The following is a 144,179-nucleotide window of genomic DNA, read 5'->3' as shown; positions in this document are numbered from 1 at the left end:
AAAATGATTAGCAGAGGTGAAATGAAATTAAGGGACTGATACATCTTCACCGCATTTAATTAGAGTAGCTTTATGTCAGAAGACCCTAAATAACAATAAAGAGAACAAAACAAATAATAATTTAATTCATTTCCAAATGAGATTAATGGACTCCTGCTACCTTCTTATCTTCTTACATTAGATTTGTGTCATTAACGCAAATGAGCGTGCCTTGAAGGGATCATGCTCAGCCACCAAATTTGGAATTACCATATTCAAGCATGATTCAAGAAACAGAAAATTTATAATGAAAAAGGCAACTTTTGACAGAATACAAAGAATGGGAAACGAAGTTGATCATCAACCTGCTTATAACTTTCCAAGAAAAAATAATTAAGCACTTGGGAGTTTGATTGGCATGATTGAATCAATTTTTGATACAGCACAAGAAAAACTATGGTGAATTATTTGTTTTTAGCCCCACTACCCCCCCATCAACTGGAAAACCAAATATGAAGATATTTTAGCTCTGATCACAATATTATGTATTTTACCATGTTAGTCTAGAAATTTAGATTTTTCCAATTAAACTAGAATCAAATATGAAGATATTTCAGAATTTAATTCAAAATGAACAAGGAAGAACAAATGCAACACACAACCTATTTTCACAAAGCTTTATCTCCTTATAAAAGAAGAACAGCAGAAATAGTTCACAAATTTCCCTAAAAATAGTAGTTTCATCTTTCCATGCACACCAGTTCACGATAAAATCAGAAATGAAAACAGTATGTTCACCATCGAACTAAAATCGCACATGCACAAAAATTGCCAATCTTGAATATCTCACATTAAAAAAAAATTATATATTTTCTGGGACCAATTTTTTCCAAAATTCAAAGTTACAGTTATTATCATTCCTCGAACAGGTAGATGCCTTCTAAACAATAAGCAAATGGAAAGAGAAAAACGAAGAAAGAAAGGAAGTTTCCTGTTTCAACAACAGAGGAAACAGAACATGGCATAGACACCTCCTTTTTAACACTATTTTCCATTAAAAATGTTTCTACAAACAACACATAACATCCTTTATTTTTTACCTACAAGCCTTGCAACAACTCATAACACAAATACCTTCACTATTTATTTCCCATCAAGAAATGACCACTTTTCCATGCCAGCGTTTACTCAACCATAAACCAATACCATGAAACAACACCATACAGCCTCTACAACATTCATTTCAAGATTCATTTAAGCTCAAGCTCATTCTTTCTTGTACCAAAACACAGCCTAAAACATCTATTAGTTCAAAAACCAATACAAAACCAACAACCCAGATAAAATCTCAAGACTTTCAGCTAGCAAACTAAACTACAACCCCAACTCAAAACCAAAAACCAAAATGGGTATTTCATTATATACATACACATATCCCTGTAAGTAAGTACCTTGGCTAGTGGTTCGGCCGGAAACTGAGTATCAGGTACAGGAATCTTCCTACCAAAGAGCTTGAAAGCTGGATCTTTAGACTCACCCTTCATGGTTTTTTTTTTTTTTGTATCAAAATAGAAGTTGCAGACTTTGAAGGGTACTAGTAATAATAGTGACACCAAAACCCATATAGAAATTAGTACTGCAACAAAAAGTAAAAAGAATGTTAAAAAAGATTGAGAAAGAGAGAGAGGGAAAGAGATAGGCTTTTTTCTTTTCTTTTCTTTTCTTTTCTTTTTAGACAGTAACAAGCTTTATAAAGTTAAGTAGCTTCTCTCTCTCTCCCTCACTAAAAACCCACAAAACCCTCTCAAAGTTAGCATACTTACAACAAGTCTCCACCCTGAAAAAGTAGCAGATGATAGACAGCATAAAGAACGTGAAGGCTCAGAAGTTTTATTTTTATAGGAAAAAACTTTCTTGCCCCTTTTTTTTTTCAAGATATTCAATTTGTTTATTGTTTATCAAGTTTAGTTGGTTCATGGATAGGAGAGAAGGCTGTCATGATCTCCTTAATTTTGCCACCTGTTTTATTCATGTCAGCTTAAAAATGATAGGGTGCTGGATTATTTTATGCATAAACTTTGAGAATAAAATATTACAAGTTGTCCTATTGATTATGTGCTTTGAATTTATCTATAGATTCCTTGAAACTAATGCTCAAACTTCTAAAATTGGATAACAGTTTTTTTCTCAATAACCTTTTAATATTTTTTCATTTAAAATCATTAAATCGTTTTTTAATAAAATATGAGTGCAAATAAATTAACAACATAATCTACAGCATTTGTTAAAAAAATTATATATATATATATATAACTCCATATATTTATATCACAATTGAAACTTAAAACATTTAAATAGAGGGAATTAAAGAAACATCTTTTATGATAAATAAATTAGTGATGAGACTAGTTGAAATTAAAATAAAATAATTTTGTTAAATATAAAAAAAATATAGAATGTGGATCCAAATCACTTGTTACTGTGTAGACAATAATCTTGAATTTGTTTTTCTAGAGGTTATCAATTCGAGTTTCACAAACTTCAAAACCACTAGAGACTTATATTGTCGTCAACTTAATTAGTTGAAATGCGCGCAAACTAGTCCAAACACTCGCGTTAATAAAATAAAATATTGAGTTTTCTCAAGTTTGAAATGTTATAATTTTAATATTGTTTTGAAACTCAAATTAAAATGATTTCGAAATTCAATCTGAAAAATATGACTCCTATTAAAAGTATATATATAATACTAAGAAAAAAAGATGAAAAGACAAATTAAAAGTGAATTACTCAGAAAAAGTGTAGGAAATAGGATTCGGTGGCAGTTGGCATCCAAGTCAGCTAAGGGGGTGACCTATTGACCAAGCGATGTAGTGGCTAAGGATGTAGCTTACGCAGGAAAGAAAGACAAAAGCAAAAAGCAAAAAGGACTTTTCTTGGGCCCACGTCAGAAAAAAGCAGAAAGTTACAAAAGACTCCTCTCCTAAGGCTCTCGCCTTTTACGCCGCCTTCAATGCCTTTGCCGGATTGGATTTTTATTTTTAACTTGCACAGTTTGGAGAAAGTCATCGGAAGCTACACCGTTTTGAAAAGTTTTAGAAAAATAGAAATGATTGTAAAACATTATTGTTGGACATCACGGTTGTTAAAGAAATGTTGATGCGTATCATATTGTTGAAGAACTAATATTCATAATAATGATTTAAATAAAAACTATGGTTTAGAATCGTGATTTTAATATAACTTCATGATTTAAATGTAGTTGTTATTCTTAATAGTGATTCTTTCATACTTGTGATTCTAAATAAAGGCTTTATAACAAAACCGTGATCCGGAATCGTGTTTATAATGCATTTTTAAACTTCATTCTTTTTCTTCATAGTCACTGCTCTTAAGAGGGGAAAAAAAACTAGAAACCGAAAAAACTAAAGAGAAAATAGCCTTTAATCTCCTGAAACGCCATCAAAACACTAAAATCATCTTCCCCTTATCATTGTCTGTTAGTTTGATAGGTTCAATTATAATTTTAGGTTTTGAATGTTGCAATTATATGTTTTTAATATAATTGTTGGGATTTATGGAATCAATTATGCTTGAATTAGAGAAATTAGAGTTTAAATTGATTATTGGATTAGTTGTCGTATTTAATTATATTATTTGAATTGATATAAATTTGATTTTAATGGATGCAATTAGACTAGAGTTTGCATTGAATTTTTTGTAAAAAGTATGATAATTGTAGATTTTATTCAATTGAGATCATTTTTTTTAATATTCAATTGTTGTATATTATTTTTTAATTTCTTAATTGTTAAAATTGTTCAATTGATTAGTTGTAAAAATTATCATAATTGAACTTTTGGATTTAATTATTGTTTTAGTGCTATTATTACGGTCTACGTAATAGCAATTTGTATTTGTGTTGAATTATGAGATAATTTATTTTTGATAAAATGAGTATTTTTATTTTACAAATATGTCTTTAAACTTCTTTATGTTGTGTCATTATAGTGGTACTATTGTTCTTGATACGAATAATAGTATCATTAATATTAGCGGAAGTATTGTGTTCTTGAATGGTACTAGTAGCTTGTCATTTTAAGATACCAAAAATATTATATGTGGAAGAGTTGAGTTGAATTATAATGATGTTGAAATAGATATCACTTGGAGGTGTCTTGTTGGGGAACATCAGTATTTTTTTTGTACCGATTACATGTGATGTGGATTTTGAAAATATGATGGAAATGTCTTCCAAAGTAAAATAAAGATGATGGAGTTGTATATGAGTAGCCAACCTAAACTTAGTAGCTCATATAATGTGGAGCATGTAGATGCTATTTTTCATGGGTTGATATTGTTAAATGATGACAATTAATTACTTATTGATATTTAACTTTTTAGATATTAATAAATGTTACAAAATTATTGCATAGGTTGATGTTAAATTTTTTTTATATTTATAAATGTTGGGAAATAATTTTTCATGGGTTGATGTTGATAAATGATGAGAAATAATTGCATTGTTGATGTTTCAATAGGTTGTGTGAAATCCTTTTTCAGAAGATGATATAATTGCTCTTGTTATATGCACATCGACCATGGATTTATGAACATCAGTTGTTCCCTTCATATTTTTTAAGCTTATTGAGATGCACTGCCCGAACCGTGTAATGCAAAAAATTAGCTTTAAGCAACACATCTCATGTGACATGGATATGAGCGATCAATTATATTCCATTAGTCGTTCGAGTAGGCACGCTGATTATAAATAGATGACCCACCATCTCCAACATATATCAATGTGGGATGTATAAAGAAATTTTATTTTTAGAGAGGTACATCCTATAATATTTAATGAGGAATACATGGGTTGGTACTTGAGTATAAGACGTCGAATCATTACACCTAACCCAACACAAATTCTTCCACGCGAGGAGATGAAGTATGAGCCACTTGCACATTGGATTCAAAATGTTGTAAGTATTTGTTACTTTTATAGGCTTTGAAAAAAAAAACATTGTATTTTATTTATGGATTAATAATTTTTATTTTCTTCATATTAGGTTGAACAATTGTTACATGATGGTCGACATGTTGCAACTGATCTTCATGATCTCGACGATGATGATGGACTTGCTCGTTATTATAAATCTTCTTGGTTTGAGACATGTTGTATTACACTTGACCTGTTAGGAGAGACATTGAGCCTAAATGATGTTATCTTAGATGATCAGATCACATAGACAGGTGGAAGTCATGTTATTGATGAAGTTGATCCATCCACTCATTGTCGTAGAAGACATAGATATAGTCAGATGTATTATTATATTATGTTATTTTTCTAGTTAAGAGTTATTTTTATTATTACTACTTTTGTAATATTGTTTTTGCTAATTATCATGTTGATTTTAAAGTTGTTTTACATATTATGCATTTTCATACTTAGTTTATATAAGCATGATTTAATATTGTTAATTAATAAATGAACATATAAACATGTTGTTTAAAATTTCAAATCATCCATTAACAACTTAAAAAATACACACAAATAAAAAAAATGTTTAGAAAACACAAGCATTAATTTGGGATTATAATTAACAAATAAAAATGATGTTAAAATAACTTTTGTTTCAATTATGGGTTTGAGGTTGGGTAATTTATGGTTTTGTTTGGCCTTTGGTTATGGTGGTTTAGACTTTGTGGTTTTGTTTGGTCTTTAGTTGTAGTGGTTTAAATTTTGTTTTATATAAAATTTTAGAGTGGATTGTGCTACTTAACACAACCACTATTGATAATAGTGGTTGGTTAGCGTTTGTAAACACCCATTATTGTCATTAGTAGTTATTTAAAACGATTGCTAATGACATTAGCGATGATTAATAAAACCATGTTTTCCAATAGCAATTGAGTCAAAAGCATACTATTTACCTAAAACTTTTATCTCTTGTGGTATTTCTTAATTTTTTTTTGTCAAATTGTGTTAATTTGATAAAAGACTCGTCAGATTGTTCATCTTAGAAACAAGAAAAAGTAAGAGATTAGAAACAAAAATAAAGGTATTTACTCTTGCAAGAAAGGCTATTTTCTAATAAGCTTGCGGTTTGATAATACGTGTTTCACAAAAATTTAAACGCCTTTATATTCTTAGATCATTTTAATGAGTGGATATCAAAAATAATTTTTTAAAAATAAAAAAAAACATTATTTAAAGGTATTTTCGAGTGAAAAACACTTTGAAAAGCAACCGCTACCACGCTACCAAATACCTCTTAATCAAAAAAAGTCCATTATTAAATGAATTTAAAAACATATTTTTACATTGATTGGATATATTTATTAAATTTTAATTTTTTTAGGTATCAATTCTAAGATTTAAACTCGAAATGTGAAGAATAAAGAAAGTTATTTTAGTCAACCACTTAAGAATTTTATTATAATAATAATTTAAAAAAATCACAGGAATGTGCTATGGATGTTCTCATGAATGGAGCAAGGGAATTGCAGGCAAATGGGTCCAATTCCTTGCAATTCGCATGCAGATTAATGTTCAATTAGGCAAATAACATCATCCTAAGACTAGCTTAGCTACCAAATGAAAAGTTTGTTTACAGAAATGATCATTTTCTAAGTTTGGATATTGTAATTGTCCTTCTTTCCCTTTTCCATATTTTTAGTTGCCATTTAAGTAAAGTGAGACCTTCCCCAAAATGTCAACATAAAAAAGTGATCATTTCTTTGCCGTCAGATTACATATTAATCCTCTAGAGAAGAATGCCGAACTCGTTAATTGCCCGGTGTAGAAACTATCATAAATCGGGACTTATAAGAAAATCAAATTAAATTTGGTGGAGAACTAATTTTTCCTGAATTATAAGAATATAGGGATTTGATAGCAGAAATTATTATCAAAAAATAAAATAAAAGGTTTTTTTTACTATTTATTTTACTATGGAGGTAGACAAGCACAATTATATGATGAATTGCTATAATGTATCTGAGTTAGTTTTATTTTTCTTGAAAAATTATACAATTATAGTCATTAAACTTTTATTTTTTTTAATTTCACTCTCCCACATTATGTTGACATGGTTTCAAGCCCCATTATTTGTTTTAGTTTGCATGTTACAGTGTATTCTCAAAGTAAAAAAAAAAAATCAACATTCAATTGATTCTGATGTTGCAAGATAGAATTTAATTTTGTCAATTAAAAATTAAAACTATAGGGAGCATATGTAATACTAAAAAAACCCTTCTTTCTATTTTATAGTTCATTGGGCGAAAAAAAACTATAGTTTGGCCCCTAAAGTTTCACTTTTTTTTTTAATTTTTGGTCCCCGTGTTTTGAAGATTTTACATTTCAAATGTAAATCTATTTATTATGCGTTTCGGTTACTGGAATTTACAAGGATAGAGAAAGTTCATAGAAATATAAAAGGAGAGAAAAAGTGTTTGTTCTACCACATTTTAGCTACGAAAAAAAATTGATTTTGTTGTCAATGAGTTCTTCTTGGAGAGGGGCTCAATGGAGAAGGTATTCTTCTTTGAACATATCACAAAACATAGTCCAAGACCTCTAAAGTGTTTTTTTTAATTCAGTCGGATTTTGATTTTTTTAGAGTTATTAAAAGCATTTTTTTTTGAGTTTGAAATGAATTTATTGAGATTCTTAAAATATATTTTTTTATATTTTTAGGCAAAAACACAAGTAGAAAATTGGGTTTTTGAAATTCAACGAAATGACACATTATGTGCTATACATATAAAAAATTAAAGAGCAAATGATGTGTCATTCACACTTTGAAAAATAAAACCAAGTGTGTGGGTATAAGATTCTAGGACAATACGTGCCCGAGTATTATTTATGGGGTCATTGGCCTTTTTCTTAGATATCTTTTTTTTTTAATTTTTGATAAAAAAAATTCTCTTTAAATTAATTTTTTTAAAATGATATTTACGTGATCATCTAATTATGTCAATTTTTAAAGAAAATTAGGTCTTTTATAATATTATTATTGATTATGTTTTGGAGAATTATGTGTTAGTCTATTATACAGAATTCTTAAAACATGAGTAAAATCTGATCCTAAAACTTTATTTTACTCATGTTTTAGTTTCAATTTTTAAATGGAGATATAAAATTTTCAGAAAGGAAGAAGAGAGAGAATCATTTGGTTGGCCACATTCTAGCCCTACACACACCAAACAAAAACTAATATTAGAGTTAATGTGTTCATCTTGAAGAAGTGAGTTTTATTAAGGTAGTTTAGACCTTTAATCATGTTAAAAAATAGTTTAATCATGTTAAAAAATAGATTGAACTCGTAAAGTTTTTTTTATATTTGGTTTAGTTGTTGAGTTTTGTGTTTTAAGACTAATTAAAGAGTGTTTTTTTAATTTGAAAATGAGATTATTGAGGTTTTTATCGTGTATTTTTTAATATTTTTAGATAAAAATATATTGAAATTTGAATTTTAGAATCCAAATATTCTAATTTTTGAATCATTAGAGGTGACCAAAATTTATTATAGTGGATGACATGTTCTTTGTCCAGGAAGACAACATGTAATCCATTCATTTTTATAAGAAAAAAAAAAGGCAAACCTGGACTTTTGTTTTTCCTTTTTATATCAGGCGTGTAGATTTGGCTGTCTAGGCAAGCCTAAACATTTAGGCTTAAATTTGCTAACTTTTTTATTTTTAAATTTTTTTAATATTCTAAAATAAAACTATTTTCAAATAAAACTTTTATAATGATATTATAAAAACTAGATGATGATAACTTACTTTATCAAACAAGATTGGAAGTTCTTAATGATACCACTACAATATTTACCAGTTTTATCAGTGGAATTTTTCCGTTAGCGTAAGACACATATTTTATTGGTAATTAATTTACCAACAAAATTACCAACAGAATTTTTTATCCGTCGGTAATTCCGTTAGTAAAACTAACACATCATCATTTTTTTGTTTTGTTTTAATTTTTTTTCCCATTGTAATTCTCTCGGTATATACCGAGAGAATATTATCATCGGTAAAATCTCTTAGAAATTTACCGACAAAAAATATTCTCTCGGTATTTTCGTTTGTATTTATCGATTTTCTGGTAGCATAAAATTATCAAAGCATAGTTTTTTGTTTTTTTATTTGAACTTGCTTTCCAAATCAAATCATAATAATTCTTTATTAAGAAAATATTTAATAAATAAGAAATATTATATTTTTATATAAAAAATACATAAACAAAGAAGCATGTTTTAGCTAGAGAAAGTTTTGAAAACTATTCATAGAAAAACCTTTTTGGCCATCATAATTATGTCTTGACAATTTCTTGAAGAATTGTTTTTTATGTCAAAAACACGATGTTTCCTTCTTTGTTATGAAAATAATTTGGCTTTCGTGTATTGTGATAATTTTTTTATATATAAATTAAATAATTTGGCTTTCATTCGAACAATTATTTTTTTATTCAAAATCTTAAATTAAATAACACTATTCATTGACTAAAATAGAAACTCAAAACATAGAGAAGGTAATTAAGATATTATAAATTTGTATTTCATAATTTATATAAATATATGAAATCTAAATGAAAATTCCATTATCCGTTGATTTAAAAATTGCATTAAGAGATAAATTAATAAAACCTTTTTTATCAGAATCTTTAAATGAAGATTTCTCAATATATTTGTTAATCATTTTAGCTTAAAACAAATAAGAGATTATATTATAAGTTGTAGATTAAGATGTATGTATCAAATACTAAGGTCACTCCATCTCAAGATCTCTTAAGTTGATGAAAACTTATTATAGTATATGAATTAGATTAGATTTTTATTTAGACCGTTACAGTCCTTCAATTAAATTTTTATTTAATAAAAATATTAAAAATAAATGTTTAATAATAAGGTGATGTTATTGATTGTGATGGAGTATGCAACACTATCGAGTGATGATTCTATTGATATTTATAGTGGTAATAAGATGACGAAAGTGATCAAATTAAATGGGACACTAAAAAGATATTTGTGATAATTACTATAATGTTACTATAAAAAATTGGCAAAAAGCAATGGAAACAATGATGGAAAATATTCCATGGGTGATTTAACAAAACATTTTCATTGATTATTGTCAACAAAAATTGCAATGAAATTTTTCCCATCAATAATTTCTTATAAAAATTCCAACGGAATATAAAAAATAATAAAAATTTCATCTATAATTTCGTTTAAAATTTGACAAGTATTTTCTGATAGAATTGCCGATGGACATCCTATCCAAAAATTAAATGAAATACAACGTAACCCCCCCCCCCTCACCCCACCCCACCCCGTCTTCTTCTTCTTCTATCACCTCATTTTTTTAACTAAAAAAAATGATGGATAATTAGTCCTACACCGATTATTTATTATTAATTTTATTTTTTAGTTCACATTTTGATGTAAAACTGAATTTATACATAAATGATAATTAGTTATTGGATAGTGAACTCATTTTGAATAAAAAGTTGAATTTTAAATTGATAGTTATATCATTAAAAAATTTTATCATCAATATTTTATATAGATTTTATAAATAATAAATAATCTTTCTTGGATTTATCAAGATTCTTCTGAAGAGTTGTATATGCAAGATTATTGTCATAACCTAATTTTGAGTTCCTTTAAATTTATAATTTTTTATACAAAAACAAAAACAAAATAAAATATAAGAAGATAAACAACTTGGTTAGCAAGAATAGGTTGAAGAGGGATCTACATACACATATGAGAGATGAAATGACCAAATTGGATCTTCAACAATATTGTAAAGTTAATTACACCTTTTAAGGATCTAAATGTGAAAGACAGTGCAAATTCAAGGTTAACTTAAGTGAATATTGGATAAATTTGCATAAAAATTAATTATGAGGACTTAATTAGATTTTTAATAGGTTGATTTGATTTAATCATGAGCTTCATTAAAGGTTTAATTAAGTTTATAAATTAATTTAGGCCATAATTAAGTGCAATGACTTAATTACACTTGTAATAGGTCAAATTAATTTTATTAAGGATTTAATTGGTGAAAATTAAGTTTTGAAGCCTAAGTTAGGCTTAATTGAGAATATTAAAATTTTAGAGGACCAAATTTAATTTTTACAAGCTTTATTGAATGGAATCAAGGGTGAAATTGCAAGAAAAATAAAATTTAAGGATCAATTAAGGACTAAATTGAAGAAAGTCCGAATAAAAAAAATGAAAAAACATAAAAATCAATAAAGCACTTAGAATAGTTAATTCCAACACAAACTATAATTCCATAAAAAATTAATAATTAAAAACAACACATTTCACACCAAGACCAAATAATTACACCTTGAATAAACTTGTTACAACCTGATCTTCCCAACCTCATTCTAAGATATTGATTTCAACCTTATTCTACCTTAAAAATAAATTTCTTAGTGACATCATACCCCTGGGATTGCTACTCATCAATATAGACCCCAACACTTTACATATTTCACGTCAATCAACAATCAAATAAAATCATAAAAAAATAACTAACATTTTATCATATTATTCAATAACATGCAAAGTATTCAAGAATTATTTGGGGTTTAAAATTTGACCTTTCAAAGTGGTAGGAATCGACTGAAAGTTGTTGAAAAAGCCGAGAAACTACCAAAATTAGATCGTAACAATGGCCACACATAGTCCTACTTGCAACCATAGCTATTGGCACTTGGACTCACTCGATGCCTATATTGAGGCATGTTTATTGAAGATTGGTAGCTAGTCTTCATCCCCTTTTCTTCTACATTAGTGGTGAGATTTATGAGATTGGACCTCATAAAGTTTTGACTTCTCACCCCTCTCTACCTTTCGTTCTCTATTCGTTGGTTCATAAGGGGTTGCTATTTGTTGGTGTTGTTAAGATGTCGTGGAGGAGGTTATGGTGGTCACTGGTGTTGGGTGTGTTTGCTTGCGATATGAGAAATATAAGGGAGAGATAATTGTTTTTGGCTGGAAAATAAAGTGGAAAGTTGTTGTAGATGTTTGGTGTTGTAGAGGTAAAAGACAAGATGGTAAGAGTTGTGTTGTTATGGTAGTTTAGTGGTGGTGTTATATATGGCTGTTGTGGTTGGGGAGACTAATTTTTTATTGTTTAATAAGGAGTTTATAAGGGTTGTGTTGCTGTGTTTTTTATTTAGAAGAAGATGGTGGTAGTGACATTGATCATCGATGATCATGGTTGGCGACATAAAGGTTATGAGATGTCATGAGTGGTGGTTAATTTTAGAGTATTATGAAGTCATGGTTGTGGGTGTTCTATGATTGTTTGATTGTGAAAGGATGGCTAGTTAGTGGTGGATGGTTATAGGAGATGGTGGCAGTAAAAGAGGTGATAATGGTGTTGATGCCTAAGGTTTTCAAAAGATAGAAGATAATATTTTTCTATTTTAATTATTTTATTTGATCTTCCTTTTCTCTTTTACTTTCTCCACATGCTTTCTCTTTTTCTCTTTTATTTTCACTCCTACATGTTTTTCACCATTTTTCTTTACATTTTTCCACTAAAATTTTTCTTTTTCCTTTTCTTCTCTCTCTTTTTTACTACCTTTTTATATCCCTAAAACTCCTACATATAATCCCTTTTTATTCTTTATTCTCACATATCTAATCATTTTAAGTTGCTTAGGGAGGGGTTGAAAAAATTCATGTTAGGCCCTCACCTTTTCCTCAATTATTGCTATGTTTGTTAATTTTTTTATGGGTTTTTTTTTTTATGTTTTTTATGTTTATTTTTAGAAAATCTATAAATACTAAAATGATAAGTAAAAGGGTAAAAATTATGAAATGACTAGAAATTGGCCGACTTGAGTTGAAAATGCATTTTCTTATAATTTTATATTTTTTTTAATTTTTTGAAATTATATTAAAGAAAAGGGGTAAAAATGAGTGATGGCAGTTATGTTCTAATATCAATGTCATTCTTTTTTATTTTTTAAAAAAGAGAAAATATCAAATTTTGTAATGAAAAGAAAAGGAAAATGTTGGGTTGTGGTTTAAGTTTTCATAGAGTTTGCATATCAAGTTATAAAACTAAAGTGTAGATTTTTTCAAATTAAATTAAATTATCTTAGCCTGTAAACCAAACAAAATAGAATTCAATATTAAGCAATATGTTCATTTTCAATTTTTAAATTGTTTTTCTAAGGGATATATCACCATAAATAATCATAAACAAACTAAATCATTCATACTCATTTAATACAAAATTATATATAAAAAAATGCCAACAACAATAAAAACACGTTCTTGTAGTTCTAAGATATCAAAGACAACAAATCCTGAGGGGTAGCTCAACTATTCAGGTCTTGGATTTACTTCTCAATGGTTACGAGTTTGAGTCCCCTCAGGATCACTGGAGACTAACATGGTCGTTAACTTCAGAGCCCATGAAATTAATCGAGGTACATATAAACTGGTCTAGACATCCTCGTTAATAATACTAAAAAAGATATCAAAAACAACAAATTAACAAAAAGATTCAAAAATTATCTATACATCAGCCAAAACCCAAAAAGTAATAAATTTGCGGTTAAATTGAGAATGTACATAGCAAGAAATCACATAAGATAATTTTATCATGACTTAAACAAAAGAAATCCATAGTGACCAAACATCACTAAAAAGCTATCTAGAGTTTTTTTAGGTGCCTTCTATAAAGCTTTTGGTCATTAAAGCTATCTAGAGTTTTTTGCTTCTTAAAAGAAAGCTTTAAATCATAAAAATTGTTCTTCGTTTTTCAAAATAGGAAGATAAATTTACTACTCTTTGATCCAAAAAGTGACTTTTGCATATTAATTCTTTGAAATCTCATAGAAAAGAGATGAGAAGGTTTTAGTTGAATATTTTTTTCGCAAACAAACAAGATCTTAGGAAAAAGAGAGGATAGGATCCTCAAGGATTTTGTTGATATAGTTTTGAAGAGATGAAACACAGAAAAGGAACGTTTTTTTCGACATTTTTTTCAAAGGGAGGTAAAAAAGAAGAAGAAAAAGATGTTAGGCTAACTTTTTTTAAACATGCATTGTAGAAGGATCATAGTCAACTCAATTTTATAGCAGGCCAGGCCTTGCTCAATCTAGGTTAAACCCAACCAATGTACTTGATCGGCCAACGTTTCCGTCGTATGGCAACTGAAGATGCTTTTTTAATTATGATTTTTACCCCTCAGCTGTTAAAAAAAGAAGAAGGATCATGATATTTTACCGAGGCCCTCGGTGAAAAGAAACCTCGTGAAAATATCATAATCCGGAAAAGAAAAAAAAAAGAAAAGAAAAAAGGCTGTGAGAGATCTCAAGGCAATGAAAAGAATGATGTGCCATGTGATTGGGCTCAACAAATATCAACGGGCTACGGCCTAGACAGAGGACCTAATATGGGCATGTCCATTGCCTAGAGAGCTCATCAGATTATTAGCCTGGGGCTCTCCCGTTGCTATAAATCTGACGTCGAAGGTTTTTTTTTTTTTTTTTTTAATTCTGGGCAAAATATCTCTCACTAATATTTTGGGTAAGACTAGATAGATAGGTTGTGCCGACCCAATTTTTTTTGAATGCGAAAAAAATACTGAAGTGATGCAAGTATTCTAAAAAACCAAAATAACTCTAAGACTCGGGTCTATGACTCAATTAAAGTTTAATAAGCTTCATTAATTTAGGTAACGTTTGGGAATGCAGTTCAACCTGCATTCTCAAAAAATTTGAAATTATTTTTTTTGTTAAAATGTAATATGGTTTGTACATTTTGGATCGTTTTGATGTCAAAAATGATTTTTAAAAAATAAAAAAAATCATTGGCATGCATTTTGGCACGAAAAGTTATTTGAAAAGCACCCGCAACCACACTGCCAAACAAGCTACATGAATAAAAAAAACATAAAAATGGTAAGTAAAGTGAAAAAAATTGCAATAAAAAAAGTTTTTTAAAAAATCGACCTGAACTCATTCGAGTAGCACTCTAAATATGCGACTTGGCCATGACAATAAAGTATTTTTGCAAATTGAATAAAATCAGGAAGCTCAATTATTAGATAACCTAATGTTAAAGGGAAAAACTGTAAAAAAAAATATTTTTTTGAAAAAAAGATATGAAAACCCCCCCAAATCAAATTAGGTTAACCAATTAAATACTATGATCATGAACATAAGATTGGGATAACCTTATTGAAAGAAAAGAAAAAAAAAACACTAAGACTAATTCTCAATCAATCAAATGTTGAATGATATAATTAAAATAAAAAATCAATCTTTTAAAAAAATCAAATGTTGAAGGATCTTATTCGATAATGATGAATAAATTAAATAAGAATGTGATAACCTCGTCGAAAGAAAAATACAAAAAATTCAAACCTCAATCCCTGACAAACAAAATATTGATGAATGAAATTAAAGAAAAAAAATATATTCCAAAAAAGTAAAAAAAAAAAAAACATGTCCCGAGTCCAGCTAGATAAGGATGCAAAATTTGCGACCTGGTTGTGATATTGGGGTTACCTTGTCAAAAGCAAACTAAATAAAACCTCGAAGCTTAATTATAAAACAGTTGACTGTTAAAAGGCAAGATAACTCAAATCATATTAAAAATAAGTTAAATCCAATAGAAAACAAATAGAAAAATGAAGTCAATCTTCAATTAAATAAATGGAGAAGGATGAAACTAAAAAATCATAAGTTTTTAAAAAAGCAACCCATAGCGAATCGCTTAAACCTGGCTCAGTCTATTACATTCACAACCTGTAAAATCCTAGACTTTACTTTAATTGAAAAGCTTAATTATCAACCAATTTAATGTTGAAATGAGAAATCAGGAAAAATAAATTATTAATTTAAAAAACTTGTCAAAGTAAAATAATAATAATAATAATAATTAAAAGAATGAGTATCAATTGTTAGGAAAAAAAATCAAATGAGGATGAAATTGTAAAACAAATTTAATTTTAAAATTTATCTTAAATAAAATAAATATCAAATAAAAGAACTATTATAACCTAATTGTTGACCAAATTTTTCAAGAATTTTTCAATATTCAATAAAACAAAATCCAAATATAGCAAAAAAAAAATAAAATCCAAAAAGTATATTTTTTATGCATTTGCATTATTTTCAGTATTTTAAGCGTCTTTTCAAAAGAATTCAAAACTCAAGATTTTGTTTTTAATGCGTTCAGCTATTAACACATTCATTTCAAAATCATTAATTGATCCTTCTCATTAAGTTTGTCGACTGTCATAACTCATTTCTGGGTTATTTCTCAAATTTATTTTTTTATCAAAATAAAATTCAAAAATAAAATAAAGGTTGACAATGTGGAGAAAGCACGTTGCAGAGGATTAAAAAAAAACATAAAAATCAAGTTGTAATTTTGGAGGAAATTTGAGACCTAATTATGCCCCATTATGCCCAAAAATAGAGAAACAATATAGATTCAATGTCAAAATTAAATGATTATTTGATGAATTTGCATAAAAATTAAGTCCAAAGGCATAATTAAATATTTAATAGGCCAATTTAATTTAATCATGGACCAAATTAAAGTTTAATTATTATTAAGAATTAATTTGGATTCAATTGAAGGATTTAATTAGGTGCAAGGACTTAATTATGCTTTAAATGGGTCACATTAATTTTATTAAGGATTTAATTGGTGAAAAATGAAGTTTGGAAGCCCAATTTGAGTATAATTAAGAAGATTGGAATTTTAAAAGATCAAATTTATTTTTTTTCTAAGTCAATTGATTGAAATTAGGGGCAAAATAACAAGAAAATCAGAATTTTAGGGTTAATTAGGGGTTAAATTGAAGAAATTCACAACTAAGGACGAATCTGCAAAAAACACTGAACTATAGGGACCAAATTGATTGAAATCAAGGGTGAAATTGAAAAAAATAAAAGTTTTATAGTCAATTAGGGGTTAAATTGAAGAAATTTTAGACCACGTATCAAAAGAAAAAATGTGCTGAAATCTAGGGTTTGAAATTAAAGTTTTCTAGGGACTAAATTGTATTTAATTGAAAGTTTAGGGTCAATTATAAGTATAATTAACATAAATCACAAGTTGAAGGACAAAATTGAACTTTGACCAAATTCCTAAATCAAAACCCTACAAAACCCCAATACGGCGCCGTTTTGTTAAAACAAAAAGGAACTAGACGACGCATCATCTAGGTTTTGTTCATTGTTTTCTTATTTTATTCGAAAAAACTGCTCAGGTCATCAATTTTACAGGTGTATTTAATGCCCTTTAATTTTCATCAAATTTGATAAAAAGTGCTTGCAAATGATTACCTGACATCCCACTACACCTTGGTATGATCTGAAAAGGCGAATTGATACCACAGCAGCAGCGACACCTGCCTAATATGGCCAGCTTAGGCAACCTTGAACTGTCAAATTTGACAGTTCATGTTGCATACTTTAAACCAATAGTTGTAATCCTTGCCAGCCAAATCAAGGACCGAAAGTTTTTCCTAATAAAGACAAGATTGCCCTCTTCCACCCCTTATAAATGGGAGTGGATTCCATGGCATGAGGATGAAAAAGATCGGGTTCACACTTGATAAAAAGTCAGGTTTTTCTCTGTTTTTCAGTTATCATCTCTCTATCCCTTCTTTCTCTCTCTTTCTCGTCCCTTCTGCCATTCCCATTGTAGCACCACCAAGACCAAAAGCGACCCGACCATGTCCACCACCAGCTCTGCCACAGGTGGCTAGCACCATCAACGAAGCCACCATTTGTTCCACCAACACCTCTACCTAGTTCATACCAGGTCAGTGACAATAGCTCCTTCCCCTTTGCATAATTGCCTTCCATTTCTCTCAGCAGTCTACAACTGCAAAATTACATGCAAAATGTGAACTATTGTTCACGTTCTGAAAGTGATTCATTCCTCTAGTAGGCCAGAACTAATTTGGCCCAACCTAGATGGTTGGGTCGAGTTCACCCCCCCAAAAAAAGAAGAAGAAGAAGAAGAAGAAGAGAGATTTCTTGGGCTGAGATCGGCCCAACTCAACTCAATTTTCCTTGGCTCGGCATAGTTAGCTAGGCCCAACCCATAGATTTGATAATATTTAATTATTATAATATATAATATAGATATATTTATTTATTAAAAAAACAAAAACATTTCCCAAAAATCTAAAAAATTATTGATTTTCTTGCATGTTTTCCTATCAATTTTGCTTAATATTAGGTTGTATTTTTATACTGTAAGATACAAATCTAGTATTAAAATACTTAGTTTTCTTTTAATTTGTTTTTAAAATAAAAATATTCAAAAAATTTCAAAACTTTTAAATTAATTTTCCTTTTCAAAAAAAAAAAACATGTTTCGTTTTCATGCATAATGCATACGGCTAAATCCTAAAATTTTTCCCAGCATATTTTCATAAAAAGATAAAAAATTGCATCTTTCTCATGTTTTAAAAATAAATTAAAAAATGGATATCATAACTAGTTTATAATTATCCGTTAAGGTTTGACCAAAATATCAAAAACTCTTTACTAATCATTTTTTTTTTCATATTAGAGTTTAGATATAGAATTTAATATTTGGAGGTGTAAAACTATACAATAGAGTACACCCTCGGGTATTAGAGATACAAAGTGTAAAATAAATGTGATCTTAAAGTTTGGATTTTAGAGTGGTTAGAATTAAACCCGATGAGGTAGAGACTCTCTTATGAAGAAAGATCTATCTTGAACCTTAGACGAGACCAACGAATAGAAACCCGACATAAAAAAACAATCAAATAACAAAGTAACTTACCTTAGATAGGGTGCACTGGAGGTGATGCGTATTCTCCTTGCACAACCAGTTGTTACCCAAACTCTTGCAGACCATATGTTCCTAGTAATTATAATACTAGATGGCAACTCTTGAACCTTAATCATAATTTTATGATTAAATCCAAATTCATTTCCTTTCCCAACAACACAATACCTCCTCATGAGGCATCAAAAGCTCACCGTCACTGGTGACGTTGCACCCGCAAAGTCGACGTTAATATTATCTTTTTTTAAAAAAAATCAAAATACAAAAAAATAATAAATGGACAAAAGACTAAAAATACAAAGAAAAAAAATGAAAGATCAAAATGAATTTAAGTTACTTGTGATTTTGGTTATAAATAGTGAAACAAAATCTCATAAGTTGAGGGGAAATTAGTTGGAAAGGCGAAAAAACAAAGCGAAAAAGTCAAAATACATAATACCTCACATTCTCTCCCGTGCGCGCGCACACACAAAAAAAAAACTCAAACCTCATCTTTACAATACCACCCAGCATCAAATTATTTTGATCCATAATACATGTAGAACCACTGTTCCAATAACCTTTTTTTAGCAAGATTTATAACCTCAAATTATTTTTTTAAAATGCTAAAATATTATGAAATTTGGGACAAAATATTTATTTTTTATGTATAACTTTTAGATTGTTTGTACATTATTGATTTGGATTTATATGTGTTTTTTTTTAATGATTTGATAATTTGTGTTGAATTGTAAGTTTTGTTTTAGGGTTGTGATTGCTAATTCAATATTAAATATTGGTTTATGGATTATACTTGCATTTATGCTAATTGAACATTAAATTTTGATTCGTGGATTGTGCATAGGTTTGTGCTGATTCGTTTGAATTAGTTTGTGATTTGAATGAAATTCATGAAACTAACAAGATTTGTGTTGTATTTTGCTTAATATTGAGTTGATGAACGATTAGTTGGCATTGAGTTGATATCCATATTAAAATAATCAGCACAATTATTCTATTTGTTGTATGTTTTGCCAAACATGATCTTAGTCTAATTTTAATAAGTTTTAAAAGTTTTGGAAGAGCATTTAGCAATTAATTTTGGGTTTTTTATACTATTTTTTTACTCTTTTATATTTAATATTTGGGATGGTGGACTTATACGCAAGGCGCTCTTTTGATATTAAATAAACAAATTTTAAAAAAAACTGTTTCTTTTAAAAAATAGATCTATGTTTTAAGTTGTATATGACCAAGTTTCTCTATTTTATACAAAAAAGAAAAAAACAACACAAAATATGAAAAGAATACATTGCATGATTTAGCATACAAAAAAAAATCAAAGAAATAGTTTTTAATATTTTGCATACATCATGGATTTAATAATAAGTTTATTAATGTCACGAAGACTTGGTTTAAATCTAAAAAACACAAAAATAAAATCAATTTATTTATTTTAACATCAAGGATCATGAACTTATATGTAAAACATATTCATGATATTGAAAGAAATAAAAGCAAAAATATATTTTGGCTTTAATAGTTAGGTTTAACCCATAAAGTCATGGTTCACTCTACTGGGGTAGATCTGCTTTAACTACTCGACAAACCAATGGATAGAAAACAAAACATAACCTTAGTAATAATCAGATAAATAATCAATGCAGCTTAACTTAAATTGAATATATTAGGGTGATATTGTTCTCCTTATGCACAATCATCTAGAGTTCCTAATTTCTAAAATACTAGGTGACTACTTCAAATATTTTTAAACAATGAAATGACGAGAATTCCTTATTCTTTTCAAACCCAGAAATCTTGATCTAGGAATTGAAAAGGAGATTTTATTCCTTTTATGGACAAGAAATTCAGAAAAGGATATGTAAGAATATTGGACTTGGTTAAATTATGTAGTATGTAAATCACATTAAGTCATGTCGATTAAAAATCAAACTGAATGAAAAAAAAAGAGAAATAAACATTATACATGATGAGAATGTGGAAGTTTCAATTCAAATAAAGTGAGGAATTGAAATGTATGTGGCAAATGAGATTGATCCTTATGGTAGATGAACGATAAGTGATTTATTGATTATTTTGGTACAGGGGAGGTTGTGGGACCTAAATAGCAGTAAGTGATCACTTTACGTACGCAGATGTTAGGTAGGTGTTCAACACCTTCAAAGAAACTAATTAATTGTTTAAATAATAGTTGAAAATTTCTTTAATTGTATTTTGGTTTAAATCGAGAAGCATGAAAGGTAGATTGTAGAAACTAATATCTGGTTAGTAGAATTAGTGCCTTAATTACTGGGTGGATCAAGAAACTAATCTTTTATTAATAGGATTAATGCCCTGATTACTGGGTGGATTGAGAAACTAATTCCTTAATTAATGAGATTGTTACCCTAATGAATGGGCAATCAAAAAAACTAATATTCTGGTTAATGTGATCAATGTCCTAGTCAATGGACGATTAGAGAAACTAAATCCATGTGTAATGGGATTAGAACCCTAGTTAATGGGCAATAAGGGTTTGAATAAGAATATATTATTTGATAAAAGATGTTGTAGCTTTATGAGCTTATGTTTTTTTGTCTAATCAAATGATGTGATCAGAAGACTGTATATTTTGTTGTAATATAATTTTGTATCAAAAATTATAATTACTTATATAGTTTAATAATGGATGATGTACTTAAAGAAATTGTCTATTTCAAGTATGTTACAATTTTGTTGCAATTTATCTTAAATATCCTATTATTTTGCATATGTACTATTTGTGTCTTGAATTATGGGGTGGCTAATTAATTGTGATGTGGTTTGTCATAATAATGGAATATTATAACTATGATATTGGAGAAAAATGGGAACTTGATTTTACGACCATGTTAAGGAAATCCTAAATATTGAGATTATTGATTAAAGGTTATGAAAATTATTGAGTTGATAACTTTGTAAAAAAAATATTAAGGAAAATTTATTAGACTTTTAGTAGAAAATAAAAATGGGGTCGTTACAACTTGGGTCACGGGTTTGACAGGCTCACCTGTGGTGACTTGGGTATTTTTATCCTTTTTAGTTTATTTTTTAAAATTTTATTCTTCAACATTGAATTTATTAGAAATTAACTTTTATAATTGTTTATTGATTTTCTTTCTATTGGGTCATCACGGTCTAGTGACCCAATTCGTAGATTTGACATATTAATTCGGGTCGATCTAATATGTTGATATTTTAATATTTGAAAACAATATCATTCAATATATCACCGTATCCAAGGTTGTTAAAATCACGATTTTAACATGGCACGGAAAATGCAATACAAACTCGGATCGTAAAATCGTAAAATCGTAAGGAATTTTAAAATACATTAACATTTTATGATTGTAATTAACTTTTTGTTATCCATAACAATTCAAAAAACTATAAAACTGAAATGGAATCCTAAAATTATTAATTCAATTCAATTCAGTCCAATTAATTCAGTCCTATAATACTGAAATGGCGTTCAATTTAGTCCAATTCAATAATTTTCAGTTCAATTTTCACCCCATTAATTCAATTCAATTCAGTCCAATTAATTCAGTCCTGTAATACTGAAATGACATTCAATTCAGTCCAATTCAACAGTTTTCAATCCAATTTTCACCCGATTAATTCAATTCAATTCAGTCCAATTAATTTAGTCAAGATATATACTGAAATGGCATTCAATTCAATCCAATTCAACAATTTTCAATCCAATTTCACCCGATCAATTCCATTCAATTCAATTCAACATTATAAATATACAAATTACAGGACCAGACAAAATCAAAACTATAATTAATAATTACAGGGTAACAGGGAAAAATCAAAATCTATTACAGGGGAATATACAATTATGATTTGCGGGGCAAAATCAACTACTGCAGTGATGATGATGATGAAGGCAAAATCAACTTACAGTGAAGAGCCGTTGATGATGAAGGTTGAACGGCTGTCGGTGAAGAGGCCTGATGTCGCCTGCTGCTGTTGATGAAGAGGAAGCCGTCAGCTGTTGATGATGGGAAAGAAAGGAGATCGTTGACAGTGTGCCGCTGTTGATGAAGATTGAAGAGGAAGCCCGAAGCCGTGAGCTGTTGAGGAGATCATCGTCGCTGTTGATGAAAAGGAAGCCGTGATCGTGAGCATTGATGACTGGACTCTGGAGTGAAGATTGGAGTGAGGAAATAGAAGGAGTGAAGACTGGACCGTGACCGCTTTTGTGGAGATCGTCGTCGCCGCTTTTGTGGTTGTCGGTGCCCGGTTGGTTAATTAGAGAAGGGGATTAAGGATTTGTTCAGTGAAAGAGAAGGAGTGAAGACTGAACACTGAAGACTCTTTTGTGACTGAAGAGTGAAGAACGCGTGGCGTGACTGTGCATTTCCACAGCCAATAGGCGCCTGACAGCTGGACCATGGGGGGGACATTTTGTTTTAGTGCATGCATTTTGTTACAATCGTAAAATTGGTTCTGAAATCGCGATTTTGTGCGATTTCATCTGATTTCAACAATTTCACCCGATTTCATCTAGTTTTGATTTTTTCAAACGATTCAGCACGTAAAGCATGTTTTGACTAGTAAAATCGTACGATTTTACGACTCAAAACGCGATTTTAACAACTTTGACCGTATCAATATTTAAAAAATATATCATTTAATATCCATTATATTTTGAGTTTAAGATTAATGTTTTATTAGAGAGGACGTTAAATTTCTTTTACGTTAAATATATCATCACTTAAATATATCATCACTTGAATGTTTTTTACATTAAAAAATTTGATTGGACGCAGCGCAGCTCAATAATCTAATTTATTATTTAAATTAGGTGGAGTTTGAGCCTTCTAAGAGAGGATATTTTTACCATTTTGTATGACAATATCTACATAGATTGAAGAATGATTTAAAATATAAGAAAATATTAGAAGTGATTAGACTTGACTGACATATTGAAGATTTGAAAGGAAAGTTGAGATAATTCACCCTTTTATTGACCTGTAACATATTCATGTTTAATTTATGAATAAGTCTCATATTACTAATTATCAACTATTAAAATTTACCATTCTAAATTAAATATTCTATATTGTATATAAAAGTCTATACAATATTGAATTTACCATTCTAAATTATGAACCACAAATGCAATTTAAGGCACTGTTTGGTAACATGCAAATCATTTTTCATAAAAAATTAATTTTTTTATGATTTCGGTCGTTTTAATATGTTGATTTTAAAAATAATTTTTAAAAAATAAAAAAAATATTATTTTAATATATTTCAATATAAAAACACTTTAAAAAATAAATATAATTACATTTCAAACAGGCATGTATGATTATTTGACAGGAAATATATTAAAACCGGTTGTGTGTCAAATAAGATCAAGTATCTTTTAAAAAAATAATTTAAAAAATATTTAAAAAATTAATCTGTGTGTTTTCATGTTTTTGTAAAATTTCTTATCATATTTTTTTTTGGTATCGTACAAGAAATGACAGCATCAACGTGGATGGGGTACAATTATACGGATCATGGGATATGACGGGCAAAATTAATTACGTTGTCTAAACTCAAAGTTGCTTTTTGGAGCATTTGCTTAGATGAGGAGTTGAAATCCAATAGTTTTTTTTTTTTTTATATATATATATATATATATATATATATATATATATAATAATAATAAAAGGGCGTAAATTGCACTATCATGCATACATTAGTACTAAGTAACAGCAAATACAAATAAATTACAAAGAGGAAGAGAGTTAATGAACCATATATTTTATACAGAGAACATTCCCTTGTAGAAAACGAAACCGCACGTCAACTTCGAATTAAAGATAGATTATACACAAATAAAGATCCCTTCGTAGCAATGGATTAAGGGTTTATTCTGGACAAACAAATATCCTTCATAAAACAAGCTAACCACCAACAACGACACCCACACCTCACCTTTTCTTCTCGATCTTCATGCACAAACATAAAATCTTAAAATTTGTCACTCTAAGCTTTCCCTGGGGTTTTCGGATCATGGTGATTGTTTGCTCCAGTTCCCGGGTAGTCTGTGCTTTCTAAGTCCATCCTCCCTTCAATATACCCTTCTCCCGCATCGATTAGCATCTCTCCATCAGTCGAAATCACAGCATCCTGCGAAGAAATAAAACTCCTTTATGAATATTGTGTAATTAAGGTTTAGATTCCATGAAAACAACAGAGAGAGAGAGAGAGAGAGAGAGAGAGAGAGGGTCGTGTACGTTAAGTAAAGAATTGTGTGAGGGAGATAACACAGGGCTTTCTGAGTGGAATGATACCAGTTGGGTGGTGAGAAGACAAGAGATAGAAACAAGATTCTATCACTTGACAGGTGACAACTACAACATGATGCTGGTTTCATTCATTGTACCTTCATAATCTTGGTGGTTTTGGTTTGATTTATGTTACCTTCGTAATGGTAAATAAATGTTAATTAATCCCTTCTCAAAAAACAATTTTTTTTTTAAAAAAAAAGAAGACATGAGCACATCACTTAACCGAGGAAAGAAAACAATCATTTACATGCTGAATTATTGTTGGTGCTTCTGAAAACTTTCATGATTGGTGGACTATTAATAAGAACCAATTTAATCCTTGAAACCACTCACTAACACATCCCACAGAAAGAGAGAGAGGGAGGGAGGGAGGGAGGGAGGGAGGACCTGAGGCAGTAAATCTTGGACTTCTGATGGGATTTCGTCATTTGACTTGAGGCTTCCTATGAAAGCAAGCAAAGTCAATGAAGATCAATAATTTGAGATAAGCGTTAACATCATGAAATTAACAAGCAAAACCCTCTTAGAAACTCACTAGTTGCTGGAACTGCTACTGAAGATAGCACAAAAGAGAGAGCCAGAAGGAGAGCCAGAAGCCTCAGAGAACCCGCCATGTTGAATCGAAATGATCAAACAAGACAATTCCAACAGATACTGATAGATGTGAAAGCAAATAAGCAACTTGTAGTGATGGCAAGAGAAAGCACATCGAGCGGTGCTTTATATAGAGGGGATACCACCACACACACCACCTATGACTTGAGAAAACTTTTTTCTAAAATAGCAACCATGTAAAAGAATAAAAGAGACTACTCACCGCAAAGTCAACTTACCATTTTATTTTATTTTCTAATGAGTTGGTGAGTTCCCACTTGCCTAACTTTATCTCCTTGGTGTCATTTTCGTGTCACCCATCATGTTATTTTGTGCCCAAAAAGATGTATAGTATATGTGGTATACTGTTGGGAATTTATATCTTTATACATAAATTCATACATTAAAAAAAAAAAAATTGGAACAAAAGTGAAAACTGCCTAAATCATTCACGGTTCAGCATGTGTCATGCACTGGTTTTCGATCTTGGGACTATAGTGCCATGAAATTAATCTTATTGGGCCCACGGTTCCAGCATTTCTGTCGGTCATTGTGGAGGGATTTTTACTCGAGAAAATTAATTATTTGTATTAACCACTACACTACAAAATGGTGGATGCAGCTAAGGTTTTGATTTGTTTTATAAATTATGAATTTCGGGATTTTGACTCCTCGTTTGATAATTCTCTGGCTCTTAGGATTGTACCAACTATACGATGATTTCCGCTGAGAAAAAATTGAGGCTGTTAGAAAAAATATCTGAAATAGATGCTACGATGTCTTCTTTGAATGTGGTTTAATTTCAATGTGAACATGATCAAATCCCATTGCCAATCTTTTTGACCAAGTATTTAATAATATTATTAAAAATTAATATCTTAATTTTCCTGTTGGTGATACCATATATAATGAATAACATGAACAGTTCAATTAAGAAATGAAAAGTTTCAATGCTTTTTAAAATATATCGACAAATTTAATCCGTTAATGATATCATATAAATTGAACACAATAAACAATACAATTAAGAGGAAAAAGTTCCAATTTCTGTAACCCCAAATGTTTCAACAAACATTTGATTCAACTCCAAGTTGTTTTATCGACGACCTACTGATGGATAATTAGATATTAATATTTTTAATATTTTCGTATGTGTTTTTATCTGTAACATCTAATTGAAATTTTTAATTTTATCAAAAATTTTCAAGGTTGTGATGTTGATGTCATAAAAAATAAAATCCATCTGCACATAACCTAAGATGCATGTTCCGTAACTCCATTTAAAACTAAGGATGCATCCTATTAAAATGTTTCCAGGGTTCACCATTGAAATGGTATACCATTACTCCATCCATCACATCATGTGAATGATGCCATGTTATTAGATTAACAGTCTTTAATGACATTAATAACCTTGGCAATCTAGACGTGATTAGGAAGTATTTATATGAATTATTATTGTCATCTACAACTCCATGCACATTGCTAAAACTAGAAGTTGACCTAATCATCCTTTCTACCATGGTTTCGTGAGGAATATATGGTTTTCCGTGTGCAAACCAACATATGTATCTCTCTATGAATCCTTTTTGTACAAGATGCAACGTTACAACACCTGAATCGAGAAACTTTTTATTCATATACCTCTTACATGAACATCTAACACCGTTTCCACTAATATTTCTCAGATTAGATAGTGTATAATTAATATAACCTTGAACTTCATTATAATAATTCATCTTACACAACCCTTCGAGTGAATCTCGATACATCCATAAACAATCATCCATTACTTATATCAAACCTATATAAAATATTGATGACAACATGTATTAATTAATTACGTTAACTAAATAAATTTGCAAACATTGGTTTAACTCAAATTTATTCAATCTATTTTAATAGTACCCTTACTTCATTATCAATTATCTACATAAATTCAAATTTCTATACATTTACCAATTTCAACACAATAATAAAATTGAAAAAAATATAAAACAAACCTGCTAAATAAGCAATTATTTATTTAATCACAAAACACCTAAGTCACAAATTCAAAATAAATTTCATCAATTTTCAAACAAATACAATTTTATAAAATCCCAAACAAACCCTAATATGTACAAATCATACATTCATACATCAAATTTTTATGGAAAAAAACTATAAAACAAGTAAACACCCAAACAAAATACATATCCTACAAAAATATGCAATAAAAGTTAACATTTTAAAATTGAATTCAAATTTAAAAAAAAATGGATAGTTTTGCTTTCTTGAAGTGTGGAATCCTTAATAAAATTTGAATTAGAAAAAAATAACTATTTCATGTCTATATATAGTTTTAATTTTTAACTATCAAAAAATAATTTAATTACAAGTCATCAAGATTTATATAAAAAAATTATATTTTAAAAACTAAAAATCTGAATTTAAGAATCCTAAAACTATTTATTTATGAATAATTCAAAACAATATAATAAATATTATTATTAATAGCCAAATTAAGCCCTAATTAACAAGAAATATATAGACTTAAATAATATTTAAGGGATGCATTCACAAAGTCCTTAATATTTTACTAATTGCAAGGCCGGCCCAGCTAAGGGATTAAGACATAATAGGTTAGCATTTAAAGTTGTTGCCATTTTGAAGATAAAATTGAATTTAAAAAGGAGAAAGAATGGCAGAAAAGACGTGCAGTCCATTTTCAATTTTATCAATCTTTGGCATTATTGTTCAATGATATTTCAATTTCAATTGAAATGGATTCCTCTTATCTTTGGAGAATATGTGATCTCCTCCCAGCCAGTAATTATAAACTATCTTTTCTAGCGTCTTTTGATCAGAGGTAATTTTATTTTCATTAATTTTGTGTTATTTTGTTTGAATGTCTGACTTTTTATTTTATCTATTTCATTGATTAACTTTCTTTGGTTTTTGTTTTGGAGTGTGATTATATATACTTTTTAAAAGTGTTTTTCGTATTGAAATATATTAAAATGATATTTTTTAATTTTTTAAAAATCAGCGCATCAAAACGATCCAAAACATATAAAAAAAATTAATTTTTAACCAAAAAAATTGAATTTTAGAGGAATGTAATTTCATTGTATTTCCAAATAAACTAAAACTAAAATTATATAAAAGAAAAGGATGGGAAATAAAATAAAATAATTAGAAATGGTAAAAATCTTTAAAATGATATGAATAATATTGTCTCACATCAGTATCTAAACTGGTTCTCAAGAATTTATTCTTTCGAAGTCATTTTTCATCACTATATGATTTTGTGGCTGGCAGCTCATAAATGATATCATTTTTTTTTATGCAAGGTTTCACATCATTCCCCAGATTCTCTAGGTTGACATGTTTTCCATCAATTGTTTTGACTCATTATCTTATACGTGGCTTCAAATGATTCGTGAAAGAGTGTGTAATCAGACGGGGCATGAGGTGGTTCTGAAGCTGTGTCGGCCGCTGACAATGGCGCATTAGGGACGATTTTGCTACTGCGGAATAAATCTGAGGTTGTTCTCTTCACTTTTAAGGGCGGTGACGGCCAATGCCAACCATGGAGAAGATCAAAAGCAAAACCAACGATGTTCTGTGGTTGTTTTCGCTGTCACCGTGGTTGCTTGCCGCCATTATTACTTAATGGAGTCAAGCTAGCTACTCTAGCTATTGCTTTGAAATTGTTTTTCTCTGTGTAGGTCTGTGTAGGGTATTTAACTATTCTAGCACACTTTTATAAAATTTATAGGAAATTAATATATATTAAAAAATTATTAAAAAAAAACATAATTTAAACAAAATTATTGTTATGAATCAATATTAGAAATAGTGGTTGTTTAATAAGTGGTCAAAATCCATGTTTCATGTAAATTGATTAAAATATACAGAAATTAATTCAAAATTTTATGAAGATTCAATGATCAAAAAATAAGATTCGATATGTAATGACTAAGAAAAAAAGAAGATAAGTTGATGTGGTGGAAGAGAAAATAGAAGAAATAAAAGAAAGAATGGATAAACTAAGACACATTGTAACTCTGTTTTTAACATACTGGTATTGTTACCTAGATTTCAACAAGATATTTCTAATAATATCTTAGAAGATCACTAAACGAAGTCGTAATTAATTTTAAATTTCAAACAAAATTCCTAACCAATTACGATTTTATGTGGTGGTCTTTCAAGGTGTGGTTATAATTATTTTATCGAAATCTTTGTAACGACACCTGATTTGTAAAAAAATAAAGCTTCAGTGTGTTCCCGGTAATCCATTATTTATTTCCCTTCCTTTTCTTTTCATTTTTTTCTCTTGCCTTATTAACTTATCTTCTCTTTCTTTTTAGATATTAGATCTTAAATCTTATCTTTTTATCATTAAATCTTCATAAATTTTTTAATTATGTTTTGTACATGTTAATTATTTTGGCTTCTTATTACACAACCCTATTATGTGGTTGTATACAAAATAAATATTCCAAAAAGTTATTGCCATCAAAATATATTATTTTCTAAATATTTTTTCGACATACTTTTACCAAATTATTTCATTTTTCAAAAAAGAAAAAATCCTACTTTCATTAGTTTTTTTTTTAATTTCTGCCATCGTTTTCTTTTATTTAATTTTTAATTTATTTTAATAAGTATGAGCAGTACTCTATTCACTACATGTCAGTGCCAAGCAATCACATTTTAGTGCCAAACAACCAGCTTTAACAACTTAATTCAAGTGACGAAAAAAGCTTGAAAAGAAAAACAAATTAGGAATTAATCACTCAAATATGCAAAGTATAAGGTTTAGAACCTACAATCAATTAAAGATTGGGTAATAAAATTGTAGTTCTCTTTTTCTCTATTGATAAAGTCAAATATGATTCGATCGAGAGCAACATTTCTCTCGTCTCTGTCATCAATTCTTTATATATCTCCTTGTTTTCTGCCTCCATTTTAGCTTTCTTAATTGACTTTGGAGTTTCTTAATACACAACACGCTTCTAGTTCATTAAAAAACAAAAATTTCAATCTCCCTTTTGGGTCTATATATATTTGGTTCGCATCTTTATTTCTAATGTTTACATAAATTTTGAGAAGTGACTGAACTTGCTGTGTAAACGCTGCATTCTATATATATAGAATGCAGCGTTTACACAGCAAGTTCAGTCACTTCTCAGAATTTAATATTTTCTCGACTAGGTACATGAAATGGGAGTCGATGTAGTAAAGGTCGTGTTAGAGAATCAAACTCCAACACCATGTTATAGAATTCATTCAAGCTAGCTAGCTAGTTCCTACACATTAAAAGTTTGTCTATATTTGGTTCGCACAAGAGCACGTAGCAAAGCAAGCCAAAAAAAACAACAATTCAACATGTGAATTTGGAACTTCACCCCTGTTGATTTATGCACAATAGCTAGCATACGATGATGTTGGAGAGAAAATATTAAAATAGCTAGCCCAGGAGCCATATAATATCATGAATCGTTAAGCAATCCCCACGTGCTCAACACAACGTAGAAATTGATCGAAAGAGTTTGAGAAATATTGTCTCATACTTTGCTACACGTACAGCAACACTCCTCCTTTGCATTCATTGGTAAGTGATCAGTCATAAATTGAAATATTAGTCTCCATTCCTTTCTTAGGTCAAAAGTTACCATCTTTATGCTTTCATGATTATTGCTTTTTTTTCTTCTCATAATTACAAAAATCCTTCTATAATTTTATTTATTTTTACTTTTTCTATATTTTTATAAATTATATTTTTCATCCAGGATCAAACAAAATGCAATATTAATAAGAATGTAAATTGTTATTCAAAATGTAAACTACAAGATAAAAAGTGTAATTTCTAAATATATAGAGGACAAATAAAATTCAGATCAAACTATAGGAATGCTTTTATAATTTCATGCATGTATTCATATTATAATAAATTAACGATAAAAAATAAAAGCATATAAAAATTAAAGTTAAGTCATTGCTTGCTTAGGTCATTAAAATTTGTCATCTTTCTAGTGATTAATATCTACCAGTTTGTTACCTTTGATTAGTACAACATATACTTAAGATCATAATATAATATTTTCTATATGAGATAACTTAGTTATTTTAAGTGTAATTGTATAATTTCCATGTGAGTCTTTTCATAAACATATATTCACTAACAATTTAGTCAAGTTAAATTAATATTGTTCAATATACAAAATACTACCTTATAAAATTAGAGTTGCCTTTATACATCTAATATATTTTCTTTTGATGGAATAAAAAAGTGTGAAATAATTTTAGTGAAAAAGATGATTAGGTTAGGAACGTTGATGCATGGTAAGGCTTAGGGATAATAATTAAGACAAAGGTTGGTATGAAATAATTAAAGAAGATAATTTATGGGCTAGAGACTCCGGTGTGATTTGCGCTGGGTGATGTATTCTTAATAAAAAATATTTTGAGACGTGTGTGCATGCAGGCAAAAAAATATGTTAAGATGGGAAAGAAAATATATATATAAAAAAAAAAAAAAGGAAAAGACCGATCATGGCTCGCGGGGAGGTGCTTGCTACCAGGTAGCAGCGCGGTTGCCAAACCTTTTTCTTTTTTCTTTTTAATGTATTACCAGGAACAACCCTAGCTAGCTAGCTAGCCATGCTCACGTGAGGAAGAAAAATACAAGCCCTAATTTTTAATTACATGTGCGGCAACTTATTAGCATTAATTAATGAGGGTATTGTGTTTTTTTTTTTTTTTAATTTGTTGATGACATAGTTGAAAACATGGAATCAAAAGGCACCATAATTGATGCATGTCATTTCAGAAGATGGGCACGTTCGAGTTTGGGCGGTGGACAGACGTATGACATTCTCCTTTGTCATGTTGTGCAGGACATTTACATACATGATAGCTCCTTTGTCTCTTGGGTTACTTGCTAGGCAAGCAGCGGCACTTGTGGCCCCTCCTCCCTCGGAGGCTTTACACTCTAATAATAGAGAGAAACATTCAACATCAATTCTAGTTAACCAGGGAAACTCACATTTATCGTACCGCCACAACTATTCGGCTTAATGAAAATCGATTGATTGGCTCTCTTTTAGTAAACAAATATGCCTTAATTGTGCCTCATTAATTTGTATCTATACTCTACAGTTTAATCCCACAGCGCGTTGAAAATCGATTCATACACCATAATGTTTTTTTTCCCACCCTATTACGAGGGTCTATTATATTTAACATGACTTGACTAAATTTCTTGTTCATGAAGATTAAACTTTATCCCAACGTCGTGTAGTTATATGGATCAAAGAAAGTGATACTTTATACGGTATGTATTATAATAATTATATTTATCATGCATATAGGTTAATTGTGTGTTGTAATTATCTCTAAACTAATTATTATACACTGTCCTACTTATATAAATAGAAAAAAAAGGTTGGGATAAAATTGGTACAATGTAACACTTTTTATTATTCTCAACTTGGTATCAAAATACTAAAAGACATTAAACTCCTTTTTTTTTTCTTTTTTTTTTCCAATATGTTGATGGTTCTTTGTTATGTCCCTCTTCCCACTCAGCTGCTATCGATGGCTCTTTTCTTCAAGTTAACCCCTTTTTTCTTTGTTGGAAATTACATGACAAATTTATTCTGAATGTATTCCTGTATTCTCTTTACATGGATGTGTTGCGCCTTGTTGTCGATTGTCAAACCTTGCACTATGTTTGGTGTATTCTTGAGCAAGCACTTGCTTCTCTGTCCAACTTTCACATTATGTAACTTCATGGTTTTTTTCAAGATCTTCATCAGGGTGATGATTCAATCACCATATATCTGCAGAAAGCGAAGGCTTTATTTGATGAATTATCAGCAACTGGTTGACCTCTTTCACTATTAGATTTCAATTTATATTTGTTTTATAGATTTCGGGTGAGTTCAAAAACCTGGTGACTAGTCTCTCCATCAAGGCTGACCCCCTTTCATATGTAAATCTTCATAAGTCATCTTCTTACTCATGAGTTTCTTCATAAGATCTCCCTCCAATCCATGACTATTATTGTTACTGCTCCTTTACTGCCGACTCCAACCCAACCTCCATCAACCTTTGTTGCAAAACGCCAGCACTCTGGTTCATCTCACAGTAGCTTCAACACTCATGATGGCAAGGGGAGATTTCATGGTGGTTACAGAACAATAACAACTACAACCAAAACAACAACAACACATGTTTTGGTTACCATGGCTTTAATGGGTATAGCAATGGCAATTGACAACAACCTCCGAGTTTTGTTGATCTTACTCTTTTTTCTGAGGCTTTATGACTTTATTATTTATTGACATATCTGCATATTACTCCCACTTCTCTGCTTATGCTTTGGTGTGATAATTTAGGTGCCATTTATTTGTCCGACAATCTTATTTTTCATGCTCGTAGTAAACATGTGAAGGTTGACTATCAGTTTGTGTGCAATAGGTTGTCTAGAAGAACATTCAGATTCACTTCATTTTCTCTAAGGATCAACTTGCAGATATTCTTACCAAGTTATTTTATACTACTTCTTTCTATTTGCAAAAGCTTTAAATTAGTTTCCTTTGTTCATGTTCTTAGAGAAGGAAATGGTATGGCAAATAGTCTCGCTAAACATGCTCACTCTATATAAGAAATATGCATTTTCTTTTTGGTGGCTAGTAATTTTCTTATTTTATTTGATGTAAAATCCTCACTTGTTTTTAAACTTTCACTATCCATCTTTAATCACGAAAAAAAAATCAAAACTTTTCAAAACTTTTCATATTGTGTTTTAAGATGAGCTGTGAAGTTTTATACAAGTAAAATACAAGACTCTTTATATTTTGAGAGCCAGACATGTCTCCCTCCATAGCATGGTGATTTGATATAGATTGTTCAATTTTTTACAAATAAGTTAAATTATTCAAACCATGTATTTTATTTTTGTCTAGAGGGTGTTTGAGAATATGATAGCAGTTGATTTTTAAAATTCTTTTCACTCAAAAATACATCAAAAAATATAAAAATATAAAAAATAATTAATTTTAAATTCAAAATTTACCCATCCCCCGTTTGGAAAGCAATGAGAAAAGGGGTGATTTCAACTGTAAAAACAACCCATTTAAATGTGATGATTATAATTGTGTATTATATGATCATGTACACGACATGCCAACGTAATCTGACAGCACTGAAGCTAGCATGTGTAATTGTCACTTGTCATGTTTGTCTCTCTACCAAACGAGTCCCACTAATTTCTCAAGAATCTTCAGCTGAAATCAGGAGCAATAGCTAGTGATGATCAGAATTCAGAAGGGACACATATATATAGCAAAGTCACCGAAGGGATGATGACTAGTCGAATTGCGGCATAAGTCAAAGTTCAAGTTTCTCAAGACTTGACTTGCATACACACTCCTGATCTTCCTTAGTCAGCCACCCTGTTAATTCCTGCAATGTCAATCTCTTATCAAAGTCTACTCAGAAAAATATACACCGACGACTTTTTTCAATGTGGATTTAATTGATATGAGACACAACCAGAGATATGTTGTCTCCAGCATTTCTCTCTAATACCATAGTGAATGCGCATGACATTTTTGCAGTTAATATATAGTTTTTTTCTTCTTTTTTTTCCCTCCCTGCGAGAGCATCATGCATCTCTGCTACGTAAGCGATTGAGGCTACATCTCGACGCCAGCTTAATATTTGCTAGGTTCCATTGAAATTCCTTTCTCATGTAATTTCCTGTCCGCTAGCTGCAACTTTTAGGATAAAATAATAATTACTCGAGAGATACTTCCATTTTTCACAAGATTTCACACTTTTTATAGGCCCTTGTCTCCCTCTCACTCTCTCCTTTTTCTTGTTAATAAATCAAAAGTATGGGAATAGCCTGGAAACTTTGGCATAATCTATATTATTCTCCATCTTTATTGAGTAAAAGACAAGTGCGCGTACACAACCTGTCCTTTAATAACCTTTGTACAACGTGTACATGGCATAATCTATGGCATTACCAATTTCTACTACATTACTTCCCGAATAAGAAGATTATATAGATTGTATACTTGCATGATTAGTAGGATCAATAACTTATTATAAACAAAAACCCATAATTATACGCAGCAGATCATACATGGAAATTATTAATTCTCTAGTTGAATGATAGATTAATAAAAGGAAACATGGCAATCTTATTTAATCCACAATTTGGTTCATGATGTGGTTTCGTGAAAGCAATTTGTTATTTTACTTGGGTGTTGTAGGCCTCTTGACAGAGTTTTTTCTGTGCGACTGTTGACGTGTGAAGGTGATGATACCCAACCACGTATACGTTGGCTAGAAAATTAATAAAAGGACCATGGTAATGGCAAAATCCGAAGCAAGAGCACTAGATTGATGGCGATTCATCTTCAAAAGCAGGCCAGAGCTGTTAACTTCCACTTAATATCATGTGCGAAAAAAAGTATAGAGTATTAAACTTTTTTAACTATCAAATTACCATCTTAATTAAAACTCTCATGAATAATATTTCTCGGTTATCATAAAAAATATCTTAATAAAAAAAAAACATATACATGTTACGTAAAGAATCAAAAACGATTTTACATCAATTCGATCAAAATGACCGATAAAGAAATAATGGGTTCGTTTCTATACAACTCTTCATTGATGAACAAACAAGCAAAGGGATCCATATAAAGGAAAATTACAATTAAAATCAATTTCATGGCATTATCCTTAGCATCCATAGAAACAAGGTGATCCATCCCGATATTACTCTGAGCTAAAATAAAGAAGTAAAATAGTAGCAGCTCATTTAGCTCGAAGATGAAATTAATCAAAGGGTAGCAAGCTCATGTTATTTAATTTGGCGAATAATTAAGCATAATTGCAAGATGGAAAGAAGCAGTTTGAGCAGTTGCTTAACACCGTATGGATTCAAGTGTTGTACAATAAAAAGCTTATGACTTGCGAATATGAATTCTTGTAAACACAAAGAACCATCCAATAAGCCTTACAAGAATTTTACGTTACAAAGTCATCCACAAAATGACGTAGTTTTCCACCATTTCTATACAAGCCCACTTTTCACTCACTTGTCTGCTCACAAAAGTCTTATTCACAAAAGCAAACAATGACAAAAATGGGCGCAAGAGCCTACCCTAGTCAACACAAGATGTTTGTCGCGTTATGGGAGTGTGAAATTGAAAATTTGCTGCACTATATGTGTATGTGATGATCCACGAATTCACTAGTGAGTTGATGCAACCCGAAGATGAACTAGTTTTGTCAACATGCATGCATCATTACAAAAAACTTCTGCTCTAGTTGAATTGTTCAAGCCACACACGTGTTGTGATTCTTGACTCACAAACACAAATATCACAGCCACCATATTCAAATCTTTGAGAAATCTTATCCTTAGTGTATATTGATCTAAATTCAAGAGAATCTTCTGTTTGTGCTATTCCTACCTGTTCCCATTGTTCCCTCAAAGCACATTTTCTCTGTTAGATTCTTTGAACGGTGAGGCTGTACTAGATTGACACTACTGTGGGGTATTGGAGATTTTATTAGAGTTTAAGTGCTCATATAATTGTTGCTGATCCACGGTGCATTTATCACGACAATGCAATAAAAAAAAATGTTGAGCTTTTCTTTGTTTCTTTTCTTCCCCTCTTCCTTTTAGTGTAGGGAAAAGGTTTTTTGTTTAAGCTTTAATCCGTACTTGTAGGCTCAAGTTTGTATGCCCACATTCTCTCGCGCGGTGGGTGGGTGGCCAGGTTGCTGTAGGTGGGTGGGTGTCATATGTATTTTGAGTTGAACACATAATGGTAAGCACAACAACGATGGGGCTTCTATGAAGCTGTCACTTGTACAAAATATGAGCCTAATCCGAGTGCTTTAACCATTAATATATTAGGTGTTTTTATTTATAGGATGTGATTATAAGCAATCAATGGTATGGTATATAAGGAATACAACCAAACACTTATAAAAATAAATTAAAATCTTTAACTATTTAAAACCCTTGATTTCATCATTTGATTTGATACTTTAATTTCTCTATAATTGGTGATTGTATCGATTGTTAATTTGTATACCCTATAATCAATCAATTGATCACACGTGATATTATTTTATTCATGTAGAACATATTTAATTTTATTAAACAAAGGCATTATTCATTTTTAATATTTATTTATATTTAATTTATAAATTTAATGCTTGATAAATGAATCTAGAATAATGATAATATTTATTAAACAAATTAAAACACTTTGTGAAGGAAATTATAAAAAGATGTTATAATTATGAGATTCCTATCGCATCAAAATATTGTTTCTAAATGTTCCTGGTCACTGCTTTTTTAATAATGGATTTTTATTAAAATTATTGAGATTAATACATATTATGTTCTTTCCTATATGAAAAGAAGCAACTAATTTTATAAGCTAAGGTATAAGGGATACCTAGAACTAATATGTAATTGTTTGTCAGATAACATATACACTGATCTGACTCGCAAGAGAATTCTATATGAAGATATCAGATGAGTCTATGGCAAGACTTACGTGATGGTTGTTTAAGTGATTCTTCAATTTGAGATCACTAAGTTATCTTTTATATAAGGTTTTATGTTTTGATCATATTACACGTTATCTTGGTAAAGGTAACAAATAGACAAACATTGGATATAATATAAACTATATGAAAGCATTTGAGTGATCAAAAGAGGATTTATCACCCTATGTGAATTAGAAAAAATATTACATATGTTCTTAAATAGTATTGATTGTTAAATCCTTATGGAAGGTGTAATTAGATTTGAAAAGAGCTTCAAATCTTATTCAAATAATCAATGACTATAATGTTACGAACAAATATGATTTGACATGACAAACACTCCATTCCAAAATATCTTAATTGAAATGCTATTGATGAATGAATCATAATTACATTGAGAAACTGGTTAGTGAAATGTTAAGTCAAAGCACTTATGACTTTTCTAATGTTTGGACATGTTACTAGACGATGCATTTGATCTTAAAATATAAATTAATCAATTATTGAATTGATAATAAATTAAATTATTTAATTTTATTTATTTAGAATTATAATTTATATTTGAGTCAACATATTAGAAACCTAATGGGTCATACATATTAAGAACCATTAGTTAGAAATTAAATTGGAATAATTAATCAAGTGTGTCTTGATTGAAAATAATTTTAGAAATTAAGTACTAGAATGTATTTAATTTATTGATTATAATTATGGTCCTAGAATAATCAAGTAAGGACTTGATTGATTAAATTTCTAAAATTATCCTTAAATAATATATAGATATTATTTAAAGGGAAAATTGATTTTTATCATTTACAGGGTTTTTAGGGTTTCTTATAAATATAAAGTTAAGCCTATTATTTTGGTAGAAAAAAAAAGTTATGTCAAACAGTTTTTACTGAAAAACTACATAAACATAAAATTAGCGCTAGCACTCTAGGCTTTGCAAATTCCTTTCTTTTAAATAGAGATTTAGTATATTTCTTACTGGTGGTTTGTGTGGATTATCATTGGAGACCGGATAATTAAACAGATTGTGATTTGCGACAACCTAGACCTAAGAATTTAATCAAAACTGAAGAAAATCAAATCTTCAGGTAAATTTTATACAACTCTAAATCTATCTAACGTGATCTTAGAGACTTTCAAATAGTTTTGTTTTATTTTTTCCATTGTGTATATGAATTTTAGGAACCCAACGTCGATTGGATTATAACCCAAAATATACTACATTGAATTGTTTTTCAACATGCCCCTTAAACTTACGGAGGTTTAAAACAAAAAACTTCATAAGTTTGATATCTAAATTTAAAGATAATATTAAAATCTTGATGCTTATTTTAAAAAATAACCTTAATAGGTCAAGGCTATTCAAGCCAATAACAAACAAAGAAAAAAAATTATACTAAACAATAATTAATTCTTTGTAAACCATAAAAAGTCCAAGACATACTTTACTTGAGTTTGAAATTTGGAAAATATAACATGAATTAATACTTCTTAAACAAAAAAAAATGTCATAAAAGGCATAATAAAAAAAATGGCTTTCATATTGTAATTCTAAGGACAATAAAAAAAATCCAAGGTTAGTAAATTATACAATTAGAATTTAAATCACTTAATCAAATATAATCAAATATAAGTTGATAGTAATGGGATGTATGATGATGATAAAAAAAAATGGCAAAGACAAAAAGGGTTAGCAAAAGAAATTTTTTATTAAGGGATGTATGTTAATGATAGAAAGAAAATGGAAAAAACAAAAAGGAAGAAAAGAAATTATATAAAGATTAAAATAAACTAATGGTTAGCAGGAAGCAAAGGCCGAAAATATTAAAGAAACATTTGCTTTAATACCATGTTAAAAACAAAAATTATTGATAGGATGTGTTACAAACAATCAATTAAAATGTATACATAAAAATACAATCAACCAATTATACAAATAAATTACATTATTAAATTATTCAAAATTCATTATTTTATCTTTGATATAATACTTAATTTTTCTCATAATTAATAATTATATTAATTGGTTTACAATTTAAAATATATTATCTTGATTTATTTTCTCAACTTAGGACTGAAATTAAAACATATCATGTTTAAAAGTGTTGTTGTGACCATTTGATACCTATGTGAATCATATTTTCTTTTTGGTAATAAAAAAGGCCCAAAGCAATAACACATGGATACAAACAGTCAATTAAATAAGAGTAGGGTTTATATAAAAATTCTATTATTAAATTTTTTTTTCAATCTCACAAGATTCTTGTATAACTTCAATGAATATTATATTTTTAATATAATATTCAAATTATTATAAACAAGAACTAATTAAGAAGGGAAAATTATTGTTCCTCTCTTCATAAAGTATTGTTTAATAAAATAGTGCTTTGTTGTTTTTCTTAATTTTAATTTTTTTTAATTTTATCATTTAATATTAGATTTATTAGGAATTAAGTTTCATATTTTATTTCAAGTTTTTTTCTATGAGATTATTATAATTTCATGACCTAAGTCACAAATTTTACGGGTTAACCTGATTGACTCGGTTTTTTGGGTCATTTTTTTAATTGAATTGTTTTTTCAATTTTATCCTATTATCATTTAGATTGATTAAGAATTAAGTTTCATAATACTTTTTTATTTGCTTTTATCGTAGTCTTATGATCCAAGTCAACCATGTGACGTGTTAAATCGAGTGGACTAGAATCTTTTTATCTTTTTTAATTGATTTTTTTTCAATTTCATCCTTTAATTTTTGATTGATTGGGAAATGAACTTCATAATTTATTTTTATGCATTTTATATTGGGATATTTCGGTCTTATGATCTAGGTTTAACAAGTTAACGTGAGTTGACTTGTTTTTTTTTAATTGATTTTTTGTAATTTCATTCCTAAACATTGGGTTGATTAAGAATTGATCTTCAACATGTTTTTTATTTTTCTTCTATGAGATTATCACGATCTAATGACCAAGGTTGTGGATTTTACATGTTAACTTAGGTTGACTCAGGTCGATCCAATAAGTTGTTGTCTTAATATTTGAAAAAAAAAACTATGCTGACTTGAAATTTTATTCAAACTATTTTTTTCTCAGTTATTCAAGTTGTCTTTGGATTTTCCAAGTTAATCGGGTCACATCGAATTAATCTCTACACAGTTGAATTTTTTTTTCCTTCTTGAAAACATGTTAGCAATGCCTACATATTTTTTTTAATTTTTTAAAAAAGTTATATAACTTGTAACATAGCGTGAATAAATAATATAGTATTATACCATGTAACATAGGTTGTGAATTTTACATGTTAACTTAGGTTGACTCAGGTCGATCCAATAAGTTGTTATCTCAATATTTAAAAAAAAAACGATGCTGACTTGAAATTTTAGTCAAACTATTTTTTTCTCAGTTATTCAAGTTGTCTTTGGATTTGCCAAGTTGATCGGGTCAATCGAATTAATCTCTACACAGTTGAATTTTTTTTTTCCTTCTTGAAAACATGTTAGCAATGCCTACATATTTTTTTAATTTTTAAAAAAAGTTATATAACTTGTAACATAGCGTGAATAAATATTATAGTGTTATACCATGTAACATTAAAAGTACAACCTCTTAAAAAAAAATTATAATTCACTATCATAACTTTAATATAATATACCATCAATAAGAATAAGTAAATTCAATCTTATACTCAATCTCTAGTTACAAAAGAACTATAATGGTAAAGATTTTAGAAAGAAAAATATTAATTATTTAAAAAAAGGATATATTTAATAATAAAATATACAGTAATTTCATTTTTATTTTTTACTTACACATTTAAATAACATTAAAAAAAACCTATATAAATCACTTTTAAATTATATAATACTATATTAGTACTTTATTTAAATTAACAAAAATCTAAAAAAAAAGGTATTAAATCTAAAAATAATTAAATTACATCAAAATTCATGAAGTTATTAAATTAAATCTTTAGTTAATTGTTTTAGGTTAATTTTTGTTATTTTTCTACCATAAATAATTACAAATATTTCAACTAATTTAATTAATACAAACTAGAATAATCAAACACAAAAAAAATCATATGCAATCATAACTTTATCCAAAACAACATCCACATCTATATACATTCACGAGTCGAGAATTAACAAACAAATCATAAAATTATTTGAACAACAAATAAAACACATATTGAGATTCAAAATTAACCTAAACTAGTCATTGGAGTCAATTGGAACTAAACCAGATTGACTGGAATGGAGACAAATAGTTTTGTCGTGTGGATGAACTAATGGGATTGTAAGCATCAATTGCCCACTCCACCAGGTTTGGGAAGTATGTGGCCCATTCCATTGGGTGCATAACTCCTTTCTTTTTCTTTTGGTATAGGCAATGTCAGTCACCTTTTCTTGAGATATAAGATCGACGACAAAGAAGATTTTGTTGTTCTTTATTAACTGTGCACTGATTTTTTTCTAGGTTGTTTCTATCTTATCATTGTTGTTATCGTTGTTGTTTTTGTTGTTGGTGTGATGGTTGCTACTATTATAGGTGGACGGTGGATGGATGATGGTTGTAAGGTGGTGTTTGTTGATCAAAAGTGGTGGTGGCAATCATAGTGGGTAGCCTTGAGATGAGAAGAAAAATCGATAACTTGAAAACTTTGGTTGCTTAGTTTTTTTTCCCCTTGTGCTAGGGTTTTTGCTAGTTTATTTTACAATAGTCTTTCCTTTAATGTTTGTATGTTCTATTTATGTCTCCTCCTCAGCTTATATTATTTGGGATCTTCTATAAAATAAGAAAAACTAAATTGGAAAAATAATGTTGGGCAATTTATATATGTTTTCTTTTTAATTATGGATTCCTAATTAATTAAATTTTCTCTTCTTATTGTATATGATCTTTTTCCCATAATTTCTCCAATTTTTTTAGTCCTTCAATTTATTTTACCATTTTTTTATGCATATTCTGCCATTATTAATTTTTAGTCCCTTGTTGTCTCTTTCTTCTTATTTCACTCCCTAAACTCTTTTTTTAAAAAAAATTTTATTAATAAAAATAAAATTAAATACTGAAAAATAAATTAGATATATAGAAAAATTAGAGATAAAAAATGATTTATGACATTCATGTCACATATAATTAAAAAGAAATGTTCAAAATAGAACGTTTATGATGTTAGGTGAAATCTTTTTAATAATTATTATTTTAAAAGTTATATCTATCTATCACGACTCATTATTAAATTTTGAGATATAATTCAATTTATATTCTTAATTTTTACTTAAGTCCAATTAAATTATTTTTATACAGTAAAACATTAAAAAAATATTAATTTAGTTATAAATATCAAAATTTATATTAAATTATTTGAAAATCAAACATGTTAGTTTAATAAAATAAAATAAATTATTAATTTATAAAAAATTATAAAAAATATTAGAAATTAGAAAAAACTATTATAATTAAGTTAAATAATAACACGTGTTAAAAAAAACTAGTAGACATAGACATATACATACACATATATAGATGGGAGTTGAGGGGTCAATGTTAGGTTAATATAAGGACTGATTGGAGAGAAAATAAATTATTCTCGAATGTGCCAAATGAATTCATAGTACGAAACATCTTTAAAACTACTCGGAGGTGCCAAATGAATTCATAGTATGAAACATCTTTAAAACTAAGGATCTGATTAGTATATTTTAAAATTTTAGGAGTGTCCTACGTATATTTTTAAAACTCGTCCTGGCTTGGCGGGTCGATTCATGGTCGAAACTCGGGTAACTAGGTCAAAAAACCCGAGTTGACTTAGTAACCTGATTGACCTCGCAAGATCCGGTTGCAATCCATTGACCATTTATTTTTTTAACAAAAATAACATTGTTATGTATAAAAAATATATTGGGGTCGATTTAGGATGACTCGATGATCCAATCAAAACCTGTAACTCGGATCTTGGGTCAGGCTTAAAAACTATAGCCCTACCCCCAACAAAATCCAAGATAATTCACAACTCTCAATGCACTTAAATAAAAATTTAATCTATTAATTTTTAAAAATCTCAAATGCAAAAGGAAATTAACTAAAAGAAAAATTAACGGATTGAGTGGATATCTGTTCTAATTAGCCAAGTCTAAAGGTTCAACAACTTGGAGTCAGCTCATAAGTACCCATTGCTCTAAGCTTTCCTAACTTCCAAAACTATTTATTTGCAGAAATGGGTCAAGGACTTTTCTTGAATCATGAACCCAACCATTCCAACTCACATCGAAAACCTTCCTCAATTATTACCACTTTTTATATCTATAATCCCTCTCTTACAAATGTGGAATTGTTACATAGTAATTGTCAAGTACTTTAGTTTCTTCTTCTTCCTTTTCTTTTTCTCATGAACCAAAAGCAACCACAACGTTTCATTTTTTTTATGTTTTGTTTAGTATTATCATCGTCAAAGGTCAAACACATTGCCTCTAAAATAGCATAGCTGGTTGATTTCATAAATAAAGAATAGTTCAACACTTGTTTATCTCCTAAAGTATAGCCAACTTGATGATGTTTCACATAAGATTGTAACAACTTTTATTCCTAACACTGTTCCTTAAACTGGTAATCTTCATAAACCGGTTTACAAGTTTAATTCTAAAATTCTTTCATGAAGTTGAGGCTACTAGTTATGTTTCTTTTGCAGAAAATGAAATATTTCTTGACCCATCATGAACACATAACCTGAAATGCTCTTCATATCATCTATATCACCTGCATAATTATTATTAGAATATCCTTTTTGCTACACCAAGATGAATTTATGTAGGGTGTTGTATGTATTTGTTTATAATGCTACTTGCATGCATAATATATGGCCTTGTAGTGGTTATGTACAATAGGCTCTTATAATTTGTTAATAGATAGTAGCATTTACCTTTCTTCCTTTGGCATCTTTATACAACTTCAAACCTGGTTTTGTTGGAGTGATGACAAAGTTGCAGTTTTTTATTTGGAATTTATCCAGAATTTCTTGTGTATATTTTTTCTAAGTGATGGAAATTCCTCTTAATGACTACGTTACTTCAATCCCAACAAAGTAGTGCATTAATCCCAAGTTTGTCATCTCAAGCTCCTTTTTTAATTTAGCTTTTAAACTCTATAGCCATTATCTCATCGATTCTTGTAAAAAATGAAATCATCTACATACAAATAGACTAGTAGATTTCTAATCTTATGAAAGCCTTCCTTCTTAAAGTACGTCTCTATTCGACTATACCAAGATTTAGGTGTTTGTTGTAGTCCATAAAGTATTTTCTTCAAATTATAAACTATCTTCATTCTTCTTTTATACAAAACTAAGAGGTTGCTCAACATACACATACTCTTGTAAATCTCTACGTAAAAAAGCTGATTGTACATCTATTTCAAAAATAGATCATGAATATTGTAATGGAATTGAGAGAATCAATTAAATGGTATCTTGTTTAACAACTAGAATAAACACTTATTTATACTCAGTTTCTGATTCTTAACTATATCACTTTGCCACCAAACGAGCCTTATGTTTCTTGGGTTTCATTAAACTTTGTGTTGTAAATAAATATTTGACTCCAATTACTTTCTGCATTTAGGAAAGTCTTGTTGATTCTTATGTTCAATTTCTTTCTATAGCTTAAATCTCTTCTATCTTGATCCTTTACCATTTTGTTTCTTTAATTGCCTCTTCAAAGGTGATAGGATCACTGTTAAGAAGTTGAGCATATTGAGCATTTGTTTCTTTATCAAATAGTTCATCTGCACTAACACAGTCCATCATCCAAATTGGTTCTCTCTTTGCACGTGATTCTCTTAGTCTTGGTAATTCTGATGATGTTTGTATTTTAGAGGATTTTAAAGCCAAAATTTGGTGATCATTTTAACCATCTTCTTCTTCATCAAGATTAACATACAAGTTATTTGTTTGTTGCCCCAACTTGTCAGAATTCAACCTCCATTTCTTATTCTCGTCAAATACTATATCTCTACTAATAATAATTTTTTGAGTGTTTGGATCTTGCAACTTGTAAGATTTAGAAGAATCACTTGCACTGAGTAAAATACATTTCACACTTTTATCATATAACTTCAAGTGTTTCTGATATGGTACATATGCAAAGGCCAAGCACCCAAAAATACTGAAGTGATTACTAGTAGACTTATAGACACTTCGTGCCTCTTTATGCCTCATAAATATGGGGTATCTATTTAGTATATGCACACTTCAATTGAATGTTTCAAACCAGAAAGTTTTTGGTAATCTACATTAGTCAGCATGCTTAATACCATAGTTAAAAAGGTAGGATTCTTTCTTTCTGATACATTTTTCTGTGGTGTATATAATGTCATGAGTTGCCTTTAAATTTCATGTGTATTGCAAAAATCTTCAAAGTATTTTGAGGTGTGTTCTTCCCTCCGGTCACTATGAAAAGTTTTAATCATGATGTTTTTTTTTATTCTCCACAAAAGCTTTGAACCACTTGAATGCTTTCAAAGCCTCTAATTTTTCATGTAGAAGTTGTACCCAAGTTTTCCTATTGAAATCATTAGTATGGGTGGTAATGAAGTGTCTATTCTTTCTATTTTTATTCTCCACAAAAAATTTATATCATTTCTTATTCATATCACAAAAGAAAAAGAATAGGTACTCGCTACACAAGTTTCTTTAGAAATATTAAGCAAACATTGCTTAGGTGTGCAGAATGAATCATCTAATGGTTAAGGTTAAAAAAATTTCAAGAGAAGAGCCAACTACATCCTGCCGCCTCTCCCTGCTCTAACGAACAGGCTAATCGCACTCCAACTCCTGTAAGTACATTACCCAGACTCTCCTTATGGGTGCCCCAAGAAAAGACTCCATTTGTTCTTTTACCAAGTAAGATATACCATTACCAATAAAAGAAAAACCTTCAAGGTTTGGAGCTTTATTCCCACTCCCAATGCTGAGTGATTTTGTTGAAAAGACATTGCAACAATTTCAACCATGCATTGAAAGAACAAAAGCAAAAGAAATAGATTTTAAAAATACAAAAAACAGCTCAAGTCATACACCTAGAATTGTGATAAGAATTATGAAATTAAAATATTTTCAGATATCAGTCGTATGTATCTTTGGGGGTCATTGGAACACTTGCCAGACAGTTCACAGAAAAAAAGCATAAAAATGTAAGTTATATTGTTAGATGAACCCAACGAACTGCAAATATTGAAGAACCTCTTTGACAGGATAATTCACAAAAACCGTTATCATTTTCATGGAGGGGAATAGAGAAAATGGAGCCATGTTGAATAATGTTCATGCTCTTTTAATTTGCTCAGTTGATTATAGGAAATTGAAGAAAGCAATAGGAAACACATACCAAACCCAGATATTTTGTCACTTCTTGACAAAATATAAACGAATGAAAAAGTGCAGAAACTTTTACATGCCTATTGAATTTAGGAATATTTGCATTTCAAAAGTAGCAAAAAAAACAAAAGAAAAAGTAAATGGGTTCAGCTTTATTTATTTGATGATTAAGAATCTTTTAAACCTAATTTCTTTGCACAAATGGTTTGAACAAAAAACTTTGGCAAGGAAAAGTAAATTACAAAATTTTCACTCTCATTTCACATGAAGACACCCATGGCTATTTTTAAGTAAAGAAAAAGGGAATATTTTACAAGATTGTAATCTGTAGTTGATCTTCCAATGATAAAAGTATCTGGAATCTCCAAGGTTTCAACCAGGTATTTACCTTTTTGAAATTCTCTATAGCTGCTTCACGCTCCTTTGCAGCTTGCAGTTCCTCTGGACAATTCTTGAAATTCTCCTCCCAAGCTTCCTTGGCAGCAGCTGCAGCTGTTTCTCTGGCTGCCTGCTCCTGCAAATAGCAGATTCACCAATTAACTATACCTAAATGATGCAGACAAGAAAACAAGCAGAATTCTTGTATCTTTGTCAGATTTTCAAACACAGGGGTGTTTCTTTAATTTCCATATTTCTAGAAATTGTCTAGGTCTAGGATTTTATTGTATATTTTGTCTTATTAGTCATTAATTACATAGGTTTATGTAGGAATAGTAGTATATTCTAACTTGAGATTTTTAAGTCCTTGTTAGGTTAGGAGTCTTAACTACTTGACAGTTTAGCAGCATGTTGGTTTTATTTTCAGAATAAGCGTTTATAAACAAAATTTCCAGCAATTATGCTTTTAAGTTGTGTGATGCAATCTTTCATAGGTGGTACTCCCATGAAAGATTGCATCACACAGACTGCATGTGCACACACTCACAAGAGTGCACAAGGCAACACCGGAACAACAGAAATCTTGTTTAAAATAGTATTTATGATAGCAAAAAGCACTAGAAATCAATTTAGCAGGCACAAAGAAGATTGCATAAGAGTTCCTGAAAATCCCAAGGGAAAGCACAAACAAACCTGCATGTGCATGATCGCTGAACGCATGCACTCACAAGAGAGAACAAAGTAATACTAGAATGAGACAAATCTTGGATAATAACATCTATGATAACAGCAATAACAAGCAGGAATGAAGATGGTATGAGTGTTGCTGTAAATCACAAATCAAAGAGCTTGAACACGGAATCACGTCAGTTTCTATATCTTCAGAATTGCAATTCATGCTTAAAAAGTTTGGTTGTTTTTGGAACATGAAAGATCAGATATAAAAGCAATGCTGTGCATAGAATTCGGCTATAAGTTGTAGGAAATAGGAAATATGATTACTTTTACTTGAATTAATTCCTCTGATATTTCTGGCAAGAAGGCCACCAAAGCAACCGTGAGCAGAGAAAATCAGCAAATGCTATTTGAATTTTTAGATCTCCTACACTATCTTCAGAATTGAATTTTCATATTCATCAAACATACATAGGATTCAAAGGTGGAATTAGACAAGTAGTAATATGCCTAGAAAAACACAAAATTGGTTGTTCACCTCAGCATCATCTATATCAAAAAAGTCATTTCAGTCATCAAAAGAATTAGAAGTCATATCATCCTCTCCATGCAGTTTATCAGGTTGAAATTGAACTAAACTGCATCAATTATACAAATTTAAACAATAATTCTTGTGATAAATAGTAACCAACAGCACTTTGCAGAAAAACGATGGTGTACTCTTCATAAAACTTTTGTTTTAACCAAATTATTCGAAAACATATATACTAATTTGCTAACTACACTAATCAAAATTCAAATAATTTAGTTCAATTACTAAGTAAAACTTCAACTTTCACAAACTTGAAAAAATAGAAACATGTTCATTCCAGTTTCAACTTTTGGCAAGTAAACACAGTTTTCTATCTATTCTAGCAAGAAATTTGAAAACAATGGCACATGCTCGAAACTTTTTTATAGGAAACAGATGTATTGTAGAACAAACAAGGAAAGAAGCGCAACAAAACAAACCTTTTTCATACAACCTTTCCCGTGAAATGTTTTCACTTGGGATTTTCGATATTAGTCTCGGCACTACCTACAAATAAAATGTATGTGGTAAGAATATTAAAAAAAACAGAATAAAACGTACAAAACAGATAAAAGTTGACGAAAAGAAAAGATCAAGACCACACCTCCCCATCTATAAATAGGGGATCAGCTCTGAGACCCGGAAACGCCAAGACTTTCCCGTAGATATTGTATGACCTTCACAAAACCAGCACAAAATAAAAGAAATTTTTTTGCTTCATTATTTATCCACTGGCATAAGATTTCAGTACAAAAGAAAAAAAATCCAAATAAAAATCGAAATTCTACATTACATTAAATAATAAATAAATAAACCAATGCATTGAAAACTTAATTAATTACTCGATTTCATCATCTTCGCGAGTTGTGGAGACCTTTTTTCCACAAGAGCTGCAAAACTTCATTGCGTATTCACTGTCAAAACAGGAGGAGCTCAAAAAAAAAAAAAAAAAATATATATATATATATATATATATATATATATATATATATATATATATATATATATATATATTATTTGGACGAGTGTTTCGAAACTGAGATTTTCGATTTTCTTACCTTTCTCAGCTAATATTCCGTTGTTTTCTCAGCAATCAAAACAGAAATTGTTCGCTTATAACATGGTTGAGAATTAGGGTTTAGTTAGACAGTAATTAGGGTTTTGAAAAGGAGGAGATAATTAAATTAGCTTTGATTTACGCGAAATTGTGAAATTTTGAGGAGTTCCTAATTTGAATCAAACATTTTTTATTTGGGAAAAAGGAGCGAAACTTTAGAACGGCGTTGAAGTTAACGTCACTGGGGTTATTGGTTTATCTTTATAAGCTTATTTTTTTCAAAACAGAGAAATAACCGTTGAAAATACAGTGAGACCAGAATAACCTTAACCTTTACCTTTCTTTCAATGTCTTTGCCGACAAAGAGAGAGAGAGAGAGAGAGAGAGAGAGAGAGAGCGCCATTGACAATACACATGCCAGAATGAGCTCTTAATAAATAATTTCCTGCACTTTAGCAAAAACTTTAACAAAAAGGTAACATAGAGCTGTTTATTTACCGGAAAATATTTTTTTTTAATAAATTTTAAAAAAACAAATTATTTTTTTATATTTGATAGTATAATAAAAATAAATTGAAAAATATTTTTCAGTATTTGGTAATGTTATGGAAAATGAACTAGAAAATAACTTATTAATATTTTTTTTTCTTTAAATTTATTAAAATAATAAGAAACAAATCTTACAAATTAAAAGGTTGAATGAGAATGAAATTGAAAAAAATATAATTTCATAAATTATTTCAAATAAAATAAATAATAATAAAAATAATAAAGATTAAATCTAAAAAATAAAAGATGAAGAAATCAAAATAATAATAATAAACATTTTATAAATTATTTCAAATAATATAAATAACAATCAAAAGAATGAGGATCAAATTTGATAGATAAAAAATTTCAATAAAAAAATGATAAAGGAAAAGCAAATAACAATTATAAAAATAAGAACCAAAGGTAATATAAAAATTAAATTTTAAGAGATGAAATTGAAAAATAAATATTAAAAACAAAATATATATAGCAATCAAAAGTTTGAGGAGCAAATTTGATATAATCAGCAAATAATATGACATTTCTAAATTTTTCACAACTTTCGAAAAATATTTTTCGCCCAAATTTTTCAGGAAAACACTTTCCTGAAAACCAAGGTAAATTTTTCTTTGACTGGAAATTTTTTTCCGTTGACCAACTTTTCTAATGACAAATAAATACAGGAAAGTTTGGAAAGTAGTTTTCTAGAAAGTAAATTCCGGGAAACAAACATAACCGTAATGAAACAATAAAAATAAAATTTTAATATTACTTTGTTGCATTAATAATATATTAATAATCTAGCCCACAATAATACAATTTAAAACTATAAAATTAGTATATGATTTTTTAGTTATTTTATTATTAATAATACTTTTCAACAGCTGTTGTGATCAAAAAAATTTTAATTATTTTTTATTTAACAATAATTTCAATCGTATTTTTAATCAAATATATATTTTAATTCAACCAATCACAACAAAAATAATTTTTTAAAACTTATTTTTTAAAAAATTATATCTACAAAAATTATTATAATATCAAATACACTCAAAATTACTTCATAATATTTGATTCAACCTCAGTTATTTAAACTACGACTTGAATGGTGGATAAAAAAAAAGTAAACAAAAGCAAACACAAACTTCCTTCAAGATTTTTATTTATTTTTATATTTTAAAAATATTTTAAAAAAAATTTAAATTTTTTTTTACTTCAAATTAATAATTTTTTTAAAAAATTATTTTAAAACAATCACAAACCCTTCTAAATACCCTCGCATATTCAAACATATTTTTGTGTACACAAAACAGCACCAGGCACGCTGCTCAGCTCTCTCAGTAACACCCACGCTGCTCTTGCCTCCCTCCACCACGGTACTACCTGCCCCAAGTCTCGCAACCCAAAGATCTCTCAACGTGTCCCTTCTTGTCCTACGTGTAGTTCCTGACGTGTCCACGCTCCTCTTCATGACTCCTGCGATCTGGCCCCTCCCTTCCATTTTATACCCCTCACCACTCCTTTACCGTTCACTCTCTAAAGAGTGAAAACTCTCTCTCTCTCTCTCTCTAACCATTTTCTTTAACCATTTTGTTTGTTCTTCAGTTCTTGATCCTTCATTTCTCTCATTTTATTACAACTCGCTGATTGTTTTTTTCCTATACCAAAGATCAAAAGAATGGCAGAAACCTGTACAAGAAAACTGATAGTTGAGGTTTGCAATGCCAGAAACTTGATGCCAAAAGATGGCCAAGGAACAGCAAGTGCATTTGCTACTGTAGATTTTGATGGCCAAAGAAGGAGAACGAAGACCAAGCTCAGAGATCTGAATCCAGAGTGGGATGAGAAGCTTGAGTTTCTTGTCCACGATACTGACTCTATGGCTACTGAGACTTTAGAGATCAGTCTTTACAATGACAAGAAGACAGGTAAAAGAAGCACTTTTCTGGGCAAAGTAAGGATTGCTGGTAGTGCTTTCGTTAAATCTGGAGGAGAGACTCTTGTTTATTATCCGTTGGAGAAACGAAGCGTGTTTTCGCAGATTAAAGGAGAGCTGGGGCTGAAAGTCTATTACATCGACGAAGATCCTCCGGCTCCACCAGCAGAGCAGAAACCTGAGGAGAAGGCACCAGAGACGGAAGAGAATAAGCCAGCAGAAGAGGCGAAACCTGAGGAAGAGAAAAAAGAAGAGGAGAAGAAAGAAGAGCCAAAGACGGAGTCCAATAAAGAGGCAAAAAAAGAAGAGGAGAAACCAAGTCCACCACCACAAGAGGAGAATCCCAAAAAACCTGAGGAGGCAGCTCCTCCAGTTAAGGTGGAGAATCCGCCGTTGGCTGAGAGTGAAAAGAAGCCGTCGAAAGAAGAAAATGAAAAGGCAGAGATTGTAAAAAGATCTGAGGTAACAATCCGTGATCTTGAACTCCGGTCTTTAGCCAGTGATCGAGGTCGAAGCGCTTATGATCTGGTGGATCGGATGCCATTTCTCTATGTTCGAGTAGTGAAAGCCAAAACAGCAAACAATGAATCCAAAAGCCCAGTTTATGCCAAGCTCATGATTGGTACACACAGTATCAAAACCAAGAGCCAGAGTGACAAAGACTGGGATAAAGTCTTCGCTTTCGATAAAGAAGGATTGAATTCAACTTCTTTAGAAGTTTCAGTTTGGACAGAAGAGAAGAAAGAGAATGAAGAGGCAGCACAAGAGTGTTCTCTGGGTACTGTATCTTTTGATTTGCAAGAGGTGCCCAAGAGAGTGCCCCCAGATAGTCCTTTGGCTCCACAATGGTACGCTTTGGAATCGGAGAACTCTGCGGGAAATGAAGTCATGCTCGCCGTTTGGATTGGGACTCAGGCTGACGAGGCATTTCAAGAGGCTTGGCAATCGGATTCAGGTGGCTTATTACCGGAGACCAGAGCCAAGGTGTATCTGTCGCCAAAGCTTTGGTATTTGAGACTAACGGTTATCCAAACCCAAGATTTGCATTTAGGTTCAGCTAAGGCTCGAAACCCTGAACTTTATGTTAAAGCTCAACTTGGGGCCCAGCTTTTCAAAACTGGTAGGACTTCTGTTGGGTCGACATATTCTAGCTCGGCTAATCCGACTTGGAATGAGGATTTGGTTTTTGTGGCGGCTGAGCCGTTTGAGCCATTTTTGACTGTGACAGTGGAGGATGTTACTAATGGGCAGTCAGTGGGGCATGCTAAAATACACGTGGCAAGCATAGAAAGGAGGACAGATGATCGGACAGAGCTTAAATCAAGATGGTTTAATTTGGTAGGTGATGAGACCAAACCCTACACGGGAAGGATACACGTGAGAGTGTGTTTAGAAGGTGGGTATCACGTGCTAGATGAGGCAGCTCACGTGACTAGTGATGTTCGAGCAGCAGCTAAACAGCTAGCCAAGGCTCCGATTGGGTTGCTTGAAGTTGGAATCCGAGGAGCCACTAATTTGCTTCCTGTGAAAACAAAGGATGGTACACGTGGGACCACTGATGCTTACGTGGTGGCTAAGTATGGGCCCAAGTGGGTTCGAACCCGTACGATCCTTGATCGATTTAATCCACGGTGGAACGAGCAATACACATGGGATGTATATGATCCATGCACTGTGCTAACCATTGGTGTCTTCGATAATGGAAGGTACAAGCATGATGAAGCTGCAGGAAAACAAGGCAAAGATGTTAGGGTTGGTAAAGTAAGGATCCGTTTATCAACTCTTGATACTAATCGGGTGTACTTGAATCAATATTCTCTTACGGTGTTACTTCCTAGTGGAGCCAAGAAAATGGGAGAGATTGAAATAGCCGTTAGATTTTCATGCTCATCGTGGTTAAGTCTAATCCAAGCTTATACTTTACCAATGCTACCTAGAATGCATTATGTGAAGCCTTTGGGTCCAGCCCAGCAAGACATTTTACGACATACAGCAATGCGTTTGGTGACTGCTCAGCTAACCAGGTCCGAGCCACCATTGGGCCAGGAAGTGGTCCAGTTCATGTTGGATAGTGACACACATATGTGGAGCATGAGGAGGAGCAAGGCTAATTGGTTTAGGGTGGTGGGGTGTCTTACACGCGTCGCTACTTTGGCACGTTGGACCGAAGGGATTCGCACCTGGGTACACCCACCAACTACTATTCTCATGCATATACTGCTTGTAGCTGTTGTGTTATGTCCACATCTCGTGCTCCCCACCATATTCATGTATGCCTTTCTGATCTTAGCGTTCAGATTTCGGTACCGTCGAAGGGTCCCACTCAACATGGACTCCAGGCTCTCTTATGTGGACATGGTGGGACTTGATGAGCTTGATGAAGAGTTTGATGGATTCCCAACCACACGATCACAAGATGTGGTTCGACTCCGATATGATAGGTTGCGGGCATTAGCTGGCCGGGCCCAGACACTCTTAGGTGATTTTGCAGCCCATGGGGAGCGCTTAGAAGCTTTGTGGAATTGGAGGGATCCGAGAGCTACTGGGATTTTTGTGGTGTTTTGCTTAGTTGCTTCATTGGTATTTTATGTGATTCCATTTAAGGTGTTTGTATTAGGGTTTGGGTTTTATTACCTCCGCCACCCAAGGTTCCATGACGACATGCCATCTATCCCAGTTAGTTTTTTCAGGCGACTACCGTCATTTTCGGACCAAATTCTTTAGAAATATGGTGGCGCGTTTTGGTTCACTTTTTTGGTGAAGTTATAATCACGGAAAAGTGTGTTTTGTAATGTGGTTTATAACCATTGATTGATTTATTAGTTATTTGTTAGCAATAAATAAAGCTTTCAAGTTGGTAAAGTGTACCTCTTGCATGTATAAAACAAAAAACATTACCGTTATTTTTATCATTTATGAGATGGGATTGGTAAAAGGATGGATATTCACAATACTAGTTTACATGACTTGTTTATTGTTATTTTTAATATAAAAAAATGTTCATGTAACGAAGAATATTTTTTACATTATAATTAAACTCAATTCATCAAATTAACTTTTAAATCTCTTGAAATAATTTTTTATTTAGCTCAAATTTAAAGTTAAATAATATAGAAATTGTTTTAATATAATTTAGTCGATTTGGTAGGTTTAAAAACAACCCAATCAACCATTAAAAAAATCTAATGATAAAATTGAGGAAAAAATAACAAATTTAACAAAAAAAAACCTCTGCCTCAACTAAGAGGGTCAATTTCACCTGAATCCAATGGATACTGATCTAAATTTACCCGAATAGATATTAATTTTTCCTCGTTTGGGTTTGGATCGGGTTCGGGTGATACCCAAAGTGAAAAGATCGAGTTCAGGTAGGGTATAGATATTACTTTACATGACTTGAAATCATGCCCAAACCTGACTTGAAGTACAAAGATAACCTTAAAATTTAAAAAAATCACATTTATATCCTTATATATATACATATATATATATATATATATATATATAAAGATAAACTAAAGTTTCTCACTTACCTCTCCACACAAATTCACGATTCACGCTTACTTTTTTTTTCTTTTTTTTTACCAAACCACCAAATTACAAACCAAGTACAACTCACAAATAAAGGTAAACCGCATAAATCCCTATGATCAAGTTTGAGATAATCAAGTTACGTCTAATATATCAAAAAACTAGTCTAATCCAACAGTTAAAATAGTCGATGTTAACGAGGAACAAAGTTGACCTAAAAATTGACAAAAAAAGAACCCAGAAGTCCTATGCAAAGTGGTTCCAAATCTAATCTCCACCGTTTAGAGTGAATATGAGAGTTGGGTGAACCTCCCTATCAAAATTAGAGCAGATCCAACGATGGACAAAAGCTAAATAGGTCGGTGACTTTATCTTCCCCGAACATCGTTTTCCAGAAATATTAAAATCCTAAAAACGCTCAAACAAACGAATATAATCACAATCTGAACAGTCTACTTGTAGATAATATTAACATGCACAACATATTAAAAAATCATCTCAATCCGACAGTGGATGACAGATTTATGGTCGGCGCAACTGTTCAGATGGTGTTTCTGTCTAAAGAGAATATGAAACAATGGTTTTGGGTTCGAGTTCAGGTTCAGGTATGAATACCCACCAGATGAATAATGAATGTCTAGCGGATACTCGATGGATACCTAAAACCTGATTGGATCAGGTTTGGTCCATGCCCGATCAAGTTGGGGTCGTGGTCAGGTAAAAACATTATGATCGGTTTGGGTATGGATATTACAATACCTAATCCATGGGTACCCATTGTTATCGCTAGCCTCAACTCTTTACCTAGTCTGAGTTTTAAATTGAACATTATAGGAGTCTCCTCGAATTGATACAATCGACTTGATTGGCTCAAAAACAACCTGATTGGCTAGTTTAAATCATATGAGCTGACATGATCTAGTTGACTTGGTATGTCAAAAAAAAAACTATAGACCAAAAAAAATGAAGATGAAATTGAGAAACAAATGATGAAATTAAAAAAAAAATAAAGTAAACTTTAAGGATATAATTGAAAAAAAAAGACGAAATTGAAATAATAAAAAACCTCACAACTCGACTCATCTGGTTTAAAATTAAATAATATTGGAGTTAACCTAACATGACCTTTTGAACTTGGCCAGTTCAAAAAACATATATGACTGTTAAAAAAATAAAATGTGAAATTGAGAGGAAAAAAAATAAAAGAAAAAAAAGTATAGAATTTAGAGTTTATATGAATAAAAAAGCATATGCATTGCACCTTAGTTGTTTTAGCATATAGAAATTAGCAAGAAATTTTAGGAATAAACATTCACAAGAACAATAATGAATAAAATTATGGAGAAATTTTTTTTTTTGTCAAAATTATCTTCCTAATTCATTTATATTTTGTTTTGACAACAAAATAATTTTTCTATTAGCAGCATAACTCATTGAATAAAAAATAACAACAAAAAAATGTTTTTTGCATAAACTATAATGATTTAATCTTAAAGAAAAAAAACTATTTTTAATAAAAAAATATAATTTTTTATTCATTCATTTTTAAAAAACATTTGATGAAAATATACATTTTTTAAGAGTTACCTCTCTGTATTCGTGTCCAACTTCATGTTCCTCTAACTATTTGGATGACCAATATGGAAATGCTCCGACGACCAAAGATAAATATTAATAATTAAAAATATTAGTTAATAATTAAAAAAAATATCATTCGCTAAAAACATAATATCAAATTATACTTTTAAGAATAATAAGCAGTTGCCAATTTATTTTAGAATGGCGTTGACGTTAACGTTGCTGGAGTAAAGTGGTCCCACTGATCTAATAAACATAAAGACTATAAGAACATTTTTGCCACTTATTAAATTTATTTTATTCTAGTCCCTCTAGTTTTAGTTTCCAAAACTTTCCCTTTGATTTTCAAAAAAGCTACCGTAATATTTTTTTTATTAATATTAGAATTAATTACAAAAAAACCTAAATATCCTTGAATTACTCTACACTAATAATATTAGTCCTTTAATATTTTTTTTTAGTTTGGTCATTTGACATCGTAATAATGACAGTTTGGGCTTGATAAGTTGTTTTGTCTATCTACAAATAGGGATGTCAAGATGTCGAGAAAATATTTTTTACTCAATCGATATTCAGTTTGGCAAACTAAAATACAATTTTATTGGTTTAGAGCAATTAAAGGTCTAGGGACCAACTTTTAAGCTTTGGTAAATATTAAGCTTGCTTAATTTTCTCCCACTACAAACTTGGTTGCATAGGCAAGGGAAAATTACAAGTTATTTTGTTTATTGGTTACTAAAGTTTTTTTTAAAAAAATTGATATTTCAAGATTTGGTATTTTTAGATTTAATTTAATGGTTTATTTTGGTTACCTAAATATATGAATCTTGCAATATCAATGAAAGTTTTGATGCTCAGTTCATGTTCGGTTTATTAAAATAAAACCAAATTATGTTAATTTGAAGCAATTAGAGCTTCGAGGACCAAATGTTACACTGAAATAAATATGAGGGACTAAAACTAACAAGCAGGTAAAGATTGATTGGCATATGAAATACACATACTAGTAAGTGAAGGAAGTCGCAATGCAGGCAGCTTTCTTTGATGGCTAAACATTGCACTCTCGATGGCATTGAAAGCGATGCAATGTGTTCTTCCATGTGATATTACACGTGTAACCAGAAACGTAATGGTTTGTTGTTGGCAGCATTTTTATTTTCTCTCTCTTTTTCTCGGGATTCACACTTGTCTATCTAAAATTTAAATTTGTCCTCTCATTTCAAATTGGTTCTCATTTTTTTATTGCAATTTTTTCTTCTTACTCCTTTTATGAAATTTAATTTTTTTTTAAATTCACACTTCAATCCAAAATTTTAAGTTGTACTCTTATTGTTTTTTCAAATTTGATTTCTATTTTTTTATTGCTATTTTTTGTTTTGGAACGTTTTGTAAAATTCAATTATTATTTTTCGATTTTATTCTTCATTCCAAAACTATAAGATGTCCTCTTAAAAAGGATTTATTTTAAATTTGGTTATCATTCTTTTGATTACTGCTTTTTAGGTCCCGTTGTAAATTTTTTTTTTTTAATTTCATCATTCATTATAAGGTTGATTGGGAATTGAGCTCTGTTGATTTCACTAATAGAGTGATCCTAGTCTCAAAATCTAAGTCGCGCGTTTAAAAAGTTAACCCATGTTGATATTGATTTTTTTTAAGGTAAATTTTTTTCTTAACTAAATTTTGGTTTAATTTAATCTTTCGATATTGGGTTTGTTTTTTAAATTAGGCTTTATGATTTTCTTTGGTTATCTTTATATAGTGTTATCTCAATCTTATGACTTAGGCTACTAGTTTGGTGGGTTACCTCTAATTAACTTTGGGTTTTTTTTAATTTAATATTTTTTAGCCTCATAGTTTTTCCCATTTTGTTTTTTATTGGGTTAGCCTATTCACATGATCAGGGTAGTGGGGTCTGGTGGGCTTCTAGGGGTTTTCATGTGTGTTTTTTGTTATTTTTGTTAATTTCGATTTCATCTTTCTACACTAGGATTGTTGAAAATTGAGCTTCGTATTATTTTTATTATTGTTTTTTATTAGGTTATGTCAACCTCATAATCTGGGTTACAAGTTTGGTATATTAACTCGGGTTGACTCTAGTTATTTTTTTATCCTTTTATTTTTTTTAATTTCATCCTTTCTCATTGGGTTTGCTAGAAATTGAGCTTCGTTATTTTTTTTCTTTGACAAGTGTTTTTTTTTTTTAGATTATTATGATCTCTTCTTTTGATTTAATTTGATTGTTTTATTGTTGTTGCTTTTTTTCAATCATCTAATTAAATAATACCATCTTATTTGACTTAGAAAAATCTATAACCTAAGTCACATATTTTTATTACTTTTTTAAAACACGATTGTGACACCTAAATATCTTTTTTTTACTCTAAAACAAATTCAGCTCGTCTCACAATGTAGCGCGAGCTACCAATCTAATTAACTACTATATCAAAAAAGTTGGGGTTTATCCATGTCCTTCACTATTCATATATAACTACTATATCAAAAAAGTTTACGGTTTTCCATCTCCTTCATTGTTCATATGAAGAGAGAAGAAGATGAACTTTTTTTTTCCTTTTTTCTTTAAATATATCTTTTATTTTTTTCCCCTTTCAATTGAATTTTTTTTTAGTTTTTTTTTTCTTCAAATTTCAATCTTCAATATTTTGTTGATTTTGAATTAGTAGTCATAGTTTATTTTGATTTATTTTCTATGAGGTTATTACAGTATCAAACAAATATTATGATATTTAATTTATGCTCAATTTTGTAAGCATCTATTTTGTTTATCATATCATTATATATATATATATATATATATATATATATAACATTTTTAAATGTAGTGAAGTCTATGATTAGGGCTACAGGTTTAGCGAGTAAAGTCATGAAGTTCGAGTTAATCTAATATGTCATTGTCTCAATATTAAAAAAAAAATTATATCTTGATTTTTTTTTAAAAAAAAGCCAAACTATGCTATTACTGATCGTTCGAGTTGTCTTTGGACTCATCAATTTAAGTAGGTCACATAAAAATAACTTTAATGCTAGTTAATTTTAAACATGGACTAGGTAAGGAGTATTAAGAGATTCAAAATAGATCTGCTAGATTGAGTTTAATAACAATACCACATAGTTTCTTTTTTAAAAAAAAAATCATCTTTCAATTATTTTATTTCCATTGATTTTTTTAATTTTTTTTTAATTTTCTCTTTCAACTTTTATTTAATTTTAAATTGATTTTTATAATTTTATGATTCAAGCCTATTTTGAAATGTTTTTTTAATCCAACCTTTAATAAAAGTGCGGTTCTACCGACTAGTTCTCTTCAACCTGTTGGGTTGTCTTTTACAAGGTAAGATCTCACTTTTCCATCAACTTTTGACTCAAGACACTTGCAAGATAATCTCTCTCTCTCTCTCTCTCTCTCCCCCTCCCCCCTCCCTCCCTCCCTCCCTCCCTCCCCACCATCTAATTCAAAAAAGAAAAAGAAAAAAAAAAAAAGGTTCAGACCATCTGTGTACATACTACCAAAAGATAGCCCATTTCTTACCCCCATCAACGACTAGCTTTTGCTTTTACCTATCAATGTGCTATCCTTTTCACCTGTATAAGGGATGCAATCCTAATATTATATGGGTATGACGTGGATTAAAAAGAACTAATTGGGATTTGGAAAACACTGTAGTATACTTGTATAAATAGTTGCGGATTCATTTTTATTATTCTCTTGAAACTAATGATATATTTGTCCCTCAATTAAAAAAAATTAATGTTAGTTGTCAGTAGCGTTAAAATCTTTTTATTGAACTTATTAGTCATTACCAAAATGATCCAAAATAAATAAGTTTTTTTTTTCATTTTAATTACACAGTGAAATGACTAAAATAATTTTAAAAACAAAAAAAAGATAAAACTAGCCTCAAAGTAATTTTTATATTTTTCATGATAGGTTTTTCATTATTATAATATTAGGTTCGAGAAAATTTGATATTTGAACGGATATAAAAAATAATGAACAATTAAAAAACACAATAAAACAACTAAATTGCCCTTAAAAGAAAAGAAAATTAAAATTGGATTGAAAGGGCTTTTATGTCTTTTCACAACTATTTCTATGTTATTATTAAATCATATCAGAGGTAATTTCATTTTTGAATAAAAAAAGAACATGCACATGTACAACACTTGGAGGTGTGTTGCAAGCGTCCGTGCATTTTGAGTGGCGTGTACGGCGTCTCCTGACATCTTGAAAAATTACATCTTGACTTTCTTTGTTGTTAGAATTTCGACTTCAGTCCTTATTCTTTTTATTTCTAGTATGTGTTCTTGGTCATTTTGTAGAAGTTTTAATTATTTTCAATTTAATCCTTCAATCTCAATTTACCAAATATTATATTTTTCAATTTAATCCTTATTCTTTTGATTTCTAACTTTGTTCTTTGACCTTTTTGTAAAAACTTTATTGGTTCTTAATCTCATTATTCAATCCAAATTGATGATATTATATTTTTAAATTTGATCCTCGTTGTTTTGATTTTTATTTTTTTTCTTGACTTGTTTCTAAAAGTTATTATCCTTTTTAAGTTCACCCTTCAATCTAAAATTTATTTATATTTTTATGTTAATTTTAACCCATATTCTTTTGATTTTTTAGGTCATTTTGCTAAACTTAATTTTCTTTTCAATTTCACTTTTCAATCAAATTTAAAATTTATTTTGTATTTTAATTTTGATTTTCATTCTTTTAGTTGCTAATTTTTTTAATTTTTTTGTATAATTGAAATTCTTTTTTCAATTTCATCTTTCAATATTTGATTAATTCAGAATTGAACTTCATGGTTTTTATAAATATGTTCCTTTGAGTCTAATGACCAAGGTCATGGATTTGAAGAACTGACATGTTTTTTAAGGCTTTATAGTTCTCTTTATCTTTTTATCATGTTATTCTAATTTCATGATTTAAGCTATGGGTTTAGCGAGATATCCCAGGTTGCCTTGATGTTAATTATTAAAGTTATAGATTTGTCATGCTAACTCGGGTTAACCAGCACTAATTTTTTATATATCTTTTTTCTTACCTTGTTTTATTCTTCTGTATTTAATTGGTTGTGGATTAAGATATATTTTTTTATTATCTTTTGAAAAAAAAATAATTTTTTTAGGTTATCCTAATTATTTTATTTTTAAAATTTGATCCATTTATTGTAATTTTTTATTTTTTTATCTAATTAAAATAAAAGCAGTTTATTCAATTCAATTAGATCTATGATCCCGAGTAGCACTTTTTTTTAAAAGCATGCTTGCAGCAACTGAATATTATTTTTTGTGAAATAATAGTCTGACATCGCAGCAATACATGGGCACCTAAACTAATATTTATCTAATTAATAATAATAAAAGCTTATCTCTCAAATGTTTTAAAGATGGAGGTGTGTCTTTTCATATAAAACTTGGGGAACATCAAAATGATTTTTTGAATCCCAAACTAAACTCTTTTTTGATATTGCATTTTAAATGGGAATTGATTAAAATTTGAAATTTTTTAAATTATTTTTTATATATTTTTTTTATTATTTTGATATGTTAATATTAAAAATATTTTTTTAAAAATAAAAAAATATTATTTTAATGCATTTCTAAATAAAAAAACATTTTGAAACATAATCGCTACCACATTTTTAAACCCCCTTTAAACTTCTTTTCCAAATATTTAAATAGAGAAAAAAAATATTATTTGAACATAATATTCTATTTTCTTTTGAAAAAAATAATTTTATAGAAAAGAGTGATATTTTATGAATTTGTACACACTCTTAATTTATTCTTGTAAGCATACGTGGTCAACGCGAAGTTTCCAGAATAATGCCTCGTCAAAACGTTGAGTATTTGACAAAACAAAACGTAAATACTTCATGCAGTTTTATTTTAGTTCGTGGAGAAATTTATAATATTTTTTATATTTCTAATAAATTATTTATAAATGGATAAATTTGAATTTTTTATTAAATAAACATGTTTTATTTTCAAATAATTTAAATAAAATAACCTATAAAAAAATAACCAAGGACCTGATTTAATAACTTGATGAATTTTGATGCAATTTGATAATTTTTTTATTTTAACACTTTATGTTTTTATTGGTTTGTTTTAATTTTTTTTAGAATTTTGATAATCAAAATAAAATACCAGTAAAGTATTATATAGTTTAGAAATGATTTAAGTAGCATATTTGATGTTATTTAAGATTTTATATGATGTATAAATAAAAAAAATGGACTTATATTTCTGGATTCATTATAAAAATAGCATATTTTTAGGAATTGGTGTTTTAAAAAAATTATCATTATCATTATCTTTATCATTATATAATAATTATTTTTGTGTTTTAAAAGTACTTTTAAAAAATTTTGAATTTTATTTTATTTTTTCTTTGCTTTTAATTAAAAAAATTTAGTGTTTTAAAACCATTGTGATGTGCTGATGTTAAAAATAAATTTTTTAATATATATTATTTTGATGTATTTCCGAGCAAAAAACACTTTGAAAAATAACTACTACCACATTCTCAAATAAAATAAAAGAAAAGTATTGCATTAAAGATATAATAGTCATAATAAGTTCATTTTTTATATATAGTTATGAATCAAACTAATATACATAAAAAATATAAAAATATTAAATATATGTTGATCAAGATCAAGGAGGGCAGGAATAATAATTGCATTATACATTTCTATATCTTAAAATAAATTATGCATAAGGGATCAAAGAAAGAATAATTTTGGAAAGAAAAATAAAGAGATAGAACATTATGTAAAAAATAAATAAAGAGTATTAGCCACACAATTTCATAAAGAAAGATAAGAATGAAAGGGAAATTGAAGCATAGAGAATAACGATAGACAACAATCTATGTTATTGTTTTTTTTTTCTAAAAACTATTAAACCTATGTCAATTCAAATAATTTGTATTCTAAAAAAATATTATATTTGCAAAATAAAATAAAATAAAATAAACATAGAGTAAATGAAAAATGCACAGTACTCGAACTTTGAAGAGGTAGTAAAAATAACGGGCTATTGGGGACTTGAACCCAGAACTAACAAAAAGCCAAATACATACTATTAACTCTTTTTTTTATTATTATTGTTTTATTCCGGTAAGAAAACATGTTCCGAAGCACAAATTTTGAGGACAATGTGCGCAAGTTCCCAACTGCCCATACCTTGCCTTTGCTCCTGACTCCCGTGGATATTAAATGGATCAAACCACGCTGCAATATCAGTTAATTAGATTTTAAATTTATTTTTAAAAGATTATTAACTCGAGTTTTTTAAATTTTTAAATTACTAAAAACTTATATAATTATTAATTTTAGAGTATATAGAATTAATCGAGGTACATGTAAACTGGTCTGAATACCCATATTAATAAAAAAAATCACTAAACTCCATTTTTAATAATCACAACATTATAAAAAATACAAGGAAATCGTGTTTCACTTAATCAATTTACTATAGATATCGTGGATGAAAGTTTTGTAATTCTTTTTAAATTCTAATTTTTAGTTGTAGTCTATTTTTCAAATTATAATTTTTCAGTCCTCATGTTTTGTACAAATTCAATTTTAGTTCAAATTTTTATTTTTTTATTTTTTAGTATCTCATTTAAAAAAGAAGAGAAAAATTGGTTGGATTTTGATGGTAGAGAAAAAAAATGATATAGGGGATTTTTCTCTAATATGCAATTTTATGTTATTGAGCGTAATTTTCAATTCAACCATTGGATATAGATGAATTTTTTTCTCAGAGATTTTAGAGACCTTGTTTACTATAAGGTTAAAATCTCATAATAATCAAAGATTGGAAAGGTCTTCGAATAATCCCTAAATGTTATTGTTCGAGATATGCTATATTTTTTTAATTGATTTATGATTATTTTTTCTATTTGAATTAGAACTCTTTTATTATTATTTTTTTGTCTTTATTTAGTATGTTTTCACTAGTTTTTATCATGAATTTTATTACTTTTTCTTTATTTTTTTTTGTTGGTTTAGGTAAGTTCTTAGGTTTATATAAGGAGTTGTAAATCTCTTAGATAGTCAGACAACATGAACAAAAAATATATATAGTAACAAAGTTTTGAATTAAAATTTTTGTGTGATACCTATTCAGTGTGATTTTGTATTTTTTCTACTTATTATCTTTCTTGTGTTGCTTTCATATGCATTAGTTGGTATCGAAGTCTAATGATCCTAGGTTACTGCTTGTTTAATGCTGCAATCCCAGGTTATCTTGTTTGTTGTGTTCTGCTAAATAACCATGACTAAAAAAGATCGTAGAGCATAGCGTGTTTAGGTAAGAGAGGACAGAGAGGTTCTCGCTTGGAAGAGGAAGGTCAAGGAGATGCTAATAGAAGATATATAAAGACAAATTTCAAAACTAACTCATCGACTGGAGATAATAGACATTGAGAGGCATATTAAAGAATTATCTTTGTTATTAAAAGAGATGAAGAATATGATATTAAAGGATCATGAGAAGAGTGATTACAAATCCATTGTTAGTTTTGAGAACTTGTTTCAATGGTATGAGCAAATGATGTATCATCTTAAGATGTTTGAAAGGATAGTGAGAATCCTCTTCATTAGTCTCACCACCTCAAGGAGAGCCTCTTCAATGCCTAACCTTCTACCAACAGAAGCCTCCATAAACTACCTCTTATTTTCAATCAAGACGAGAAAATTGAAGGGAGATCGACATGGTTGTCAAACTCGCAAGTTGACTCGTAAAATCGCCCAATTTTACGAGTCAACTCAGAGATATAGTGTGAAATCGGGTAGCAAACTCGAAAATCAGCAAACTCGGTCAAAATCAGCCAAACTCGGTTAAAATCGATCAAACTCGGTAAACTCGGTCCGAGTTTACCGAGTTTGAAAAAATTAACAAAATCTATTCACTCTTCTTAGAATCTCAGTCATCTCCATCCTGTTTGTCTCACAAAAATCCCCCTTTCCTCAAATCCACCAGCAACGCCTTCCACTCTCTTTCTTTCTCTCAAAACACCTATTTTTTTCTCTCTACACTCAAGTCTTCACCATTACGACGGAGGCGCAGCCACCAGAACCAGGTTCTTGCAATTTACTTGGCTTTCAGTGGGTTTTTTAGATTATTAAAGATACAACAATGGAGACATCTCTAAGATATGGAGTAGATTCCAAAGCCCTCAAAATTCATGCCAATGAGAGGTTTGCCATTGATTCCAGCACCCACTTGTAGGTAACTGTGATTGATTTCTTGATATTATTTATGGGAATTCTTTAAAATGCAAATTTAGGGCTTTAATTTTTAATTTTTGTTTTTGTTTAGGTTCACGGGGAGCTAGATACAAGAAGTAAATTGTAAGCTATTGTCCTAGCTACCATATGCAACTAATATCTTCCTTCCCTTACCATGACAGGGGACTTCTAAAGCAGCTGCGAAAGTATCTTGGAGCATCTATAATTTCCATAGAGAACAAGATGTTAGATTCAGAATTGGGTATGAAGTGATTACCAAGGTACATTTCCCATAACTTTATGGTTAAAACATCTAAAAGCCTGTGCATTGTGTTATACATAGTCAAAAGTAACTGCTTTTGACTTGAGTTGTCTTTCTTTTTCCACTTTTTATTTATTTTTTATTTATTTTTCCTATTCAGGTGCCTTATCTGCAGATTAGAAAAAATAATTGGACCCTCAATGCTGACATGAATGGTAAATGGAATGTCAAATTTGTTTTGTGAGCAAAGAAAGAGCATGATATATTCTCTTAAAGGTGAGATGCGTGACTGTAAAATGTCTGTTGATATATTTCTTTGTTTTAGGTTCTGACCTAACTGAATAATAAACTGCAATCTGCTAATATGTATAGGGCCATCAATTAGATTTTTCACAAATTTGCATCCATCAAGAATTCTTACCTTTCATGTTGATTTTAGGTGATCTTTTTTTGTGTAGCTTGTTCGTTACAATTTACCCCTCTTGTGGGATTCAAAATGCTTAATTCATGTTCTCCATTGCTAATTATGGAACTTGTCGAACTAGTGTTTGTGACTTGCATAAGGTATCCAACTAAGTGTATGTTGTATAAGAAGTTAAGATAGGAAATCAGCATATACTAATACCCCTCACCCATTTATCTTCTAACACTCTGCTGCCAACATGTATTTAAATGAAGAAACTAAGAAGGTCATTTGAGTTTATGAGCAAAAACTGGTATTTTCTTTGTACAGTAGACTCTTTTATTGATCTATATTTCTATTTGTTGGTAAATTTGATTTTTTTTTTTAACTTTTTGCATGGATAGCTTGATTTCAGTTGGATATATCCAATCCTGTCTCTTTTTTTCTGGATGAAAGTGCTATAGTTCGCTTTATTTCACTTTTATTTTAATTGTGTTATATTATTATTTACTACTTAATTGTAATTGTTAATATATAATTAGTTAAAATATTTTACTTTCTGATTTTATGATTTTACGATTCGAGTTTACGATTCGAGTTTATATTGTATATTCCGTGTCGTGTTAAAAAAATATTTTTGACAACCTTGGAGATCAACCAAGAATGAGGTTAGTGAAAGCATCCTCGAATTCAGTTTTCTGAACCCGAGTAGAAGGCCTAGTTGTTACAGCTTCTACCAATAAAACTAGAAGTTAAGGTAGAGAAAATGCCACCAAAGAAACCTCTACAATCGAGACTGGAACACTAGGTTCCATAAAGGTAGAGACCCTACTCCTCTTAAAACGAGTGGCAAAACCCACAATCACTTCAGAGAGAGTTAAATCTACTTGACCCCTGGCTAAGGGAGTACGACTTCCCTCAACTTCATTTTATACGGGAGTTTTGACTTCTAATATTGTTTCCTTATGAATAGAGCCCTCATAAATAGAGAGCTCATAAAAAATGATGGGGTAATCCTCCATCACTTCTTCAGCCCTGCCTTCAACCACAATAAGAGATAAAGGCTTTTGGCTGATACGCTCAGCCTAGTCAAGCATCTGAGTTGTGTACTCTCCTAGTTGAAGGCGAGAAACAAACTCTATATCCTCCGCTTCTAGAGTGCTAGAAACACCGTCCTTAGGGGGTTCGAGGTAGCTTTCATCTCTATTAAGATTCCTTAATGACAATAGAAGGACTTTTGCGAGGAGAGATACTCTCTCCCCTACCAGATATGGACACTAGGGTGTCAACCCCTAGTCATGTGGCCTAGTCTGATGGACCCATGCCCCCTGCTATTTTTTCTAGCTTCGGGTTAGAACCTAAACTCCTCTTTAGGGGCATCAACACCTCTTTTTTTAGAGATAAAACTGACTTTCTTTGGGTTTATTTTTTGGTTTAAAATAGAAAAGGAAAGATGTTGGTGGTGGAAAATACTTATAAATAAGTTTGTCTATTTATATTAGAACTAAAATAGTTCAGGATCTTCAATAAAATGATTTTTTCAAAAATTACAAAATGTATAAGAAAAGATAAGAAGTAGAAACGACTAGGGTTATAAAGGAAACATCTTTCAACCCTCACTGTTGGATGAATGGCTTTTCATGCCATTTAAATCTTCATAAATCCATTCAATTACTGCATTAAATGCAAGCTACCATTTTTCTTCCCAAGAGACACCTCTTTCAATTAAAGATAGGCCACCTAGCTATAAGAAATCCCATGATTCCTTTGTTGGATAGAAAAATCTTATGAAGAAGGTAAAAAAAGGTCTCGCTTACTAATGGTAACCTTTTTCAAAATCTTTGCGTGATAAATACGTAAAGATTTGAGGGGCTACTGATGGATTAATATGTTTTGTTTTTATTCTTTTATTTGGATTCTCATTTAGAGGAATTAGAGACTGAGTGATAACTCAACATCCTTGGGCTCAACCAAACGCTAGCTCAGCCCACACATGCATGCATGGTTTAATGATTTGCTAGACCCAACACCCCAAGGCTCAACTAAGCATTAAGCTCATACACATATAAAGATATTTCCCCTTTGATTAAGTTAGATATCTCCCTATGATTAAGTATTCTCTGATTAAGTTAGAGATATTTTTTTTAACACAGAAAAGGTTTGAATGCGATCAAGAAAAATATAAAGATGGGTTACAAAGACCCATTGAATCTTTAGAAGAAAAGGTTCTCAATCTTCACTCTTCATGGCACATTTTATTTTTAGAGTCTATTTCTAAAATATCAATATATTTTTTCTCAAAAAAATATTTATTTAAATATCAGAAAGTTTCCAAACTCATAAAAAATATTAACCATGCACCAACCAACAACCACTTTGATACGTACGTGCGCTTTTAATCTATTAACATGGAGTGGAGTGGTTGCTCTGTAGCATGTTAAAGCTTGGAACCACTGTAAAAGGTTGATGATCGATTATCCTCCCTGAAGTAAAAGAGAGGCACAAAAACAAAAGCAACGTTCATTTTTGCAGAGAGATGCTAGTGGCCGCTTTTGGGTGCTTCTTTACTTTATTTGTTAAAAGTGGCTTAGCAAGCTACATGCCAATACGAACTGGATTTTGTGAGAATCTTGATCTGTGCTAAGATAGATTAGATGCCTCGTTGGTCTATCTAATTACGAAAATGCCATTTTAATCGTCTTGATTTTGAAGGCCATCTCAACTGTGGTCCTCTTGCTAGATGTGACTTCGCCGTTCAGGATTATTGGACTCTTCCTTTTCACCTTTCAATCTTGCAAGAAGGTGGGCCGTGAAGGCATTCATTCATTAATGCTCTGCATGCACTTAAATTTCACTGAAGCAGCAGCTAGGTGCCGTTAGATGTATAATTTTGCAGCAAGGCTGGAATGTGAAGGTGCACTATGCCTTAGAACCATGGCAATTTGTAATCTATTATTCTTGTACAAACACAATTGCTTGTTTAAACTGATCTTCATGCATGAATTACCATGACTAACGACACAGTTAGTTAGTTCATGATTTCCATCAGTAAAATTCACAAATCACTCACCATCACAGTTAGTAACCAAATGAAAAGAGCACAGACATTAATTCTTGTAGTAATTAACCACAAAAGCCAGTCCCTGATCTTATTAAGATCTACGTCTGCAAGCATATTTCTATATATTTACCCAGAACAGCACCAGGCACGCTGCTCAGTTCTACCAGCAAAACCCACGCTGCTCTTGCCTCCCTCCACTACGGTACTACCTGCCCAAAATCTCGCAACCCAAAGATCTCTCAACGTGTCCATTCTTGTCCTACGTGTAGTTCCTGACGTGTCCACGCTCCTCCTCATGACTTTTTAAACCCTGCGATCTGCCCCTCCCTTCCATTCACACCCTTTACCGTTCACTCTCTAAAAGGTGAAAACTCTCTCTCTCTAAAAACATTTTCTTTAACCATTTTGTTTGATCTTCAGTTCTTGATCCTTAATTTCTCTCATTTTATTACAACTCGTTGATTGTTTTTTTCCGATACCAAAGATCAAAAGAATGGCAGAAACCTGTACAAGAAAACTGATAGTTGAGGTTTGCAATGCCAGAAGCTTGATGCCAAAAGATGGCCAAGGAACAGCAAGTGCATTTGCTACTGTAGATTTTGATGGCCAAAGAAGGAGAACGAAGACCAAGCTCAGAGATCTGAATCCAGAGTGGGATGAGAAGCTTGAGTTTCTTGTCCACGATACTGACTCTATGGCTACTGAGACTTTAGAGATCAGTCTTTACAATGACAAGAAGACAGGTAAAAGAAGCACTTTTCTGGGCAAAGTAAGGATTGCTGGTAGTGCTTTCGTTAAATCTGGAGGAGAGACTCTTGTTTATTATCCGTTGGAGAAACGAAGCGTGTTTTCGCAGATTAAAGGAGAGCTGGGGCTGAAAGTCTATTACATCGACGAAGATCCTCCGGCTCCACCAGCAGAGCAGAAACCTGAGGAGAAGGCACCAGAGACGGAAGAGAATAAGCCAGCAGAAGAGGCGAAACCTGAGGAAGAGAAAAAAGAAGAGGAGAAGAAAGAAGAGCCAAAGACGGAGTCCAATAAAGAGGCAAAAAAGGAAGAGGAGAAATCAAGTCCACCACCACAAGAGGAGAATCCCAAAAAACCTGACGAGGCAGCTCCTCCAGTTAAGGTGGAGAATCCGCCGTTGGCCGAGAGTGAAAAGAAGCCGTCGAAAGAAGAAAAGGAAAAGGCAGAGATTGTAAAAAGATCTGAGGTAACAATCGGTGATCTTGAACTCCGGTCTTTAGCCAGTGATCGAGGTCGAAGCGCTTATGATCTGGTGGATCGGATGCCATTTCTCTATGTTCGAGTAGTGAAAGCCAAAACAGCAAACAATGAATCCAAAAACCCAGTTTATGCCAAGCTCATGATTGGGACACACAGTATCAAAACCAAGAGCCAGAGTGACAAAGACTGGGATAAAGTCTTCGCTTTCGATAAAGAAGGATTGAATTCAACTTCTTTAGAAGTTTCAGTTTGGACAGAAGAGAAGAAAGAGAATGAAGAGGCAGCACAAGAGTGTTCTCTGGGCACTGTATCTTTTGATTTGCAAGAGGTGCCCAAGAGAGTGCCCCCAGATAGTCCTTTGGCTCCACAATGGTACGCTTTGGAATCGGAGAACTCTGCGGGAAATGAAGTCATGCTCGCCGTTTGGATTGGGACTCAGGCTGACGAGGCATTTCAAGAGGCTTGGCAATCGGATTCAGGTGGCTTATTACCGGAGACCAGAGCCAAGGTGTATCTGTCGCCAAAGCTTTGGTATTTGAGACTAACGGTTATCCAAACCCAAGATTTGCATTTAGGTTCGGGATCCGAAGCTAAGGTTCGAAACCCTGAACTTTATGTTAAAGCTCAACTTGGGGCCCAGCTTTTTAAAACTGGTAGGACTTCTGTTGGGTCAACATCTGCTAGCTCGGCTAATCCGACTTGGAATGAGGATTTGGTTTTTGTGGCGGCTGAGCCGTTTGAGCCATTCTTGACTGTGACAGTGGAGGATGTTACTAATGGGCAGTCAGTGGGGCATGCTAAAATACACGTGGCAAGCATAGAAAGGAGGACAGATAATCGGACAGAGCTTAAATCAAGATGGTTTAATTTGGTAGGTGATGAGACCAAACCCTACACGGGAAGGATACACGTGAGAGTGTGTTTAGAAGGTGGGTATCACGTGCTAGATGAGGCAGCTCATGTGACTAGTGATGTTCGAGCAGCAGCTAAACAGCTAGCCAAGGCTCCAATCGGGTTGCTTGAAGTTGGAATCCGAGGAGCCACTAATTTGCTTCCTGTGAAAACCAAGGATGGTACTCGTGGGACCACTGATGCTTATGTGGTGGCTAAGTATGGGCCCAAGTGGGTCCGGACCCGTACAATCCTCGATCGATTTAATCCACGGTGGAACGAGCAATACACGTGGGATGTATATGATCCATGCACTGTGCTAACCATTGGTGTGTTTGATAATGGAAGGTACAAGCATGATGAAGCTGCAGGAAAACAAGGCAAAGATGTTAGGGTTGGTAAAGTAAGGATCCGTTTATCAACTCTTGATACTAATCGGGTGTACTTCAATCAATATTCTCTTATGGTGTTACTTCCTAGTGGGGCCAAGAAAATGGGAGAGATCGAAATAGCCGTCCGATTTTCATGCTCATCGTGGTTAAGTCTAATCCAAGCTTACACTTCACCAATACTGCCTAGAATGCATTATATAAAGCCATTAGGCCCAACCCAACAAGACATTTTGCGACATACAGCAATGCGTTTGGTGACTGCTCGGCTAACCAGGTCTGAGCCACCACTGGGCCAAGAAGTGGTCCAGTTCATGTTGGATAGTGACACACACATGTGGAGCATGAGGAGGAGCAAGGCTAATTGGTTTAGGGTGGTAGGGTGTCTCACACGCGTCGCAACTTTGGCACGTTGGACTGAAGGGATTCGCACCTGGGTGCACCCACCCACTAGTGTTCTTATGCACATGTTGCTTATAGCTGTTGTGTTATGTCCACATCTAGTGCTCCCCACCATATTCATGTATGCCTTCCTGATCTTAGTGTTCAGATTTCGCTACCGTCAAAGGGTCCCACTCAACATGGATTCGAGGCTCTCTTATGTGGACATGGTGGGACCTGATGAGCTTGATGAAGAGTTTGATGGATTCCCAACCACACGATCACAAGATGTGGTTCGTGTCCGATACGATAGGTTGCGGGCCCTGGCTGGCCGGGCCCAGACACTCTTAGGAGATTTTGCAGCCCACGGGGAGCGTTTAGAAGCTTTGTGGAATTGGAGGGATCCGAGGGCTACTGGGATTTTTGTGGTGTTTTGCTTAGTTGCTTCATTGGTATTTTATATGGTTCCATTTAAGGTGTTTGTAATAGGGTATGGGTTCTATTACCTTCGTCACCCAAGGTTTCGTGACGACATGCCATCTGTCCCGGTTAGTTTTTTCAGGCGACTGCCGTCATTTTCGGACCAAATTCTTTAGAAGTGTGGTGGCACATTTTGGTTTACTTTTTTGGTGAAGTTATAACCACATAAAAGTGTTTTGTAATGTGGTTTATAACTATTGATTGATTTATTAGTTATTTTTTAGCAATAAATAAAGCTTTCAATGCGGCAAAGCGTACCTCTTGCATGTATAATGTCGAAAAGGTTACCATTATTTTGATCATTTATGACATGGGGTTGACGAAAGGATGGATATTTAAAAATACTAGTTTACATGACTTGTGTACCGTTATTTTTAATATAAAAAAATGTTTGTGCAGTGAAAAATAATTTTTACATTATTATAAAACTCAATTCATCAAATTAACTTGTAATTCTCCTATTTGACTTTTTATTTAGCTAGAGTTTAAAGTTAAATTATGTAGAAATTATTTTAACATGATTTAATTGACTTGGTAAATTTAAAAACAACCCAATCGTTCATTAAAAAAAATTTAACAATAAGATTGAGAAAAAAATTGATAAATTTAACAGAAAAAACATATACCTCAATTAGGAGTGTCAATTTCACCTGAATTCAATAAATATTAAGTTTTTCTTGTTTGGGTTTGGGTTTGGGTTAGGTTAGGGTGATACACGAAGTGAAAAGATCGAATTTATGTAAGGTATAGATATTACTTTGTCTCAATCGAAATCTTACCTAAACCCGACCCGAAGTATAGAGATAACCTTAAAATTTTAAAAAATCACAATTATATCCATCTAAAAATAATCCAGAGTTTCTCACTTACCTCTCCACACATACTCACAATTCAAGCATACTCTTTTTTATTATTATTATTTACCAAACCACCAAATTACAAACCAAGTAAAACTCACAAATAAAAATAAACCACAAAAATTCCAATAGTAAAGTTTGAGATAATCACGTTATGTCTAATATATCAAAATACTAGTCTAATCAAACGGTTAAAATAGCCGTTATTAACGAGAAACAAAGCTACCCTAAAAATTGATAAAAAAATAAACCTGGAATTCCAACCTGTGCAAAGTGGTTTCAAAACCAATCTCCACGGTTCAGTGTGAAGAGGAGAGTTGGGCGAACCTCCCTACCCAAATTAGAGCAAATCCAATGATGGACAAAAGCTGAAGAGATCGACAACTTTGTCTTCCTGTGTTAATATTGTAATTCCAAAAACACCCAAGCAAAAAAAAAATCATTATATTATTAAATTGTTAATATAATTATTATATTATTTTTTTAATTAGAAAGGCAAAAATATCATTACCCTATTTTAGTAATGAATCTCTCTAAACCCATTTCCATGGGTTTGGATTAGTTGTTTTTGCGATGATGCCAAAATATCAAGCTTAATAGGGAAAGGAAAATATCATATAATGATGAACAAGTCGTCGCTTTCTTCTACACATAAAGTGCAATTGAGAAAGACTCAAAACTGAGTATCATATAGAAAACAAATTTCAATAAAAAATAAATAATGTTATGATAATAGCAGCATAAAAAAATAGAAGAACAATGAATTTCAGAAAATTAAATAAAAAATTAGAATTAGAATTAAAAACATTATTTTCATTGAATATTCATGAGTATTTTTTAAAAAACAAATCTACAAACTATATTTACCATAAAAAGCTCCAATCTCATTTTAAAGTAAGGCTTTTAATTTTTTAAAAATTTGTTAATATTAATTAAAAAGTAAAACATAAAGCTAATCTTTCTTTTAAGAAGTAAAAGATAGATGCAATTCTAGATCATTTTCTTTTTTATAAATATATTATGCAAATATATCTCATTTTTTAAAAATTTAATGGGAATAAAATTTTGATTTTCTTGTGATAATTAAAATAAATATTTTTAAAAACTCTAATAATTTAAATTTTGAGAGAAAAAATGTATTTCTCTTGTTGAAATTCCTTTGTATTATTTATCTTTTTTTTATTTATTTTAATGGAACAATAATTTTTTATCAACAACACCATTATTTAAAAAGCAAAACTAATTAAAATAAATATATGTCAAAACTTAAATGATTAAATTAAGTGAGAAACAAATGCATTTACTTAACCAAAACTTCATTTTTTTTATTTGTTAATTTCATTTTAATTTTGGAGGGAACATATATTTTTATTAAAATCGTGGTTATTTAAAAAACAAATATCATAATATGTAAAGTAATTATAAAGAAAAAACAAAAAAAAATTATATTTTGATTGTTTTCATACAATTGCATAAGAAAATAAAAGAATAATCAATTGAAGAGGATAATGTAAAAAATGATAATAATAATAAAATGTTTATTCTATTCTCATTGAATATCTACGTCAATCTTTTAAAAACTTGGCACATTTGTTTCCTATAGAATCATAAAAAATAAAATATTACAATTAAAAAATATTATATTAAAATTTTCAAATATCATTTAAAAAAATAAAATAATTGAATAATTTTTAAATATCATTATAGTTAATTATCTAAATACTTTTTTATTTTAAAATATAAAAAAAGCTAAAAAATGATGAAGGCCTGTAGAATCAAGCCCAAACAAGTTAAGGTTTCTTTGTAGTAAAGCTAGGCGTGCAAGCCTTGTCTCGCAAGCCTAAGCACTCCTAGGCTTCATGCTCTTGGTTTTTTTTTTTAATATTTTGAAAGAAACTTCTTGCTAGATAAATAAAAGTAATAGTATTTAAAAATAATTAATTTATGTCTTTTTCTCAAACAGGAATAGAGTTTTTATGGTACTATTTGCAATTTAAATAATTATGTATAAAATTATATTAATAATTTTTTAAATAAATTGCACATTAATATTCTATGAGAATAAAAATAAATATTTTTATTTTTATTAATTTATTATATTATTACTTCAAATTAATTATTTATTTTGAACATTATTGAACCATTATTTTTTGTTTTTGTTTTTAAAAAAATTGTTTTAAAATCATAGCAAGTTTTTATTTGAGAGGCCAATGCTTATGATTAAAAAAAAAACATGTTTTTTCATCAAAATGGAAAAGAAATGAATGAAAACAAAAGGGGATTTACAACTAAAGAAATGCATGGTTTTTCTTTTGAATTTAAATCATTTAAATTTATATGAATATTTATTTTAATTGTTTTTAAGTTTTTATTCAAATAACCATACTACTAATAAAAAAATTACTTTGTCAAGATTTTAAAAAAAAAAAAACACTTAATCATTGGAATCCTTACAAGTATTTATTTTATTGTTACAAAACGAAATGAAATATAGATTTTGAGAATGACTCCGGCAGTAGAATTATAAATTCGTACTTGGACTGACTGACCTGGTTGTAAGCGATTTCCATACATCTTTACTTGTAGTTCATGCAGTCATGTATGAACATCAAAAAACTTGGTGTTTAATTACATTGTAGTTTCTCAAAATGTTATCAATTCTCTCTAGCTGGTATTAACATGTAATAATATTTCACTATAAGCATCTTATATCAGCTTTTCTCAATATATCTCGCCAAACAACCAGCCCAGTAATTATACGACGCATTTATTTGATTTTGTTTTTTCATTCCAAGAGAACTCTCATCTGCATTGCCGCTTGAAGTTCTTTTCTGAAAGAAGTTTGGTCAGCAAATTTTGCAGCCTTCTTGATCCTGGTCCAGGCCTCAAAACACCATAATTCTCATATTGCAAACCTGAACATGTTCCATGCCTTTTGCTACTCCTGGTACACCAGCCACCGTGAGCAAACTGTCCCTTGTATCTCTTAAGAAGCTCACGATCAATCTTATCGAGAACTGGATCATTTCTCTTGAACTTTCTTGCAAATGGCCGGCTGCTTAAGATCATTCTTCTGTAATCTTTAACTCCTAGGGACCGAGGGTGCTGCTTAGGAGGTGTGTCCCAAGTAATGTAATGAAGGTCATGGTTAACTGTGGTGTTTTTATAGTCTTCAGAGTTGCATATTACAGTTTGGAAGTAGCCTTCAGGGGAGGACACGAAGTTGGTGTAGTAGAGAAGAAGAGTCCTTGGCAAGTTGTCCCAGCCCACAATGCTGTACTCAGCAAAAGATCTTGACAGTATGGTCCAAGCAGAACCTGTTATGCAAAGCAATTGAGAGAAATTAATTAGGATTGTTGCAACTATTGGAAACTTGAAAGACACTGCACATATATAGATGAATCCATTTAAAATTGGAAACTGCCACAGAAAATTGTTATTTGATAGGAACATTATGTTTAATGTATTTTTGGAAGATGAAAAGGCTTGAAGGGGTGATCTGAAAGGAAAAAATCAAGATCGCCAGCCCTGCATATTGCAAAGGAAACTGCCACATCCACAATCAAAGCCATTATCTATGTTTTCTGCAATTTGGAATGATTCTGAAATCATGAGGGTTATCAGTCTAAAACCTAATGGCACATAATCTACAGGTAATTTTAGTTATGATGTCAAAGAGATAATCTAGCGTTAAAAGAGAAAAAAGGCACTTTCATTTCCAATTAGTTAGTTTGTAAGAGGATGAACAACCTCCGGGCCTGGAACATATCCAACAACATAGCTGATTGACACTGTTAATTCAGCTTGTAAAAATCTTGATCTTATTTTGTGAAAACAAAATAAAGCATTAATGGAAGAAATCAAACGATTTAAATTCACATTTATCTCATATCCATTATTAAAAGCTAAAAAAAGGAAATCATAAAATCCATGACATGAACACATAAAAGTACATGGCTTGATGTCCTCTTTTGTCAAGAATTTCTATATTCAGTTCTTTCTGCATGTTGCGCCTTGGAATCAGTTCAAAGCAGCTTAGAAGAATCACTTTGTTTATTCCTTTCTTTCAATGGGGGCATTCATTATTATAAATCTACAAAGTTCTCCATAAGAACAGGAGAGCACGTGTATTCTAACATCAACTGGGCCTTGTCATGTGAATTTTCTAGATCGTGCAGCCTACAACATACAGTTGTCTGTCTTTGGTCCCCTTTGTAGGTCATTTCAAGGGCTCACCTAGAAATCCAACCTGGTCACATCTCATTGTCTGGTAGTGATTCAATGGCTATGTTGAGGTTTTACGCAGCTTGCGAAATGGTGGAGCCATACGTGGTTAGGTTGGTGATGGGATGCCTAACATGCTCTGAGAGTAATTCAAAGATGCTGATTATGACATGAAACCCAGCTAGCATCGACAAGAAGTTATCTACCATTACACAATTCTCTGTGCTGTATGATGAAGAAATTAAAGAAAAGAGAGGGATCGATACTTCCACATTAACACAATATTCTGGGCAGCACTCAAACTAAAACTTCATGAAAGATGCATTAAGACAGCACATCAAATCTTTGATGGAAAGTGGTTCTCAACTCTGTCTTTCTCACTTTGTACACTGTCCCTCTCGTTACTTTTTTCCACTTTGAACATGGGCTTGATGTTCGACAGCTAAAACGATAATTTGGCGTTGTGTTTTATTTTATTTTTATTTTTTTTCATCCGAAAAAGAAACGGAAACACCTGCATTTCTATCGTTTAATTGATGATTGCATAGCTACTTGGCTTACGGCTTACCTGAATTGTTGTGACATGACATCCTAACCATTTAGCCGGAAGTTAACCCTAATCTTCCTAGATGTGATTTTTTTTTCTAAGATTGCTACTTGCAGTTTGTTGAAGCTACCATTAATTAGGTCCAAGGTCTTATTCAACTATCAACAAGAATTTTGTTAACAAGAAGTAGAAGATTGATTGCAAAATGATAAAAGCCTGTAAAATTGGACCTACTTGATTAAATTTCTTTAAAAAATATATAGATTCCTTTATATTATATTTCTTTGTACAAAAAAAGAGGCAGAAGGTACAGGGGTTAGGCCTATGGTCAAAATATTGTTTTGTATAAAAATTTGAAAACTATTTTTTATTTAAAATTAATTTTTAATATTTTTAGACCCTTTTTAATGTATTCACAACATACAGTGTACTTTCAAACATGCATTGTCTTTGTTGTAGAGTTCAGGAGATTTGAAAGGAGGGCATAGTTTTAGAAAGTGTGATTTGCATTCTAATCGTTACCATTTAGGTAAAGCCAGGAAGGACTTTTTGTCGGCAATGACTTCATTTGGAAATATGAATGATACAAGGTCCTACTAGTAAGACATTTGGAAATATTGGGCATATTTTCAAATACATCCAAAATAATGGCCAAAAAGCAAAACCCATAAATTAGTAATTCCATTTTTTTTATTTTTTTATAGCGAGTACCATGTACTATGAAATGCGTGCTGTCTCTTCACTTCAGAGCTCACATGCTGTTGATAATCAGGTGGGGCAGAAATAAAAATAAAAATGGTGAAAAACAATGCATGGAGCCCATAGACAAGAGAATGGAAGGTCATGGTGGCAATGTCTTGTGATAAGTAAGGTCCTTCTCACAGCAAACAAAAAGACTGAGAAAAAGAGAGAGAGAGACCTGTATAGAGCTTGAAGGCAGTTGGGAGACTCCTTTGCTTAATTACCCACCAGATCTCTGATTTGTTCAGGCTGGAGAGACCAGGGTCTATCATGATTGGCTTGGCTCTCTTATTCCTGATTGTGATTAATATTATTAATATTTTTAATTATCAAATTCCTCTCATAACTTCACGAAATAAAAAAAATGATGAGCGAAAAAGAGAAAAGGGAAAAAGAAAAGGTTCCCTACAGTTTCCATCCCAGGCGGCTGCTGTGCTGTATAAAGTTGAGATTTCTTGGTATGGTAGAGAAGGCATCGATCAGATCTGATAACAGCAAAGATAGGTGAAATAATTACTACATTATTGAACATAGAGTCTGGAAACAAAAACGAAGCAAAAACAAGAAGAATTTAATGAAAGTAAGATTTGTAAAACACAAAGCCAAGATCAGTGGTGGACAGATAACAGAGGATAGTGCAAATAAAATGAAAAAAAAAGGGCCACTCACCATACCATCTTGGGTGACCAGGGGATAATCAGAGGCACTGAGATTAATGAACCAGTCCCATTTGCAGGTCCTCAGCAGTATTGCCATTGCATGGAGTGTAGTAGCAAGCATAGTAGGACCTCTGTAAGTAACCAGATTTGGTTTCCCGACAATCCAAACATTTCCCACCAGGCCAAAAACTGGATCACTAGACACAAATTCAGCTATTTCTCTATGCTCCTTTTCCGGTGCATCAGCATCCACATGAATCAGATAGTAGTTCCCTGGATGGTACAATGCCTTCAGCACACGCGTTAGCCTCTTCGCGTCACCTCTAGATGCTGATATCAAGTACGCGAACGTTACTGGATATGGCTTGAGGTCTTTCAACATGTTCAAGTTGATCACAGGGTTGTATTTGGCAATGGGTGTGGTTAGTTTTGTTGGGATGTATAGTAGAGAGAAGAGTATCGATGTTACCATGAATGAGATCATGAACAGTTTGATGCCCATTTCATTTAATCGAAGAAGAAGAAGAAGAAAATGTGAAGGAAAGTGATGAAGGGAGGGAGAAATGAAGGTGGCTTAATGGCGAAGGAGGGTATTGTGAGAACGGGAATAATAACGGAGCTCCTTGCTTTAAAGGGAAGGCCTCCGGTTGTCATTATAGCAGTTGTTGACATGGAGATTCATTTAAGTATAGATGGAGAAGAGGAAAGAGATGAAATTACTAAATTAGTTAGGCCTTTAATAAGGTTGGGAATGGATTGTCGCGGGACTCTTGTGGATAGAAATTAAGGTATCAAAAGAGTGAAAATTTCACATGGGTTAGTCGGTGAACTCGAAAGTAGCCCACGCGCCGTCCCAAGTAACTTTTATAGCAAGTATTGTTATGGTTGGGAAATTGGGGTTTAAAATATTTTTTATTTAAAAATATATTAAAATAATTATTTTTATTTTAAAAAATTATTTTTAATATCAGTATATTAAAATAATCTAAAAAATAAAAAAAATAATTTTAAATTAAAAAAATTAAATTTTTAAAAAATATAATTTCAACTGCGTTTTTATATATTACCTGAACCTAACCAATTTTGTGCAGTTATTAATACAGATACCGGTCTAAGTTTTAAAATAAACGTGGTAGGAATTAATTTGCCAACCTAGTAAAAACATTTTGGAAATCTTGTTTAATACATTTTTTTTTTAAAAAGAATGTATTGGTTTAATTTTTTTTATAAAAATATACTGAAATAATTATATTTTAAATTGATTCAGACTAACCTACTTAATCTGTGATCTAAATTATAATCGTGACTAGATTTAATAATCTTGCTTTTAAAATGTATTTTTATTTAATTACTTTTTTATAAAAATAGATATTTATAAAAAAATGAAAGAAAACTATTAAAATTAACACATGATTTTATATGATTTAATATGTATTGTGTAAAAATACAAGGAAAAAAACCAAATTCAATCTTGGATGCATTTGAGATTAAAGGGAAGCAGAAAGATGTGTTGAGAAATGATAGCGATGGTTTTTTATTAGATATATGATAAGAGATATCAATCATCAATCAATTAATATATAACAGTAAAACATATGTAATTTTAAATATATTTTATGATTAAGATACATAAATTACTTATGTATTAATATATTAAAATTTTAACCAATACTCTTTTATCATTTATTAGAAAATTAACACATAAAATGAGTTCCTCTTGCCAAATATGCAAATAAAAAAGAAAAAATAACTAAATATTTCTCCAAATAATTCTAAAGATGCATCCTCTATATTGATGTCGAGATATAAACATAATTTTTTTTAGGATAAAGTTTATAATTTTACTTAAAATAGTAAGTTTAAAATAATTTTTAGTGCTAGGGATTAAAGAAACAAAAACATTCCACTCATAGGAATTTTATATTTTTCAATTAAATTATTTATAACTATTTACAAAAAAAAAAGAAAGCAATCATTGTAATTTTTATATAGGAAAAAGGGCTCCGTAAATTGTGTTTTTATTAGTTTTGATGGTAAAAATACGACGGGATGATATATTAAAGAATTTAATGATAAATTGGATGCAATTAAGCATATAAAAAGACATGTGGGATACAACTCCTAAAATATAAAGATTCATGGAATTATTTTCTCTTTTATATAAAAAAAAACATGATATTATCACTGTTTTTATTGTTGCATTTATTTTAAAAAAATTGTTTTTTGTTATCATAAAATACTAAAATAAAATGGAAATAAGTTGCAATGATTAATTATGAAATATAAGAAATGAAATTATCAATGATTTATTCACTATCATCCTAATAATTATAAACATATTTATTATTTATTATCTCTCAAATTAATTTATAATTTTGAAGTAAGCATAGATCACGATATATTATTATTTATTTTTAGGAGATATTTGTTAATTATTTCAAAAAACTATTATATTATATAATTATTAAAAAATTAATTTCTATCTATCAAAAATTATATCCTAAAATTTTAGAATTTGTAATTATACCAAGTTATATCTAAGTCCAGTTTCCGTATCTGTATTTGTACCAAGTTAAATACTAGTGCCATATTATTATTATTATTATTTATAATCTAAAATGTGTTGGCTAAGGTATTGTGGAGCCGCATTTTTCATGCATATATAAATCATTGTGGATGATGTTGTGTAATTTTTGGTAATTCATTTTGATCCTCTAATTTAATTAATATTGTTTATTGTGATTTTTTCATTTAACCTTTTTGGATGCAGAATTTGTTTTTTTTAAATGGTGTTGTGTGTTTTTATTTTTTGAAAAGATTATTTTGATTTTTTTTTTATCTTTTATATAGATTAACTTTGTTTTTGAAAATAAAAAAATATTTTCAAAAACTATTTCTAATATGTCCAACCTTTCGTAATATATTTTTTATTTTATATTATTCAATCAATTTAATGCGCGTGTGTATTTCTATTATCATTTGATTTAATAAAAAATTAATTTTAATAAATAAATCCAGCAAACACAACCGGGTAAATATCATGTTCTGTGAGATTAAGTATCTTAAACTATACTTGTTTCTTAATTTTTCTAAATTTAGTTTTTTTATTATTGTTAATAACTTTCTTCTCCGTTTATTACCACTTATAGTTCTCGAGTTATTTGATTATATGTATACATGAGTTTTTTATTTACATAATTGTTTTATTTATAAAATACATTGAAAAAATCAGTATATATAATTTTTTAAAAAAATAAAATTATTTTACAAACACCAAAAACACAAATCAAATAACTAGTAATATATTTCCAGTATCGTCGTATTTCTACCAAGTTATAGACTATTGCAATATGAGAACTTACATGGGCCGGGTCATGGCTTACGGTCCCTCCCATTAATTTTTTTGGAGGATGGTCCCAACTCAATAGAAGATGGCCATAGTCTACTCTGAGGCCTTTCTAGGCCTGATCACCAATGTCAAAATCTCTTTCTGTTAAAATTTTATTTATTTTTGTATTTTAAAATTGTTTTTTAAAAATATTAAAATTAACAATACTTAATAAATATCGTGTTTTTAAAGTGGGGTAAGGTGAAAATATATCATTTCATCAAATATTTTTTAAATGGTATTATTCTATCAAAAAAATTTAAATTAATGTGGTAATTTTTTTTTATAAAAAAAATCAATAAATGCAATAAACAAAAGTGGCATATTCCCTGATTTTGAAGTGGTCGGGCTCTATAATACTATATGGTTGGCCTAGCCTACTACTATAATTGAGAACTCACGCAGCTTCTGACCACCTAATGGTCTTCCTACTGTTTGCAGAAGCTTGATCACTGGAATTATTTTCTAGCATTACCGAATTTAATTTGTCATAATTAAATCTTTCCTACCTAAAAAGAAAGAATGAACTTCATTAATGAATTAGAGTGGATTGAAGCTGGTTTGCTATCATTTAGGCAGGGGTGGAGCTGGAATTATATAATAGAAAGAGCAACAACTCAAGATATAATTTATTATTAGAAAATTTATCTATTTAAAATAAAAATATATTATATTATTTTATATTTAAACATTAAAAATTTAAAATATTTTGTGGGGTCTGGGCCTCTACTCGTCTCCCCTGATTTCGCCCCTGCATTTAGGGTTATTTTTTTTTTCTTAACATAGAAAACTAGTCTTTTAAATTGTCTATGAAAATAATGATTTTTTTTTTAGTATTTTATAATGATTTTAATATGATAATGTTAAAAATAAAAATTATTTTAATATATTTTCAAACAAAAACTATTTTAAAAAACACTTTAAATTTCAAACACACAATTAATTTGTTATTGTGATCAACACTTTGAATTAAGGAGGAAACCGATACTGGTCTGTGAAACGAAACCAATTTACTTAATATTGCAGCTTCAATTTTGTTGCAAATATACCCTCGATTTCTGGTCTCTATATATCTGTTTCTAAATCCCAGAAAGGATCCCAACCCTCGGCCCCTCCACGGCTCGTTGCAGGTGAATGGAATACGCTTAGCTTGACCTTGACTTACCCCTGGTATTTTATATTTTGTAAGAATGTTCAGCAGTTTTCTTGTAATTAACCAGTAGTCACCCCCACCTAACGTAGTTGATGTATGATAGGTTGGTTAACAGTCATCGTCAACGTAACCCTAGAAAATCAAAATGGGAGATTAGCCTTGCACTTTGATGTTTCTACTTGAATATCTCATGTTCGGATTGGTGGGATCGGATTCAGAGATTGTAAATTAAGGCTACCTCCATTATGTAGGAAAATGTTAACTTCTAGCAAGGTGACAGGAAAATGAACCTCTTCACGGTCCTCCCTCCTTGCTATGTTCATGGCCAGAAATGATTCACATCTTCAATCCAGTCTAAGTCTTGTCCAAGACTGCGTTACATTTGAATCTTCCACTTGTAATTTCCCAGTACGCACTGAAGATCGAGTAACATTGAACCTTGGTTATCTTTTGGAAGAGGATCTCTTCAGTATTTGATGGACAGATTTAGTTAAACCTACCAAACATCACTCTTTCTATAAAGAAACAGCTGCGCCTTTTTTCTTTTTCTGCACTTTCTTTAAGCAAAGCTAACTGCATCACGAGAAATAGCTTGGGGAGATAAGAAACCCCTTCGACAAGTCACCTCTGTTGACCTATCTCTTAACTTCTCTACCTTCCAGGTCAATATTGCACCACTCATTAATTAAACCCAAAACTCACACACAAGCTAATACGTGATCAGATTGAGAGGAAATGTGAAGGAGAAGGGACTTGGTCAGTTTCTTGCAGTATACAAGATTTTGTCAAAGAAGGCTTTCACAAGTTAAAAGTCTAGGCCTTAACAGTGATATATTCATACCCTTTGACTTGTAAAGAACAGTAAAACAAGAGTGATAGAACGATGTTTGAGGATTTTGAGGCCTGTGATTTTGGAAAATCGTGGCCGCCAAGACAGTGCAAGATAATAAAACAAAGAGGTTATTTGTTTTAAGCAGAGAAAGACCAAGACTTTGAGTGTAAAATTTAATAGCCATCAATGAAAAGATCCAAGGAAATGAATAATGATGCAGTTACAGTTATTAACGTGCAGAACTTCCACATTCAAGTTCAAGAGGAAAAACTTCCATACATAATCCCCAACCAGGTTCTATCTCCATTCCTCTCTCAAATCAAGCTCTTGATTCTGTTTTCTTCCTCCATTCTCCTTCTACGTCAAAAGGGTCTCAAAATCCCCAAGGTTTATCATCTTTCTTCGTCACCAGCAAGCCCCCCCCTCCTCTTATAGGTGGCATTTGATCATTTTCCTTTTCTTGCTTCTTTATTTCTTGCTAATTATTCCTTTCTTTAGAGTACTATCATTCATTTTTTAGTTCTTGAGCATCAGATACAATGAGTTGACTTAGTAACTTATCTACCAACTGGCTTAGTTAATATTTTTGCAGGTTGAAGAATCAAGCATCCAGCTTGAAACCGCAATGGTGGCGGGGCTAATAGTCCAGAGGCTCTTTCGAGTCCTTTTTTTTTTGCACATAGTCCTAATCGCCATCCTAGTAATCTGCCTCACCATCCGTGGCCTACTCTCTGCCCACAGCCACCATTTTCATCCCAAGAAGTGGTATCCTCCACTCCTTACTGCAACAGGATGCGCTGGAATTGTGGCTTTCACATGGCAATGGTTCACTCTCTGCAACCCTTCAAGAGCACTGAGAACAGCCTTCTGGCTTAGCCCCTTGCTAACCTGTGCAGTTGGCGTGCTGTTTGTACTAATAGGCTCTGCTGCAGGTTTAACAATAGGCGTAATTGCAATAGTTCTTGCTCTGATCCTATCCCTTTATACTTGTTGGGTGAATCCTCGATTCGATTATGCCACCAAGGTTTTATCAATTGCTGCTACTTCCCCTCCAGCTAAGACTACAACAGTGGTCAATCTTTCAATCATCACAGGCACTGTGTATTCCTGTTTCTTGGTATCTGGTATTGGCGGGGCCACTGCAGTTGGAACTGTAACGGACACCTTGTTCATTTTAGCGATCCTTGCGAGCCTGGCATGGAGCACGCAAGTGATAAGAAACACGTTGCAAGTTACAATTGCACGCGTCAAATACCTACACTTTGCATATGGAGTAGATATGGACTTGCGAATTGCTTTACGGGACACATTCAAATACTCAATGGGAAATGTGTGCATCAGCTCAGTCCTTGTGCCGATTATTACTGTAGTCCACGGTTCAGCCCGAGCGATAAGTTTGATTGCGGGGGGCACAGACGAGTTCTTGTTTTCCTGCGCTAATTGTTATGCTGCTGTTGCTGCGACTCTGGTTAACTATGGGAATCGGTGGGGTCTTGTGCAAGTAGGGGTTTATAATAAGGGGTTTGTGCAGGCATCCATGGATACATGGGAGATGCTGAAGAAAGTTGGGTTGGAACCTATAATTGACAGAGATCTGACAGGGTCTTTCTGTTTTCTCTCTGGGATGGCAGGAGGTGCAATATGCACGCTAGTTGGAGGAGCATGGACATTTGCAGTTCATAAGAGCTATGCTACAGAAGTGTCAATCTATGCATTCCTGATTGGCTACTTCATGGTAAGAGATCAGCAACCTTCAAAACAGGAAACATTTCTTACGACAATACTCAGAAACTGATAGACAATTTTTTTGCTTGCAGTGTCGGATAGAAATGGCATGGCTACAATCATGTGTTTCAGCTTACTACATTGCTTACACAGAGAACCCACAGAACTCGCGGCTTGACCCAGCTATTCTATTTCGCCTTGAAGAGTTCCAGAGATACGGAGATTAACAATCATGGGGACTTCATCTCGCTTGCTGAGTACAGATTCATTGTTTTAGATTGAATATTTGCACCAGACACCACGTAGACCAGGGCAACATCAATTGATGTTAAAAGGCATGTGATTCTGCAAACACGTCAGGATTGCAAAAAAAAAATTCGTAAAAGAGAACTTGTCCTGTGAATGAGATATCAGTCAGCTTTTATATTCAGTATAATCTGCCCAAGTTCTCTTGCACGTAGATCATCTTCAAAAATATTGAATTTAACTCCCTTGAATCAAATGATTACTATGGTCACACTCCATGGAGCATATCTCAGGTCACAAAGGACAAAATTCCAATGCACTGATGCAGAGCAAATTACCAAATTTTGATTTCAAGTGTAATCATGTTAAGAAACTCTTTTGAGATCCATTTTTGATACTTTCCAAGGCAAAACAACATCAAACCGACTGAATAAAAGGGAAGTGGAAACATTATCAATAGTTTGCCTATAAAGTGGATACGGATCAAGACCATTCAAAAAATCAAGGGTAAATTATAGAGGAAGAATACCATTGAGAAATGAAAAGGTCGATGCACAAAAACTTTAATACAACATTGCAAGGCTACATAACTACAACAGATATGACGACCTAACTGTATGCGTTGCAGCAACAGGGTACAACAAAATGCAATGAGAAAGCAAAACGCAAAAGTTACTTGAGTCCAACATGACCTCGGCCACCACATTCTGAGCACATGATGTTTCCGGTTCCACCACAACCTACAAAAAAAAATATAACATAGTATCATTTTCATTGCCATATATAACAAGCATATCAAGATAACCACCAATCAGCTACCATTAGCAATCACACCACAAGACCAAGACCCATGCACGACTACCGGCTGAGCTACTCAAGATTTGCTACTTACCAAAATGTATGGAGATACTTTTATGTTCAATAACATGTAAGTATAACTTTAGGTTTAACACTCATATTCTGCACTCTTAATCACTATATGGACAGAACCATCAGATGAGATCACCCGAATATAGTTGCTATTGGTTTTTTCCAATAATAATATAAATATTTATTCCTAAAAAAAGCTCCTCAGAGTGAAGTCACAGCAAACCTATTAATATCCTCCTAATATGGCGAAAAGTAAAAAAGTAAACCTATGACAATAACTCATCCAGTTGTAAGGCCACACTCAATAGCTTTCAAGGAATAACGTTGTGAACTTCCTAGATCCAATCCAGGGATGGTATTTGACATTTACCAAAATGATTTCACAAAACAAGCATTGCCACAAAATTTACACAGGAAAAACCATAGGCATTTGTGTTCCAAATTATGCATGCACAAGTGCACATGGATTAAAGACTGGAGCCATGGAGGGAGTATGGATTAAAGACTGGAGCCATGGAGGGAGTACAAATTTGAATTGAGAGATCATGCTTAGTACTAAAGTAGGAAAAATGATGAGGATCAAAAAGTGTGCAGTGGAAAAGAGATGATAGATACTCTTCCCACACTAACAACCCCAGTGTACAGCTCGCTATCCCTCTACCACAAGAAAAAAAAAAGTATTTTCAAATCAATAGAGGTTATACTTTAAATATGCAAGTATTTTCAAGGCATCTATTTCAATAGTTGCTCCCAGAACTAGTCACTTGTCATAGTGAAAGATGCCAAATCCATTATCAAAGTAAGTTCATTGGAAACATGATACGGTATGGAACTTCAAGTTAGATCTGGATGATCCTAAAATAACCACAAATCAAATTGGGGGATATAGGAGTGCTAAGTGGAGTTCAGATAACAGACGTACAAGTATACTGCATCTGTTAGATTATGCTCTGTGAAGTGAAAGCAAATTTACCTAAGCACCGGACCTTGACAATGATGCCCTGACTTTCCAATATAGAGTCAACATATAAGCCTGAACCAGCACAAGTGGTGCAAAGAACCGCGCCTTTGGCTTGGCAATCAGTGCACCGAGGATTATCTCCAATTACTTTTTCAGCCAATGAAATACCAACAGGCTCCTCAATTCTCTCCTCTGGTATAGGCTTGTCATAACGAAACGTAGATTCAAGACTGCTTCTTCTTCTATGCACACCTCCCACTGAACTTGACTCCTGGAACATCAAAGAATTAATTTCTGAGGAAGTTGTGCATTGGAAAACACATGAAAATGAAAAACCAACAGCATAACAATAATCATACAAGAATTAGCATCCATGAACTTCATTCACATATGTACCAAACGTACCGGCAAAATCATTTTAAAATCTCGCGGTTATTTTGGGAGTAAAAATTGATAAAAACACATCAATTTATTTAGCATTCCCCTCATTCATTCGCTTCTACATTGAACCTTTCTATAAATCCTAACAACGGCCTAGACATTGGTTACCCTCCTCTCATTTTAAAAATGAGAAATGCAAGTGAACAACAGTAATCATGGCAAAATTTGTTGATACAAAGAAGAAAATAAATAAATAAAATAAAATTAATAACAAGCGATCTCCTAAATTCCAATAAAATTGAGCGAAGAAAAATATACCAAAAGAAAAAAAACCAAAAAGAAACTAACCCCATGAGAAGCAGCAGAGGGAGAAACAGAGCCATTATGAGTGATTGCAGAGATGCACCCATTTCCACCGAATCGAGACCCATATTCAATCTTATTTTTCCTCCGTAGATTTGATAATTTTGGTGAAGAAGAAGAAATGGGAAAAACAATTGATGAACCAATTCTAATGGTGGAATCCATTGAACCCAAAAAAGAAAAGAAAAGTTAAATAATTGAATCAATACAAAAACACAGAGCTATTATGTCGACAATTCTCGAATTATAAAAAACCCAAAACTCAAACTTTGGGGAAATCGATTCTGTTTTCTGGTTTCTTTTTTATCTTTTGGTGCCTCCCGTGCGTTCGTTGTTTACGATGGAGAAGAGAGCTGAGAAAGCTTGGCGAGTGAGAGATCCGTATTTATAGTTATAGATGGGTTTGTGGGTTTGAATTTCAGCACAAACTTTAGCCCAATACATTTGTCACTCAATTTCATTCCTGTCCCAACCCATCAGTTTTCCTTTTTTTTTCTTTTTTTCTTCTTTTTTTAAAAATAATTCTTTAATTTTTAAACCCATTAAAAGTAACTAAATTAAATTTTATCACGAAAAGGGTAGCATCATTGTCGCGGTCATTCGAGCACAAACCCTTTTATAATGTTTTAAAAGAAGAGGAAAAATTTAATAGAAAATAATGTCCTTGAAGGAGTAAACATTAGGTATAAATGAGTGAGGTATATTTTGGTAATTGTAAAAATTTAATAAATATAAATAGACAGAAAAGAAGAAGAAGAAGAAGAAGTGTCCAAAATTTTTAAGGAAATGAAACTAGAAAAAGAAGAAGAAATGGTTTTTCTTAACTATTAAGATAAGATTTCGGGTTTGTTTGCATGATTCTCAAGTTTAGATTTGATTTTAAAATTCTTGAGTTTATAGAGATTTTAAGTGGTTATGTGAAGTTTAATGAAAGAATTAACTGTAAAGTTAAGAGTTTAATTGATTGGTTTTAGAAGATTTTGGATAAGAATGATAATTTTGAGTTATAATTTATTTAAATGATGAAAACGAGTTAGAGATTTGTGTAGATAAGTAGGTGATTTGTGGAAAAATCTGGGTTTGAGGTTCATGATAACAAAATTTCAGTTTGGTCCCTCATTTGTGAAAAATTCAATTTAGTCCCTAATTGTTTTAAATTACAAATTGATACCTAGAGCATAATTCGATATTCTGGACATAATTGATGATGAATTATGGATAAAATTTTAGTATGGTTATGAATTTATGATATTTTTTTTATTTGGTCCTCTAAATTTGACAAGAATTACAAATTGACCTCTAAAATTAATCTATTTAATCTTATAATTGGCTTATTTAATCTTACAATTGACTTCTTTCAAATTGAGACCCTTTTAGATTGGTATGGACAAGAGGTTCGATGAACAATTAACTTACACTCTATTGCATATTGCACCTTATCATGTACAATTTATGAACCCTTTTTATTCTAACACCATGTATAAAAATTTATATGCTCGTTATTTTTAATCTTTACTTGGCCTATCACTGTGGCCTGAATATAATGAGCCAAAAGTAGATGAGTGTCTGACAAGATGGAGAAACAAAAAAAATTAAATAATATTCACTTGTCTATATAATAATATGGATGCTAGAAAATACATACACAAAATAAATGTGACATTAGCTAGTGTGACCATTGGGAGGACCTGTCGACATTTTTTCAAGGCATTTCACCCATGAAGAACTGTAGTAATTTTATGCCTTGTCACATTAGCTAGTGTGGGTCTAGATATTTTATCCAAAATCATGTGTCACCTCATGTGTTTTATTTGTTTTTTTTAATAATATAAATTTTTGGATCAACTTGGACATGACTCAACTAACATCTTTAATAATATTAATATATACAGTTGAAGAATTGTATATTATTGTAAAAGGGACAATTATTGGTTGTGTATGAACCTTCATCATGCCATGAAAAATCAGATATTTATAGGGACATATCTTCCAGTTGACTACGGTACATTAACATAATAATAAGTTGATTTGTTACACTGATACGAGAGCGTGTTCTGAGACAAGCTCTGCATAGAAGACCTTCGTGTATTAATTAATGGTGTATGTATGGCCTTCATGTTTTGTTCTTCGCGGCGTGTGAGACCTGTGCATCGTGTTCTATCTGTGATATTTTGAAAACTCCTTTTTGCCACAGTGCTGATTCTAAATAAAAACTTCGAAACAGCACTGAAAGATAAGTCATGAGTTGATGAACAAAGTAGCGATGGATAAGGAACCGCGCGTTAGATGAGCTTCTGCACTGATAATCAGCATCATCTTCACCACAACAGTAATAGACAAAGGATATAAGTCCAGCTAGCTAAGAAGACGTGCGGCGGAATGGGATTTGATTCTTTCACTATTACTGGTGTTGACATCAAGATAAGGAAAACGACGCTCCTCCGTCACCGTCCTTGATAATTTATTACTGGGAAAGATAAGACAAGCGCCTTTTCTTCTTCGACGGATGACAGCCCTGCTAACCAATGACCTCCAGCCAGGGTGCAGAGTGGGATTCTAATACAAAATCCAAGAAGGAATTCAAAGGATAAAGTCAACACGTTGATGCCTGGGCATCCTTCCTCCCCTTCGTGCGGCGGTGAAATTCACGCCGTCTGCTAAGGTGCAGGAGGAGCCGACGTCTAGCACGAAAGGGTCTCGGCTCTTGATGTTAAAATAATGAAACAAAAACAAATCTATTGTAACAAGACACGTTGAAAAGGGGAAAAGAAGAAAATATTGAAAGATGAGATATTGGAGTGGCTTTGGGCTACCATTGGTCACAAGAGTTTGAACTCGAGCAACCAAGATTTAGGATTGGAGGGATGGATAAGAAAATAATTAGTTTTTAAGAGTGCCAAACTTGTAAAACTGAAGGGTATAATTAAAAACTGCTAAAATTTTTAGATGGGAATGTGGGGTTTTCTAAATTTTGAGAATGCTATAAGTCCCCACCAATCATCATAATTCTACCCTAAACTGAGATCTTTAAAAATTAAATAAATCTAACTCCAATTAAATTATATGTATTTTTTTGCATGAACATTGATGTTTAAGTCAGTTTGTGCGCACCTCAACTAATTTCACGAGCCCTGAAGTTAACGACCATGTAAGCCTCCAATGACCATCATATTAGCAATCACATTACTAAAATTACATGAAAAATAAACCCTTTAATTCTAAATTCTCATCATTGGTCCACCCACTGAATAGTTTAAACTATAATTTATTAACACTTCGAAAGCTTGACTAGCCAACTAGCAAGTGCTTTGAACTATCTAGAACCTTCAATAATTCTTCAGCATGCTTCATTGGCTGATTAATTTTTTTTGTTTTTTTAAGAATTAATAATATAACTAAATATATTTTGAATATATTATGATGTATGATCAAAATAAATTTATTTTGAATAGTTATTATTCAATTGTTTCACTACTTTTGGGCTGGTGATGCACTGATTTGCCAGGGAAAATAAAAATAAATAAAAAAACTTCATATTTGAAAACGATATGAAAATTATAAATTTCCATTTCAAATAAATGTAATCCACACAAAATCATGTGATGATGTCATGAAGTCTTGACTCTGATAAATTCAAAGTTAATGTGAAAGCATTGACTCTAAATTCCTCGTAATTTGGATAACGCACAAAGATAATTAATTAAAGTAGTGGAAAAGCTATAGCTGGAATACTCTCATGTCCATGGATTTTCAAATATATATATATATATATATCAAAACTAATTTACAAAATATTTTAACTATGAAAAAAGATTTTATCATGAAAACTCTTACATTACTGTTTTAAAAAATTTTCCTTCAAATTTGTACTTTAAACCCTGAAATTTAATCAAATCATAATTTTATTATGCCATTATCTTTGATATTATCAGCCCTGTCACGTTTAAATACTTCAAATTATACTCGGATCACACTAAACTAATATATTCTACATGTATTATTTATAAAGTTATTCATTTTAAAGATTGGTAAAGATATATTTTTTTAAAGTGTTTTTTATTTTAAAATATATTAAAATAATATTTTTATTTATTAAAATTTATATTTAACGTTAACTCGTCAAAATAATTTAAAAATATTAAAAAAATAAAATAAAATTTCAAATTTTCACTCAACGCTGTTTCCCGAAAACTACCGACACAGCGAGCATCTGAAAGGGCTAAGACTTAGAGATATTTATCTAAAATCTATTTCTCCCTTCCTCTGAGTTTGTCGTTTATCTAAAAGAATTTTTTTATTTTTTTTGAGGGGGCTTCCGACGTGTTTCAAGAGATGTCGGGCGCCAAAGTTTCCTTAGAAGATAATGTAACTGAAATCAATATATTAATTAGTTGGGATCTGGTGTGGTCGGCAAAGTGGAGATCAATTCATTTAATGGGAGACGGATGAACTCGGCTGGTGGCTATTATAAATCAATTTCCCATTTCTATGCAGAAGAAATGGAAAAGGAAAATAAAATATTACAAAACAAAATCTCTCTGCTGGGTTGTTCTTAGAGATGCTTCTTGCACCATTGAGAGGAATACACGCAAGGATCACATGCTCAGTGGGATCACTTTCCTCCTTGCCATAGGACATCTGACACATTAAATTACATCGATGTCATGTTGCAGCTGTTAGAAAAGCAAGTGTGCCAGTCCTTCCTTAGCCGTGTCCTCTTGCTGAACAGTGATGATTCTCTCACTCGTTGTATAATATCTTGATGCTAGTGTTGCCTCCTCTGGTCCACTCCACAGATTCTTTGCTTTGCCTTCACAGCCCTAAATCAGGAGATTCCTCCGATTTGCATTCCTCAAACCAGCATTCTTCGAAACACGTATATCATCAAAGGGGTTGGTTTTGTTTTTTGTATTTGGTATAATGGTCTTCATTTCTCAACCAAATTTTTCAGAAGAATATTTTCTAGAATAAATCTATCTGCCTCTTACTGTCCTGTGCCCGGTTCTTTTCCTTGATTTAGTGCGATCTTGTGGTCTAGGAAAAGGGTTTTGATTGAGTTGTTTCCTTGGCTTCTCCATCTCTTTCTTTGATGCTGTTGCATTCAAATTTGGCTAAATTAATGTTGTCCTGGATGAAACTAGAAGTCTGGTGATTATAGGCCCTGTTCCTTCATCATGATTTTTTAATGACCTTTTTTTGTGTTCAAGAGGGAATTTGATCGAGTTTTCTCTATTAGGCACCATGGTCTCCTCCATATCTGAGCACAAGAAATATGTCTTGTTCTTAAATATCTCTTTTCTCTTGGTGGCATGTGTTTTCTTGATCATGCAATTCAGTTCTGCTGGGTTTCTTGTGCTGGGGAGTTCTCAATCTTTCAAGGAAAATGATCAACAAGACTGCCAGGGGTTGCATAGTCTGGATGACTACAAAGCCAAGTGCTCTTACATTAAATCAAATATCCCATGCGTCTCCCAAGGCTATATTGACTATCTTTACCTTTTCTATTGCAATCTTGGAAGATTTCCTCTTTTGGGCTATTGTCTTTCTTTTCTTTGGCTCTTGGTATTGTTTTATCTGTTGGGAAACACTGCTTCTGAATACTTTTGTTCTTCACTTGAAAAACTGTCTAAGCTGTTGAATTTGTCTCCTACAATTGCTGGGATTACCCTCCTTTCACTTGGCAATGGTGCCCCTGATGTTTTTGCCACCCTAGTGTCTTTTATGGGTGACGGGACATCTAACGTTGGTTTTAATACAGTACTAGGTGGTGCTTCCTTTGTTTCTTGTGTTGTGGTTGGAATCATAAGCATTTTGGTGAAGCAAGAGGAATTTAGAGTCAACAGGTGTGCCTTTGTTAGGGATGTTTGCTTCTTCCTCTTAGTTCTTGCATCCTTAACTTTCATCCTGATTCATGGCAAAATCAATCTGTGGGGTGCAATGGGGTTTCTGTCGATGTATATAGTTTACTTCATGGTTGTTTACGTCCTGCAAGTCCATTGGAATGGTGGCGGAAACGAAAGCGAAAGCGAAAGGAACGCTAGTTCAAGTTATGGCAGTGATTTGAATATACCAATTTTAAGCAGCATGGAAAAAGGGGAGCAAAATTATGTGAAGGGATGTGATATGGAGTGTGGTACTGAAGTAGAAATGAACAAATGTTGCTTTTGTGTACGATTATCAGCTCCTTGTCGCATGCTCATCCGGATCCTTGAGATGCCTCTTTACTTACCTAGGAGATTGACAATTCCTGTTGTTTGTGAAAAGAGATGGTCCAAGCCAGCCACAGTTGCTTCAGCGACAATGGCACCAGTTCTCTTATCAGCTCTTTGGAATGCCCAGGGTGAGAGGGCCACCCTCAACACAAGCCTAATAGTATATGGAATTGGGTTGATGTTCGGAATGACATTTGGGGTTCTTGCATATGTAACAACTGAGAAGTCAAGTCCACCACAGAAGTGCCTGCTCCCTTGGCTAGCAGGAGGATTCTTAATGAGTGTTACATGGAGTTATATAATAGCTCAGGAATTGGTGGGCTTGATAGTTTCACTCGGGTTTATATTTGGAGTAAGTCCTTCTATACTAGGATTAACAGTTCTTTCCTGGGGAAACTCAATTGGTGATTTGATAACAAATTTGATATTGGCTATGAATGGTGGCCCTGAAGGCGCACAAGTAGCTATATCAGGCTGTTATGCGGGTCCCATTTTCAACATCCTTTTCGGTCTCGGGGTGTCTCTGGTTGGCTCAGCCTGGTATGCTTACCCATCATCTGTTGTGATCCCAAAAGATCCCTACCTCTTGGAGACAATAGGCTTTCTGGTAGGTGGCCTGCTTTGGGCACTTGTTGTTTTACCAAGGAGAAATATGAAGCTTAACTGGGTTCTAGGAGGAGGGCTCTTGGCTATATACATGATGTCTGTGTCTTTGAGGCTAACTCAGGCACTTGGATCTTTCCATTTCCACGATACACATGCTTAGTTTTTACCAGCTTCCTTCCTGTACAGTGATCGCTACACTTCTGATTAAAAGTTTGTATATTTCCTTAGAGCTTCCATGGCAATTAGAATGGCTATAAACCTTAATTTGTAATCTTGATTGCACTAATCTGAAAGCTGTCAGAATGAATCCAGCAACTTGTTTGAAAACCATTTTTGCGCCAATGCATTTTTTGCTGTAATTTTGACGAAATGATGAGCTTGTGATACCCTGGTATATCAGGGGCCCAAGAATATTAATTGCAGAGCATTTGGCAGGTGAATTGAATGGGGCTTGGATTATTTTCATGGAGCTACTAGTTAGAAAATAATTTTCCATTTCATTTGATTCTTCAAGTGTACTTCGGATGTTTACATTCTATACATCTTCTTAGTTAAGACACACAAGAAAGACACTTGAAATGGAATTTTGGGATGTGTTCTCAGGACTTTAACCAAAAATCATGATTGAGTTCATACTTTATACTACTTTTGCTCATTCCAACATGTGCAATGAGGAACCGAGTAATGCTCAAGACATGCAGTTGAGTGGTGATGCACCATCCATTTCTTCAAGGCCCCAGCCCTCACTAGGAGGCGGAGGAGGAGGAGGAGGAGGCGGCCAAACGTATCACACTCAGCTTTGGGCCCAGCTTAGTGGCTGGTGATATAATATATCTTGGCTAAAGCACAACTAATAGTCCAACCTTTTCTTTCTTTCTTGTCACATTGCTAGAAACTAATAATTGATATTGGAGGGCAAATGTATATGACAAAGACAAAAGCAGTCTTCCTTCATTATATATTATTAATCTCATTGCTCATTCATGAGTTTCAACACTTGCATCATCGCCACAAGAAAATTAGATTGATTGGAGTCAATTTTGGCTCATAGCTACATTACCAAACAGCAGAGTTTGGCCCCATTTGAATATGCTCACAAACTCGTGCAAAATTTTGTTGTGGCATCTTATGGCCAAGGCATTGGATATAACAATAGCATATACGAAGAGTCTTATTTGTTTTTGCCGTTAAAAAATGTTTTTAATTTTAAATTATTTTTTTAATATTTTAAATCGGTTTGATGTGCTGATATTAAAAATAAATTTTAAAAAATAAAAAAAATATTTTAATATATTTTCAACCAAAAACACACGTTAAAAATCAATGATTACCATAATTTTAAAAACTACCGTAAAGAGCTTAGATTTAGCTGATTTTGATGTGATGCTGTATGATCATGGTAGTGTTTTTTTTCGCGGTTCAATTATATTTTTTTTAAATTTTTATTTAAATTAATTTTTTATATTTTTGGATTGTTTTGATGTGATAGTATTGAAAATAAATTTTTGTTTTAAAAAAAAAATTTTAATATATTTTTTTAAATAAAATATATTTAAAAAAATAATCTTTACCATAATATAACATTCTAACAAAAAAAAAAAAAAAAAGAGTTAAACTGGCATGTATCATAGATGTAAGACTTTGGAAGACAATCATTTTAGAAAAGAAAAGTAATATTAACAATGACTTAATTGCGTGGAAATTTATAGTCTTACAGCATGAGCAAGTTCTTCTTCCTCTTTTTGCTTGCATGACCTCTTATTCTCATTTCAACAGATTTCGATCTCAGCTTTCTATGTTAAGATTTTCATTACAAGTCATTAGGTTGTTCTGAGGACCAATCATGCCATTAATGCCATTTATTTTGTTGATAAAGATATTTAACATTTTTTATTAAAAAAAAATGAATTCAACTTGTTCTCGAAGTTAAACTAATTAAGACATGAGAGAAGGAAACGTGCGCTACTTGTTATTTAGCCATTTGAAAAGGAGATAAATATTACAATACTGATTATCTTTAAGGATCCAATATGCTTAAAAATAGTATTTTAAAAAATAAATGATCACACATCCATGTTTTTTTTTTTTGATAATTCTTGGTGTTTGAGCCGGCTTACATACACCTTAACTAATCCTCTAAAATCCTAAAATTATTAACTAAGTAATTTTTAAGTAACCATAAAAATTTGTAATACTTATAAATTTCAGGGATATAAAGAGCAAATAATTGATGGTATACAAAACAATTTTTTTTATAGGATTTAGAGGCCTTCAAATTATTAAGTTAGTGGTTTTATGTTAATAGATGGTAATAAATAAAAAGAAGAGCATTAAACTTTAAGAACAAGAATACTTGACCTTAGTTTTTGTGTATTAAATACAAGTTCAACTATATTTTCAAATTCTATCCCAGCTCTCGGTGGCTTGTATTTAAAAAATATATATATCTAAAAATAAAACTCAACCTCACATCTTTTCTTTACATCTCAATCTCATCCTTTTTTTTTTTTTTTTTGACGACATTGATTATTAACTTCAACTTGTAGGAATTGGGCCACGTGCTTGGTACAGGGTAAGGTCCCCTCACGTTTAAGGACGTACCAGATAACTCGGCACACGATGCAGGCTCTGTGTCTAGCAACTTGCAGGAAACATCCAAAATTGGATGGGACCACGTCCGCCAGTTATTTGGGAAAGTTGCAGAGCTTTTAATTGCGATCATGACATGTGTTTTTTTAATTATAAATTATAAATTATAAATCATAGGTTTTAAAAATAACAAATGAAAGGGGTATTGGTATTAATTTTGCTAAGGAGGGAGCCAAGGAGGTAGGAATTTTAATTTGAGAGGGTAAAATTAGAGAGAACATTTTAGGGGGGTAGAAATTGAAGTGCACAGGCATGGCGGCCAATAGGATTTTCAGGACAACAGGACAGGCGATGGCTGCGATATTTGGAAGTTGAGAGGAAAAGGGGAATCCGATCCCAAGAGATTCACTTGACTAAGAGGTTTATGAAAGTGATAATTGTGATCATGGGGGTTCCTATCCAAAGAAAAAAGTTATGGCAATGACGGGTTGACGAGCAGAGACTGTTCAACAAGGGCTCAGGAACCTGCAGTAATTTATATTGCATTTGCTGCAGGAGCAGCAGAGATTAAAACCATCTTGATTATTTGATTCTTATAATAATACTGTACAGTAACGTATAACTAGTTGAATTACAAGGTTCAATATTTCCAAGCTCATCTTCAACTCTATCGAGCTTTGAAGGAAGAGACTAAGAAACCCCATGGAGTTTCAAGAGACCAAGAGACCTGGCCAGCCTCAAAGACAGAAAGCAGAGATATATAGCCAAGAGACCAATCCCGAGAGACCTATCTAACCTCATGTTCTTCCTCGGCAAGATCACAAGGGCCCAGAGCAAGCCCCCTATCAAGAACCCTAGAGTCTCGTAGAGAGAAGGGTCTTTTGGGATGACAAATGAAGAGGGATATTTGGACCCAGATGAGATGATCAGTGAAATGCCCAAACCCAGCAACGTATTGAACATGGGACCAGCATAGCAGCCTGATATGGCGATTTGGACCCCATCTGCCCCACCATTTACTGCCATGGCAACATTTGCTATCAAATCTCCGAGGGAGTTGCCCCAAGCCAGGACAGTCAGTCCAAGAACTGAAGGGTTAATCCCGAGTATATACCCTAGTGAAATCAATAAAGAGACCAATTCTTCAGCAATAATATATGACCAAGTTACACTCATCAGAAACCCACCAGCAAGCCAAGGGAACAAGGATTTCTTCGGTGGGCTAGACTTCTTCGTTGTCACATATGCAAGATTGCCAAGAACCATCCCAATCAATCCTGATGTCATATAGGTTACTAGGCTGCTTCTAGAGCCAAACTCCTTTTCCCTTTGGGAGGTGCACAGTGCTGCCAATAGAATTGGTGCCAATGCCACAGAAACAACTCCATATGGCCTTGACCATCTCTCCTCACTAACCACAGGTATAGTCAGTCTTCTAGGGATGTACAGAGGAAATTCCAAAACATACAGAAGCCTACCCAAGTAATAACAAAAGGATGGATCGAGATTACAAAAAATCAATGAGCTTTGTTGATCTTCATCAGTGGTTTTGTCCACCAAAATTGGTTTTTCATCATCAACATAACCGAGTAATGGGATACCCCTCTCCAAAAATTCCTCCTGGTTGCCATCTCCAGTTAAATGATTCTTTTTTCTGTACTGAAAGTGCATGATGCAAACCACAGATACATAACCCAAGTAGATAGCAAGAAAAGAAATTGCACCCCACAAGGAGATTTTTCCAACAAGAATAATCAAGAGAAGACAACATAGAGAGAACAGAAAGAAGCAGGCATCTCTGATGAAGCTACACTTGTCAACAGAAATTTGGCGAGGACTAGTCAATAAACTTATAACACCAACCACCACACTAGACACGAAAAAAGCCCCACCCAAAATACTATTCAGGCCAACATCACCATTGCTAGACCTGGTGAAGGAAACAATACTAGCGAAAACATCAGGGGCGCCATTGCCAAGCGAAAGAAGGGTGACACCAGCAATAGTTGGAGAAAGCTTCAAGAGTTTGGACAGGCTTTCCAAGGAGGGACAGAAGTAATCTGCTGCTGTGTTGCCTAACAGATAGAACAGAACGGCCAGCCATAGTAACAGCATAACGTGGCCAAGCATAGAAAATTTACCACAAGTACAGTAAAAGATTTGAAGATAGTTTATATACCCTTTAGACCTGCACCCAATATTAGACTTGATGTACACACACTTGGATTTGTAATCTGTGTAGTCATGAATTCGGCTGCAGCCATCAGTTTTGGTCAATTCTTCTTGAAGCACTAAAGAACGTTTAGTGGTGACTTCTGGCTCATTGGATTGGTCAGGAAAATATGAGGTTGCAATATAGAACAAGAAGAGGAAGAGAAAGGAGATGTTAAGGAAAATAGTGCTTTTCCTGGGCTTGGCACTGAAAATGGCCATTCACAAGAAGCTTGTAGAGAAGATGTTAAAGGTTTAGTTACTGGGAATTGAAGCTCATAAATTCTTAAGTTGTTGTGTCCGGGAATGGGCTGTATTTTGGCTGGGTTATAAGGGAGGGATGTATTTGTGAAGTAACAAGACAAATAGTCAAAAGTTAACTCTAAAACTGAAAGAGATGTTTCAAGAATTAACCCAATTCACCATAGAAGTTGCAGAATTTATTAACTAATAACAAAGACATCATCTGGTGGTACCATGTCGGAGGCAGAAAAGAATTAGCAGGAAAGAGAGGTTACATGCTATATCACGTCGTTCAAGAGATGATCAAGGATTAAATGATGATGGTACTATATTTATATGTTTAACTTCAGAAAGCTATGCTTGTGTGGTTTTTTTTCACCTCAGCCCGGGTGCTGTAGGGTAGATTTTAGTTAAGCTGTTACTATCATCATCTGTTTGAAAAATAAGTGGAGGGCTAGAGGGATCATGGAGGCAGGCCTTGCTGGTTTCTTGATTGAGAAATTCCTCTAGCTATGATGAAATTGTCTGTGAGGGCAAAACGTTCAGTCTTCCTGCATACTGAATTCAAACTTGCAACCATTTATACGGTACCTTTAATGAGTACATTCAAGGAAACTTCCTAGCAGATAGATATGGAGGAGAACAGAGGAGCGGAGCTGAGAGGGGGTGAGTAGCGCATCAAATCTTCATGAAAAAGCATCCTTTAAAAAGAATGTGCAGGTGATGATACATCAAGGGATTGATTTATCATTCTCACTTTTCCCATGCAACTTCATGTCAGCCAGATTGAAGAGCATCTAATTCTAGTATAAAGGGGTTGTGCATAAGAGTGATGTTATTATATCGCAATCATGACGTAATTATCCTTTAGCTTATGCTTAATTCTCTCTACCATACTTTTAAAACCCGACCTTAGCTAATCCGGACAGAAACCAAACTAAATTTAAAAAATATCAAAAAAATCAAAAATTTGGATGACCTGGTCAAAAATTAAATTGCAACGACTATTTTTTTAACCAAAACGATGTCGTTTTGATTTATAAAAAAATTAGGATTGACCCGGGTGACCCGATCAAAACTTGATGACCAGGAAAAAACCTGTGACCCAGGTCTTGGGCCGGGTCGACTACCAGACCGGATTTAAAAACTCTATTATTAACAAGAAGCAGTTTGTTTTTATATTTTAAAAGCGTTTTTTTTAAATAAAATTATTTTATTTTATTTTGCTTCAAATTAATTTTTTTATATATTTTTATATTGTTTTTATATACTAATATTAAAAATAATTTATTTTCAAACAAAAAAATATTTTAAAAATTAATTTTTACTACACTTTCTGATTTAATTTAAAATAACAATTTATAGGAGCTTCCACTCATTTTCAGCACGTGTGGCATGGAAATGTAAAATGTCCCTTGCAACTATTGCTAGATTTGATTCATAGGAGCATCTCCTCCAACTCTCAAGATTTTTCATTTGTATCTCTCTCAAATGATTTTGTTTACAATTGGGACTCATTTTGTTTTATTCCCCCCCCCCCAATTTACATGGCATTAGGGGGGAAATGGCAAAATTTGACGAAATGATGAAATATTAAAATTCCAAAAGGGAAGAAAGTTGCAAAATTGAGATAATTGATATAGGAGGCCATCATCTGCTAGCTGTTCTTGTCAATAATTGAGATACAGTTCAGCTCATTCTTCTTCTTCTTCTTCTTCTATAATAATAAGCAAACATGGTACAAGGTGAGATAATATTGCTGGACAAGCTGCCCACGGAAGCCATTCACAGAAAAGCAAAAAGACAAAAAGAAAAGCACGTTTAGCTGGGGTGATTGCTACTGGAAAGTTGAGCTCTTGTGGACCTCAAGAACCTAACTTTTGCTTTCAATGCTCTTGTCATGATCATAGCGGTTTAAGGTTTTTTATCCTTAATTTTTTTGTTTTTTTTTTTTTTTTTGTGGTGAAGGACTGAAGGGTATCAAACAAATTAATGAAATAAAGAAGGGGAGGCATGCAAAGAGTTTTGGTTGATTACGTACACGTGCTGGAGATTATCTTCTGTGAGTTAGCTTTTAGCTATCTCGTGCTGTCAATTAGTGGTTAGCCTAATTTAATTAGGTGTTGAGGATTAGGCAGAGGTGCAAGCCTGCCGATACATCTGGGTCTGTGAAAACAAAAAGTTTTGAGTATTGATTTGATAAGGTAGTTGAAGATTTGTTCGTATTTAACTAGATTAACATTTTTAAACGATAATAATAAAAAATCCAAGTATTAAATTAATTTTATATATTTTTTTAGTGATTTTACATGTTTAGGACCGTTGAATCTCTAAAATTTAAATCATGAAATTATTATTTTTATTTGAATGAATTTTGTTAGTTTCCTAAGAGTTTTTCAGGCTTATTATTTTTATCTTGGATTTTGTTTTAATTATCATTGGTTTTAATTTTCCGAATCAATTTTTTTTATTTTTAATTCACTGAATTCCTAAAAGATTTTCTTAGGTCACTCTTAATGTCAATATTAGAGGACGAGCTTCATAAAAAAAAAAAAAAAACCTCCACAGCACTTGTTTTTTAGAGATGGAGCATTTAATATCGCAATGTTATAAAATGAGAGAATGATATGTTTATAATGATTATTTATTTGTTTTTTAATCTAGAAAGTATTGATTAGTATTATTCATTTATGGTGAAATTCAACAAAATCAACGATGCACAATTTCTTTCTATATATTTATAAAGATTTTTAAAGCACAGTTACCATAATTGTCATGATAATCTGATACACCGCGATTGTTGCCATGTCCTAGTTTGTGATTGAAACCATGATCAGACGTCAAGCGAAATTAATTGACCTTGGAATTCTCCAATCTTTTTTCTAACTAAAGAGAGAGGAAAAAAAACAGAGGAAAATAGAAAGGAAAAAAAGAAGATATGAGAAATAGAAACCATGGAGACCAAATAAAAAGCAAGGGCACCCAGAAGTGAGAAAACAGGGGACTTTATAGGGCGAACGAGAAGAAGACAGTGTAAGGAACATGCAATGGCTGCAGTGTTCTTGCGCGTTTCTTAAACATTGGTAGGGCTGGACGGAAAATCATCGCATTAGTATAAAAGGGAAGCAATTGAAACACGAGCAAGCTTCTTTGAAGCGCAAATATTGAATCGAAAGCGTACAAAACTAGAATGCACAGGAGGAACAGCAACGGTATCCAGTGGCTGCAAAAGGACTAAGGTGTTGCTGGAAAAAACAAGATCAGGAGGAACATTCACATGGCGGCAGTGGATGATACCAATCTTGTAAGACTGTGTGTAAGGATTGGAAAGAAGACAACTTGAGCCAGCGAGAAAGAGTTGGATTTTTGGTGGTCAGGTCCACAGAAGCTATACAAAATATCAGGAGGACAATTTACTGGGAACAAGGTTGCAGCAAACACATGAAAGAGGTCGTTATGTTCAATAACAAATTAAAACAACGTAACAGCAAAAATACTACCATAAATTAAATTGATAAATATAAACGAAAACACCGACAAAAGTCAGATTATTTCCTGTTTTTTTGTGTGTTAAAAGGTTTGAGCCTTTCGTTAAACGACAATTAGGTGAGAGTTTGCACTTTGTGAACAAAAACCACAAAAAGGAAATAAACGAACGTGGGTGTAAATAGCAAGCTATCCATCAATACAAACTCGACAGGCTCGAAGTCTCCAATAGCAAGCTATCCATCAATACAAAACTCGACAGGCTCGAAGTCTCCTAGAATATGAGGCAGAAGGGGGAGACAAAAACACATGCGAGTCCTCTTTATTTAAATGTGGAAGAACTATATATGAAGACTCTTTGACAAATGTGTAGATGAAGATCAGCAACGATCATAAAGAAATAAAGGATCTCTCATATTCAATCAAGAAAGGTGGGTGAGAGGGAGAAGGGAGAGGAGCTGCAAAAGTCTAACAAAAAATCAGCCAAGTAACAGAACAGAATGCTAATAATCATGAATGAATAGAAGCAATTGCAGAACAGCACATACACTAAAACACAGCTGAAGAGAGATGTAGCGTGATCATTTTATTTAGTTTCTTGATTTTGCCGAGCATAAAAAAAAATCTTGTTTAAACCGAATTGTGTAGATAAAGAAAAATAAAAGGAAAACTTGAAGGATAAATTACAAGAAATGATTGAATTGAAAGGTAGAATATAAATGAATACAAATATACATTGCGAGTTTGTTATGATCAGGTTTTATGTCATTTTAACCCTATTTTAATGCTTAATATCATTTTTTGTACAAAAAAATAGTCTATAACCCCGAAACAAAGCACAGAGCCAAGGATAGTATTATAGAAAACTCTAAAGCATGTGGGTAGAGAAAACATTATGTTGTATTGTTCACGCACTTAGATATTACTGTTTTCTTACTATATATTTTTATTTTTTCACTTTAGTCTTTAAACTTTTATTTTTGACAGTTTGACCCTAAATTAAAGATCAATTGCTTCTGATTTCTTAGGCAAAGGCAACATTGAAAAAAATGAATCTAAATAAAAAAGGCAGCCAAAATGGGTGATGTGTTCACAATTTGTTTTTAAATATACTTTGATCCTTAAACTTTATAAATAATATAGTTTTAAGTCCTTTGAGTGTCTAAGATTCAATTTTAGTACAAGATTCATTTTTCTTTAAATTTAGTACATTGTTAGATAGAGGGGAGAGAGAGAGGGACTTATCGAATTCCGGCAATAGAAAGAGAAAATCAACATTTACAATGATTTTGCCTAGTAAGATTGTCTATCTTGATACCAATGAGTTATCTACCCCCAACAACTTAAAAAAAAAATTAAAGGTGTTTTCCTCATGGGTAGATGCCTAGCTTTTTTTTTTTTAATTAATACCTTTTATGTCTTTTTTAATATATATTTTAGTTAATACTCTTTTTCTTTGATTTCTTGACTTATTTAGCCTTTTTTAAGTAGTGATTACCTTTTAATTATATTGTATATATTTAAGTTTTTAAGAGGTCAATATGATTCATATATATCTTTTTTTTTTAACAATTTTTATAGATTGGATTTATTTTTAAAAATAAAATTATTTAATTTTAGATAATATTTCTAATATGTGCAACTTTGCATAATATTATTTTTTCTTTTATTTTATTCAATCGTTTTTTTATGTGTATCAATTTTTATTATTATTTAATTTAAGAAAAAAATAATTTTAATAAAAAAATTTATTAAACATAACATAATAAATGATCCACATTGTAAGATTAAATATTTTAATTTACATGTGTCTCTCAAATAGTTTAATTTTGTTTTTATTTATTTATACAAGTAGTTCTTAATTTATTTAATTAGATGTTTGCATGAGTTTTTTAATTTATATTTAAGATATTTTTTTTATGGAAAACAATGCATTGAAAAGGTCTATATATTTAATTTTTTTTATTGATAAAAAATACCCACCCTACAACGAACACAAGAATTAAATGGATTGTATATCATAAAAATGTGCAGTAATCTCAAGAAAAGAAAAACCAATTTAACACCAAAAACTCGACAGAAAGAAAGAAAGAAAGAAAACCCACTGCATTCTCCAAGCCTGGCCTGCGATTTTGAAAAAACCAAAAAGCCCAGATCCATTACTTGTGAAAACCAGTACTCCACAATCTAGCACACACCTGCTCTGTCTGCGCGCCTTGAGAACGGATAAAATCCCTCCTCCTTCACTCTCTCACTCAAAGCCAAAGCCACTGAAACTCAATAACACAGTTAAAAATGCTAGCAAACCCTAGCACCAGTACTACTCTCCATTACAGGCCGAATTCCACACACAACCCTCCATTTTCCCACACTAATCATCGCTGCAAGCTCTCTCTCTCCCCTAATTGCCCTCGCTTCACCAATTTTGCAAAATCCAAGTGTTCTTCACTTTCTCTGCTTCTATCAAGAAGAAAACGTGAAAGGTTGGTTACTGTAGTCAAAGCTTTCGAGGACACTTCTGCTGTAAATGACGGCCCTCAGTCTTTGCCTCAGCCTATTTCTGTCAAAATCCCCGTCGGTGACAGACATGTAAGTATATTTTACTTAATTCAAATATTTCTTCTGTTTCGATAATTTTAGAGTTTAGTTTTGAGGCATTTCTTAGTAGAATTTGCTGTATTTGTATCATTTTTTTTGTTTTGGATAATGAACAGTATGGTTGAATTTCTATCAGTAATGGTAAAAGATATTGAAATGCGAACTTGTGTTTGATTTTCAGTTTAATTTTTTTGTCGTTATCAATTATTTGAGATTGCTCGTTATTGTGTTTAAATAATCGATTATTTATTTAAATCTGTGTATTTTATGGTTGTTTTTTCCGTAGATAATGGTTGAGACGGGCCATCTTGGGAGACAAGCTAGTGGTTCTGTCACAGTCACAGATGGAGAAACTGTGAGTTATGATTTGTGAGGGTTGATGTATAAGTGTTAATGTTTGATATCAAAGAAATATATATTTTTTTATTTGTTTAATGTGCAGATTTTACTATGATTTGATTCCTTGGATCAGAATTTAGATTCTTTGTTTTCTGAACAACCGATATCCATGTTCAGATTTTATTAACTTATGCTATCTTATCAGAGTGCATTGGGATTTCCAAAAGGACTTTGTGTGTGTACTTTCATATGCAGAATACATTAAATGATAAGAAGCTACGACTTCAAAACACACGCCCGTGTGTATTGGATAGGTGCTTGCTAGTAATAGTCAGCAAAATCTCTTCAGATACCAAGTCTTAATTGCGCTTATAATGGCATGGGTTTGGAGTGTGTGAGGTTGGAGGAGAGAGCTACCTGATTTATGTAGCTCAGCCACTGGACTGATAATGACTGTTTATCCTAGCTAACAAGAAAGAAACTGATTAAACGTATTTCTGTTTGAATTGTTTGGCTTAGAAGAATGAACCAAGACTGGATTCCAATTATTAGGTAAGGCAAGGAGAGTGTAGTCACCCATAGCCTCAGACCTCCACTACTGTTCTGCAGCCTCAACTGCTTTGTTTCACATGTATTTATATGTACGCTATGGTACTTCTTCTGCATGTGTTTTACTTCATAATTGTCGTGTTGAAGTTCAGCTGGTTGTCTTCATGTATGACCTCAGGTTCTTGTGCTTATATCTACATTATTGCTTCTTTTCTGTAGATTATCTATACATCTGTTTGTCTGGATGATGTTCCTAGTGAGCCTTCTGATTTCTATCCTCTTTCTGTAAACTATCAAGAGCGATTTTCTGCAGCAGGTCGAACTAGGTATGTCTTGCAGTGCTTTCAACTTTTGGAATTTATTTCGCAGTTATGTGAAGGAGACTAATGTTTATGCTTTATATCTGCCATTGTTTTAGTGGAGGATTTTTCAAACGAGAAGGGAGGTTGAAAGATCATGAGGTACTATCCATCTCTTTCAAGTACAGAAAATGCTTAATCAAGTGGATAGCTGAAGCAGTTGTCTTTAACTATCACCTTTTCAATCTAAGATTTTAACTTCAAGCCATTATAGTTTATATTTTCTTCATATGAGTTTCATTTGCTGGCAAGTCTTAGCATATGTGACTTTGCTTTCATGTTATTGGTTATCATATTATTTGTCTAAGAATGGGCGACACATGATTTGAATAGCTGCTAAAACTTTTAGATAATGTTGATATCCCTTTTTCTACAAAATTGTAGAGAATTTAAAAGAATTTGCATTGTGATACTCTTATCATTAATCTAAAACCTCACATTGTCATCAGCCAAGGATTTATCATTGGTTTGTGGACATAGACACAAGGCATATTATTGAAAGTACAATTTCAGATTTTGTAGATCTTGGTCATTGTAAGATATGTCATCTATATCTAGTTTGTAAATATTGTAATTATCTTGTATCACTGGTGCCATATATGATGTTATGTGTCACAATGTCAAACATTTTTCTGTTATTGATGCAATGGAGTTGTTCAGCCAAGACTTTGTAGAACAAGAGTTAATATGATTTTGACTTTTAGCTTACCCGCGCATCTGGAAAGAATTTGTTCCTAGATCTCTATGCTTTCTTACATGATTTTCTGTCAGATTGTTGCCATGGGCTAGTGTTGATCTGCTCTATTATTACCTTCTCTAATGTACAGATGTGATTGTTTAGATATTTGGTTCTTTACCTTCTTTTCTTTTTGGCAGTCGTACAGTCATTACTAATTATTTTTCTTCTTTTGTTCCCTCCATAATGGTGCTATTTGTGTAGGTATATCACATGAATTTATTATGTAGGATTATGAGGCTTGACCTACAATATGTCTTTAATCAACATAAATGGCATAACCATTTTTACTTGGATATATTGATAGAGCAAAGATTAAAGAAATTATCTATTTTTGATACTTAGCAGAAGTATATCGCAGTGTATCTTTTATGAACTCTATTTTCTCTCAATGCTTCTGAAACTGTTGCCATTGTGTATATGTTTATGCATCTGTTCTCTTGGTTGCTTCTAGGTTCTTATTTGTAGATTGATAGATAGGCCTTTGCGCCCAACTATGCTCAAGGGATTTTACCATGAAACTCAGATACTATCTTGGGTAAGTCCTCAAAGAAATTAATTTGCTTAGATATTTCTTTTTGATATCTTCAAGGGTTGTCTTTATTCACTTTGAGTTCTTTAAGCACACAATGCAGTCTTATTAATCTTTCTTGTTTGGTCTAATTATTTTTACAAAGGATATATAAGGTCATCATTCAATTATAGTCCCATGAAAGCAGTGTCCTGCGAGGAAAGTTAGGAACAGTTCTGATAGAGAACCTACAAAAGTTTTTTGAATTTTTCCTTTTCTTTTTGATTCTATGGACTGCGGGAAGAGGAAGGAATAAAGAGGGAGAACTAGAGATGTAAAAAGGGGAGAGAAATATAAGAAATATTTGTAGGGAGAAAATGATTGTTGAAATAGAGGAAATGACCTGGAGGGTAAAAATTCTACTAGACTTTTACCCCCCTTATTTTTCAACATCTACCCCTCAACATTTTTTACATTAACTGGTTGTTCTCAGGTCTTAAATTTTTTGCAAGCTTATATATTTTTTCCAACTCTTGGGGAATTATTGCTCGATGCTGTAATTCTCATGTGATTTGTTTTAAATTTCTCAACCAATTTCACTTACAACTTAGTTATAGAAAAAGAAAATAAAAGCTGACGAGTAAATGATCTGAAATTTTCTAGCTTAAATAAGAGCAGACTGGTTTCTGTCTGACCATGTTATGCCCACTGCGTTGTTTGAGTTTGTCATCTATCGTATGCTCCATCTTGCTTGTTTGTTAAGATTCAGTGTTAAATCATCAACATTTTGCAACTTGATGAGCTGATATTTGACATGTCTCTCTTGCTGGATACATAAACTTGCTAATAATTGCCATTACCTCTTCTGGACAGGTTTTAAGCTATGATGGCTTGCATTCTCCAGATTCTTTGGCTGTCACAGCAGCTGGGATAGCATTGTGAGCGTACCTTAAATATATCCTCTCTTTTTTTTTGTTCTTGAAGTGTTGAGGTTCCAGAAATCATGTGCTATTATGTGCTTATTTTAATTCTCAAACTTAATTACAACAGAGCTCTTTCGGAAGTGCCAAATACAAAAGTGATTGCAGGAGTTCGAGTTGGCCTTGTTGACAACAAATTTATTGTGAATCCAACAACCAAGGAGATGGAAGAGTCAAAATTAGATTTATTGCTGGCTGGAACAGACAGTGCAATATTCATGATAGAGGTCAACTTTTAATCTTTGATATTGTCTGAATTGCAGCGCCTTTTAGCGTGTATCATTCTTTTGCAATGAAATTTCAATTGGTCATGTGAAATAGTGATAACAGTTTTACTGTTGCAGTATCACTGCATGGGTATGTTAAATGGAATTGGATTCCATCTAGGGTACTCTAACCTTATGTGCACCCAACTAAGATAGAAAATGAACTAAGTTATGGATGTTGGCATTTGTGTTAAACCTTCACATGAAGCATTAATGATGTGCTAATTGACAAGATAATACAAGAGAAATTCTGAAATGTTTTCTGTATTTTTCACTAAGAGAGTTACAATATATATATATACATCAAGAAGTATCAAATCCCTGAATTCTAGGATTGAATAAACATAATCAGATCCTGTAAAATACTAGGCCTAGACAATAATTGAAATCTTTAGAGAGAATCAAGGGATATACAGCTATGACAGAAATTAAACAAGGAAAGAAGAATATAGTGACAGCTATGAAAGAAATAGAATAGGAAAAGGAGAATATACTGACAGCTACAAAAGACAGCTATTAAAAGAAAAGGAGAATATATTGACATCCCCCCTCAAATTGATGCGGGTAAGTCGAACAACATCAATTTGCTATTGAGAAACTTATGTCGTTGGCGTGTCAAGGCTTTTGTAAAGGCATCAGCTATTTGAAGATCAGTATTGAGATGAGGAAGAGTGATAACACCCCTAGTAAAGGCCTCCCGAATATAATGACAGTCCACCTCTATGTGCTTGGTGCGTTCATGGTAGACTGGATTTGCAGCGATTTGAATAGCACTAGTATTATCACCATGAAGTGGAGTAGGAGCAGTTTGGGGAAACCCAAGTTCAGAAATAAGACCACGTAACCACACAATTTCAGAACAAGCTGCAGACATGGCGCGATACTCAGCCTCGGTAGAAGATTTAGAGACACAATCCTGCTTCTTACACTTCCAAGAGATCAAGGCATCTCCAAGAAAAATGCACCAGCCTGTGAGAGACTTCCTAGTATCCGGGCAGCCAGCCCAATCCGCATCACTATAGGAAGTCAAGGTAAGAGTAGAATGTTTAGGAAAAAACAACCCACGAGTAGGGGAACCAATTAAGTATCTAATAAGACGACGAACTGCAGCAAGATGAAGATGTCGAGGTGCCTGCATAAATTTGCTAACTATATGGACAGCATAGGAGATATCAGGCCTGGTAATTGTTAGGTAGATAAGACTACCAACAAGTTGCCTATATAAAAAAGGATCAGGCAAAAGCTCGCCTTCATCTTTTCGGTATTTCACATTCACCTCCATTGGTGTATCAACAGCAGTAGCATCCTTTAAACCAGCTAGCTCAATGAGATCCTGAATATATTTATGTTGATTTAAGAACAAACCATGATCTCTAGAGTGAACTTCCAGCCCCAAAAAATATGTGAGATGTCCAAGATCTTTCATTTGAAATGTACTATGCAACATATGTTGAAGCTTGGTGATCAAACCAATGTCATTACCAGTGAGGATAATATCATCGACATAGACTAAGAGAAATACCATACCAGTGGTGGTCTTGTAAAAGAAAAGTGATGAATCATATTGACTTTGTGTGAAGGAGAAGGTGAGAAGAGTGTTGCGAAACTTCTCAAACCAGGCTCTAGGTGCCTGTTTCAACCCATACAAAGAGCGTCTTAGTTTGCAAACATCATTAGAAGCCTTTGTGGACATACCAGGTGGAAGTTGCATATAAATCTCTTCCTTAAGATCCCCATGCAAGAAGGCATTTGTGACATCCATCTGATATAAAGGCCAAGCTTTAGAGGCTGCAATAGCAAGAAGTGTTCTCACCGTAGTCATCTTAGCAACGGGTGCAAATGTTTCTTCATAGTCGAAGCCATATTGTTGTTTATTGCCAAGAGCAACCAATCTAGCTTTGTATCTATCCAAAGATCCATCAGACTTGAGTTTCACAGTATAAACCCACTTGCTACCAATGGGCTTGACATGTGGAGGACAAGAGATAATATCCCAAGTATGATTGGCCTTAAGTGCGTGAAGTTCTGCCTCCATTGCTTGTTTCCAGCACTCATGTTTGCTAGCCTGTTTATAACAAGTGGGAATGGAAATAGAAGACAAAGTAGTAGACATAGCCACAGGAGTGGAAAAACCATACCTGTCAGGAGGTTTGTGAGGTCTAGAGCTTCTACGAAGAGGAAGGGGATCATAGGAAATGGGCAGAACAGGATCAGATGTTGCAGGAAGATGTGAAGGAACCTCAGTGAGACCTAGAGAAGGAGCAGAAGTAGGAGTGCGTCTATGATAAACATAACCAGGTTTAAACCTTTGTACTGGTGCTGGCGACTCAGGAAAAGATGGTAAAACAGATAGAGAAGGAAGTACTGAAGGCTGTTGGGTGCAAAAGAAAGGCTGATTTTCAAAAAATATGACATTCCTAGAGACACGAGTTCGACGTGCATGTGGATCATAACAAAGAAATCCTTTTTGGGTGACAGCATAGCCTAAGAAAGCACACTTGACAGATTGGGCAGTAAGTTTATTTCTCTCATGTGCAGGAAGGTGAACAAAACAAACACATCCAAAAATATGAAGATTGGAATAATTTGGTGCATGTCCAAACAAACGAACGTAGGGAGAATCATTGTTTAAGTGGGGAGATGGTAAGCGATTAATCAAATAAACAGCAGTACACAAAGCTTCACACCAAAAATGAGAAGGAACACATGACTCAAGGAGAAGAGTTCGAACAATATCAAGAAGATGACGATTCTTTCTTTCAGCCACACCATTTTGTTGTGGGGTGAAAGGACAAGAACGTTGTGATATGATCCCATGACTTTGAAGAAAAAATTGAAATTCATTTGACATATATTCACCACCTGAATCAGATTGCAGAATTTTGATTTTGGCAGAAAATTGTGTCTCAACTAAGGCAAGAAAGACTTTAAACACAGAGAAGACCTCACTTTTAGATCGAAGAAAATATACCCAAGTAAAACGAGTGAAATCATCTATAAATGTAACAAAGTATCTGTAATGTTCATGAGAAATGACAGGTGCAATACCCCATACATCAGTATGCACGATCTCAAAAGGTTTGGTGGTGCGGGTTTTATGCAATGGAAAAGGAAGTGTTTTGCTTTTACCAAGTTTGCAAGATGCACAATCAACAATATCATTATTAGAAGAAGTCAAATTTTTATTTCCTAGTAAACCAGATTTAAACAAGACTCGAAGTACATGAGAATTAGGATGTCCTAAACGTCTATGCCACACCTGATTATCACATTGAACAGCATTACATGCAACATAATTTGACATAGGAGAGGGAGATAGAAGCAAGGGAAATAGGCGTCCCACTTTAGGTCCCTTCACGATCATCTTCCCGGACACTTGATCCTGCACAAAACAACCAGATTTGGAAAAATGAACATCACAATTGTTGTCAACTAATTGGCCAACAGATATAAGATTAGTGGACAACTTAGGAGACACAAAGACAGTATTCAAAAGGGCTGAAATATCACCAACAGCTGTGATAGACAAGGGATTACCATCGGCAGTACGAATATGAAGATTGCCTTTATATTTTTGAACATTATTTAAAGGTAAGGCAGTGTTGGTCATGTGATTGGAAGCAGCTGAATCAAAATACCAAGGCTTAGGAATAGAATTTCGGTTACCTGAAAGGCCTAAAGCAGAAAGGGCAGAAACTATCATTTGTTGGACCATTTCAGGGGTAATAGAGGACTGACCAGGACTAGGAGTATTTGAGGAACCAACCGAAACATTATAGGCAGTTTCAGATTTCTTTGGAGGCCGGATGGAGCAGTCTTTGATGATATGCCCTGTTTTCTTACAATAGTTGCAGAATTTTTTAGTACAAGTAGTGGCAATGTGCCCAAATCCTTTGCAGCTATAACACTGGACATTTGACATATTTCTACCTCCTTTAGACCTCCCTTGAGCAGTGTATGCAACAGGAATTGGAGTGGAATTTTGAGCTTTTTGCTCCAAGACAGCCTGTGTAATGATCCGTTGTTCTTCCCTGAGAAGCTCTCCTACACAGATATCCAAGAAAGGAACTGGTTCTCTATTCATCAGGTTGGACCTGATTGCTTCAAATTCCCCCCTTAACTTCATTAAAAACTGATCACGCTTGCTGGTCTCATGCACACTTTGAATAGCAATAAGTCCTTCAAGAGGTGCACTTGCATACACAATGTCTGTGTATTCAGCCCAAAGATTTACAAAGGAAGAGTAAAACTCTTGTATTGACATGCTGCCTTGACTGAGTTGACCCAACTCGAGTTCCAATTGGAACCTTCGTGCTGTATTGCTTTGGTTGTAAACTTTCTTCAGGTAATCCCACATTTCTCTAGAGGTTTTGTAAGGCTTGAGATTGAGAAGCATGGAGTGTTCCATACTTCCAAGGATCCAAGACATAATCTGAGCATCCTTCACCTCCCATTTCACATATTTCTCCTGTTCCTGCTCACTGTCAGGTGCAGGAACTGTCCCAGAAATATGACCCCATAATTCCTTTCCCTTGACAAAAATCTGAAACTGGAAAGCCCAGGCAGAATAGTTCTTTCCAGTGAATCGAACAAGAAAATGTTCAGATCGTTCTAGAGACATGATTTAACTAGAAACAAGAACCAAGAGATCAAGTCCAAGAAAAACAGAATAGAAGAACCAGACAAGGAACTAGACACAAGATGAATTGATTTCAGAATTTTGGCTCTGATACCATGACAAGATAATACAAGAGAAATTCTGAAATGTTTTCTGTATTTTTCACTAAGAGAGTTACAATATATATATATACATCAAGAAGTATCAAATCCCTGAATTCTAGGATTGAATAAACATAATCAGATCCTGTAAAATACTAGGCCTAGACAATAATTGAAATCTTTAGAGAGAATCAAGGGATATACAGCTATGACAGAAATTAAACAAGGAAAGAAGAATATAGTGACAGCTATGAAAGAAATAGAATAGGAAAAGGAGAATATACTGACAGCTACAAAAGACAGCTATTAAAAGAAAAGGAGAATATATTGACACTAATTACCTTTTCATTTGACACATCATTGAGAGTTGCTTTTTGGTATAAAATCTAATATTCTGTTTCATTTAGTATATGCATTTGTATTTGATATGTTTTTTCCACTTTTATTGAGCAAGGAATTGTTTCCTAGCGTACTGGAGATGCCTTATTGTCATTGGCATCACATTAGTGTGACGGTCTGTGGTGTAACTCAAAAGTTGTCCTCTTGAAATTTCAAAGGCTTGAAGATCATGTGCTGGTTTGAATACTGGCACTATTATTCTGCTAGAAGAAAACCCATTGCAACCCTAATGTCCTCACATGATAAACATATACTTATTAGAGCCGTAGTGATGCAAGATATTGTTTTTCTAATGTTTAGTTATATGTTATTGAGCACAATTTTTTATTTGACTGTTGGATCAAGTTGAAATTTTGTTAGGAGATTTTAGAGATCATGTTTCCAATTGGGTCGAAACTTCACAATAATCAGAGAGCGAAAAGGCCTTCTGATAATGTCCAAAAGTTACTGTTCGAGATTTGCTATATTTTTCTAGTTGGTTTAATATTTTTTTCTATTTGGTTTAGAATTCTTTTATTATTTTTCTAGCTTTGTTTACGATTTTTATTGCTTTTCTTTATTTTCAGGTTTTCTAGTTTGTTTACGTTAGTTTTTGCGTTTATTTAAGGAGTTTTAATTCTTCTAAAAAAGCATACTACTTGAACAAAAAATATGTAGCAATAAAATTTTGAATTAGGGTTTCTGTGTGATCTGTGTTCGACATAATTTTGTGTTCTTGTGCTTGCTATCTTTCTTGTGTTGCTTTCACCTACGTTAGTTAGTATCAGAACGCAATGATCCCATGTCATTGCTTGTGTGCTCTAATCTCTTTTTATTTTGTTTGTTGCGTGCTACTAAATAACCATAGTTGGAGGACGTCACCTGTGTTCAGGTAAGAGGGGGATGAGGAGGTTCCTCGTGAGAGAAACGTTCAGGAGTTGTTGATAGAAGACATGCGTAGGCAAATTACAAAATTAACTTGTTAATTAGAGACAATAAACAAGCGGAGGCACGTTGAAATATTATCCCGTCAATTGGTGGAGATGAAGAAGAAAATATTGGAGGATCGTGAGAAAGAGTGATTATGGATCCATGACTAGTTTTGAGAATTCCTTTCAAGAGCATGAGCAGAGGATGCAACTCCTTGATTTGATTAGGATGAGTATCATGGAGATTTTGGTGATCCTGTTTATGGTAAGATAGATGTAGATTTGTGTTCTCCATCAATTTATGATGTTAATTTCGATGATGATTATGTTGATGATGATATCATAAACAATGACAATAATAGTTGTGATGATAACATTGATGAGGTGACCTTGTTGATAAGATAAAGGTTAACTATAAAGAAAACATGGAAGATACTTAACATAAGAAAATTGTTGATTTAAACTACCTTGATCCAAGGTTAATGTTATCATAAAGGTAGATAGGTAGATGTGTTCAAGGGTTAGATGGACACAAAATATATTGATGAAGTAAGTTTGAGATTTGCAATTTATTACTCTAGAAGCCAATGAAAGAGAAATAATTTGTCAATTGTTGTTTCTTGTACAATTTTTAAGATGAAGGGATTGAAGCTGATGTATAAAATTGTTACACACATAGAAAGAAGAAAGAAAAGGGGCTTGAGAGACTTGATTGGACATCCATGAATCGAGGCGAGAGTAATTTGAACTCGAAGACAAGTTCTTTCCAACCTAGGGAGACACTGTTATTGAGCATAATTTTCGATCTGACTGTTGGATCAGGCTGAATTTTTGCTACGAGATTATAAAGAGCTTTTTTCCAACAGGATTAAAATTTCATAGCAATCAGAGATTGAAAAGGATTTCTGATAATGCCTAGAACTTATTGTTTGGGATTTGCTATATTTTTCTAGTTGATTTATGATTTTTTTCCTATTTGATTTATAATTCTTTTATTATTTTTCTAGCTTTGTTTAAGACTTTTATTGCTTTTTCTTTGTTTTCAGGTTTTCTAGTTTGTATAGGTTAGTTTTTTATGTTTATTTAAAGAGTTGTAAACTATACTACTTGAACATAAAATATCTAGTAATAAAATTTTGAATTAGGGTTTTTATGTGATTCATATTCGGCATAATTTTATGTTTTCGTGTTTGCTGTCTTTCTTGTGTTGCATCCAACTGCGTCATGTAGTCATTCTATCATTTCTGATCAATTTGTGCATGATGTTGCTGGTGTTGATGCTACATTTCTCTAATCCTAATATGTTAGGAGAATGCTATCTATCATATTTTGCTGCCTTTCAACAAAATTCTTAACATACTCTAGGTTGAAAATAAGACATGGTTAGGTCTTGTGTTTGTATCCTTTTTAGGGGATGTTTGAGAGTATGGTAGCGGTTGTTTTTCAAAATGTTTTTTGCTCGGAAATACATTAAAATAAAGTTTTTTCATTTTTTTAAAATTATTTTTGATATCAGCACATCAAAAAGATCCAAAAACATAAAAAAAAAAATTAAGCAAAGAAAAAAAAACTTTTTGGGATAGAAGTAAATTAGTTTATATGGTCATAGTCTCATCGATTTGAACTTTAATTGACTGGTTCTCTATCTAGATGCCTTTAGCATTTGCTTTCTTTCTCCTTTTCTTTTCTTTTTTCTCCTTTTCCTATTTCCTTATTCATTCATTTCTCTAGCACTAACCTGACATTATCATATGGCATGATTCTGAAAATACACTTACATTATAATACACCATGAAGAAACTTTATTGATTAGATAAAACATTTTAACCGTAGCAATGCTACAATGCACCTAACCATGCTGGTGGTTATCAATAATGAAATACATCTACATGAACTTCATTGTCCATTATCTTTGTTTCTTGCAGGGTTATTGCAATTTTCTTCCGGAAGAAAAATTGCTTGAAGCAGTACAAATTGGACAGGTTGTTTCTTTGATTAAGTGTGTTGCTTATCATTTTTTCTCATATTTCTGTTGAATGGCTTATATATGTTGTGTATTACCTCTCAGAAAAAGTAAATGTTGTCTATAGTCTGTGAATCTTTCCCTGTGATATGCAGCAATAACTGCTCAGCTTCTTTTTCTTCTTTTTTAACGATTTGTTTTGCACAGAAATGCTAGTCAGCACTATGAATTTGTTTCTTCTTGATTATTTGATTTGATGGAAGAGTGTGGGATTGAATTGATAATGTGTTCTATGGCCCAACATTGATTGTAATATTTGCCATTGTTGTGATCTTCATTATGAGCTGTTATTTGCTGAGGGTTGAGCAATATAAGTTGCAGTATACAATTACACTGATCAGAAAATATAATTCTCCTATATTCTTCTACCATTTTATTGGTTAGGGACCTGTTACGCTGATGTGTGGCAGATCTAATGCCCTCTCTATTTGTGGCATGTTTAACCATTTTCCACAACTAGAAAGAAAATCATTTAGATGCTAAAATCTTGCCTGTTCACTAAAGCCAGGATGCAGTGAGGACAATTTGCAATGAGGTGAATGCTTTGGTGAAGAAGTGTGGGAAACCTAAAATGCTTGATGCAATCAAATTACCTCCTCCTGAGCTATATAAGCATATGGAGGTATGGTTTTCGTTCATCTCTTAGTACATACCATCTGTTCCTGCTAGAATTTTTTCAATTAATTGCTGCTTCTGTAGCTATTAAACTACTTTCTAAATTACTATTATGCTGTCTCTATTTGGCTAAAAGCTGGATAAAAAGATTTCAAGGGCATTCCTGAAGTATTTGATTTTGTACTATACAAATTATTTCTGTTTGGATAATTGCACTGCATATATGAAGCACGGTGATGTCTTGAGTTGCTGATGTTGCATAGAAGATTAACAGTTCTCAATTCTGCATTTGTGTCAGTTGACAAAGCTTTATGCTGCGATATTTTCTTGAGTATCTAATTTTGCATGAGCTGTGCAAATGTTACTATTGATATGCACAGCAGTAGAGGAAAGTTGCACATATGATACCATAAGTTCAATGTGTAGTTTCACTTTTACTATACAAAGTTAATCATGATTTCCCAGACTGAAAGGACCTGTTTTAATGTAGCAGGCTTGAGCTGCCCAGTTATCCATTCTGGTGATTTGTGCCTTAACTTGTAATTCCAGCTAACAAGATCCTTACCTTTTGTTGTCTTGCTTAAATTATTAATTTTTTTTTTAAGCAAGACCATGCATTTTGTGAGTCCACTTATTTTTTCAAGATATAAGTGATAATTGATACTAATGCTTATGCTGTCCTTGCACAGGAAATCGCTGGTGATGAGTTAATAAAAGTGTTGCAAATTAGGAATAAAGTACCAAGAAGAAAGGCCCTTCAATCACTGGAAGAAAAAGTGCTTAGTATACTTACAGAAAAGGGATATGTAAGCAAGGATCAAAGTTTTGGAATCCCTGAAACAGTTGCAGACTTGCTAGAGGTTGAAGAGGAGGATGAGGAAGTTGTTGTAGATGGTGAAGTAGATGAAGGTGATGTCCACATAAAGCCAAATGGACGCAGATCCTCTCCTTCGGTAAATGCTAACTTAATTTTGGTACTTGCTGTCCTGTTTATCATGTATGTTCTATTAACACTTTATTTTGATTTTCCTCTTCTAGCTGTTTTCTGAGGTGGATGTGAAGCTGGTATTTAAAGAAGTTACATCCAAATTCTTGCGGAGACGTATTGTGGAGGTATGAGGGATTGTTGTTTGAGGAAGTGGGTAAAGTAGGAGATTATTGAAAGCAACTTTAATATGGACTTTTTACTTGTGCAAAGTTGTTATACTTAATCAAATCACTTTTCCTTTCTTCATCACAGCCATTTTGCTTCATTTTAAATCCTTCTTATGACAGCGAGGAGTGAAGGGAATAATAATTTTTCATCCCATTTGCTTCCTTTCCTCCTCTTTTCTAATTTTCAGAGCAGCGACCCTATAGTAATAAGGCTGACATAGACACGCCCATGTTCTTGTCATTTTTAAAATTGCCTCTCCTTCCTTAATTTTCTTGGTCATTTAACCATAAATTTGGTTTCTTCTAACAAACAAGAATTTTACAATTTTCACTCCACCAGCTACTAGCTCACTTCAAGAGTGCTGCTATCCATGCTGTAACCTACTGGGTCTTATTATTATTTTTTGGCATCTTTTTTGAATGGTTCACTATTTTCTTTTTGAAAAAAATAAAAATAAAACAAACTGAGTGTAACTTGAAACTTTAGCGCTAACATTTGGAATTCACATAATAAAATCTGTGTTCTTACCCTTCAATTATCTTGTACTGGAAAGTTCTCATGGATAGAAATCAGTTTCAAGTTCCAACAATATGGAGTCAGCTAGGATATGTTTTACCACGGATGAGAAAAATGATTGATGCCTGGCATGTTCATTCACATGTTCATTTTACTTTCAATTGTTCCAGGGAGGAAAAAGAAGTGATGGGAGAACCCCAGAAGGGATACGTCCAATTGATTCCAGCTGTGGATTACTCCCTAGAGCACATGGAAGTGCTCTTTTCACCCGTGGAGAAACACAGGTTAGACTAAGTGTTTTTTGTTGTCAGAAGCATCCAGAGGCTCAACTGATTGTGTGCTATTTCTGATTGGTCATGTCTTGAGATCATTGTTAATGCACCCTTCTTCTTGCATTCTTTCCAAACTCCTATCCATGGAGTGGTATGACCACATTGCATGCTTATGAGATCAAATGTTCAAAACCGTTCAACTGAATTGGTTATAATGTTATGTTGTCATGTGATACTATCCCTTTGATTCATATAAACAAGTGTATCCATCAGGTTATTCATCATATTTTCTTCTGTTGATGTTACATTTTTAGCATCTATTTTCAAATGTTTCTCCTTCAAGTGACTGCTAATAATGGCCTGGGAATGTATGAGGTGATTCTCATTTATGTTGACTTAGTGAATAACTATCTTTCATCTTTATCTTCTCATTTCTTCATTTCTTTTCCAATTCAAGAATCTGTTATCCTTGTTAAAACAATGCTTCTCCTTCTGAAATAAACAAATTTTATCAGTGGATTTAATTTATGTATTGTGGTTGACAATTTCTCATTTATCAACCATTGTTACTACTTTAGCTTTGGATAAGTTAGCTTGATGGAGTTGATTATGCTTGGAGAATGATTCACCAGCCATGATGTTACATTTGCATACCATAATGTTGTTAGTGATCATCAAGTGTTTTTATTTTCCAGTCATTGGCGGTTGTTACACTTGGTGATAAACAAATGGCACAAAGAGTAGACAACCTTGTGGATGAAGAGGAATTCAAGAGGTTCTATCTACAGGTCTGTTTGGGATGAGCTTTTTTCAAACTTTTGTTTAGTAATGGATTGCAGTGACCTAACAGCGACTTTCTGCATTTCTCAATGCTCTTAGCTGTGAGGTGTGGGTTTATTTTGCAGGATCATTTGGTACCAGGTCATTTTCTATAGTAATCTTTTTGCACACTGTTCAAATTTAAAATAATTGATCATGTAATTGGCAATGTATCATTTAGTTCCATTAGACATATCTAATAAAATTGTTAGCGTCAAATTCAAGGTTTAAGCTATGTTTGATAGGCATTCTTTTCTCCTGATACTAGTAACTACTTTCAAAAAAAATTCTTCCTCTTAGAATAAGAATCTATTTAGAAGAGCTTTGGAGATGAAAATATAGTGGTCTAACTTATGTATATTTGATTTACAAGTTACTTTCATGTTATATAAAGAAGTAGAAAGAAGAGTAGAAAATGAAAGCATTATTCAAGTTGTTCAAAATGAAAGCTTTATACAAATTGTTCATTTAACTTTTCTGGATATGGAATTAAGAAAGAGAGAAAGGAACTGGTGTTATAATTCATATTATAACCAAACAATTATATATAACTTCCTTTTTTCAATTTTGACAGTTTTATCAGTACTTTTGATAGTAGAGCACCATTAAGTGCTTATACTACTCAGCACAAACCATTCAGGTTCTTATGCCATTGGTATTTGATGCAATTTAAAGATCTAGAGCTATGCTGTTTGTTATGAGGCAAACCTTTTGTTGTAAATTTTTTCTAACTTTTTTTTTTTCCTGAAAAGGTAGTCATTGTCTGTATTGAAGCATTTTGATAACCAAAGTTTAAAGCATTTAGCTAATTACACTAATATAATTCCTGCTTGCTGAAACTATTACATTTGGATGCTTCCACACATACTCAGCATGGTTTTGAATTGAGGTTGTGGTTGCGATAATGTTCATGGTCGTGATCACAGGTCGCAGATACTATAACTCAGCTCCTGCCTGCATGTTTAATTGGGAATTCGTGATCATGATCAATAATTATGCTGTTTCCATACAAATTAATTTATCTGTTAAAAAATTTACAAGTTTGCCAATAAGAATTGCACTTGGATTTACTACTGAAAATTCATCTCCTTATTCTAATGTTTCAGTACTCATTTCCTCCATCATGTGTTGGAGAAGTAGGCCGCATAGGAGCACCTAGTAGAAGAGAAATCGGTCATGGAATGCTTGCTGAGAGGGCTCTTGAACCTATATTGCCTTCTGAAAATGATTTTCCTTATACTGTACGAGTTGAGAGTACAATCACAGAAAGCAATGGCTCCTCAAGGTCAGAAGCAATAAAAAGTGCTAATGTTTTAGTTATCCAATTAGACTATGGGCCAGACCTCTGACAGCATCTTTTGACATTTGATATCATTTTGATGGGTGCTAAAACCCTCCTTTCAGTCCTAGTACTTCATGTTGAGTATTTGCTATGTGTTTTTTGGCTCTTATTATTTAGTGCCTATCATTGAACAGCATGGCCTCTGTTTGTGGAGGCTGCTTGGCACTACAAGATGCTGGTGTTCCTGTGAAATGTATGATTGCTGGCATAGCAATGGGTATGGTTCTCGACACTGAGGAATTTGGGGGCGATGGAACACCACTCATTCTGTCTGACATAACCGGATCAGAAGATGCTTCTGGAGATATGGATTTCAAGGTAATACTTAATGTTATTTTCCTGATTTGTGCTTCTATTCTATTTCTTTGCCTTTTGCATTATTCTTGATTATATATTTGTTGGACTTGGAAAATGCTTGTTTAAGTTCAGAAGAAAGGGTATAGTGCAATTGAGTTAGAAAAATCCCCTTATAAGTATGGTCTTTGCAGGTTGCTGGAAATGAAGATGGAGTAACTGCATTTCAGATGGACATAAAGGTCATTATCTTTACAACTCTTATGCATTATTGACAGCTTTCGTGTCTTTTGTCTAGAGAGCATGTTTTGCCTCCTAATCAACAACCTGTTGCCAACCCTTTAGCAATGGATGCTTTCTTATGGTAACTGTTCAGTTTCACGAGCTGATCTTCTGTAACCCTTGAATCATAATCAATTGCAATTTTTACATGATAGGTTGGGGGAATTACTTTACCTGTCATGAAGACGGCATTGCTACAAGCAAGGGATGGCCGAAAGCATATTCTTGGTACTGGAAACTGCACAAGCTAAAATTCTTTTAAATTTGTTTGGTTAATAGTTGGATATTATCTAGCCAAAATTCTGTAGAACTGTAGTCACACATCCTTTACTTAATGCCTTAATTAAATATTACCATTTTCTTAATTAATTAGAGCTGTTGATATGCTTCTGATTTACGTTTGTTGGAAGCACTTGTTTTCACCAGTTTGAGTTATCATATTTGATCAGGTCATTTCAGCTAAATCTTTTGTTATTTCTTTTCATATTTTTATGGTTCAGCTGAAATGTTGAAATGCTCACCTTCCCCTTCTAAAAGGCTTTCTAAGTATGCCCCATTGATTCATGTTATGAAGGTTTGCTTGTTTTCTATACACCCTCCATTGCTTGTCTGTTGAAAGTAGAATTTATACTCAATGATGTGTTAACTCACATATCCCCAATCATGATAATATTGTCTTATAGGTCAATCCAGAGAAAGTTAACATTATCATTGGTTCTGGTGGGAAGAAGGTGAAGAGTATCATAGAAGAAACTGGAGTAGAGGCTATTGACACACAGGATGATGGAATTGTAAAATCAGATACTTTTATCTTCCCTTGGTTGTGTGACCTGATATCAATGCAACTTTTTAAATCATTGGCTTTTGCAGGTAAAAATTACTGCAAAGGATTTGTCAAGTATAGAGAAGTCCATATCCATTATTAGTCAACTAACTATGGTTCCAGCTGTTGGTGATATCTACAAGTATGTCCTTTTCATGAACTTTTTTCTTCCCCTTTTTATGTCTTTTTTGTTTCCTTTATTCAGATCAAGTTGCAAAAAAATTGAAATAGCTGTCTTTTTTTCTTCCTTCTATTATGGAAGTAAAGCAGTAGATTAATTGGGACAAGTCCCATGATTATTAAGTGTATGCTGTCAATTTATAGCTTGTCTGGTGCCTGTTACTTGATGATTGTGAATATGAGAACTATTTGACTCTTTGTTTTCTCTTGCTAATCAGGAACTGCGAGATCAAATCAGTAGCTCCTTACGGAGTTTTTGTTGAGATAGCCCCGGGGCATGAGGTATATAGTTTCATTACACAATTTGATAGAAGTCAAAGTCCAAACTATTGTATTGCTTATGGAAAATTATTAAAACTTTTGAGTTCTAACTATCACGAAGGAAAGTAGTTTAAGTTCATCATAAACCAATTTATTGCTTTGAAAAGTTTCTTTAAAAAAAAAACTTTGATATTTGTTGTAATTGCAGTTCTATGTGACTCTAAAATTCCAAATTGCATCAAAAGATAGTCCTTTCACTATAATTTTCTATATTTCCATTCAAATTTGTCAAAGACAGGACTTTCTTTGTTGTTTGGTAAAAAGTGAAAGTTAAAATATAGCATGTAATCAAATTAAGTTCCATTTACAAGGTGTGTTATTTACAGAAGATTATGTTTGGTACATAAACAAGCATATCTGAAGTCATATATGATTCTGTTTGGGGAAGAAAGTAATCATAAATTTCTCGACTATTGAATTCTGGCAGGGACTCTGCCACATTAGTGAACTGAGTTCTAACTGGTTGCCGAAGGCAGAAGATGTAAGCAGTGTCATTTTTGCTCCCTTACTTCCCCCATTAGATTAGCAATAAGAATTAGTTCTTCTTCTATCATGTCAGAAAGTTAAAATCTCTCCTCTATTTTCTTACAGGCTTTCAAAGTTGGAGATCGTGTTGATGTTAAACTCATTGAGGTTGGGAAGTTCCCAGTCATGCAATCACACAAACACAAGTTTAATTCCGTGACACGCATCTTTAGCCAACTTCTGAAGTTTTTTTTTTAATCAATTAATGATTCCTTTGGTGCCATCTATATTTATTTAATTATTGTTGAGCTTCATTTTTATACATAAATATCAGCATCCATGTTGCCAATCCTCTAAATCTCTGGTGGTTCGGGAGTGGATTGAAAAGAAAACCTTGAATTTAAGGTCTATAGTTTTCTTGAAACTGGATTTAGGTTTCCTTCAATGAAGTGAATTCAGGTGACAGAAGAAGATAGATATGGCGATAGGTTTAATTACTAAACGGCATATGTGCTGTAATGTTGAGCCAAGATACTCTGCCTTGCAGAGCAAAAAAAACCGTGATTTCCAGACTCCAGAGCAAACTGGAACATCCTTAGTGCTGTACTATCATCGATTTGCACACAACATTTGTTGCTCTCGACACAACATTGACAGAAATGTTTCTCTAATACTTATGTTTATGCAGGTAAATGGAAAGGGACAACTTCGCCTTAGTCGCAAAGCATTACTTCCTGAAGCAACTTCAGAGAAGTCCAGTGCAGAGCAGCAGGCAAGGGATTTAACTGAAGGGAATACTGAACAGTCAAAGGATAAAAGCCGTGCTACAAAATTTGTAAATCTCACCAAAGTTGATTCAGTAGAGGATGCTCCACTTTCAAAAAAGAAGGCTTACAAGAGATTAACCAGTTCTGCCAGAGATGGACCGAAGAACAGTAGTACAACTGTCAGTAGCATCGCAAGCAAAGATGAAAATAGTTTAGTGAATGGAGAAGCTAAGATTGGATAGTAAACATATTCCGTTCTTCATTCAAGGACATGTTGGTTTTGTTATTGTGGTAAAAGATGATGAGAAAGAGACCTAAAGGTATGGCCTGGATGCTCCCCTCTCTCACTATACATGCATTTATGTGTGTGCACGTGTGTGTATCTTGGCATACATGTAGGTGTGTGTTCAGTATTTACTGGGACCTGTAGTTAGCTCTCCACCAAGTGGGTCGCTTCCCAACCTGATTATAGAAATGCTACTAAAAATAATGCATGTATGGAAAGAATTGCTAATGAGTATAATTGAAATCTCATGTTAGAGATTGATTTTATTGAATATTTTTCGTCTGGAGGAAAAAAAAAGATGAGACCCTTGACTAACATGGAATTGGAAATATTGATCATTTTTGGCAAATTTGTTGTTGAGCAAGAACTAGTTACTCGTCTTCTACTTATCTTGCTAAGCTTATATGCTTGGAATTTGGATGATACTCATATCTGTAACACTAAAATTATATTTCAGTCTGATCTTTACATGGTGTATCACTTTAGGATTTATTAATTTTTCATGATCATTTATATAAGGTGTTTAATTAAAGAATAAAATTATTAAACATATACCTGTTGCCATATTGTAATTAGGCATTCTAATCATGATCCTTAGCTGGTAATAATGAAGTGGATAGATCAAGTCAGGCGTTGTGAACTGGGTACAAAAAGCATGTCTTCAATAAAAGATTATGTACTTGGTTAAATAGAAGAAATTCAGCTTGTGAAAACAGTAAATTTATGAGTTGATTATATTAATTGATACTCTTGATCAGCTCCCCTGACAATAAATTACTGAATCAAGCATGGACACAGCAATTATTGATGTTTCCATGGATAGAATATCTAGAATCCTGAACAATGGCATCGGGACGGATTAGAAACAAATACTTGGATTACATTGCAAGTCGCGGTTGCTCATTGTCAGCCAGTGTAATGCTCGTGTAGTTTACTTAATTATGCGTGCACTCGCATGCAGACCGAATGCATATATAGATAGATGCTTGCATCCTCATGCATATTGCATACAGTTACAATAACACATGAACAGGCACAAAATAAGGAATGAGCTGATGGACATTCATTATTGACAGGAAGGAGTCAATTAAAACACGGTGCCATCCAGAATCCTGCGCTTTCTGTTGATCAGATTGTGAGGTCATATTGCTGAAGGAACTTATTCCACTAGCTGAATTGTTTACCAAGGAAATGAAATGGAAGGTGGGTCTTCTGAACAATTAATTCATTCTTGACAAAAGGCTGTGCACTGTTGCCATTGAGGAAAAGAAAACTACTATTTGAGAAGAGAGAAAGCATCATGCAATAATATGCTTGGAAATTGTTGGTGTATATTCAATTTATGGTTTCACCACAATTTTCCACGTACTCTCGCTCTCTGTATCTGCTCGTTTCTTTCTCTTTGGAAGTAGTCGTGCGGGTGTGCTTTGTTGTATCATCTTTGGAAGTATGACTGCAAGGGATCCTTAAAGCTTTATGCTTTTGCAAAATGTATTGCGATCCTCTTAACCTTTTCTCTGCAGGTTAGCTGCAAGCTGGTCTAATTTTTTCATCCAATTATTTCTCTCAGGCGTTCAATTTTAATCTCATAATTTTTGCCTAGGGTCAGTTAGACTATAAAGCCAATTCCTTTTATTTTGCCCCCCCCCCCCCCCACTCTGCGTGTGTTTGTACATGAATGAAGCATGTGTACCTCGTGGATATTATTTACAAGTTGACTGAATCCTATGCTTTATTATATTGCTACTATAAATTGCACGTGGATTGTTTGATGTGGTTCGACCTAGCTAGCTCATGAAGGTGGCGGATATCTAACAGCTTCTTCACTTGTATCTAGATGTCATTATTTTCGGTTTGATTTGGTTTTTATTAAAAAAAATAATCAAATCGAATTTTTTTTTAAAAAAATTGAAACCGGTTCAAACCGACTGGTTTCAGTTCAGTTCGGTTTTTTAGGACAAAAACCGGTTTGGCTTGGTTTTTTTTGTTTGGATTCGGTTCGGTTCAGCTTGGTTTTTTTGATTTTAGGCTTATAAAACCAAAACCGAACCGAACCGGTTGGTTTTTTTAAAATTTTAATCGGTTTAATCGGGTTTTTTTTCACGGTTTATTTTTTTCGGTTATTTTTTTCTGGTTTTTTGATTTTTTTGATCATCCCTACTTGTATCACTATTTCTAACCAGTTGGCATTATGGGTTTATTCTATGTTAAAAGGCCACATTTTTCTTGGTTTTTACTCTTGTTGTAATTTATTTTTAACTTGTTTTTTTAAAAAGTACTTTTCAAACTATTTTTTGTTTTAAAGTGTTAAATTAGTATTTTTTTTATATGTTTTTCAATGATTTTAATGATTTTAATGTGTTATATAAAAAATATAAAAATATATTATTGAATTTTCAATTGAAAAATTCTTTGAAAAGTATTTTTTGTATTGCATTATTAAAAACACACAAAAAAAGGGATTGTCAAATGTATTACAATATCCTTGGTTATTCTTTCTTTGCTTTGGATAGAAATATGCTTTGAGTCCATCTCAATAATATTGCGAACCATGTTGGCATGTGTACTTTCATATGCATCAAGATAGTGTTTGGTTACTATAGTACTGAAAATAGGGACAAAAACAATGTTTTCTTATACTTTTTATCTTGAAAGTCTTGAAATTCATGCTAAAATTATTTTACTCTTCGGTATTTTGAGCCAAACATATCTTTGTTTTGTTTATATATATATATATCCCCTGCAACATGACTAAACATAACCTAAGTTAACCTAATAGCTCTTGTATAACATGCAAAAATAGAAATTTACTATCTTTGGTGCTCGTACTTTATCGAGGGGATGAATTAATTATTTTGCGGAAAGAAATGATGTTATGATGCTACAAGCCAGTTTTAAAATAGAAAAATATGCGACTTGGGTAATAGATGTAATTACGTTAAATAAATTGACATATTATTTCAATTATATGGGAAAAAATTGGAAAAGATAGTGGATGGATTAAATTTAAAAAAAAAAGTGATTAGGATAACTTGAGAAATTTTTTTCTTTTCAATTCAGAACAAATTTTGTATTTTAATTCATAACTTATTAAATATAGAATAATAAGATAAAGTAAAAGAAGGATAAAAATTAGTCTTGGTCAACCTGAGTTAGAATGACAAATCTATAACTCGGGATAATCAGGGTCGAGCCAACCTAGAATATCTTGTCAAACTTGTGATTTAGATCATAAAATTAGAATAACCCGATAAAAAAAAATAAAAAGAATTATAAAGCTAATTTTTTAAAAAAATTGTATTGACTTTTTAAACCCATAACCTAGGTTATTAGACTTGAAGCATTTTATATGAGAAAAACTATAAAGTTCAATTTTCAATTAATCAAATATTGAATGATAAAATTAAAACAAAATCAATTATATTAAAAGGATTAAAAAAATAACAATTAAAAGAATGATGATTAAAATTCAAATACAAAATAAATTTAACATTTGGATGAAGGGTGAAATTAAAAAGTAAAAACAATTTAGCAAAAGGACTCCAACAAATCAAAACAGTGAGGATCAAAATTGACATAAAAAACAAAAATAATTTTTTGATTGAAGGGTGCAATAAAAAAGAATGATAACTTTTACAAAAAAGCCAAGACAAACAAATTAGAAATCAAAATAATGAGGACCGAGTTGAAAAATATAATATCATCAATTTGGATTGAGGAATAAAATTGAAAACCAATAAAACTTTTAAGAACAAAAATTAGAAATCAAAAGAATAAGGATTGAAGTTGAAATACTATCAATAAATAGGACCAAGCTGTAATTTTCAAGGGAAGAGAGAGAAAAGAAAAAAAAGATAAGCCCATTGGTGATAAAATGGGCCATCACTGTAGATACTTACCGATCCACATTGAAAAGGACATGATGATATTTTTAATGGCACAACCAAAGTGTATTTTTGGATGTTAGGAGGCGTCACACGTGCCACCTAAAAAGTGTTACCGTCTCCTATATACCTGTCTTTTTTGTTTTATATTTAGTTAAATATCAAGTTGTCCCTGAGTTAATATGGTAGTAACAAAAAATTCTTTGTTAAAAGATAAAAAAACCCCTTGAGACTAGATGGTTTCTTTTTACTTTCAATAATATTTTGATCATTTTATAGTGTGTTTTGGTTTTTTATATATATAAAATTCTCTTATCTTACATGATAATAATAATTTTTTTTTAAAAATACAAAATATCTCCTTGTGACATCCCGCACTTTCTTATGTATTTTTACTTAATTTCAATGATCTAAGCGTGTATGAAAAACAGGTTTCAACATTTTTATAAATATATATAATTTATTATAATTCTTGTTAAATTTATATTCACATTAACTATTTATAAGTTCTCTTTTTTAAAATATAAATATTCTTTTTATATAATACTGGATAGTTTATTGACCTTAAAAAAATTGATGTTCTCATAAAAGTTTATATGTGACATACATAAATTTACAAAATAAATTATATTAAACATTTACATCATTCCACTTACTAACGTTTAACATGATGAAAATCAATTTCATAAATTATGGCCGAGCTCGCCCTTCAAAATATAAGTAATGCCCTCTGTCCCTCTCTCCCTGGCCGAGCTCGCCCTTCAAAATTATGCAGAGTTGAATTGAATTGAAGAGCAGGTAAATGAATCCCACCCTCATTTATAACCTAACCTAGCCTAGGGTTCTTCTTTTTCTTCCCCAAATTTCCGTTTATTAAATTGCTCTACCTGGTGTTAAAAGAAATTAGGGGTTGGAGGAAGAGGTGGTTTAAACTGGCAAGCTTTTCACCATGTCGGTTACAGCGGGTGTTAGTGATACAGCTTTAGCTGTTAGAGATAAACTTAGAGGTAAAATTGGACAGACCAAGGTTAAAAGGTACTGGCCTGGCAAAGCCCCTGAGTGGGCTGACGATGCTGATGAAGATGGAGATATTAGGATGGCGAGGGCTGCTGCCTTGGATAAAGCTTTTCCTATTCGTGATGATTCCTATGATGTTGCTGCGTCGAAAGATGATCCCAGGCTGCGTCGTTTGGCTGAGAGCAGGATTGATAATCGTGATGAAGTGAGGGCGGATCATAGGAGGATTCGCCAGGCTGAGATTATTTCGACGGAAGAGGAGGAGATGCGGAGACAGGAATGGGCTGATATGGAGGAAGAGGATGAGGATGCATTGGAGGAAAGGAGGAGAAGGATTAAGGAGAAGTTGCGCCATAGGGAGCAAGAGGAGGCTGTGCTTCTTCCCATAGAGGAGGAGGAGGAAGTGGAGGAAGAGGAAGAAGAGGAGTCTGAGTACGAGACTGATTCTGAAGAGGAAATGACAGGAATGGTTATGGTGAAGCCTGTTTTTGTGCCCAAGTCGGAAAGAGATACTATAGCTGAGCGTGAGCGGCTTGAGGCTGAAGAACAAGCTCTCGAGGAAAAGGTGAGGAGGAAATTGGAGCAGAGGAAGGTGGAGACGAAGCAAATATTGGTTGAGGAGATACAGAAAGAGGAGTTGATTCAGAAGAATCTGGAGACGGAGGCAAATATTGCTGATGTGGATACTGATGATGAAATTAATGAGGCGGAGGAGTACGAGGCTTGGAAGGTCAGAGAAATTGCAAGGATTAAAAGGGATAGAGAGGCCCGTGAGGCAATGTTGAAGGAGAGAGAAGAGATTGAGAGGGTGAGGAATATGACCGAGGAAGAGAGGAGAGAGTGGGAGAGGAAGAATCCAAAACCTGCTCCACCATCGAAGCAGAAGTGGAGGTTTATGCAGAAATATTACCACAAGGGTGCTTTCTTCCAGGATCAGCCTGATGACCGAGCAGCAACTGCCGGAACAGATGACATTTTCAGACGTGATTTCTCATCTCCGACTGGAGAAGATAAGATGGATAAATCCATATTGCCCAAGGTTATGCAAGTCAAACACTTTGGTCGCAGTGGACGAACGAAATGGACCCATCTTGTCAATGAAGATACGACTGATTGGAACAATCCGTAAGTCCATTCAAACCATTATTATTATTTTTATTTTTATAGTATTAATTTTCTATCATATCTGCTGTTTTATGAGCATAGCATTTATTTCTCTGATGTTGATCATTTGCACTTGAGTTCAAAAAGGTCCCATTCATTCCCCTGTAAGTTTTGTGTATGAATGGGGATTAATTTAATCCATACTTGCACTTATTGAAATCCGGCTAAAGCATTTTACACCAGCTTAAGGGCATGCATATCATAAATAACAAGAAACAGAATTGGTTCTATGCATGTTCCTGATGCCAGTCTTTGTAAATATATTATACATGCTCTCAAATTCTAATTTCTTAGTCTCAAACTCGTAAGTGCTTTGCAGTACATTCTTGCTGATGGAAAAATTATACTCCAAATCCGAAGAAGATGCTTTATTCTATTAGTGGAAGATGATCACAATCTAATTCAAAAATGTCGCCAAGTTTAATTGAATCATTTGGACTATTACGGTCTCATGTAGTTGACAATCCATTCTCTCTCCTTTTTCTCCTAAGAGGTATCGACTCAAAGCTGAGGCCTGAGGCCTGGGGAGTTGGTCTGTTGGAGTCCCCTGGTTCAAATGCCCGCCCCCCACTTCAAAATTTAAGAAAAAAAGAAGCGTCCTCTTTTCCATGTGTTTTCATGCATGTCTTCGGTGAAATAATTTTTATTTTGAGGGAAACGAGAATCATAATCTTTTGATGCCAAGGGTAGTTACTATCTCATTCTTCAGTTTTATGACCTTTGTCTTTCAAATTATAAAAAAGATAGGGGATGTGAAAATGAAAATCATCTCCTTTTTCCCTGGGAGATGTTTCAAGTTTGCATTGATGGGCCATTTTGAATTAAATTACTTGGACAACTGTGCCCAAGACATCTTTGTGCATTTATATTATTTTGCTTTTTATCTTCTTTATCAAATTGGCCACCTGATGGATCCTACAATAATCGTTGTTTCGGTGGGAATATCAGTCTATTTTTGGGACGCTTTACTGTTTTTTTTTTTTTTTTCCATCAAGAACTTGTTGAGCTAACAAAATAAACAATTCGGATATGTAAGTTGTCATATTTTGTCTCTGAAACAAATGTTTACTGTGTGTTTGTTTTGCAGGTGGACATTCAATGATCCTCTGCGGGCAAAGTACAATGCAAAAATGGCTGGAATGAATGCTGCTATAGATAAACCCAAAGGAAGCAAAAAGTTGAAGGATTGGGAATCCCGGTAACCAAAATTTTGAAGTGTCATTAAGCTCAGCGAAGAAACTGTTTATTGGACCTTCTTTAACTAGAAGTTTGCAGGACTCCATTTGTCTGCCCTCGTAGAGCTGTATGGTGTAGGTTCTCGTTAATCATGGTGCAGGCAGATCTGTGTAATTTTCATCATTGGGGAATTTCATGCGCTGATGATCTATTATCATTTTCACCATTGGCTTTTTGAGTCACCATTAAAGTTGATTCCTCAAATGGTTTGTGTTTCCTATCCTCCACGTCCAACTTTGTTGTGAAAGCAGCTTTTGTTTGAAACAAATCTCAGTTTTCCCCTATCAATATCTGCTTCATCTAAGGTTTTATCTGTCACTAGACAGGAAAATTGCAAGTCCTGTTGCAGTCTTATAATCACAGGAATGCTTCCTCTCTCTAATCCTATCTCCTTGGATATGTAGGCTTCTTAAATAGGGTCCAGAAATGCAGTATGTGTCCCCATTTTGATACAAATTATAAGACATGTTCCTGGTTTAGACAGGGTGGTAGTTTAGAAACCCTCCTGCTGGCATTGTTTGATGCATTACCTAGCAAATTTCAGCAAAAACATAAAAAAATCTCTCTGATTTTGTCCAAGAAGTGTTTCCTTTTCCGGATTCCTAACTTCCTACCTGTGTCTTTGCATACTCGAACTTTTAGATGTATGGTTTCAGAATCCTTGAGACAAAACAGGCGATCTGATTAGAAGATGAAAATTGTTGCTTGAAATCATGATTCATACCCGCCACTTCTCACAAACACGCAAACGATGGAACATACTTATTCGTAACAAAGGTCTCCTGAGTTTATACAACAAGCTGTCTTAACGTTCAGAAGGGGGAGGACAGGTACTTGGTGACTTCTTTATACAATATCCATGATGATGTGCCTTCAACCTGTCAAATTAACATAAGCCAATTACTTAGAAAACATGCTGATAAAAAAAAAAGGAAAAAAAAACCCAGAAAACATGTCGATTAATATTAATGATTTGATAGGATAACTCTTTGTTGTCACCAAAAAATAAAAGAAAAATCAAACTCCTCAATATAGTAAGAGAGGCCAATGAAGATGCTGCTGCACCACAACCTAGCAACTTCCATGCACGAAATCAATGCTTATATCCAGGCTTCCATCTTTTCATCACTATCCAACCACCTTACCATCATCTCGCCATTACTAATACCACCCGTGCCTTGGGTCATAGACTTCTTTGATCTTTTATTAGCAGAACTTTTGTCTCTGGCAAAAATCATTATCGTTTTGTCTCGTGCAGTGAGTGATGTTGGTGGGATTAATTTCTGGATCACTTAACTTATAAATGAAATTTACTTGGAGAGCAGACTTTACATCAAATTAGACCATGTTGCTACAAAAAGGAAACGCACACTTCCACACACAAATTTTAATTCAAGCTTGCCAGCGGCAATTGATGTATTTCAGAGTTCTGACTCCATGCCAAGGCCTGTTGTCCCTACATCCTTCTTCAGACTCCATTACCCCTATTTGCAGCATATCATTGACAAAACATCTTGCTGAATAAATCAGTCAGACTTTAATATCCTTGGTTTCATTCCTCTGCATTAGATAGAAATCTCCTTCATAAGCCATTTTCTTTAAGATCCCTGAATGTCCATAATGACACCTTTAAATCCTAAATCTTCCTCGACAATGTTTTTGATTGAATTCTAAGCAGTCCCACTGCAAACATCTCATCCTACAAGCAAGACACAGAACTTTTCTTATGGCTTGAGTGGAGATTAGCAACTTGCCACTCCAATTTCTCGTCTTCTATCTACATTTCATAGCACATGCTCCTTGCATCCAAGTTTAAAAGCAAGTTATAACATTCAGATACCCTGTTGTGCATTATTGGCAACCTTACCTTTATTGTTCATGCTAAATTATTAACCATAGGTTGGTATTCCCATCCTCTTTTCAAGAACATGACCTGCCTGCTCAACAACTGATATCTAAAGGAGATATGTATCTTGACAAGATGAAATAGACTATATGGATGCAGATGAATATCTAGCTTGCGTGAAAGAAATGGTAGAACTACTATCTTGGTGTGAATGATCAATTAAAATACCACTTCATCCAGTTGGAAGTATTGAGAATTGACATGAATTCGCTCATGACTGGTTTAGCCTAATGGTGCACTTCTAGCATGCAAAATACAGGCGGGGTTAGATGGCTGTAGTTGGATTTGCAGGTCTACATTTGGATCCATAACACCATAAAATCTGACAATTCTAATGAATTCTGAAAGGGAATAGGAAACAATAAAATTTCATTTCCCAACATGAAATCTAACTGGGCTGCTTTGCCAAAAGCAGAATAAAGCAGTGCAATTTTCTATATGAGCAGGGGTTATTACTACGTCAACAATTGTTGTCATACGGAGCATCATTCATCTCTAAATGTATGCTGGATATAATGCTTAAACTGTCAAAGGCATGGAATTTGTGTGAAAATTAAAATTTGTGCAAGATAAAAATTACTGAAAACAGCAAGCTGATAACTAAATACCTGCCAAAAAGTGTTGTGCTCAAACAGAAACGAGGGACTGGAAGTATGGATGGGCTTGACATCCTTCATAATGCCATGGTACTCTAGCAATATCCGAACGCCCAGGTCTTGGTTTTAAATCACAGATCTTGATTGATGTCCCATCACAAAGATTATAGGACATAGCTCTACCGTCCACAAATATCACAACCTTCTTCTCCTCATCCTTTTCGCCCTGAATAATACTCAATACTGAAAACACAGCATGCTTGTTCATGAAGTTCCATGTTAGTTCAGGAAACATCATTCTCATAAATTGCAGATTTACATGGTAACTTAAAGACCATCCTGTATATTCGAATTCCATCACGAAAACATCAAATTCTAAAGAGGAACGGTTCTTGGTCAGTACCAAATGCATATGACCTCGGGACTCCCCAAAGTACATAATATCCCAATCCATACCTTCGCATGAAAACATAAAAGGCATCGGCATTTTCTTAACGGACTGACTATCAATGTGAAAATACAGTGAGGTCTCTGCATAACTGTACCAATGAACAGAACCATCCAAAAATACTCCATTAGAATAAGTCATTCCCAATGGCATGTTGAAAAGGATAGGAAGTAGACTCCATGATTCAGTCTCTGATGAATAAACATCTATTTGAAAATTTTGCTTCGATGAATTCCCTTTGCAAATACAAACAACCTTGTAGTAAGGTGATATCAAAGGATCAAACGCCAAGCTCAGCGACAAATATGCAGGTTTTGGAGGAGAGAGTGTCTTGAATTCCTTAGTAGTGGGATTACAAACAAAATATCTGAACTCATAACGACCATCATTTTTCATTTGTGTCGTCTTTACAAATTTGGGTTTATCCAACATCAATTTACAACAGCAAAGAAGCAAGCCATTGCAAGAATGTATTATTGTGACCTCAGAAACATTAAAATAATCGAAGAATGGGACTTTAGTGGAGTGTTCGAGAGGGACAAGATGGAATTCAGGAGTGGATTTATAGCCATTGCTGAGCATGAGAGCATCGGCTGTACGGTTTAGCATCCGTTGACAGCGGGCGTGGCTAATGCAGAATTTGGGGTCAGAAATCAAAGAGTGCCATCGTTTTGATACGCACTTGAATTTCAGGAGAGACTTTGCAGGTGCCCGCAGAAAGATTTCAGTTAAGAGGTCCAGGTTGCTGGCTATTATTTCTGCTGACCCACAAATTTCCAATTTCCCTTTGGGGTTCCTCATTTCTGCTGTTTTCCTTTTAACTCTTCAACGCACAAACAAACTCACTCCATAATTTATTGTAATTATAGAGATCAAAACTTCACTTGGAACACATCAAATTCTAAATCAAGACTCCAACAAGCATAGCCACCCACCAGAAATGAGGAAAATATTACCTGTTTTTGGCCTCAACATGAACATCTTACAAGACCTGTTGAATTAAAACTGCGGATCTCACAAGTGACAATCCCTTCCAGCAAGCCACGCACATCCCCTTCTATTTTTCTACATATGAGAGTTAGCTTCGAGAGTCAACTGTCAGGTCAATGAAAATTATAAAATATCAGGTAGCCTGGTAGAAAGAAACAGCAAAACAGTAGTGCGGGATAAGGCTTAAGAAGAAAATGGAAAAGAAAAAACATAAAGAGTTAATGGCCAGCTGTAGGGCATTGAAGAGAGAGCACATGCCTGAGCTTAACTCAGATAGGACCTGAAGGAATCCAATTGGTAGAAGGTTTTCCACGAAGTTGTTCTTCTTGTTAGCACTACTCGAGTTAATTGCCTGCGTCTTCTTACATTTATCATTGTTTTGAAATCCGCCCGGCGGCGGATTGATTTGAAGTTGGAACTCAACCGGATTTAAAAAATTAAGTAAAAAAAAAACTTGAGCTGACTTGATAAATTAACTCGATAAGACTTGTTTAAAAACTTGGTTATAATTTATTATTTTTTGTTATTTTTACTAAAATTATATTGTTTTAATTTTAAAAAAAAATTAACATAAATAATCTAATAACTCGATAAAAACTCAGAACCCGAACTTTAAACTAAACCTGCTACTAGGCCAGGTTTAAAAGCCACGCATGAAACTCTTTATTTTAAACTAAGCTGAGTTTGTTGGGTTAAAATGATGACCTGTCAATCTGGTCTTTGAACTGAGTTTCAAATAAACTTTGTAAAAGACTTGAAACTTAAACTCTATTTGTCTTAATATATATATATATATGACATTTAATGTTTTTTTTATATATATAAAAATTGAAATGATGATATTTTAAATATAATTATTAAATTTGAACCGACCGGCGAGTTGACTTGATAGTTGGACTAGTCCGGATAAAGTAAAAAACTAAAATGAGCAAAAATATAGTAAAATCTGGTTAACTCGTGACCTGGATGACCGGATAAAACCCAGTTGAGACTTGTTTTTTATTTTTTCAAATGTTTTTTTTAATTGACATTAATTTGTTGTTGAAATCTCACAATTTTGTGGCATAATTTTTGGGAGTCAACAAGCATTATTTTCAATAGAGTAAGGGGCAAGATTGATGTATGAATTGAATTATAACTCATTGTCCTGTTGAACTGTTATCTAGGCGTTTGTGTGGAGCAACAATACACGCAAATATTCCTTCCCTTAGAGTAATATAATGAACGACACCAAAGCATTGTTGTAGGAAACTCCACTTCAATAGAAAATCTATTTTTTTTTATAGAACGTTAAATATGATAGAATAGAATACGTCAACGCGCGCGTATACACACTCTCTCAAGTTAATTCATCTAACATGTGATATTAATCATGATGATATGATGATATTAACAGATTTAATAATTTTTTTTTTTGGAATTTGCTTTTAAAATTCATTTTTATGTAATTAAATAATTAAAAAAATACCACTTTCTATTTTCTCCGCTGTTTTTCAACGTTTCTCTCCTCTTTCAAACTCATTTTTTTTAATTTAAAGATTAAAATATAAACAAAATGAAGTTTTAAATCAAAATATATAAAAAAATAAAAAAAAAATATGAAGGATTTTTTTTTATAAAGCGTCTTATAAACAGTGTAATATAAAATCTTCATTTTTGCCTCACTATCAATTTTGGTTTCATATTTTTAAATTTTTATAAATTATAAAAATAATTTTTTTAAAAAAATAAGTATCAATCAAATATCGAGATAATGTTTTATACTATAATAATGTAATTGAAATAAATTATAAAACCTAATATCTAATTAACATAATGTGAAATGATAAAATAAAAAAAAAATTGATGACAAGAGAAAAAAAACATTAAAAGAAAAAAAAGAGAAAAAAATATTAAAATCTATAGTGTTTTTCATGAAACAATATTTTCCATGACTCTTTTAGGTTTCTTTTAATTTAATATTCGTAAGTTTCCATAATTGAGGCAACTCTACGTATGGCCAACGACAGGAAAAATTGATCTTGGTCATAAATTAAAGTGGGCAGATTTGCTTATATAAAATAAAGAATTCTTAATACAATTTGAATTAGAATAAGAATATTGATAAACTGTGAGTGTTGTTGTGGTGCTCAATTTTATTATGAGAAGTTAAATTGTGTTAATATTATAGGAGGGTTTAGTTATTTGTTACAAAAAAAATACATAAAAAAAAAAAGAGAAAGAGTAGGGTTGATCGTCAAGTCATAAATTAAATATTATTGATGGTATGACCAACAAAATTCTTTTGTTAGTAACTCCGTTGATCATTATGTCGGTAAAAATATCACGTAACCATATAATTTATTTTTTTTAAATCCCACTATAATACTCTCTATAATTCTTTTGGTATATATTAATTTTTTTTTCTGTTGGCATATTTATTGATATACTTTATTGTCGGGTTAATTTTATCGATAATATTATATATAAAAGTTACACATATATCATCGTACAATTTGATTATTTTTTTTGTTCTTTATTTTCTCATTATGATTCTTTTTATATATATCAAGAAAATTTTTCTATTTATGTTTACCAATAAATACAGGGATGGAAAATTCTGTCAATAGAGATCATCATAATATACTGACGAATAAATTTTTGTTTTCATTTGTATTAATTTGCTAATGCTCTGGCAGTGCTAGCTAACACTGAACAAACAGTGGTTTTTGTTTGTATAGTTTCAATTGCTAAGCCTTAAGCAGTCTAAGGTTTCTTGTTAAGATTTTGGATACAGAGAAGTGGAAATTCAAAATATAAATTGATGATCAAAGCTTGGTACCTGGTTTTGCAACCCCCCAGCTAACAATAGTACTATTCATGATTTGTAGCACCTTTGCAACGATTTCCATGTACATGGTCACCGTTACGTGAGCAGAAAAACACACTCCCAGATTTATTGACGAAATAAATATGAAATGCAATTCAAGATCATAGCACTGTCTGCAAGAAACTGGTTTTAAAACTAGAGATCAGATAAACAGAGAAAGTTACAGAGACATTCTTTACTTTGTATCTACTTAATACTCCAATTGATCAGAAAGTTTAGGTCTCTTGGTTCTAGCTAAATCAAACATCTTGTTTTAATTTCCTATCATTTGTGAACCTTCAGCAGTCTCTTCTTGTTTTTCAGCCCAAATTAGGCTCAAGAACGCACCAAGCCTTCGCTCATGAATTGCCCTTCGATCTTGTATTCAATGTCGTCTCTCAAATGTAAAACTCAGAGTGGTCAAAGTCTGCTGTTGTTCTACATGCAAATGGGACCAAGATTTGCCGTAGAACATCGCATCATCAGACCTTCCCCAAAACACAGAAGCATATAGGAGGTGTAGGCGCTCTCACCAGCAGAACACAGAAGCATATAGGAGGTGTAGGCGCTCTCCCCGTCAGCGTCAAAATAGAGAAAAGTCTAATTTTAAAGGATATAGTTTAATTAATCAGATTTTAAATTTATTTTTTAAAAATTATTAATTTGAGTATCATAAATCTCAGAGTCACTAGAAATTTATCTGATTATTAATTTTAGAATTTTAAAAAATTAATTAGGATACACATAAACTGAGTTAGATACCTCAAATTAAAAAAAAAAAGGTCCCATCACTGCTTCACCATTAGAAGAAAAAAGGTCCGTCCATGTAATCTATTTTAACCAGAAATATTCCCATAAGAAAGGCATTAATGAAATTGTAGACCTAACAAACTAGGTATAGATAGAGAGCTTTCAATTAATTAAAATACCAAGACAGCTCAATAATCTATATG

At 32.2% G+C, this 144,179-nt stretch overlaps 12 protein-coding genes and 1 long non-coding RNA gene across 22 annotated transcripts in view; 7 read left to right on the top strand and 6 right to left on the bottom strand.

Moving 5' to 3' along the window:
* The window catches only part of LOC133670255 (cyclic dof factor 3-like), a 4,124-nt gene extending 2,172 nt beyond the window's left edge, over positions 1 to 1,952 (bottom strand). Inside the window, exons 1-2 of one of the 2 annotated variants that reach the window (XM_062090779.1) lie at positions 1,803 to 1,952; positions 1,431 to 1,615 (exon numbers count right to left, since the gene is read on the bottom strand). In XM_062090779.1, coding sequence (XP_061946763.1) covers positions 1,431 to 1,615; positions 1,803 to 1,845 — 228 coding nt within the window. In that variant the 5' untranslated portion in view covers positions 1,846 to 1,952. Of the gene's footprint in view, positions 1 to 1,430 lie in introns of both variants that reach the window. The other variant, XM_062090780.1, reaches the window with a different exon arrangement.
* Positions 1,953 to 47,821: 45,869 nt separating this feature from the next.
* Positions 47,822 to 50,811, bottom strand: LOC133669625 (uncharacterized). 2 transcript variants are annotated; one of them, XM_062089837.1, is made up of 5 exons: positions 50,708 to 50,811; positions 50,156 to 50,227; positions 49,918 to 49,990; positions 49,754 to 49,820; positions 47,822 to 48,203 (listed from the first exon to the last, which is right to left on the bottom strand). In XM_062089837.1, the coding sequence occupies exons 2-5, from the start codon at positions 50,215 to 50,217 to the stop codon at positions 48,103 to 48,105; spliced, it is 303 nt and encodes a 100-aa protein (XP_061945821.1). In that variant the 5' UTR covers positions 50,218 to 50,227; positions 50,708 to 50,811; the 3' UTR covers positions 47,822 to 48,102. The 2 variants fall into 2 exon arrangements, with proteins under 2 accessions (XP_061945821.1, XP_061945820.1); XM_062089836.1 differs by lacking the exon at positions 50,708 to 50,811 and adding an exon at positions 50,372 to 50,701.
* A 1,605-nt stretch (positions 50,812 to 52,416) lies between these two features.
* LOC133669060 (multiple C2 domain and transmembrane region protein 14-like) lies at positions 52,417 to 55,699 on the top strand. Of its 2 annotated transcripts, XM_062089070.1 has the most exons (2): positions 52,417 to 55,021; positions 55,128 to 55,453. In XM_062089070.1, the coding sequence occupies exons 1-2, from the start codon at positions 52,580 to 52,582 to the stop codon at positions 55,290 to 55,292; spliced, it is 2,607 nt and encodes an 868-aa protein (XP_061945054.1). In that variant the 5' UTR covers positions 52,417 to 52,579; the 3' UTR covers positions 55,293 to 55,453. The 2 variants fall into 2 exon arrangements, with proteins under 2 accessions (XP_061945054.1, XP_061945053.1); XM_062089069.1 differs by having other exon boundaries at positions 52,417 to 55,699.
* Positions 55,700 to 66,939: 11,240 nt separating this feature from the next.
* LOC133669081 (uncharacterized) lies at positions 66,940 to 68,479 on the top strand. Of its 2 annotated transcripts, XR_009833840.1 has the most exons (4): positions 66,940 to 67,225; positions 67,316 to 67,505; positions 67,647 to 67,762; positions 67,945 to 68,479. It is a non-coding gene; the product is annotated as an uncharacterized LOC133669081 (long non-coding RNA). The 2 variants fall into 2 exon arrangements; XR_009833839.1 differs by having other exon boundaries at positions 67,647 to 68,479.
* A 2,792-nt stretch (positions 68,480 to 71,271) lies between these two features.
* LOC133669085 (multiple C2 domain and transmembrane region protein 14-like) lies at positions 71,272 to 74,570 on the top strand. The gene has a single exon (XM_062089095.1). The coding sequence runs from the start codon at positions 71,444 to 71,446 to the stop codon at positions 74,432 to 74,434; it is 2,991 nt and encodes a 996-aa protein (XP_061945079.1). The 5' UTR covers positions 71,272 to 71,443; the 3' UTR covers positions 74,435 to 74,570.
* A 3,121-nt stretch (positions 74,571 to 77,691) lies between these two features.
* Positions 77,692 to 82,084, bottom strand: LOC133669751 (beta-glucuronosyltransferase GlcAT14A). The gene is made up of 4 exons (XM_062090016.1): positions 81,362 to 82,084; positions 81,097 to 81,172; positions 80,866 to 80,981; positions 77,692 to 78,492 (listed from the first exon to the last, which is right to left on the bottom strand). Exons 1-4 carry the CDS (start codon positions 81,846 to 81,848, stop codon positions 77,978 to 77,980), a joined length of 1,194 nt encoding a protein of 397 aa, XP_061946000.1. The 5' UTR covers positions 81,849 to 82,084; the 3' UTR covers positions 77,692 to 77,977.
* A 4,794-nt stretch (positions 82,085 to 86,878) lies between these two features.
* Positions 86,879 to 88,874, top strand: LOC133669750 (protein PNS1-like). Of its 2 annotated transcripts, none has more exons than XM_062090014.1 (3): positions 86,879 to 87,013; positions 87,312 to 88,454; positions 88,537 to 88,874. In XM_062090014.1, the coding sequence occupies exons 1-3, from the start codon at positions 86,906 to 86,908 to the stop codon at positions 88,669 to 88,671; spliced, it is 1,386 nt and encodes a 461-aa protein (XP_061945998.1). In that variant the 5' UTR covers positions 86,879 to 86,905; the 3' UTR covers positions 88,672 to 88,874. The 2 variants fall into 2 exon arrangements, with proteins under 2 accessions (XP_061945998.1, XP_061945997.1); XM_062090013.1 differs by having other exon boundaries at positions 86,904 to 87,013; positions 87,297 to 88,454.
* LOC133669752 (protein PHOTOSYSTEM I ASSEMBLY 2, chloroplastic-like) lies at positions 86,879 to 91,638 on the bottom strand. The gene is made up of 4 exons (XM_062090017.1): positions 91,251 to 91,638; positions 90,534 to 90,792; positions 89,367 to 89,430; positions 86,879 to 88,789 (listed from the first exon to the last, which is right to left on the bottom strand). The coding sequence occupies exons 1-4, from the start codon at positions 91,428 to 91,430 to the stop codon at positions 88,675 to 88,677; spliced, it is 618 nt and encodes a 205-aa protein (XP_061946001.1). The 5' UTR covers positions 91,431 to 91,638; the 3' UTR covers positions 86,879 to 88,674.
* Positions 91,639 to 95,614: 3,976 nt separating this feature from the next.
* Positions 95,615 to 98,413, top strand: LOC133668920 (cation/calcium exchanger 2-like). The gene has a single exon (XM_062088927.1). It carries the CDS (start codon positions 96,507 to 96,509, stop codon positions 98,241 to 98,243), a length of 1,737 nt encoding a protein of 578 aa, XP_061944911.1. The 5' UTR covers positions 95,615 to 96,506; the 3' UTR covers positions 98,244 to 98,413.
* Positions 98,414 to 101,237: 2,824 nt separating this feature from the next.
* Positions 101,238 to 103,567, bottom strand: LOC133669149 (cation/calcium exchanger 1-like). Its single transcript, XM_062089186.1, has one exon. It carries the CDS (start codon positions 103,103 to 103,105, stop codon positions 101,363 to 101,365), a length of 1,743 nt encoding a protein of 580 aa, XP_061945170.1. The 5' UTR covers positions 103,106 to 103,567; the 3' UTR covers positions 101,238 to 101,362.
* A 5,224-nt stretch (positions 103,568 to 108,791) lies between these two features.
* On the top strand, positions 108,792 to 130,694 carry LOC133669510 (polyribonucleotide nucleotidyltransferase 1, chloroplastic). 2 transcript variants are annotated; one of them, XM_062089680.1, is made up of 25 exons: positions 108,792 to 109,201; positions 109,497 to 109,565; positions 110,318 to 110,424; positions 110,517 to 110,559; positions 111,648 to 111,731; positions 112,578 to 112,642; positions 112,755 to 112,911; positions 120,902 to 120,958; positions 121,508 to 121,621; positions 122,304 to 122,567; positions 122,653 to 122,727; positions 123,457 to 123,570; positions 124,254 to 124,346; positions 125,484 to 125,662; positions 125,854 to 126,037; positions 126,208 to 126,255; positions 126,451 to 126,523; positions 126,796 to 126,869; positions 126,979 to 127,086; positions 127,166 to 127,260; positions 127,517 to 127,580; positions 128,047 to 128,100; positions 128,211 to 128,252; positions 128,773 to 129,171; positions 130,214 to 130,694. In XM_062089680.1, exons 1-24 carry the CDS (start codon positions 108,908 to 108,910, stop codon positions 129,091 to 129,093), a joined length of 2,778 nt encoding a protein of 925 aa, XP_061945664.1. In that variant the 5' UTR covers positions 108,792 to 108,907; the 3' UTR covers positions 129,094 to 129,171; positions 130,214 to 130,694. The 2 variants fall into 2 exon arrangements, with proteins under 2 accessions (XP_061945664.1, XP_061945665.1); XM_062089681.1 differs by lacking the exon at positions 120,902 to 120,958.
* Positions 130,695 to 133,678: 2,984 nt separating this feature from the next.
* Positions 133,679 to 136,604, top strand: LOC133669775 (uncharacterized). Of its 2 annotated transcripts, XM_062090049.1 has the most exons (3): positions 133,679 to 133,819; positions 133,922 to 135,163; positions 136,290 to 136,604. In XM_062090049.1, exons 2-3 carry the CDS (start codon positions 133,971 to 133,973, stop codon positions 136,402 to 136,404), a joined length of 1,308 nt encoding a protein of 435 aa, XP_061946033.1. In that variant the 5' UTR covers positions 133,679 to 133,819; positions 133,922 to 133,970; the 3' UTR covers positions 136,405 to 136,604. The 2 variants fall into 2 exon arrangements, with proteins under 2 accessions (XP_061946033.1, XP_061946031.1); XM_062090047.1 differs by having other exon boundaries at positions 133,684 to 135,163.
* A 495-nt stretch (positions 136,605 to 137,099) lies between these two features.
* On the bottom strand, positions 137,100 to 140,813 carry LOC133669776 (F-box protein At5g07610-like). 3 transcript variants are annotated; one of them, XM_062090051.1, is made up of 3 exons: positions 140,659 to 140,813; positions 138,953 to 140,483; positions 137,100 to 137,316 (listed from the first exon to the last, which is right to left on the bottom strand). In XM_062090051.1, exon 2 carries the CDS (start codon positions 140,187 to 140,189, stop codon positions 138,972 to 138,974), a length of 1,218 nt encoding a protein of 405 aa, XP_061946035.1. In that variant the 5' UTR covers positions 140,190 to 140,483; positions 140,659 to 140,813; the 3' UTR covers positions 137,100 to 137,316; positions 138,953 to 138,971. The 3 variants fall into 3 exon arrangements, with proteins under 3 accessions (XP_061946035.1, XP_061946036.1, XP_061946034.1); XM_062090052.1 differs by having other exon boundaries at positions 140,648 to 140,810; XM_062090050.1 differs by having other exon boundaries at positions 138,953 to 140,810.
* Positions 140,814 to 144,179: the final 3,366 nt, after the last annotated feature.

The sequence above is a fragment of the Populus nigra genome, chromosome 12, assembly GCF_951802175.1.
Source record: "Populus nigra chromosome 12, ddPopNigr1.1, whole genome shotgun sequence".
Lineage (NCBI taxonomy): Eukaryota > Viridiplantae > Streptophyta > Magnoliopsida > Malpighiales > Salicaceae > Populus > Populus nigra.
The sequence above is the reverse complement of the archived record's forward strand: the minus strand, read 5'-3'. Positions and strand labels throughout refer to the sequence as shown.

Coding starts and splice junctions, on each gene's coding strand:
- LOC133669510 (XM_062089680.1), top strand. CDS start 108,908: ATGCTAGCAAACCCTAGCACCAGTACTACTCTCCATTACAGGCCGAAT. Junction 112,643..112,754: donor ACAGCAGCTGGGATAGCATT/GTGAGCGTACCT, acceptor TAATTACAACAG/AGCTCTTTCGGAAGTGCCAA. Junction 122,568..122,652: donor GACGCAGATCCTCTCCTTCG/GTAAATGCTAAC, acceptor TTCCTCTTCTAG/CTGTTTTCTGAGGTGGATGT.
- LOC133669149 (XM_062089186.1), bottom strand. CDS start 103,105: ATGGCCATTTTCAGTGCCAAGCCCAGGAAAAGCACTATTTTCCTTAAC.
- LOC133668920 (XM_062088927.1), top strand. CDS start 96,507: ATGGTCTCCTCCATATCTGAGCACAAGAAATATGTCTTGTTCTTAAAT.
- LOC133669775 (XM_062090049.1), top strand. CDS start 133,971: ATGTCGGTTACAGCGGGTGTTAGTGATACAGCTTTAGCTGTTAGAGAT. Junction 135,164..136,289: donor ACGACTGATTGGAACAATCC/GTAAGTCCATTC, acceptor TTTGTTTTGCAG/GTGGACATTCAATGATCCTC.
- LOC133669085 (XM_062089095.1), top strand. CDS start 71,444: ATGGCAGAAACCTGTACAAGAAAACTGATAGTTGAGGTTTGCAATGCC.
- LOC133669752 (XM_062090017.1), bottom strand. CDS start 91,430: ATGGATTCCACCATTAGAATTGGTTCATCAATTGTTTTTCCCATTTCT. Junction 89,431..90,533: donor TGTCAAGGTCCGGTGCTTAG/GTAAATTTGCTT, acceptor TTTTTTTTGTAG/GTTGTGGTGGAACCGGAAAC. Junction 88,790..89,366: donor CGAGGTCATGTTGGACTCAA/GTAACTTTTGCG, acceptor ACGTGTTTGCAG/AATCACATGCCTTTTAACAT.
- LOC133669060 (XM_062089069.1), top strand. CDS start 52,580: ATGGCAGAAACCTGTACAAGAAAACTGATAGTTGAGGTTTGCAATGCC.
- LOC133669750 (XM_062090013.1), top strand. CDS start 86,906: ATGAAAAGATCCAAGGAAATGAATAATGATGCAGTTACAGTTATTAAC. Junction 87,014..87,296: donor CATACATAATCCCCAACCAG/GTTCTATCTCCA, acceptor CAACTGGCTTAG/TTAATATTTTTGCAGGTTGA. Junction 88,455..88,536: donor TCCTGATTGGCTACTTCATG/GTAAGAGATCAG, acceptor TTTTGCTTGCAG/TGTCGGATAGAAATGGCATG.
- LOC133669751 (XM_062090016.1), bottom strand. CDS start 81,848: ATGGGCATCAAACTGTTCATGATCTCATTCATGGTAACATCGATACTC. Junction 81,173..81,361: donor TCCCCTGGTCACCCAAGATG/GTATGGTGAGTG, acceptor TGCTGTTATCAG/ATCTGATCGATGCCTTCTCT. Junction 80,982..81,096: donor AGCCGCCTGGGATGGAAACT/GTAGGGAACCTT, acceptor AATCACAATCAG/GAATAAGAGAGCCAAGCCAA.
- LOC133669625 (XM_062089837.1), bottom strand. CDS start 50,217: ATGAAGTTTTGCAGCTCTTGTGGAAAAAAGGTCTCCACAACTCGCGAA. Junction 49,821..49,917: donor CCCTATTTATAGATGGGGAG/GTGTGGTCTTGA, acceptor TTTTATTTGTAG/GTAGTGCCGAGACTAATATC. Junction 48,204..49,753: donor GGAAAGGTTGTATGAAAAAG/GTTTGTTTTGTT, acceptor TGCTATTTGCAG/GAGCAGGCAGCCAGAGAAAC.
- LOC133669776 (XM_062090051.1), bottom strand. CDS start 140,189: ATGAGGAACCCCAAAGGGAAATTGGAAATTTGTGGGTCAGCAGAAATA.